This window comes from Fistularia commersonii, chromosome 31, assembly GCF_037954325.1.
Source record: "Fistularia commersonii isolate RoL2024-O1a breed Wild chromosome 31, RoL_Fcom_v1.0, whole genome shotgun sequence".
NCBI classification, from domain to species: Eukaryota; Metazoa; Chordata; class Actinopteri; order Syngnathiformes; family Fistulariidae; genus Fistularia; species Fistularia commersonii.
The window spans coordinates 9,069,136-9,210,903 of record NC_141314.1 but is presented as its reverse complement, the minus strand read 5'-3'; the positions used below and the strand labels follow the sequence as shown (position 1 = coordinate 9,210,903).

General features: G+C 44.6%; 6 protein-coding genes and 3 long non-coding RNA genes across 18 annotated transcripts; 2 read left to right on the top strand and 7 right to left on the bottom strand.

The window, feature by feature from the left end:
* Positions 1–28,963: 28,963 nt before the first annotated feature.
* On the bottom strand, positions 28,964–46,099 carry tspan17 (tetraspanin 17). Of its 2 annotated transcripts, XM_086178646.1 has the most exons (9): positions 46,027–46,099; positions 45,439–45,923; positions 38,565–38,615; positions 35,718–35,864; positions 34,752–34,922; positions 33,963–34,088; positions 33,629–33,676; positions 31,406–31,522; positions 28,964–31,162 (listed from the first exon to the last, which is right to left on the bottom strand). In XM_086178646.1, the coding sequence occupies exons 2-9, from the start codon at positions 45,523–45,525 to the stop codon at positions 31,097–31,099; spliced, it is 813 nt and encodes a 270-aa protein (XP_086034772.1). In that variant the 5' UTR covers positions 45,526–45,923; positions 46,027–46,099; the 3' UTR covers positions 28,964–31,096. The 2 variants fall into 2 exon arrangements, with proteins under 2 accessions (XP_086034772.1, XP_086034771.1); XM_086178645.1 differs by having other exon boundaries at positions 45,439–46,053.
* LOC147215836 (uncharacterized) lies at positions 33,077–40,453 on the top strand. Its single transcript, XR_015109208.1, has 3 exons — positions 33,077–33,694; positions 35,132–35,183; positions 39,968–40,453. It is a non-coding gene; the product is annotated as an uncharacterized LOC147215836 (long non-coding RNA).
* Positions 46,100–49,208: 3,109 nt separating the features above from the next.
* On the bottom strand, positions 49,209–61,276 carry synpo (synaptopodin). Of its 3 annotated transcripts, none has more exons than XM_086178641.1 (4): positions 61,111–61,276; positions 57,185–58,259; positions 52,057–54,092; positions 49,209–50,635 (listed from the first exon to the last, which is right to left on the bottom strand). In XM_086178641.1, the coding sequence occupies exons 2-4, from the start codon at positions 57,345–57,347 to the stop codon at positions 49,355–49,357; spliced, it is 3,480 nt and encodes a 1,159-aa protein (XP_086034767.1). In that variant the 5' UTR covers positions 57,348–58,259; positions 61,111–61,276; the 3' UTR covers positions 49,209–49,354. The 3 variants fall into 3 exon arrangements, with proteins under 3 accessions (XP_086034767.1, XP_086034768.1, XP_086034770.1); XM_086178642.1 differs by lacking the exon at positions 61,111–61,276 and adding an exon at positions 59,427–59,739; XM_086178644.1 differs by lacking the exons at positions 57,185–58,259; positions 61,111–61,276 and adding an exon at positions 55,653–55,893.
* A 16,496-nt stretch (positions 61,277–77,772) lies between these two features.
* Positions 77,773–86,410, bottom strand: LOC147215833 (uncharacterized). Its single transcript, XR_015109245.1, has 3 exons — positions 85,908–86,410; positions 82,078–83,055; positions 77,773–77,946 (listed from the first exon to the last, which is right to left on the bottom strand). It is a non-coding gene; the product is annotated as an uncharacterized LOC147215833 (long non-coding RNA).
* Positions 86,411–87,790: 1,380 nt separating this feature from the next.
* Positions 87,791–99,932, bottom strand: dctn4 (dynactin 4). Of its 2 annotated transcripts, XM_086178639.1 has the most exons (14): positions 99,751–99,932; positions 99,087–99,157; positions 98,793–98,971; positions 98,558–98,601; positions 98,282–98,389; positions 96,125–96,145; positions 95,531–95,604; positions 94,109–94,221; positions 93,914–94,023; positions 93,729–93,802; positions 93,137–93,191; positions 91,781–91,888; positions 89,061–89,158; positions 87,791–88,946 (listed from the first exon to the last, which is right to left on the bottom strand). In XM_086178639.1, the coding sequence occupies exons 1-14, from the start codon at positions 99,883–99,885 to the stop codon at positions 88,727–88,729; spliced, it is 1,410 nt and encodes a 469-aa protein (XP_086034765.1). In that variant the 5' UTR covers positions 99,886–99,932; the 3' UTR covers positions 87,791–88,726. The 2 variants fall into 2 exon arrangements, with proteins under 2 accessions (XP_086034765.1, XP_086034766.1); XM_086178640.1 differs by lacking the exon at positions 96,125–96,145.
* Positions 99,933–103,637: 3,705 nt separating this feature from the next.
* Positions 103,638–106,446, bottom strand: LOC147215831 (uncharacterized). Its single transcript, XR_015109207.1, has 4 exons — positions 106,321–106,446; positions 106,197–106,239; positions 104,441–104,552; positions 103,638–104,286 (listed from the first exon to the last, which is right to left on the bottom strand). It is a non-coding gene; the product is annotated as an uncharacterized LOC147215831 (long non-coding RNA).
* On the top strand, positions 105,517–108,956 carry gpx3 (glutathione peroxidase 3). The gene is made up of 5 exons (XM_086178638.1): positions 105,517–105,656; positions 106,395–106,545; positions 106,625–106,742; positions 107,333–107,432; positions 108,439–108,956. The coding sequence occupies exons 1-5, from the start codon at positions 105,582–105,584 to the stop codon at positions 108,655–108,657; spliced, it is 663 nt and encodes a 220-aa protein (XP_086034764.1). The 5' UTR covers positions 105,517–105,581; the 3' UTR covers positions 108,658–108,956.
* A 153-nt stretch (positions 108,957–109,109) lies between these two features.
* tnip1 (TNFAIP3 interacting protein 1) lies at positions 109,110–125,010 on the bottom strand. Of its 4 annotated transcripts, none has more exons than XM_086178632.1 (18): positions 124,990–125,010; positions 118,851–119,030; positions 118,157–118,300; positions 117,947–118,038; positions 117,791–117,850; positions 116,892–117,101; positions 115,971–116,065; positions 115,360–115,546; positions 115,080–115,172; positions 114,881–114,946; positions 113,339–113,470; positions 112,715–112,843; positions 112,507–112,641; positions 112,184–112,309; positions 111,991–112,074; positions 111,366–111,581; positions 111,036–111,120; positions 109,110–110,599 (listed from the first exon to the last, which is right to left on the bottom strand). In XM_086178632.1, exons 2-18 carry the CDS (start codon positions 118,996–118,998, stop codon positions 110,529–110,531), a joined length of 2,073 nt encoding a protein of 690 aa, XP_086034758.1. In that variant the 5' UTR covers positions 118,999–119,030; positions 124,990–125,010; the 3' UTR covers positions 109,110–110,528. The 4 variants fall into 4 exon arrangements, with proteins under 4 accessions (XP_086034758.1, XP_086034757.1, XP_086034759.1 ...); XM_086178631.1 differs by lacking the exon at positions 124,990–125,010 and adding an exon at positions 119,970–120,329; XM_086178633.1 differs by lacking the exon at positions 124,990–125,010 and adding an exon at positions 119,970–120,329 and having other exon boundaries at positions 111,366–111,491.
* Positions 125,011–126,137: 1,127 nt separating this feature from the next.
* anxa6 (annexin A6) lies at positions 126,138–139,247 on the bottom strand. 3 transcript variants are annotated; one of them, XM_086178635.1, is made up of 25 exons: positions 139,146–139,247; positions 138,177–138,233; positions 136,253–136,337; positions 136,027–136,121; positions 135,838–135,951; positions 135,661–135,751; positions 135,491–135,570; positions 135,313–135,369; positions 135,126–135,219; positions 134,454–134,549; positions 133,721–133,779; positions 133,512–133,634; positions 133,373–133,431; positions 132,750–132,828; positions 132,012–132,093; positions 131,823–131,917; positions 131,538–131,651; positions 130,777–130,867; positions 130,521–130,600; positions 130,286–130,339; positions 130,107–130,200; positions 129,910–130,005; positions 129,753–129,811; positions 128,843–128,980; positions 126,138–126,580 (listed from the first exon to the last, which is right to left on the bottom strand). In XM_086178635.1, the coding sequence occupies exons 2-25, from the start codon at positions 138,177–138,179 to the stop codon at positions 126,521–126,523; spliced, it is 1,998 nt and encodes a 665-aa protein (XP_086034761.1). In that variant the 5' UTR covers positions 138,180–138,233; positions 139,146–139,247; the 3' UTR covers positions 126,138–126,520. The 3 variants fall into 3 exon arrangements, with proteins under 3 accessions (XP_086034761.1, XP_086034762.1, XP_086034763.1); XM_086178636.1 differs by having other exon boundaries at positions 128,858–128,980; XM_086178637.1 differs by having other exon boundaries at positions 128,858–128,980; positions 139,151–139,225.
* Positions 139,248–141,768: the final 2,521 nt, after the last annotated feature.

Genomic DNA, 141,768 nt, shown 5'->3' with positions numbered 1-141,768 from the left:
AAGGCATAAAGACCCGCCAAATTATCGCACCTGCCTGAAACACATTAGCTTACATGCTGATATCGAACGGAGGGGAATCCGGTTACTTTCTGTGATTAAATGATCCTCGGTGTCGGCGAGCTGGAACTTGCCGTCCGATCATTGAGCGTCTCCGTCTGGGACGGTAATGTGGGTTGAAATAACTGAGATTGAATATTGATCAGGTGCTTCTTCATAGCCTGAAGGGATCAGAATATAATCACTCTCACACTTGTTTGAGAGTGAAGCTGATGCAGGGTTGACGGAAAGCGCGTCCACTTTTGAACGGTGTGAGTTTTCTTGACTCACGCGCACAAAATACTGGAAAAAAAAAAACAATCGGTCATTCCAGAAACCGTTAAAACCGAGTCCAGGTCCAGATCCGACGGAACTGGTTTTGATCGACCGTCACAAAGCGTGTAGACATGCGAGTTAAATTCTCCAGTGAGCGGATGAAATTAAATGCGCCGCTCAAGCCAACTTTTTAACATCACGGGTAATTATATGGGGTGAAGAGTTTGGGGAAAATAACAAATGGGGCTGAAGCTGACAGTGTCTGAGGAACTTATTGATCAGGTCCTTCTGGTGGGAAGGATCATTCACATCGCGCTTCCTGGAAAACACCTCCCCCTGGATATCCATCATAATACGATTTGACAAGCCTTAGCAATATCACGTCTAAATCTGGACATCGATTTTGACATTTAATTTCAGCGGGCGGGAAAACACATTCTAGCCTTCTTGCGCACGGCGAGGCGCGAGCTTTCTCACGATCGTCCGACCAAAAAGGTAGAAAACTGCCGAGCGGCACGACAAAATGCCCCTTCAAAAAAAAGAAAATAGCACAGCGATTAACAAAGAGCTTAATGTTCGCTTTAAAAGCGTTCAGGCTATCGGTTCAGACCTGATGAGCGAGCGGTTTTTAGAGTCAACCCCGTTCAGAAGTGCAGATGATGGCGAAAAGTAGTGAAACGACCAAATGTGCAGGAAAGCATTTATTTTAGGATCTACTACATGGATCTTTCCAGCCGTTTTGATCATCTGGGGCAAACGATGGGTTGGAGTTTGAAACGTTCTGCATCTGATGTCTGTAGATCATTATTTCTCGTGCCGTGTCTTTTCCCTTCACTACGAGGCCGGTACATCAGTGAGAATTCCGCCTTTTACCTCGGGAGATTTTATATGCATTTATTTCTCTTGTTTGTGCTCTCGCCCTCAAATCAGTTCAAATTACCATGGAAACGTTTTATCCCCCGAACGGCTATTGATGATAGGACCGAGGGGGAAAATGGAGATAAAGGTTTTAAAACAGTTGTATCCTTGAAGTTCATGGCTAGTGAGGCACTGACGTCATCAGTCAGATTTACAAACATATGAACCCTACGGAGTTGCTTATTCACCATTTTATTGGCAGAGGTTGACGTGTTTTGTTTAAAATATCATATCAGCATTCTTTACATGTGCAAACTGTAGCATAGAAAAAAAAAACGTCATCATCTCTTACCTTTACTTATAAATGAAGTCCATGCTGAGCGGTTTTCCTTTAGCTTAGCATTGTGGATGCTGAGGTTGAGTCTTTGCTGTTCATTCAAAGCCTGGAAATCTCAAATGTTGTCAGCGCGATTTGACTTTGAATGCCCGAGGCCGACCGCTCATGTTTGATTGTCAGAAGTTGAGAAAAGAATGCAGGAAAAGCAGAAAAGGTGCTTTCTTACTGAACATCCACACAGCCTTTTCGAGTGTACCACTCCGTTTGAAAAGAGTCTTCCGTCTCCTAGTCTGAAGCAAATCCGGTAGCGCCGGCGTCGGTCTTCCCTTACTTATTATCTCCCGTTTAGACTGAAAGTCCAGTTTAGAAAATTCTTTCAGTTTAACTATGTAATCCTCCATTTTGGAAATAAAGCCAAGCAAGAAGAAAAAATAACTGGATGGCTGAACTTCGCTTGCTAACTGTTTACAGTAGCTTGCTATTGCAAATTCTATTATTCTTTAGCCGAGTAGTAAAAAGGCTCCCTGGGATCAGCGGTGCCCCCGAGCATGAGGCACCGTCACTGCGTGCCTCACTTAGTGTGTCTTCGCTGCCGAGAAACACATTACACTTGTTGACGAAAAAAATTATATACATCAGCTAAAATATGGAAATTTAGTTCATGTATTAGAGCTTGAAGTGTTTGAAAATTTTAATAGTGACATCCACAGAGACAGCACTAAGGTCTCAGCCACATAGCATGGCAGCTAAGTTATTGCGCAATCCATAGCGGGCTCCGCTGGCTGCCGCGTCACCGCACGGCTCTTCTTCGTATTTAAACGCTAAATGTGATTTTTTTTTTTTTCAGCGATTTTGAAAAAAAACTAGAAATGGTGAAGTTAGGTGGAAAATAACTTTATAGTACAAATCACTGAATAAATAGAACCGTTCAAATTATTTTTTCATTTGACTTTTTTTTCTTTCCGTGATGCCAGGTGAGGCCCCGGCCTCACCTGCCTCGACTGACTGCACGTCACTGGCTATGCATGCTGTTCTAAGTATCACATGAGCACTTCTGCGCGCGTCTGATTGGCCGAGAAACTCGTCTACCCCGTCGTAAACAAGGAACGAAAAGGCAAACGGTCCCGTTTGTCCAGTTGGTGGTTTGTGTCTAACATGCTTGAGAGACACCGCGGTGGATCTCCTCTTGGACGTTCCTCCCCCTGCATGCAAGCATGGCAGGAGCGTTCCATGTTTGCGTTTGGCCGTCCCGTGGCGTCTCCCGTGGCGTCTCCCGCCGCACAACCACACAACCCATGACAGTGACAAATGACCGGCGTTCACTCAAGGCGATTGGAACACATGACAGTGTCGGCGCGCCGCCGGTGTGTTCCGGGAACCGCATATTTCACAGAGATTCACGCACGCATGAAGGAATGCCTGGACTGGACAACTATTCTGAGCTGGTGGGCCAGCGTGCGAGGAAAAACCCATGTTTCTCCAGCTCAGACATACGCTATTATAATGATTGACATCCCCCAGCAGGGTTCGGCGACTCGTACGGCTCACGAATGTAGATGCGACGCCCTCGCAAATTTGACGGTCGCACCCCGTTCGACTCGCTTCCCGATCAATCGGGGTCACATTGAAGGGGAAAAAATGGTGGCTCGGATAATTTACTCGGGTCATTTTGGAGAATTCAGTGTTTTGTCCTGTTTTCTCGGTTAATGGAAGTCCATCCATCTGGGAAGTAACCCCGGCCGAGCTGCAGTATATCTGCGCGCATCAGAGGACTTACCACATCCGAAAATAAGCCCAGGGCTACAGAAGGTTCCAGAAGCAGGCAATAAGGTGTGCGGAAGGTGCTCGGATGAGGTAGCGTCCGCCGAGCCCAGGGAAAGACCTGTAAACAAAAGGATAACGCCAGATCTCACACAACTGGAGAAAGATAACAATTGATATTTGGCAGTGAATACAACGCTTACCTGTGAGGACTCCTGCAAAGATCTTCTCTCGCCGGCTCATTGCAAAATACGTATTTTATTGCCTGTTTATATATTGTATAGTTATTTTATTGCCTATCTGTATATTTTATATATATTGTCTATTTTGGACAGTTTTATATTTGTATTGTCCAGATGGAAATTACCTATGAGCTACAATCTGGTACAAATATCTCTGCCTCTGTGCTTAATGTAATTGTACACCGTCCTAATAAACTTCTAAACAAACAAACAAACAAGCTGCCGCGCCGGAAGACGAGCGGGACGCCGGTCTACGGCCCGTAGGAGCCGCGGTAGCCGGAATCAAAGAAGACCGTTATGAGCCGCTGAAGACTTGGAGCGGCGGGGGTTTGAAGGTCTACTTCGCCATCATCGAAACCTCGAGGGGAAGAAGAACAAGGCTCGCATTTAGCAGAGATCATTAAGAGGGACACCGTTTTGTACTGTTAATTATTTGCATTGTTACCATTACATTTTATTCTTAGGAGTCCCGCTTTGATTATCGAGGCTGAAACAAGTGGGTCTTTCTTTGCGGACCGAAAACACACTGCGCACAGGCTGACATTTCATGTAACCCATGCTAAACAAAACTTGCTACGGGGTCACGGTCTTCAATATTAGTTTCCCCAGTCGGGAAATAAATATAATAAATAAGTTACGATGATAACCTTGGATTAAGCAGTTCAGGGCTTCTGAACTGAACAAAATTTTCCATGTGTGGCTTTATGTAGCAAAAAAATTAAAATAAAGCATGAATGGGCGCTATGTGCTCGGGGGTGGGGGGGGTTAAATGAAGAGTACCACAAGCCCAGAAGCCAAATCCTTCACAAAAAGAAACATTTTCACTTGTGTGACAGGCACGTCAGTATCCAAAAGTGCACGGAGAACCTGGAGCGGCAGGTGTCGCCTACAGGCTTGTCATATTTCACAGGATAACGAACCACGCGCTCTGCAGACTTTTCTCGGGGGGAGGTGAGGACGCTCAACCAGCTTGACTTCGGTCTCTAATAATTGTCAGACTTTGTTAAAAAAAAAAAAAAAAACAGATGACGCCGCGGTGACACTCGTAAAGGTGAAATCATGAACCCTTTTGACGTCCATGCAGGATTCCGTGCAGGAACAGGTCAAACAATTTACATTTAAGTAAATTTACATTTATAATATTACGCTACCGCTCTCGACTCCATTCCAACTTTTGAGTATTCTTCCGCTGCCTTCCCGTTTGCTTCGGCGTGCTGAGTCTTCCATCCTCTCGTGGTGGAGGTGAACACGGTTATTTTGCTGGAGGGCTGATGTGGCACACCTGCACCTCTCTCTCAATCAGGCCCTCCACTTCATCCTCGTCGGCGCGAACGTTTCTATCTCGTTCTGAACTTCTCGAAAACTTCCTTCGACCTCATTAATTTTGATCTTTTGCCTGGGTGCTTGTGTTTTCAGTCCAGACGCCCTGCGGCGCGGCGCTCATCATCCTGGGTCTTAATCTTTGGATAATCCAAAAACCCCATAATATGTGGATGACCTTTCGTCACAGGCACTTCACAACTGATTTATTTATTTATTTATTTTAAGAAAAGAAAAAAAAAAATAATGTGATGCCATATAAAAAAAAAACATCTATGCGGGGTTTTACTCCATTCAGCATCCAACTTAAATTAATTCATTCATCATCTATAATTAAAGGCCAGGTGGCAGCGTAGCCTAACCCAGCTAGCATTGGACCCGAACCCATCAAACTATCACATGGCAGCATATTATCATTACTATTATTTTATGTATTAGTACTATTATTATCATTCTAATTACTATTATTATTATTATGCATCATTCGTGTGTATGGAAATCAGTAGATTGATTAAGAAAGATTAAAAATATAAAATAAGATTAAAAAAACAAGCGATAATTATTATAAATGATGATGATGATGATGATGATTAATAATAATATTATTATTAACTATTATATATGAATTAATAATAATATGTCTTATTATTATCATCAGTATTATTATTTCTATTAGCATTATTATTATCATCATCATTTATTATAATTATAACTTAATTTTTTAATCTTTTTAATCAATTTTACTGATTTTATTAAGTATGCATATTATTATTATGATTATTATGATTATTATGGTGATTATTATTATTATTATTATTATTTCCACATTTGCTCTCTCATTCACATTTCATATAGATACATAAAACCATTCACTTAAATTTCCATATCTGTGAAGTTTGATCCTTTCATGTTGCAGTGCATCAAATCAGTTAAAGTAAATATTAATACATCACCTTGACAAAGGGCAATCCAAAGACAAACCCAAGATGGAAAACCCAGGAAAATAAGACAAACATTGACTTAGTTAATGCAAAGAGATCTCAAAAATGATTTGATATCTTTTTTAAAAGTCATAATTTAATGCTATATGGTCAATTGCACCCCCTTGTTATGAATTAGAGACCCTTTGATTCTACTTGGATATCAATGCAAGTATCTGGATGTGTGTTTACGTTCATGTCAGCGCCTCCTCCTGATTCTCCAACTGATTCCTGCCACTTGTTTTCCACATCCGCCTCAGCCGCCTGTGTGACCTCCAACTCGGCGGGAGGAGGTGCAGCGACCTCCGGAACGCCTTTTTCTCGCTAATGTGATTAAGTGGGACTCGTTGGCGGCGGCAGGTGTTGCGTAAGAGCGCCTCGATGACACGCAGAGAAACGACGAGATCGTCACCGTACGTCGATGTTATTCGCCGTCAAGCCCCTCGGCGGGGGCTGCACGCGAGGACGTCTTATTGCTGCGCTCACAGCTGTTTTCACGCCGTTAACTGATTCCTCCGCGGCAGAGGCCGACACCATCAGCGTCCTCGAAAATGTGACAAATTACTCGTTAATTAACACAAATCGGGCACTTAAAAATAAAAAAAAAGGTTGGTTTTTACAGTTTAATTCCTCTGAAGTCGACGACCGCTGTAGGCGGTGTGACGGCAAGACTAATAAAGTCAAAATCAGCGTTATTGTCAATTTCTCTGCATGTACTGGACATGCAGAGGAATCGCAAAGACATTTCTCACAATCCCACGCTGACATGAAATTAACAATATAATAATAATAATCCGGAGCGAATTAGCAGTAAAGAGCACCGTTAAACATTAAATCTGTGAGGTATGAAATATAAAGTGCAAGCAAATACAGATTGATATTTGAGTGTTTTAAGGGGGATAATTGCATTTTGGGCTTCACAGGAACACAACCCAAGGAGGCACAGCACGGCCTGTGTGTGTGTGTGTGTGTGTGTGTGTGTGTGTGTGTGTGTGTGTGTGTTTGTGCACGAGAGGATGATTTCTGGCTGTTTAAAATTATGTTGCATTAACATGACATTACAGGTCGATCATAAAATTTGGCATATTGTAGAAAATGAGGCAGTTGTAAGAAAAAATATTGAATATTATTTTTTTCTTTTAGCGAGCTTGGAACTTGTGACTCCTTGTCACTGTTGGGTTTCTGTCGATCATCTCACTAAGTTGAAAGTGACATCAGAAAATTGGGTGGTGATTGTTCGCCATATAAATAAATTCTGACTTGACTTGAAATATAAACAAAAGAGAAAAAAAACGAAAATAATTAGTGTATTAATTATACAATTAGTACAATTAGTAAATCAATTATAATTAGCATATTATATAATATTAATTATGTTATTATTTTCATCACTATCATTATTGTCATTGTTATTAGTAGCAGTAGAAGGAGTATGATCATTAAAAATAATAATGACAATAACATTTATTTTTCAACAGCAATAACAATAATTTTGATAATAAATAATATCAATTATATGAATGACATATAACACTTAGAAATTACAATAAATTATTGTTATAATAAACAAATATCATAAAAATATTGTTATTGTTATTCTTATCATCATTACTCATTCATTTTCATGAAAATAATCATCATAAAAATGAATATATATTATCATTGTTGTTGTCGTTAATGATGTGTATTCCTTCATTCATTCATAATCTATACGGCCACCTGAGGGGGTCAATCACATAACAAGGCATCAATAATAATTATAAGACGGAGAAAAAGCATTTTCCAACAAAATGCAGCATTAATGAGAGGAGATAAGACGCAGATAAAAATTAAACATTCATTCATTTATCCCACCTATCCTGTCATGAGGGACGCGATGGGACTCAAGGTTATCGTTGCTTCACTATCATCTTTTAAATTAACAAATGCATGGTTTTATTCACATTTTCCACTTTGTAATATTCTTGGTGTGTTGCTGCGTCTCCGACGGGACCGAGAAGCGAGCGAATTTGTCATTGCTAAGAAGACGCGGCCAAGTGTCGTGACTGCGGTGGCAACATGACTCCGGTGGGCCGGCGTGTGGGTTTTAAAGGTTTCCAGCTGGCGCCTTCATAATATCCACATCTTCCTTCAGATGTTAACTCGTGTTGAAAGTTTGCCTTGGCGCGGTCCGACGACTGAGGGCGAAAACATCAAAAACGATTGCAAACGCCGGAGATCAAAATGGCTTTAATGGTTTCATCGCCCACCTTAAAATATAAATCTGCTTTCTGTCTGGAACATTTTGCAATTTTCTTTGAATCAGACGGATAACCAGAATGATTGGACAAAATGGAATTGGCAAAACTTAAACGGTCGCATTTATCTTACAACAACTATGACCAATTGTTGTCAGTTAATATCCAACAATGCAAACTACAAATGGCTCATTTGAAGCATCTGGAACTGCAGTTCTTCCTCTTCGGACTCGTAAAAGTGAGCGCTACCGCCGTGAGTCGTTTTTTTTTTGGTTTGATTTGTTTGTTGTTGCGCTCCCGGTCAAATGTTCTCCTTCCTGGCCCGTCAATCGCTGGATTTCTAGGGTTCAATTCGGCGTCTTACCCGAGGACACTTTGGCGCCAACCTACCGACCAGAGCGACGCCCCTTAAAAACGCTCGAAAACTCGTTCCTCGATCGCGCCCTGATCCAGGTGAGGGTGTCCATCACAGAGACACACAACAATTCAGCCTTTCATCGGCGCTAACGCACAACAAATTTGGACAACGGAGCCGTCACCTCTCCAAAGAGGTGTTTCCGGACTGTGTGATGAAAGTGGAGAAAGCGGACAAAAAGCCAAACGGGAACAAAGAGAAGATGGAAACTCCAGAGAGAATGGGAGAGAAAAGGCCGCCAGACAGAGCGCTAACCGCGGCGCCATTGATCGGAAAGGGAAGGACTTGAAATACGGTAGAAGATCGGCAAATAAGACGGCCTTCAAACGGAGTTTTTGATCGAATTTTCAATCGAGACGCGAACGAACGAACGAACGCAAACAAACAAATTCACGGGCTTTCCGGTTGTAGCCTAGCGGCAGTCATATGTGCCGTTCCGCGTCGTCTACAACATTTATAATTGTATTCTTCTGTTTTTTTTTTATGTTTTTCTTTGACGTAAACCCTTGTTATTGCTCCTGAAAAATGTTAAACCTGCCGGCGCAAGTGTTGTTCAGAAGAAGTTTAGAATTACAGTCGATCTAGGGAAGGAAATAATCGCTCGCCAAGCACGACGTCACGGCTAAGTCAACCATGGTGAAGGGCAAAGATGGGCTGAAGGCGGTCGATGTTGCTAAAGGTCTCAAGTCTTAGCGGAAGTTAAAAAACAATTGTTTTTTAGTTTGGATTAATAACACGCAGCTTGCCGGAGAAAGCATTAGCCAGGGTCTCATGCGAGAAGGCTGTCCGTTTGCTGATTTAGTGAAGGTATTGCTGAGCACAAGCGCTGGCAAGAGGCAAAAGAATGCAAGAAAAAGCAATAATTAAGGTTACCTTTAATTCCTGTTCATTTAGTGTCTGTATTTTTGCCACAAGTCAACACAAAAAAAAGTTTCAATGGAATGCATTATTTGTTTTGGGGCTGGAAAACAGGATTTACATTGATCTCAACGGGAAACAAATATTTTAGTTTGCAAACAGAGTCAAAGAACAAATTAATTTGATAAAATGAGGTTCTCTAACCCACTCCAGGGGTAAACATTTTCTTTTCTAAATTAGCCATTTGGTAATTATAAATCTTTGTCCATTGAGACGATAAAATCCACCCTGAAAGTAGCCATGGTGGTAGGAGAGGCCTTTGTATTTTTAATATTTATTTTTGATATTTTTTAACATTTGTCATTTTTCTGCACCTTTTTATAAAACAGTTCATAATACAGGACTTTCTCGGAAAATTAGAATATTGTGATAAAGTTCTTTATCTTCTGTAATGCAATAAAAAAAAACAAAAATTACTTTTTCATGATATTCTAACATTTTGAGATAGGATTTTTGAGTTTTCTTAAGATGTAAGCCATAATCAGCAATATTAAAATAATAAAAGGCTTGAAATATTTCAGTTGATTTGTAATGAATCCAGAATGTATGACTCTTTTTTTTTTGTAATTGCATTACAGAAGATAAAGAACTTTATTACAATATTTACTCATTTCTTTATTTATTTACTGTTGATACAATTTCCTACTGTTATTTATTATTGTTATGTTTTACTCAAAACTCTGGCACAACAAATTCCTTTGGGATAAATAAAGTTGTTCTTATTCTTATTCTAATTTTCTGACAGTCCTGTAAGTGTTCAGTTATTGATATAATTCAATGCAAATGTCTAGCATTTCATATTTTGCATGAAGATTTGGAGGTCGCCGAGCTCAGGATGAAGTTAGATGCCGCGTGAAGATAATCTTTCTACATACGTGGCGTGGGAGACTTGACATGTCGGGCCTTTTTCTGCGGGAGAGCCGAGGCCAGATGACATTTGGCGATAAGCATCGACGCAGGATATTTCACAGGACCGGAATAACGACAAAAAAAACTACTGTTAACGCCGTAAATAAAATATTTTCCTTCGCACACACACTGCACGCTCTTTCTGTGCAGCGTGTGTGTCTAATAAACGCTTCCAAATGCATTACTAACAGAGTCCAGATTTACCCCGGGGAAGATTTCTCGAGTTTTTACAACATAATTTCAGGAATCCGAGTTATCATCGATGATTACCTTAAAATGGGTTGGCAAAACATGAAATAAAAATGGAACCACGGGGGAATGGAGATTAGCCTTCGTTGTATCTACAACTGGAGAGCCTGCGCTTTAAGACTGTTTATGAATGCTGTGATTCCAACCCACAGGGGATGCGCAAATACACGCCCGGATTTAGAAAGAAATATCGTCCGTATTTAGCGGCAGGGATGCGAGGAGGAAATGGTTTTAGGTGTAGTCGCGCCAGTCGCGACGCGAACCTGAATAAAACATCTCGTGGCGGAATAGAAATCCTTTTGCGGGCGTTCGATAAGTGTGATCGACGCTCGTGTTTCGTCGCTCAGTCAGGAAGATGAAGAAGGAGCCGCTTCCACGGAATCACAAGGCGAACGGCAAATAAATGCGTATAAACGTGCAAATGCTTTCTAGGTCGTTCTTTTTTTTTTTTTTTATTTTTATGTCTGATTTGGAGGTTAAGCGGGAACAATCGCAAACAAGCTGCCTGAATAGGTGTTTAAAGTGTAGGCGTTTACCTTTTTTCAGCTTTTTCTTTCTGCAATAAAAGACTTCACTGATCCTCCAGGGGAAGCTGAGGAGTCGCACAGCTCATGACACTCATCCATTCATCTTGTATCCGGCCCACATCCTGCTGTCACTGGGCGAAACACCAGAGAAGGTCAGAGACAATATTTAATCTGTCATATTTCAGACATCCAGCCATTCACCCTCTCGTTCACACATCTTCTAGATGTTCATCCTCTCATTCGGACTCGCTCATTCACAGCTCTGAGCCCCTTCCTGGTTGCAGTGGTGATGGACAGGCTGACAGATGAGGCTACACAGGAATCTCCATGGATCGTGATGTTTGCAGATGATACTGTGATCTGTAGTGAGAGCAGAAAACAGCTTGAGGGAAGTCTAGAAAGGGTGGAGGTATGCTCTGGAAAGGAGAGGAAGGAAAGTCACAGCAAGACAGAATATATGTGTGTGAACGAGAGGAACTCGGGTGGAACGTGGAGGATACAGGGAGTGGAGATCAAGAAGATACTTGGGATCAACAGTCCAGAGCGTAGGAGAGTGTGGAAAAGAGGTGAAGAGACGGGTTCAAGTAGGTTGGAATGGGGGGAGAAAAGTGTCTGGGGTGCTTTGAGATAGAAGACTATCGGCCAGAAGGAAAGGAAAGGTGGAGGAGACAGAGGTGAGATGGTCTGGAAACAGTCACAATGACCAAAAGACAGGAGGCAGAGCTGGAGGTCACAGAGATGGAGATGTTGAGGTTCTCTTTGGGAGTGACCAGGATGGAGATGATCAGGGATGAGTCCATCAGAGGGACGATACATGGTAGATGTTTTGGAGAGAAGGTCAGAGATGGTTGGGTCATGGACAGAGGAGGGAGACGGATGCTGGAATTGGAGCTGCCAGGCAGGAGGTCTAGAGGAAGACCAAAGAGAAGATCTATGGACGTAGTGAGAGAGATTATGAGGGTAGTTGGTGTGAGAGAGGAGGATTCAGAGAATAGGGTTAGATGGAGAAAGTTGATTTGCTTTGGCGACCCCTGAAGGGAAAAGCCCAAAGAAGAAGAAGAAGAAGAAGAACCAATGAACGATGAACTTCCATCATGTCTGTGGAGGTTCCCAGTCGTCCGGGTCTTGGTGAATTCTTGTCGAAATCTTATTGTCATGAAGAAGAACTGAAGAACTGAAGAACTGACGATATGAACTGAGGAAGCCTCTGGGATGAGGGCTGAAACGTCTTCAAGAGAGGAAATTCAAGTCCGCTTGCCAGAAGGAGAGGATTTCGACAGGAAACCCAAAGAACCCCGAGGAACCCGGCGGAGAACACCACGCAGAAAAGCCCCTCGTCGGGATCTTCTCGCTGAGGCTGAAGCGAAACCGCCGCCCCCCAGGCCGCCGTTTTAAAAAGGATAATCGAGTGGGTCAAAGTGAAACACCAGCAAATGAATTTGCTTTTACATAAAAACACATTCGTTAAACCGAAGAATCTCCGAGATGTTTTCTTATTATCCTCCTAATCTGCACCGCGAAGCCCTGTTTTCAATTTTCGCTAAATCCGGGCACAGATTAAAAGCCCCCGGTCACGCTGGGCTTCATCCTGGCTCTTCAGTCAGTCTCTTCATACCATCAGCCGCTTTCCATCAGCGCCGCCACCACTTTGACGGATTACGCGGGACACTTTGGATCAGGAATCCTTCCATTCCAGCACCGTACTTTTCTCCTCCTGTTATTCTGATGCACTTTTTAAAGCGAGTTTCTTCTCCCCGACGCGTCTCCTGACACAACTGGAGAAGTTCATGTCATTGATTTTGTCTGAGGTCAATCCAACTTTCCTCTTCTTTGAGTTTTACTATCATCGCTTCAATGAAATACCATCGATCCATCTTCTGGTGCCTCGAACCACTGCATATTTATATACATTCAGTATGAATATGGATGGATCTCAATGTTTTATTGTCCTTTGTGAAATGTCCACAATCAATTCTGACCTTCCAAAACTTTGGGCATATGTAGCGAAAAAAGAAAAAAAAAAAAAAATTTGCCCGGAACCTTGGCCAAAATGTTCTCCTTTTGTCACTAGCAAAAAAAATAAAAAAATAAATTAACACTGCTGTCCAAGTTCCCATGAATTTGGTGGAAATAATAAAATTATTCCCAGCGGTCCATCAGTCCCTCCAGTTCCCTAAAGGTGAACGCAAAGTATATCATGTCAAACTCCTTAACATATCAGCCTGTGTCTGCAAAAGTGATTATCTAGGCTTCTGCCCCGCCTCCCGATTAGCAGCGGCCGTTAGTAATGTGCAATATTTTTGCAGACATTATCAGTTTAAAATGTGCCTACGCTGATTATTCCAATGGAAGCTGGGATGCAGGTGCATTTGATATTCCTGATGTATCCATTCATTATCCGGATCGTTTATCCCTGGTTGGGTTTCACATTTCATCAGGTGTGCCGTGGAAAAATTGCCCGCTTTCACCTGACGGGAACAAAAAATGACTTATTCAATAGTGTGTCTTTGTACGTCTATCTATGCGGGATAATGACTAAATAAATCAAAAAAAATCTCTTATTTCAATCAGGATGAAGAATATTCTGGTCCAGATGAAGGTCCAAGTATGAGTAGTGGTCAGAAGAAAGTAAAAAGGGTGAGCTCAAGACCAAATAATGAAAGTTAGATTGTGTTCGGATTCATTTTTTGACTCCGTTCTGCCCGGTGTGCGGAGAAAAGCTGTCCGACGGCGCCACGGTTCCCGATCTCCAAACGAAAAACCTTTCACTTCGAGACAAGAACACGAACTGCTTTGTTCATCGGCGAAAAACAGGCTGAGAAACAGGCGGCGCTGTTGAAGGAAACCTCCAAGATGAGTGAGAAGCTCTGAAAACTAGATGCGGAGGTGCTGAACTCATCGCTGAATTGAAATAACCTCCCAGCGTGGCAGAGACATTCATACCACCTGCTTGCAAAAGCAGCGTAGAAGAAATGCACAGACCTGGCGCTTTTAAAGAAATAGCCCGAGTCCTGCTCTCAAATAACACCGTTTCCAGACGTATTGATGACGAGACGTTCAACTGTTCAACCCGTCTTGATTATTTAGAGCAGGAATGCATTTAACAGTAACAGTATAAATGTAACCAAATGTAATGTAAAGTAAATGTAACTACTTCTAACTGTTAAATAACTCAATGTATTACTTATTCAAATACAAAATGTTACATATGCATTTGCACGGATATGAAATATAGATACAGGACTGTCTCAGAAAATTAGAATATTGTGATAAAGTTCTTTATCTTCTGTAATGCAATTACAAAAACAAAAATGTCATACATTCTGGATTCATTACAAACCAACTGAAATACTGCAAGCCTTTTATTATTTTAATATTGCTGTTTTGGCTTACATCTTAAGAAAACTCAAAAATCCTATCTCAAAATATTCGAATATCATGAAAAAGTAATTTTGTTTTTTAATTTAATTTTTATTTTTTTTTATTTTTTTCTGAGAGAGTCCTGTATTATGGACTGTTTTATAAAAAGGTGGAGAAAAAACAACAAATGTTAAAAAATATTAAAAATAAAAAGGCCTCTCCTACCATCGTGGCTACATTCAGGGTGGATTTTATTGTCTTAATGGACAAAGATTTATAATTACCCAATGGCTCATATAGAAAAGGCCTGGAGTGGCTTAGAGAACCTCATTTTATCAAATTAATTTGTTCTTTGACTCTGTTTGCAAACTAAAATATTTGTTTCTCAAAATCTGTATCTCAAAATATTAGAATATCATAAAAAAGTAATTTTGTTTTTTAGTTGCATTACAGAGGATAAAGAACTTTACCACAATATTTCAATTTTCTGAGACAGTCCTGAAAATGTAACTACTCCTAACTGTTAAATAACTCAATGTATTACTAATTCAAATACAAAATGTTACATATGCATTTGTACGGACATAAAATATGGATATATGTTTTTACTTGTTGGTCTGCGACAAAGCTAGCTTTCACCGCTGCCGTGTTTTTGGACGCAGCTTTCGTAAACACATTCTACCGCGATTCTTGGGCAATTTGTTGTTTTTCCGGAAGGCTAGCTTTTGGCACACATAGTTTGTCGTAAACAAGATTTACAACCGACACAAAAGACATATCGGTTTTTCTCCTTAAAGCACAAACATGTATTTTCCCGTCTTTCTTGAAACAGCCTTCCATCTGCATCAACTTTTCTCTTCCTGGATATTTCGGGACGCCGTCGCTTCACGGCAACGCGAGCGGCATGAATTGTGGGAAATGTAGTTTACGGTCAATGCATCCGTTTGACGCATTTATTTACAATCGGATCTTTTGAGACGTTCTCGCGTTTGGGCCACTTTTGGCCCGCGAGCCTTGAGTTTGACACGTTATTTAGGGATGAGCCTCCTGCATGTTTTTGGACCGCGGGAGGAACTCGAGAGGAACCTCCTGCAGATACGAGAAGATCATGGAGACTCCGAACAGAAAAGGCCCCCAGTGGGAATCCAACCTTCTTGCCGTGAGGCAGAAGCGCTAACCGCTGCGCCGCCGTGCCGCCTCCCGTTACATAAATGTAATGAAGAAAAAAAAAATATTCCCGCAAATTGAACACAATGTCCTCATTTCTCGCCATGTTACACATATTTTCTGTCAATTTCCCACTTCACTCCGCTGCGGTGAACAGATTTGGCAAACGTGCCAGGACATGTGTTTCAAGTTTTGGATCTCGCAGCGTCCGTCCGCTAGAAAGGCCACACTTTTTGGACGTGATCGATGTTCATCGGCGGCAGGTTCCTCCTCGCTATTCGAGCTAATTCGGGCGATACGTAGCGTACGACAAAACGACCCCCAGACGAATACCTGTTTATTTCAGTAAAATATCGCACTAAGTTGCAGTCATCCAGACGCACACGGCGGACAAAGCCTATAAAAGTTTGCCAGCTGCGCGAGCTGTGAACGGCCCTACAGCATTTCTGGGACTTTCCAAAATACAACAATAACAATAATGAAGAGACCGCAAGGAGAAATGGTGTGTTTACAAGCAGCGCCGGCTCCACTCATGTGATCCAGAAATAAAAGGGATGGATATTCAGCCTGATTACTTATGTGGTATGTGATGTGATCCTGTGTTTTGACAGAACTTCAGGATCCGCACAGCGGTACAGTTTGTGCAAGAGAGGGCGAACAAAGCGATTCTCCCCGTGATGTGTAAAAAGTCAAGCTGGGAGAATCAAGCCTCTTGGCTTTCAGAGGACAACGCCAACTCGACGATGCCGACCTTCTTTTTTCAACTGCACAGTGAAGATCCTGTGACCGAGGACATCTACCGGATCCCCGACTTGACCTACTTTCCTTCAATCCGACCGATCTCACGGTGCAAATCCAACGAAATCCGTTTGTGCGGGATTGCCGATCATCCCGATAGCGGATGCAGACACTGCAGTCTGACCGAATAAATACCCGGATTCTTTAAGACGTCCATATACGTCAGTGTTTTCTATTATTTTAAGGGAATTCCTGTTGATATCTTCTTGTCGTGGCAACTGGAGTTGAATTTCTTCACTTGAAGACGTTTCATCCCGGAGGCTTCTTCACTTCTGAAGACCTGTGGGGAGTTTCCCACTATAACTGCCAAGGTTTTGGGCGGATCTGGGTTATGCTACGTAAATGGAAGAGTTGATCGGGAGAAACTAGGTCTGAGGGTGATGTTTAACAGCCCCCTTAGACCAATCGCACAAAACCCTGGCAGTTAAATTGGGAAACTCCCCACAGGTCATTAGAAGGGAAGAAGCCTCCGGGATGAGGAATGAAACGTCTTCGAGTGAAGAAATTCAAGTTTTTGTCAAGAATTCACCACGATCGTCCGCATCTGTGCTAGCACAACCTCACGACCACCACCTTTTTTATCCTTCCTGGTCTCAGCCCACTCCCATCCTGCCTATTTTTATTTATATGTTTTATTCTTGTCAATGCTACAGTCACTCTGTTTATGTTGTTGTTTAGTTCCGGTCATCTATTTTCCCCCTTTCTATCTTTTTTTTTCATTTTTTTCTCCCCATTCTGCTGTCCTTCAATATCCTCGATGTCGTTGCTGTCGTCGTTCTCTCCGCTGTCTATTTATTTGCGGATGAATTGACGCTTGTATCTTAATCTCATCTTATCTTACGATCTGGATGACCGAGAACCTCCACAGACATACGACGTTAAGGAGTGTATCATCTGCATAAGGCATCACCAAAACCGTTCCCATCATATTCATAACACAAAGCCGAGCGTGAGTCGAGGTCTCGTGGGATGTCCGGGGTCGGCGAGGACGTACGTGCACGCCGAGCTCCCTTTTTGCACACCGAAAGCACGATTAATATATATGGCATCGATAAATATCCCAGACCAAAAAAAATGGGTGACATGCAATTAGCTCCTGTGTGATTCTGTCTTTAAAGCGGAGCCGCTGCGGTGAGTTATGGGCGAAACGAGAGGCTTTCTCCTGCAGCCTCCGCCCGAGTTGCAGGCAGATTGAGAACACTGCTGGGAGTTTTGTGCTTGAGTCATAAACCTTCTTGCCTTAAATTCAATTTAGCCCTGATTCAATCACTGTTTTCCAGGTAATTATAGAAACTCATTTAATTACATCATCAACCGGTCAGGCCTGTAAGATGATAACACATGACACAAAGTGCATACGTGGGGTCTCACTTTTGTGTCTACCTGTCTGGCGCGGGAGAGAACTGTTGATTCGTTTCCTCGGATCGCGTGAGGTCAAACCTCAAGGGTGGAATCGCCGACGGCGTGATCTGTGTTTCCAGGCGGCAGCTCCCGACACGGGCTCGCGTGTCTAAAACGACACGTTTTCTTAAACTAGCTTGATCACAGTTTCACATCCGTACACGTGTTAATGAATCCACTCATTCATTCGTTGGTTCGTTATCCCCGATCGATCACAGGGCCACGTACGGAGACGAGACATACAACCACTTATTCAAATCAGCTGATGGTGATGATGTAATACTTCCTGGATTGGTTGGATCGGCTTTCGGCCAATACAATCTCAAATCTGGACCGTCCAGGGCCGGGGTGTCAAACTCATTTCTCATCGCCAGCCACATTCGGCCTCGGTTGATAACAAGCAATAAATAACCAAAATATCATGTCTTTCCTCTGTTTTGGTGTAAAGAAGTACAAGGACATCAGGAAAATCTTGGAATTGAATGAACAATCATTTCACAAAACATTTCATGAGACGTGTAATTTTTACTTATTTTTACTTTATCTTTTATCTTATTTTATTTATTTATTTATTTATTTTACTTCATTTTTACGTGTAATTTTGACTTTTATCATCCACATGTATGCATTGCAACGGATCCCACTGATCGCACAAAGGCACAAAACTTTAACAAGTTATTGGTATTGAAAAATATTGTAATGCGCTTTGAGATGAAATTAGACTTATAAAGAAAGTGATTTTTAAACCATTTACATATGTGCATATAAAATCTAAATTAAATCCCTGCCTATACCTTACGAACTAAAGAGTGCTATTAAATGTGTAAGGAAGAAAGTCTTCAACCTGTCCTGTAAATGTGTAAACTCCATATATGAAACATGCAAACACACACAACACATACTGAAAATGTACAGAGTTGCATGAACAGTAGAATTCCAACATATTCTTTTGTAGTGAAGTTGGTGACTAACTTTAAATGGCACATTTTCGCTAGCAATTACGTCGCTGCCTTTTACCGATTTCCCAGCTATGGGTGAAAGTTGCCTGCTGTTTCCTCCGACCCGCCGGCAATCGGTTGATCTTATCTCTTCTAAGTCGTCCTTGCAAGCTGTCATAATTTTTGCCGTGATGACTCTCCAACTGGCGCTGAATATTATATTCCTTAAATACCGAAACTTGTTGCAAACACACCGAGCACAAAGGTTTCCCGTGCGTCTCCGTAAATAAATAGGACGTAGTCCATTTTTCTTTGAAAGTTCTCCACTCTTTATCTACTTTTCTCTGTTTTGATAACGACACTTTGGCCAATGAGGGAGCAGCGTGGAGGTGGAGAACAGGGTAGAAACAACGTCAATAACAAGCAGCAGACGGCGCATTGATAACGTCTGCTGATTGGTCCGTCTCGGTGATGCGGCTCGTCTTCTATTGACCAAAATACTGCGCCTCCTAGCGGAAAATTCTTGAATTGCATTTAATAAAAAAAAAAAAAAAAGAAATCCTTGTCTTTTATGCATTTTTTCATTTTCAGATTATCCTCCAGGCCTGATCGAACCTCCTTGCGGGCCGTATGTTTGACACCTCTGATCCAGGGTCTCCAATGAACCTGGAGGAAACCCATGTGGACAAGGGGAGAACATGGAGACTCCACACAGAAAGGCACCCTCTGCGCCGCCCCTGTATGTTACACGTGCCACGGATAAACTCAATGTACTCGAAACAACTCGGCCGCCGTGCACTTGTTCGAATACGCAGGCACTTAATGGTCGGTCCAAAAAAAAAGCCGCAAATGGAGACTGACGCGGGCCCGGAGAGCTGATTTCCATATGAATCGCCGCTCCCGTAACCATCCGTCTGAAAAGGCGGCAAAGAGGAAGAGCGATGTGAAGATGAAATAACGGAAGAGCCGAAGGGAAAGTTGTATTTTGCATCTCAGGGGCGGCGTTGCGACACAAAGGAAAAATGTTGAGTGGCAAAATGTGACCGGAGCGGACCAATTCACTTCGTTTTTCAGCTCTGGACCTTTGAAAAAAAAAAAAGGGAAAAAAAGGAAAACAACAACATAAGTGTGACTTTCAGCTCAGGCCAAAAAGGACCTCTGGGCGTACAATTCAAATCTGCAGGAGGAAGAGAACGCCCTCCCTCTTCTCTTCCTTCGTTCTCCAAAGGAGGCCTCAGGGCAACGCGAGCGTGACTAAGTACCGTAAGTGTAGGTTTTATCACATCAATGACAAAAACATGGACCGGAGCTGCTCTGGCGTCGCCCGGCGCTCCACTTGACTCCTGGGTTAAATGCGGGTTCCGGCGTCTCAGCGGGCCGCGATGCAGAAAGGGAATCGGGCATCCCGGCTCAGGCAGAACTCGCGTTCTGTTTTTACGTATTCGTGTCGCGCTCGAAATTCTTCGAGGCTCCTGCAGAAGCAGACACATGGGGTGGGATTGTTAAACAGGCCTTCATCTGTAATTTTACAGCTCTTTTATTCATTCATTCTCTATTTTGCTTATTCTGATTGGCTGAGACAACATAAACAGTGACGATAGCAATGATAAGATAAATAAAACAAAGATAGTGAGGTTGTGGTAGCGCAGATGCTTTCTTTGCTTATTTGCACAACTGCTACTTTGCAATGAGGAAACCGTCATGCTTCTATTGTCAATATACCATCGTGACCTTTGCACTAAATTGCACTCAAAAAAAAAAAAACTCTGCTGCTACTCTTTCATCCTGTCGAATATCAGTCTGTATCTGTATGCACTTTATACTTCAAACCCCACAGTTGAATGGAATTTGCACTTGATTACTATTATTATATTTTTAATCTCATGACAGCGAAGGATTGTGAGAAATGTCTTCTACATTGATTGGTATGTCCAGGAAATGCGTAGAAACTGACAATAAACCTCACGTTGAATCGAGTCGGGGACCTTCTTCCTGTGCAGCCGAAGCGCTAACCGCCGTGCCGCAGTGCCGCCTATTCACGTTAAATATCCAAAATTCGGGGGGGAAAAAAAAAAAAAAAAAAAAAAACGATCCCGTCGTGCAGCCCGAGCGAGGATACGGCTCTTTGGACTGCACGGAGCTGCTGCAGCAGGGCTCACTTTGACAGATTGTGGGCAGTTTTCAAGGGGGCAGCAGTATATTAAAGTGGGCTTGAATTAGTTAGAGTTTGTGAGGCATTAGGGTGCAATTCATCACTTTGTCTCACTGAACCAGAGCCATCACTGCAGGTGTAGCTGGTTGGTTTATGTAAATATTATTTGATTTGGTCATGCAAGCAGGGGAGGATTTCACCCGCGGCGGCACCGGGGGCCATTTTAAAGAGTCATTGATCAATATATCCAGTGTTGGGCAGCAGGGCTGAACCTGAAAAGTGCTGTGCAAGAGAACGGCGGCGGGGAGCGGAGATGAAGTGAATGATGATAACGATGACGAAGGTGACAATCCTCCTCCTGAGCGGCGTGCGGTCACCGACAGCATCTTCGGGCAATTTTCGCCGTTCGATATTTCTTAATAGATGGAGCAATTACAGTCATACCGGCGATGATTTCATTTTTTTTGCCCCAAATTAAAATGCTTTGTCGATAACCCGGGCTCGTTTCATTTCGGTTTGTCCGCGAGGGGTGCGAATGAGAAACGTCGCTTCTTGTTACCTTTTTATACGAAATATGATCGAACTAACCCGCGGCTTTTAACATTAAATTGACCGACGAGAGTCGATCGTCGGACGAAAGAGACGGTCGTGAACGTAAACAAAAAGAAACAACTGTTTTCGACTGTCGCGCATCACCGTGTTCCTCGGAAACTCTTCCCGGAGGCGGCAAAGGACACAGCGCGCATTATCTATATTGCTCTCTATCTCTATACCCATCGTGTGTGTGACGCTGTGCATTTCATACCACAGCTCATTTCCACCAGAAGAAGATGCAAGACAGCAAACATCGACCGGTGTGTCCGGAGATACGAGGCCTGGGGAAACAAAATAGCTTGTGAGAATTCTCCACCTCTGAGTTCATTCCAGGAAGCGGTTGCGTTCTCAGAGGAAGGAAAGGACCACGTGCACCTTCAGCGCCACGCTCAAGAAAACAAACCACCGCGAAGAAGAAGAGGAAGTAATAATCGTGGACTATCAGATGGCTTGAAGTAGTTTTATCTTCTCCCTGCACTGCTTCAATCTCGTTAGCCGTTAGCTAAAACCGGACGTATTTTGGCCAAAATCCCAATGCGGTCGGGTTCCGACAAATCCGAAGGATGCAAAACTATTTCTATAAGGTGGTCGTCAGATTCTGATTTACTCGTGTTTCTCTAATCATTATTTTGTACTTGACGATTGATTATTCGGAAAAGTTCAGTAAAACATTTTCAAAGATGCATTTGTTTACCCTCTCTCAGACGGCCATTTTTGTTGTTGTGTGTATGTGTGTGTGTGTGTGTGTGTGCCGAGGCTGAGCTTTTCTTCAGCGCAAGTAGATGGTGCTCCTGGGAGTTAAAAAAAAAAAAAGTTTGAAGAAAAAAACTGGATAAAGAGACAAATATTTCTTCAACTTTAAGTGATCCGACAGAACTTCTCAGATCGAGGAGATTCGGCGCTCCTCAAATACGGTGCCTCGGAGACCTCCCGCATCTGACGGTTTAAGAAGTCGCTAAAACCCCTCCATCTTCGCCTTCGCCTCTCTGAGAAAGCTCACACACACACACACACACACACACACACACACCACATGAAAAGGCCACGGAGCTGACTACTGTCATGTGATGTCTGTTTCTCTAAGTGATCTGACGCAGATGTGATGTCACCCACTACTAAATGGGCCCCTTTGACTGTTTGGCGACTATAGATCGCATCAGTAAAATCAATTGCCGTCCACGCCAGGAGGACGAACAACCCCATCCCGAGGGTAATGCGCTTCTTCCCCCGGTGGAGATCCGCAGAAACAATACGGTGAAGTGTGAGAGAAATATCAGATAAATTCCTGGGAGAAAACCAACCCGCGGGCCTCAGGAATGCTAATGAGGGCCCGGACTCGGGTCCTCCTCGGCAGACGACGCGCGCCGAGGCGATTTTATTTCTTTGGATATCATCCAATCGGTAGCATATCGGCGGCGGAGGGTATTGGGGAATAAATACGAGCGTCAGGCTCGAGAAAAAGACGCATGTAGGCGACGAGAGCCGTCGTGAAAGCTGGCGCGGGGGAGCGAGGTGAGGGGTTTATTCTCCGGGTGGCGTCCGCTCGACGCCGTGATCCAACACGTGCGACATTTGGCGCTCATAATCTCCCCGATTACAGCAATACAGTTATGACATACGGTTACGCGAGGCAGTTGTTAGTTAAAAAAAGATCTCTTGAGGTCCTTGAGACTAAATGTCGGCATAGGTGACGCCGTTCAGGAGGTCCTCGGGACAAAGACGGGGAATTGTCGCGGGGAATTTCGTAACAATTTTTCGAGAGCATCGTGGCGACGGCTTCTAACCGTGTGTGACGAATCAGCTGACGCTGATGAGAAGATATACTTACTGATCCCCATAGGGGAAATACTTTTGTCACCGCAGCGCGACAATGACAGTATCAATAAATAGGAGTATAAATACAAATAAGACAGACGATTAAAAGATAGCAAAAGACAGCAGAGTGAACAAAACAAGGACAAAAAAATAAAGAGAGCAAGGGTGAAAAAAGAAAACCACAACGTCAACAACAAGGATAAGAGCAGAAACAGCGATAATAACAATGACAAAAAAAAAAAAAAATGATACGAGTGGAGTGACACCAACAAGGATGAAAAATGTTTTTAAGCAAAAAATAGGCAACTCGGTTCGGGGCGTGACACATGCAAAAACGGTAGCTTTTAGCCGTGACGTCTTATCCACAATTCTGGGAAATTTAGGATCCCCGCTGAACCTCCTGCATGTTTTGGGAGTGTGGGAGGAACCCGGACGAAACCGACATGTGGAGAACATGGAGCCTCCAAACAGGAAGGCGGAAGCGTCGCCGTGCCGCCATTAGAAATACTAATTGGAAAAAGTATTTCCGGAAAACTATACATCATTTGTTTGTCCAAAGCAAACAGTTGAATGAGATCAACCAGTTCCCAAACTAACCACCATCTGGATTTCATAACAAATCCATCCAGCAGGTTCTGAGATACTACAGATCCTGCCTGGCATTCTTTTAGACGGCAGTAAAATTAAATGGACTTTATTCATCCTACGTCGGGGGAATTTGTAAAATAAATCAAATATAGCTCCTCGAGATTGTTCCGGATGACCTCGCTTGATTTTTTTTTTCCAACATATTTCTCCGACAGCGGCTCGTACGCCCTCCGATCCGAAGGTAATCACGGGAAAATACTTGAGCGATACTTGACGTCCATCAAAATCTTGCATAAGGTTATCGCGGTTCAGATCGCGGAGATACTGACCCATGAAACAATATTTGAATTAAGCGCCGGTTTAGACGGGGAATTTGTTGTTTGTGTGTCTCCCATGCACGGCGCGACTCCCTGACTATAACTAATCCGTGCTTAAGCTGTCAAACGGGTTTATATGTTATCATTCTATACATTTTTGCCAAAGCCGATATAATTCCCGTGTTCTTTGGAATGTGCTCAGGTGACCCGTGGGAGAAAACGTGGATATCTTATGATAAACATTTCCCGCGGGTTTTTCCAGTTATTGCGTCCGATGGATATGTTTTGATAAAATGCACCGCGGCGGCGCAGCGGTTAGCCTTACCGCCTCGCGCCGAGAAGGTCATCGGTTCTCCGTGTTCTCCCCGCGTGGGGTTCCTCCGGGTTCTCCGGTTCTCCTGAGCCGTCCAAAAACATGCGGGAGGTTCATCGGAGACCCTAAATTGTCCAGTCGGCGCATCCGGCAGACGCGTTTGCTCGCTTTAAATCTTGAATGTGTGAATGAGCAAATGATCGAAGGCATTCCTGTCCAAACCTTCTCATCCCAACTGGACTTCATTTTCTTCTCCCGAAGACATTTCTCGTTCGAGAGGCTTCTTCGGTTCGAAAGGATTTTCCAAATATAGGCGCCAGGGTCGGGGGCCGGTCTAAGTCCCGATGGCTTGTTATGCAAATAGGCGAGTTGTTGTGCAGCTCCTCGATGGAAAGGGGTCGTTGTGCTAATGGGGGTGTTGTTGGGTGGGAACGAAAGAACACCTTCTGGGGAAATATCTGGATCAAAATCCTTGTTTCTACACGACAATTCTTTGTTTTATTTTTTTCTCCCAGTCTTCAAGGGAAGAAAATCAAGTCCTGTTGCTAGGAGCGGATTTTGACAAGAATCGACCCTGACCTGGATGACCGAGAACCTCCACAAAGGTACACCTTCTGGGGACGTATCTGGATTAAAATCCTCGTTTCTGCACAACAACTCTATTTTCTCCCGGTCTTCAAGTAAAGAAAATCAAGTCCAATTGCTGGGAGAAGATATTGACAAGAAGTGACCCTGACGTGGACGACCGAGAGCCTCCGCGGACGACGGGTGATGCACGTCGCCCTGTGATTGACAGCTACGGGCTGAACGCCGCCTCTCGCCCAATGACAGCTGAGCTCTCGCACCCACGTGACCCCGAGAGCGGGAAGAACCATAAGCAGAATAAGTGAGCGAATGAATGTATGAAGAGAATTTTTAAACGAATTAACGGCAAAATATTTCTCGGGATCGATAAATCCGGGTTATGACACGTTCCTACGTCGCACGGCGGCGCGACTGGAAGAGGCAGTTCAACAGCTGAGGCAGCCGTAGATCAAAGTTTGCAAAAAAATGTAAAAAAAAAAAAAAAAAAAAGGCCTTCTGGATATTTGATTACAATCTAGTGATTACATTTTTAAACTTCCCGTTAAAAGGAAATGGAGTATGTATCTAGTGGTGATATCGCGGTACTCTATCCTTTAAATATTATTAAATGGTCTGGTTTTGAATGATGGGGCTCCGTATGAAAGATCCGTATCGGCCCAGCGCACGCCGGGCAGATAAAAACACAGGGCCAGACATTATTGGTCAAATAATGTCCCTGACGGCAGCTGCTTCCAATCGAATGGCAAAAGGAGAGGAGTCTCGCAGCCGCATTGAAACGGCACGCGGCGTGAAAACAGGTGACGCAAGAATAGAATCGACGACGCAGAGGCGGCGCCCGCCTCAAACACCCGCGAGTCGAGAGGAAACCGGAAGCAGGCCGGCGTCACCTCCTTCCCGGACGGAGGATGTCGAAAGCCAGGTTAAATCACAAAACACCAAATCTGACGGCAAAGGACCGATCGGTTCGAGAGTCGCTCTCTCAATCACAAGAGACGGACGTAAAACCGAGCGATCCGGCGGTCTCGCGGCTTCGGGCTGCTCTGCAGTGCCAGCCGGTGCACGGCGGCTGGCTCGCTGCTTTTGCTGATTTTCCACACACTCGGGTTGTGTTTTCAGCCGGCTTACGGAATTAAAAGATCCCTTCACAGGAACCGCCGTCTCCGTCGAAGCAAAGCAGCACTATTTGTCTCCCTCTATTGGCCGACATGGCGATGTTGTGAATCATTTAAACGGGTAAATCCCTCAACTTAAACCAAGCAGGCTGAGGAGGAAGAACTGAACGGCTAATCGGGGTTAGGGTTAACCCTAACCCTAACCACTAACCCTCTGGACGGGGAGAAGGTGCTTTACAATGCAAGTTGTTTTTTATTTTTTTCGAAATGAATGTCATTATTTTGTGTTCCCGTGAGATGCTTTTGTTGAGCGTGAAAACCGTCACCTGTGCAAACCCCTGTAAAGCACGTCAGTTCAAAACGATTGCGGTTTCGTCGAACGTCGTCACGACCGGGAACCCGAATCCCGTTTGTAAGGCGAGACGAAGAGAAGGTACCTCATCCAGGGTTCGTCGGGTCAATGGAGAAAACTGCAGCAAAAAAGGGTCACCTGGGAAATGAAGAGAAACCAAAATTACTTTTCATGAAGGATTTTCCAATCATATTCAAGATGGGGTAATAATAATAATAATAATGATAATAATAAAAATAAACATTTTTCTAATGCTGTTGGATGAAGCAAAGCCAGAGGAACAATGCTGAATATCTTTTTATTGTTACATTTTATAACAAATCTATAAATCATTATACACCGGATTATGATTATTAGTCCCCCGCTGTGAAACTAATAAAAGCTCATCATCTCTGAAAAAAAGAAAACAACCGACAGAAACGAAACAAAGTTTAGATTCATTAAATGTTGCGGCCGAACAAAAAACGATGGGGAAACACAAGCGCTACGTTACAAATCCTTTAATATATGAAAGAAGCATTTTAACACATTATACAGTGTAACAGACCATGTCCCACAGTTCTCATATTCATTTACAATGTTTCTTTTTTTTTGTACAATGCTAACTATCAGATTAGGCAGGTCTGAACTGAAACCCTGGATAAAATATGTTTACGGAATCGACGACTGGAAAAGGAAGAGCGGAATTTTGCGGCCTGACTCCAGAGGACGTTCATAGTGGTTTGTGTCCGTCAGAGGTCACGGTCGGGCCGAACCCGGGGAGAGCGATGGCGAACCGGTCGAATGTAAAACCTGCGACGGCGCTGTGAAAAAGCGCGGCTCCTCTGTGCCTCCGACGAGGTAAAAGACATGAGAACGTCTGACGGCGCTTGGCGTTTGTAATATCGACCGAAACCGCCTCGGGACAATAGTTGACTTCAGAGCGGAGGGTTTCTGGGGGGGGACGGGACGGGTCCTGACAGCTGCTTCGTGTTCTCGATGCAAAAAACATTTTTAAAAGTCCGCTCGTGGACTTACGGTTTGCATAGGGATATCTGTTTTTTTTTGGTTTTTTTTTCTGTGAATAAAAAGATTTTCAGGACGAGATCAAAAGTGATATTTTGAGGTCATCCGTATAAGTTTAAAAAGCCCGACGATTGAAACGTCCCGTGACTCCGTAGGAACGGCGAAAACGCGATGGATGGAATGTTATACTGTTCTCAGGCGCGTTGACACAAAGTAAACATCTCATGAAAACCCCCAATTCACATTCCTAAACTTCATTTGTGTTGCGCGTCGCGCCGCATACGGACGAAGAGGATCCCTAGCCGAGCGTGAAGCGGTAGGTCCGTGCTGATACAGACTTATACATTCATGTTATGCATAAGGCGGCTCCTCGGGAATGATTTAACTGCCCGCAGGGAAAAAGCAGAGAAATTAAAAAGGTGTTTCGCGATGCAAGGCCATTACGATAAAGGACAGGGCGTAATTAGCATTGTTCTCTCCTTCCCCCTTTCTCCCATACATTAAAAGGAATACAAACCCGGAATGACCAAAAACCTGTTAAAACGGCGAGTCACCTTTGCGGAGCCCGCATATCGGCCTCCCGCCACGCTGCTACAAATGATTATGGCAATATTGTCCTTAGTGCCAAGGTGACTGTCTGATTATTGGCATATCCATCCAGACACGGCACGGGGCTGCGGACGCCAGTGCTTCTCGTTTAAAAGCTGCAGCGCTGCAGCAAAACTGACACCCGTGGCCTCCGTCTGTCTTCGGCAGCCCGCCGGTTTTATCACTTACAAGACAATTTTCTCGCAAGCATGGGCGTGAAGACAAGGGGGGGTCGGGGGGGGGGGGGGGGGAGTTTAAGACCCTGAGTAAACATTTCCATTTAAGGGTGAGATATATATCTTTTTCTTTCTTAAATGAACACTCTTCAGACGACTAACTACGTCACTGGTTCAAACCCACACTTCAGTTAGATTAAGCTACGCTAGTTTTGAGCCAGGGAGATGGATTTGTGTCGGTTAGCAATAACGGCAAAAAGCGACGCCCACTCACAATAATGTCACACGAGAGGGGAATTAATTTGCCGAATCAAGCAAATGTGATCACGCTTGCAGGTCTTTTCGTTTTTATATCGTTAATGTTCTAATCTGAAATAAGTCCTCGCTCAGATGGCTCGAGGCTCTCACCCACTGACGACACCTGCGGAAAAAAAAAAATAAAACAATGAGCTACTCAACGGAAAGCGATTCATCTGAAATGAGGGATGGTGTCGAGCTTCGGCGCTCTGGCGAAAATGCATCCGGGCATAGCGATGATGCAAGAGGTGTGTTATTCTACATTAAATGGATGAATGCAAATTGTGTGTGCCCGGGCGTCTTCATCGGTACAAATAAAGCATTTTAAAATACATCGGGGGGGGGGGGCTTCGTACAGGTATCGTCAGATCGGGCACTATTTTGAGAGCGAGAGTCAGAATGGGAGCGCAGCGCGAACGGCGGAGGATCGGCAGGCGCTGTTCCCAGTGAAGAGCTTCGGATATATTACTCTTGAGTTTCGGTGTTTTGTTCACAGAACATTAAGGCTACTTGTCTTCCGGCCTGCGCGGGTTACAGTTCAGAACGGTTTTTTGGTTGGTTTTTTTTTTTTTTGGCTTTTATTCAAGCAAATCCCACTCAAAGCCTCGCCGTGCTGTGCATCTGAATTAGAGGGCAATGCCAGAATCAGCTGGGAAGATTGAATACATAACCGGAAGCTGGGTTTTTGTGAGGGCTTTGGACGAGATGAAAAGTTGCGGTTTCTCGAAAAAGTAAAATCAGCAGCCTCGACAGAAGTAACTTTCCTTGTATAATGGATGAAAAATGGCCACCGCAGCCGAGCTGAGCGATGGCCGGCCCGGAAAAACGCACAGGGTTTTTTCCTCGGCCTGGACTACAGACTATAATGAGGCAAAGTGTTAAAACGCCATCACATGCGGCTTGTTACCTTGGAAACTGTTCTACGCATCGGCGGTGTTGCGTAAGTTAAAGCAGCATTCATGTTATAATGAGACTGTCGCTAATGTCAAAGGGAAAAAGCAGTCTGGCCGAAAAAGATTTAGTGTTAAAGGTCAAGGTAATTTATTCTGTTTGCATTCTCCTTGAAACCGGTGCTTCCCACTTTAAAAAAAGGACAATAAATTCACATTTCGGCTTCTGTACAAAAATGCTATTGTTATTGTTTGCCGTCTGAATAAACAGAAATAAAGTCCAATTCTTGGCAGTAAGCTTGCAGGTATCAGATAATATTTGGTTGGCTTACAAGATGAAAACCATGTGAACTGCTCCATCAAGAGGTTGAAAAAAAAAGAGAAAAAAGTAAAATAAAAAATAAACTCGGGATAAAAAGCATGTGCGTTTATGAAAAATAAAGACAAAGATCAATATTTGTAACAGACACATTTTCTCTGTCGGCTAAGCACAGAGGACAAAATTTAAGTATAAGACAAATGTGATAAAAAGGCCCCGGACCAGCAACCCCATGTGCTTTGAGGGATGCTCAAAGACTCCACCAGAATCTCTTTCAACAAACACTCTCGCCTGCACGACACATTTCCAATCCCGCCTCAGCCGTTCCACATAATCCATCATATAATCCTTCAGTATGTCACCGGCGACAACAATCACTGCGGGGCGAGCAGTGTGATCTTCAAATATCAAGTGTTTGTCGAGGCTAAGTTAGATTCAACATAGATGGAGGGCAGAGAAAAAAAAATAAAATAAAAATATATATATTTATATACATTTAATATTATGGCAGAACATGTGTGTGTAAGGCCAGGCCCTGAGGTATTGTGGGGGTACAGAATTGTTAATTCTCATGCAACAAAAAAAAAAAAAAAAAAAAAAAAAGAGACGCTTTTGAAAATAATGGCACTTTTAATAATTCTGTGTGTCTTTTTAAATATCCTGAAATAAGCTGAAGTTGCAGACTTAGCCGGCCAGTGTTCAAAGTCTTTCAGTGGTCATAAAAAGATCACGACGGAGGAAACGACGGGCGGACTAACCCGTGGATTCGAGGTTCGGCCGACCGGTCACTCGCCCCTCTGGGCGGCGGGGAGCGAGGACGGTCGCGTGCGGATAGGCCGTTGCTAGGGCGCAGTTATGATTGACAATGTAACACTAAAAAAAAAGGAGGACAGTACGTCTTTGATTCGTTCTGGTCTCCCCTTCCATGGCTTCCGTTGTTCAGACTGGCGGCGTCCTCGTGGGACGGCTCCCTATACGTACGCTCTGTCCAACAAATCGTTACAAAAAAAATCGAGGGGCGGAGGAGGATCCGGGAGGAACGTTGTCCCGTATGAATCTGGGCGAATTCCCGTCCGCGTCCGGACACTGGATGAACGGGGCGTAAACTCTGTCTGCCCGCGAGCGCGGGTGAGTCTGTGTGCGGCACCGGGCTCGGTGGCACAGCAGACGGCAGCTGAATGTTTTTTTGGCTCTCTATCCTCGGCTGGGCGGGAGAGGACGCGTGCAGCCTGAGCGGGAGGAACTCCTCCGGTCACGTCTCCTGTCACCAGTTGGCTTTGACGGCTCTGACGTCGCTGACCAGATTTTGAGCGAGGCAGATGCCGAAAATCTGGAGAGAGGCAAACAGACAGGGGGAAAGTGACGAGACGCTCGCGACAAAACGGGGACGTCCGAGGCGCCGAGGCCCGGCCGCGGCGTCTCGGGTGCTCCGCTGTTGCTTTTCTCGCCACGAGATGGCAGCGATGACACGACATCAAATCAATCCGAGGTTAGCTGCCGTTCCAAAAACAAAGCATTCCAGCGCTCGGAAAATGTCCGCAGGTCAAACGTTGCGCAGATACGGTTGCCTTACCTGTAAAAGTGCAATACCGACAAAGATTCCAGCAACAATGATCAGGTTGTCCTGAAGCCATTTCTCAAACTGTCCTACACAGCCCTTGGTGTAGATAGACTTTTGTCGCTCCAGCTCCTTCATAAAAATAAAAAGAAAAAAATTAAAAAGCAAATTAAAATCAGATTGGTTCAATCCTTCGTATTACAGACCCTCTCTGACAGAGCTTTGAGCTTCGGCATAATTTAACAGGTGACCTCTGACCTTTGGCTAATGAATGTCAATCTACCACAGAGGAACTCGCCCAAGTCACAGTTGAGTCACTCCGCCAATTACGTTTGTGTTTGAACATCCCGGAGAATTTCCCCCCGCCGTACGTTCGGTTTCTTTGAGGACACGGTCTGGACTGAGCGAGCCCAGCCGAGGGTCTGTTGCCTGTTACCGGGCAGATGTTTGTGCCGAGAGACTCGGCTGCTGGTGTACGCGGTCGCACGAAACGCGACATGAAAAGGTGTAACGCAGACGCGACGACGCAACAAGAGGAGCGACAGTGGGTGTGAAGGGGCCTCGACACAATGCTCCCTTTGTTAGGTTTGAAGTCAGCCAGGCAACTCTTTGTTCCCTCACAGAACCTCACAGCTTGCTCTCAACCAATGGGAGATGAAGGGAACCTCTTGGCAGCCAATAAAAAAATAGGAAACAATGTTGTTCTGGCTGTGAAATTTCCTCAGAACCCATTTCAGCTCCGTTCTTTTGTTGCGCTGCCGTCCTCCCCACGACTCCCCGCCGACCTCTTCCCCACGCGCCGCACCGACAGGCTGCGCAACATCTCCATCTACGTCGCCGGCGGGTCCGGCAGAAATAAACATCGCCGGCCGCCGCGCGAGCAGACGTTCACGCGGGGAAAAATTAACTCGTACAAAGTCGGCGGTTCACTGTATCGCGGAGCGCCTAGCAACAGCGATCTCTGTGACTGCAGTGCAGTGAGTCGTAACAACCACACCCACACACACACGGAGGGAAGAGGGCGGCCTGGCATAACCCACCAAGTTGCCAATTACAGAGTATAGTAAGGCTGCTCTCCAGGCTATAACTGGAGCCTAATTATACCTGTGCAAAGAACAATCTGTTATTAAGTCGAGCAGCAAAGAGGCCAGCCTCTGCACTTAACCCTATACGCCCTTTCACGATCACTCTATGGACATTTCACGTCTGAATCTTTCTGTATCATATCTTCTTTTTTTTTTTTAACAATTTCTTGTTTCTCTTAAAATACAACATGACTTTTCTTGTTGCGGTTGACATGAAAATATAAGAAGCACAAACTGACTTGACTGCTTAAAGTGATTATTTCTGGTCGAGCCCTGGAGTGGCTTCAGTGCACGGCTCTGAGTTAGTTTAAGTAGAGTGTCTGGCACCGTCACCATTCACTTCAGCCACTGACTCCACTGCATAAGCGCTTCTTTACTCTAATGCAATTCCAATGATCTAAATTCATGTGGAAGCATAATAAATATTCCCTCTTACAGTTAAGCTATGAAAAGTAAATAACTGGATGCTGAAGTAGAACAGGGTAGCAGTCAGCGGAGAAGTGCATCTCAATATCTGATTAACAGCACAGCGCACCAAATACATTTTTACTGTCTACCAATTCAGTAAACAACATTTAAGCCCAGTCAAAATAAGATAAAATGCAATACAGCGATGTTTTATGGCCAGATTTCAATTATCAAGCCCGAGAAGAGATCCTGATAGATTTACTGTACCTACAAAATATTCCAACTGCCCGAGAAATGGGTTTGGAGACAGAGAATTTTTTTACTTTACAGTGCATTTTGCGTCATTCTATCTCACATTGCGCAGTTGAATGAACAGGTGTCATGTAAATCAGAGACAGAAGCCCCCCTTCCACACTGCATTTTCCAGGTGGGAAATGCGATGCTGTTGCCACACATGATCATCTCCACAGAAGCGCGTGGGTGCGGAATGGGCCGGGGGGACAGAACGCTCAGCCTCCGAGTCGATCTCAAAGTCCAATCCTCGTCCTCTCGAGGTGAAAGAACTAAAATATGTGTCGGGCGGAGATTTATCTTTACGCTTCATTGATTTCTCCTCGTAATTCACATCAATCATTTCACCCACACGGGCTGAAAACACTTCTACGCATGAAACCCCCTGGACTTAAGGATGGAAGTGCTCGGGAAACCTAAAACCCAGGATACAGATATGTTAGGAGATACCCACTTTGTTACGGCGAACATCGTAACCGCATTGGGTGTTGATGACGTCTTCCTGTAAACAACACAGAAGGTAAAAATGCGGTGTTACTTCCTGTTTTGTCCTGCGGTCACGGCTTGCCACGTTCAGCGACTCTTTCCGTGACCTTTGATATACTTTGAAATGACAATTACAATTTTCCAGCTACGGCGAGAACAAATTTAACAAAGCGTGCAAAATAAATCTGAAAGAAAGAGAGGAAACACTGGTGCGACACCCCATGAATTTCCATCCATGACATGGGGAATAACCACGCTCCATTAATCCATTCAACGTTAATTATTTTTACGCAGTGACTTACTGCAGGGTCCTTGACGCAGCAGGAGAAAGGGACACCGCAGCTCTCCCGACTGGGGTTCAAATCAGTGCAGTTGAAGTACATGTTCAGGTTCCAGTCATCAGGTCCGTGGGCCCCACAACACAACCACTGAGACGGGACCAACAGGCTAAAATTAAACCGGCGCTAACAGCGGGGTTCGGTGTTAAATGTTTTGCCCGGGCGGTACGTGAGAGTCCGGCTCTCGAAAGAGGTCATAAGGAGGTGAGAAGAGGTGGGATGGACGTGAACCGTCACCTCTCGCAGTGACAATAGCACTGCTTTTACCGCTGTGATTTTACAAGCCTAACACGGCGTCGCACTTGACGGCGGCGGTACGTGTTTTTACGAGCCCGTTGGAACGCGGTTCCACTCCGGACGTGGCTTTAAATCCATTCTCGGGAGATCGTGGTTGAGTAAAGAACTGGCTAATGATGGCGCATATTTGCAAGAGATAGCTGGATACGAAAGGCGTGTCACCAGCGGCTCCAATCACCATGACATTGACAAATGGGATGGAGATGTCTATTTATGAATACAATTAAAGAACCATTGTAAGGACGTACAATAGCAGAAGTAATGACATTTTTTTTTCTGTTCTGCCTGGAACTAAACTTGCAAATCAGGTTAGGTCCGTTGAGATGTGCAAATACATAATTAAAGCAGAAACCAAATCTGAAGGAAGTGACTTCCTCAAACTAAAAAGCCTCTTTTTGTTCAGCTGTTTTTCTATTGACATTGCGCTCGTTTCAAGTCGATACTTGGTGAACTCACATATTCCTGGGCAAAATCAATGAGGTTCTGCAAATCGATGTCGTCTCGGTAGGCCTGCACATTCTTGTTGATGAAAATGTTGAGCTGCTCTTTAATCCAGTCTTTAAAGACGAAGGCAAGGATCCCAGCAGTGAGCTCCAAAAAGAAGATCAAACCCAGGAAAACGGAAAACTGAAAAGTACACGAGGCGAAAGAGTTAGCTCAAAAAAAAAAAAAAAAAAACAACCCAACACAATAAATCTGTCACTTCAATCGGGTAATCTAAGTGCTTCAAAAAAGAAAAAAAAAAAAACCAGAATCAAACGCAGGTAATAACACTGCTATAATACTTTGTAAGTAAAGAAAGATAAAAGGACAGGTTTTTGTTTTTTTTTTTGCAGGTCTGGATAAAAGCCCTTCCGGATTTACTGCGGAAAAACTGCAGTCCCAAAGGTACCGTTACAGCATCCTTTACAGTAAATGTAGCAGCAGACCAGCTCATGATAAATGCGCAGAAGCCACATTAGTTCCTGACTCTGACGCCTGACTTCGTCCTGCTAATGGACATCAGCCGGGGTTAACAGCTACTCAGGATGAGAGCCAGCAACAAGACAGGTTTGACGCCATCAGCTGTATGTCATCAATACGGCTGAGCCCGAATGAATCCCCTGAAATTGCTCTTACACCGGCTCCAGGCTTCAAAATAACGCCGGGCGTTTTACGCTGAAGAATCATTGAGGGGAATGTTTTGACAGGGTGGGATCTGTATTTCTGAACCGCGTTGACTTCTGATTAAAAACAGGAATACATTCACTGATGAGATAACACATATTTGCGCAGTGCAACCACTCCTCCCACCAGACGGGGTGAGTCATAGCTTCACCTGCTCCGCTAGCAGCTGCCTCTGGTGTGAACAGCAGGGGGAAGAGGGTGTGTGTGTGTGTGTGGGGGGGGCGGAAGGGCGTTAGTTATGTGTGTCTGACTTACAAATTTAAGCAGAAAGGTGTTCTCTCGAAGAGCTCCGATACAGCCGGCAAACCCCAGAATGAACATGACCCCTCCGACTACGATGAATAGCCACACGGGGTCAAAGCCTCCAAGATCCGTGATGGATGACAGATTGGATAGCACGCCCTGAGAGAAAGAGAAAGACAGCTGTTAGAATTGTGCTGCAAAGGCATGTTTCCAGAATCCACCCTCTCACTTCTAGAGATCATTTCCTGGGAGTATCTTGCAGCTCTTTCAGATACATGTCAAGCATGTGCACGGACATGCTTCCTTCGGTGGAAGTAGTGAGAAGAACTCCATCACTCCAGCCTCCAGCTATTGAGTCCTCGACTAACCACGCCAGCATCCATTTATCTATTTTGGTACTCAAATAAAAATATGGTGACCTTTTTTTTTTTTTATGGAAACTTTCACCCCTCTAAACAAAATGTTTATGGTAATAGACGTTCCCATTGGTGGGTTAATGACACAAAACAAACCGTGGCCTTCTACAATATCGGTTTTGTTCATATTGGCCAGCCGTTGCGCGACTTCAGATTCCATCTATCACAAGCCGTTCTCTTATTTCAAATCGCGTATATTGTGTGTTCTGCTTTATGAAAGAAAACACCCGGTTTTGTTTTTTTATTAATAAGCTTATCTTCAAATCAATGACACCTCCCAGCGTAGCTCCGCGGTGCCTATGAAGCTTGAAGGAAGGGCTGTCTATCAAGAGATGCACAGGTCACAGAGGTCCTCCGGCAGACGTGTGCCCTTCCTCTCTGCATATCCTGTCCTTGCAGCGCCGAGGCCGCCCTGTTTCCAGATTGCTTTCCTGTCAACCTCGGTTCAGCTACAGGCTCTGAGCTGAATAAAGAGATGTATTAAATGCACGTGTGCGCCGCCGCACACCTAAACTCACCGGGGAGATTAATTAGTGTAATTTGGCCTCGCACTGCACGCTACCTTCATGAAATACAAAGGCTCGGTTTAAATGTATTTATCTTTCCACTTGCACGTGACATTTCACCGGCCGTCCTTGCGCGATGATACTGTAAGATGATCTTTGCGGCGTCATTGTCACACAATGTTAAAGGACCACTTGCAGCTAATGCTAGACTGGGTACATCTCTCGCTGTTCTCCTCGGTCGAGGGAAATAGAAAACCATTCTCTACTTTTACGTAAATGAAATCAAATTGGTACATTTTCTGATGTGTAGCTATTAAGAATGACTAAGGCCCTAATTTTACTTTGGGCCACAGCTAAGGGATATAATTTCAAACACATCACGGGCACCACACGGATTCTACCCCTGTGTTTTCAGTGTGAAAACAAAATTACACCATGTGCATTATTACAAGCTATTTCTCCAGTTTAGGAAAAATATGAAGTTTAAATTTGGTAGTGTATAAAGGATAACACTGAGATAACACCCCCTAATTGTGAAGTGAGTCAGACTACTTTCAAATGCAGCAATTCATGCGTGCAAACACTTGCCGTATGGATCCAGCTCAGGATGGGATTCATGTTTGTTGAGGATGAAATGAAAGACGTTCCCATTACTGGTACACAGATTGATAGGACAGTATAGCAGGCTGAAAATCTAGAAATCAAATCGCTTTTCCAACTAGTCAGACCATCTTAAAATTCCTTCGTGGCTGCAAAACCGGTTGGTCAGGAGCACTGCAAATGCAAAATTTCAGATCCATACCTGTATTGCGAACTTAACTGTTTTTATTTTAACCCGTGTGAGTAGGTTGAAGTGTAAAACCCACGAGACCGACACATCAGGCGGGTCACCAGTGAACTGCAGGCGCATCATGGAAAAAGTAAAGAGTTTCGCCGCTTTTTCCTTGTAGTCCAAAAATTCAGTCCAAAAGCAGACAGGAAAATACTGAAAAACATTTTGTATATTATACGGTTTTCTGCACAAACAACCCCTTTACTGTATTATCAAAGTACTAGCAGGGTCTTTGAGAAAAGGAACTGGCTCTGTACATTTAAAATTATGATCTATTGGATGGCCGTTTACCCCGTCGGGTTTCAACAGCTTCCCGTATGAGACGTCGGTGCTTTCTCTGTCAGTGTGTCTCATTGTGAACGGTGAAAACAAAGAGGAAATCACTGCAGTTTCCGTGCTGCCACATGTGATACGGGAAATGTAAAAATGATTTTTCAAGGCTGCAGTTTGGATGAACACAAACACATGAAAACAATCATCGCAGTCACGAAGACCCAAACTGCCTTTCCGTGACCTGCTGTTCATCACTCAGTCTAATCAATTTTAATTATTCATGCGGTTCCCCGAAACTACTCTGTTGCCGGCCTGTTTGCAGAGTTTACGGCCAGATGATACGAAACGGTCCATGCTTTCCAACTGGTGGAGCATTTTCTGAACCAGCTGGTACAATTTCATGCTAATCAATGAATAGATTGACTTGAATGGAAGAGAAAAAAAATCGATTTCGCAATATTTTTTAGCTACTTAATGCCTGACACGATCCTCTAACTCACATCTTCGCACCATTACGAAGATTCTGGTTCGTTTACCAGCTTTTGATTTTCAAACCAATATCAACATTAGTAAACCTACATGCCGATCGGGGTGAATCAGCATCGTTCGCGGATACGAATCAAATAAAAATGTTGAGCAACGGCAATTCATGGTGACGTGCGTTCAATTTGGACAGGCACATGCCTTTCACATTTCTGAACGATCGAGTTTTTCTGTCCTGTGAATTTCCGCTTCTTTCCGGGTGAGAATATTACGGGTTGCTCAGATACGTGAAGAATTCGAGCTATGGGGCCGGACCAAACATGCTGCACTTCCATGTGTTTATCCTTACCTTCTCCGCCCATGCCCACAGGCCTATGCCTAAGAATGCTGCTCCGAGTAACTGCAAAACAAAGCAGAGGAGGTTCTATCAGACAATGGAACAGAGCAATCATCACGCCACAGCCATTTATATCACCTTAGCTTATGAATCTGTGATTTCACAGGCAAAGTCTCGCCTAATTGTAATGCATGAGGTGAAAACGGGTATGACATGATAATATTTGACAAAGAGAGGTACTTTACTGTTAAGACGATCAAACGGCTATCATTCAGACGTCGCGTATAAAATGCAGAAATCATTTCAGAGAGAGTATTCAATCAGGGACAAAAAAAAATTAAAAAATATGCAGCTACTGGCCAGCCGGGGTGTCTTTTCCATAGATTTTAAGCAGGATACAGAACAGTCTTGTGCTTTAAATTGCCAAAAACATTTTCAGCTCCACATTGTATCTTGCACCACATTATATCATTAATTCACACTGATAAACTCTCATGCTTAGGCTCTAATCACACATTGTTATAAGTGTTGGATCCAATGCAAAACATAACCCGCACAGCACTTAAAAATGCATTTGTTCTTCACAAGTAGAAAAGATGTGGGCTTATGTGTGAGACACTATTATTGGTGGACATTCAGAATCCATGTTTTTCACTAATGCAGAGTTGTCGGTCACTCGTTCTGAGTCACAATTACGGAGTATAACCGGAAATCGAGTAGTCACATTGGAATTTATGCTTCTGTGGGAAAATGCCACATTTCAGGTCTTCACATCATTAGTACATACAAGGTTTATCCATCGATCAAGCATATTCTGGATAAATTTGGGCTCCCTCAGTCTTTAAACTTTGTTGGTCAGACAGCAATGTTGCTAATGCTGACTTTAATGACTAAAAACTCTAATATACTCTGTACGTATAACTAACCTGTACAACTCAAAACAACATTGTGATGTATTTTAAACACAAAAGGAAATTTGAAAATGTACACGTAATTGTGATAAAATAAAGGGACCTTTTTCATTTCCCTTTCATGTTCCATACTATACATCTATGACTACATTAGATAACTTTAGCTGACTGTGCACGATGTTCCAGCTTGCTTCGAGTGAAGTGAACACCGTCGAGAAACTGACCTGAAATTAGCGAATGAAAATGGGTTGTTAAAAAAAGAAAGGATGTTCATAAAGGGAGCTTAGGAGGGGAAAGGCCATTACTAACTGCTCGTCAGTCATTGTAAATTCTCCATCAACTTGCTTCCAGAGAGAAAGTCATGCTATTAAGGGAAAACGTACTTTAATGGATGTTTGAATTAAATGTCATCAATTTTGTGAAGACAGTTGTAAAAGGGGGGGAAAAAAAACAATTGATATACTTGAGACTGTTGAACAAATCGCTCTGTTCTCTCTTCGGCAGAACCATGTTTACCTCCAGAAGCTGAAGAAGCTCATCTTTCGCAACCCCTGTCTTCTTCTACACTGAAAACACAGCCGCTACAATCATCATGTACATGTCATGTACATGCGCCACAGTCTGAACGCAGAGATTTGAGTTGCAGGACTATCAGGAAGTGAGGATAGAACATGAAAGTTGGAATTTATATGACATTTTGTTTCAAGGTTTTTGGTGTTTTTAGTTTGAGATCTTGTCATAGTTCTACGATGTCGAGTGGGCCAATTCATCTTTTAACACTGTGAATTAAAACACATCTGTTGCCCTGCATCACATAACATAAATAAAATGCCGGCTGGTAAAACGGCTAAGATGGTCTGGAACTGTAATTCCCTCTCTGCGCCATGTTATTTAAATCACTTTTGTCAGGTGAGTTTGAGTCAAGAGCTGTTATTGGATCTGTGTGTCCCGAACCAAGGGCTTCTTCCGTCTGGAGAGAGATGATATGCACCGAGGCAGACCCATCTGGCTCCCGACAGCCAGCCGATCCCATTAACCCCAACTAACTAGCAGTCCAACCAAGATCCATCATTATCCAGAGGTTCAGAATGAGGGCTCAGAAAGACGACTACCCTTTCAACTTGCTCTATTTGTAATGTAACTGGGTTTTTGAGGAGTCATTTGTCGGTTTTTGACCTATAAAGAGTCCCTGGCTCCCAAGCATAATCATTTCCAAACGTCAATTTTGCACATTAAACAGTGGTTGATTTATTTCATCCACAAGGCTTATGGGTGGTTATTTTCCATGTGCATGAATACCTTGTAGTAAGCAAGTGGGGGAACGACTTGAAAGCCTGCCGTCACTACACAAACCAGCTATCAGCCATTTCACACTGCTAAGAGACTTGCGTTTGACAGAAAATACTGCAAATAAACTTTGCAAGTGAACAGATTACATCTTACTCTTGCCACCCGCCATGAAAACACTTCCAGGCGAAGCACTGCTTTCACATCCCATGTTCTGTAACAGCCCCATGTGTACTCATGTGACAGCGAGAGCGAGAATATAACAAACTGAGTTAAAAAACAATTCGTATATACACTTGATTCGGAACAAATGTGGTTCGAATGAATCATCAAAGTAAGTGACGACACTGATTGCGGGAAGACTCTCGGCAAAGGTGCATCACAAATGCAGCAGCCGGGTGTTTTGAGTTTCCCCGCTGGATGCCGCTCTGTCAAATTTAATCCGTTACCTCGTTTCGAGGCATGCAGTTTGTTTTTCAGCAACCTGTTATCTATTATGATTGCTGCCTTATTTAGAGCCATCTAAACTGCATCAATGTGCAGTCCAGAGTCAAATGAAATGTCACATTTCTGAGGAGTGTCGGCTTGAAGCGCGGTTCAAATAATACAAGAGATGACACCTCAGACAGACTTCTCCACGATGATTTCAAACAGCAAATGTTTCATGTACTTCCTTCTATCCCAATTCCCTCAAGAAAATCACAGATTTTACAACAGCATGTCTGTCAGCCTGCCCACTCGGACATGGCTCTGAAGCTCTGGTGCGTTCTGTGAGCTCGCATATTACAGCCTCCAGGAAGCGGGCAATGAATTCCAGGTCCTACAGCCGTATAAAAACCCTGCCGCTTCACCCCAGCTGACTGTTCGGCAGTCATGCAAGGGTCTCATCCTGCCGAACAGATGAACCGATGATCTGGCAGCAGAACCTCCCGCGGAGATCTGACTGCCGGTCAAAAATGACAGCAGAGGCAAATTTGGCCAGTTTTGTTGGTCCGCGGTGGGCACGTTGCTGTTTGTATTGTTGTATACTGTTGTGTACTGTTGTGTACTGCACGGATTGAACGGTCTTAAGGAGCGCCCTTTAATCAGGTAGTCTAATGGAAAATAAAACCATTAGAACACTCAGCCGCAACAGTGTATTCACTGTTGAATCCAGGAACAGCTCTAAGCTATACAAATAAATACTGCTGGGAGCATCACGGAAATTAGCAGAAGAGCATTTAACTTCTGTAAATGCAGAATAACTGACGCTCAATTTCTCTCGAAACCACTAAGGTAAAGTGTAAGATAGCAGATTCATAACAGCATAAAATATTGATAATTTGGACGATACGATACACGCTGGTATCACAAAACTGCAATAACACAGATTTCATTAAATTCGGGAATTTATAGATGATGGTGAATGCCTGTAAAGCACGACAAAAATGTTAAAGTCCTGCCATTTAATTGTTCACATGAAGCAAAAGTGATTAAGAAAAAAAAGCAGACATGGTGATAGCTTTTTCTTTCTTTGACCCTTTTTGACATCCAGGATCAAATTTCCAGATTGTAAAATAGTCATATACACAATTTATTAACTATCACTTGTATGTTGAACCTTCTCAGTAGGCATCAGCAATATCCATTACTACCAATGCTGTACACAAAATTATGTCCTATATATCAGCACAATTTTTAGCTTATTTTATAGGGATAAATGTCGATGGACCACCGCAAAGTACGTCTGTCTCCAGGCATTTAATCAGAATACTTTTAGCAATCATTTCAAACATTTTAATGACAGAAACTGTACTGTAAAAGGTAAGCTAGGAAGGAGACTTACTTAAAACTAGGGAGGCAAGACACACATTGAGGGGGCCGTGATCGTACAAAGGGTAGTGCAGGGATGCATGGACAAGCAAGGTCCGGGAAGTCACAAGAGAAAGGATGATGTGAGAGGAGTCAGAGAGCTTGTGTGTGTACGTGTGTGCGTGCGTGTGTGTGTGTGTGTGTACGCGCATTACAGTGGAAAATGTATAATATAAACACATTGTTCCCTCCAGCTCAAATTGATCCCTGAAGTCCAGAGGTATTAAAACATGAATTGAATGCCATTAACTAAACTCAAATGAGATCAGATTGTAATTGTGAAGTGAACACGTCTGAAGTACCTGGTCATTTGAAGGCAACAATGAGGAAGGGGGAAAAAAACACTCATTAAAAAAAACTTGGGAAACTAGTCATATTGATCCTACACGGTTAAAAAAATAAACTATATATTCATTCAGACAGACATACAGACAGGTAGACAGATAGCATTTGCATTTATTATAACTACATACCTCATTATTGATAAGAAAAATTATATACTGCATCAAATCAAATGTAATGTTATCCCCCTATCATTCAACTTTTTGAAGGTTTATAACTGGTCAAACTGATCTTGTTAAAATACATTGTTTAGAATGACCATTGAAAAAAATAGTTTCTGGAATCTAGTACCCAGAGCATCAGGCTACTTTGCACTTTATGCCAACAGAAGGAGGGTGGATCTATCGGTGATCGCTGCTCAGTCTGCTTTGGTGGGAATAATGTCAAGGGGTCGTCAATAGCCCGAGTCATTTGCTCTTTTCACCCCATCACCTTGGAAACTACCATGCAGTGAAACTTCCAGCTGTAAATATGAACAGACACTTGGAGCTATGGATGGCTAATAGCACGCAGCCTTCATCCAGGAAAATCAGCAACCTAGTTACAGCTTAACAAGTGCTTAATTACAGCCAGAAGGGCCTCCAAACATTTCAGCAGCTCAGGCAGAAAATGTGATTAATTAAGAGGATGTGAGAAATATGGCTATTCTCGGGTGCAATATTGTGCGCGTTGTTGTGGGGTGAGAATATCTGGCTGTCAACACTGTGCTTGGGTGCTGGAAGAATACATACAAAAGGGGGGGTTCATTGCTCTATTTTGTCCACAATACTTAGAGTCTTACAAGCGTTCTGTCTCAATTTATGTAATATTTTAGGCCTGACAAAATCACTATGGAAAAGACAAATGGGATGATTTGAGAAGAACAAACCCCATTACTCTCTATTTCAGCAATGCACTGGCTTATCTGTCAAGTCCAGTTTTGCAGCACATATACAAGGGCACAACATCTTCTTGTGATTATGAACGCAAGGAGCCAGCAAGCTGGAACTGGTACCACAGTTTCACAAAGGGCTCAAACATGGAGCTGTTTGCCTGGCCTGAGTGTCAAAGATTTCCAGACAACAGAATGTGAGTCAGGAACAACACATTAAATCTATGACTCATTGTTTCTTGGTTGACTGCGCAATCCAGCTGACTTACAGGACATTTTTCAATTGTGAATAAAAAAAAATGAGAAGTTGTCCTTGGGAACGTTTGAATTATAACACGTGTGGCAATTTGTATTACCTGATACAAGCATCACAAAAGCGCCACACGGGATGGAATATTCCTGGCGCTCATAGGTGTGTTAAGGAATAGCAGGGGTGGTTGTAAAGTGATGACAAGCAGACTAGAACCAGATTTGTGTCAACCCTGTGATGCTGATGGTGCGTCTGACATAACGGACTGAAAAGAAGAAGCATGACGGCAGAAAACACAAATCACACCCCCAGTCTTTGTTCTCACATCAGTCTTTGTGTGTTTTTGTGGGTGGGGAAGTGAGAGAAACAATGCGGCCCTGCAGAGCCCAGACACTTGGGCCGTGAAGGGCGGGTGAAAGGGGTGCGTGAAAAGAGGACCGGGTGGCATTCAGGGCCATGTGGCCTGTGTGTGGGAAGATCCTCCCGGTCGTTCCTTCGCCCGCAATTATTATACGACTCCGGGGCAGAGAAGATGGTTGAAGTGGGAGGGAAGGGGGAGCTGAACAGAGGAACTTTTCAGCTTAGGGGGGGATGTGGACTCACTCACCACTGGCCTAACAATACAGATGATGCACACAGACGCATGCAGATGATGCACACAGACGAATGTAGATGATGCACACAGACGAATGCAGATGATGCACACAGACGAACGCAGATGATGCACACAGACGAATGCAGTTGATGCACACAGACGAATGCAGATGATGGACACAAAATAATGCCAAAGTACCAAAACAAAAGGTACAAAAAGTACCAATGCTTTCTGCCCGTGCACAGCTGCTTCTGACTGGGGTTGCTCGCTTTCCCCATCTCTACAGGGCTTTCTGTCAGTCGTTAAAAACACAAGCAGAAGCTCGGTGGAACCTAAGAAATAGAGACCACGAGTTCAAATCCACATGAAAATTCCCCTAAAAAAAAAGAAAAAAAAAAAAGAGAGAAAACACTGCGGGAGTAGTTGAAACTAATAGTGGATGCACGGTTATTCACATTAGTGCAAGCGTAGCCTGAGACAACACACCTAGCAGCTATGGCTAAAAAGTTCTCAGTTGATCGACAAAGTTCATTTCAGTGCGTTCATACAACTACGCAGAGACAAACTAACACGCAGTGGCACAAAAGAACAACATTTTTCAGTCATTTAACTTAAAATAGACATTTCATTGACACATCGGTACGCGACTCGCCCGCAGCAGCGGTGCCAACGTCAAACTAACTTTACCAGGTGACTTCGGACGGCTAATTTTAACTCAACCACACGAGAAAAAAAGCTTTGATTCACAATAAAGTTGCGAGACAGTCAAAGTCACTTACCCAGAATATAATGTTGAACCCAAATAAGAAGTACTTGACGCAGCAGCTGACTTCGGCTCCTTTAATATGGGGATGTTTTCTGCTCATTCTTCCAACGGTGGCGGCCGTTAGCTAGCGATGAGTCGAGCCGTTGTTGAGATGTTACTACCCGAGAATTTTAACCGAATATCCCGTCGTTGAACTCCGAAAAGTTACGGTTAACTGGCTCCATGGGCCGAGGACGACAGCTTTACCGCCTGGACTTTATCGAGTGAATTAAACATAATCCGCCCTGTGTTAAAAGTACGGCTCGCTAGGGTTAGCTAGCTCGCAACTTCCGCGGTTAGCATGTTTCGGCTAACAACAACACACCCGGGGACGCTGGTCCGCCGTTCGGGTCTTCGGGCCGGCAGCCTCTCGGGATCCGCATCCACCCGGCGGCTTCTCAGCTCGACGCGTCCGCCATTTTCTGCGCTCCGTCTCCGCCGCACGAAATCACCATCATCCTTGTTGTTTGGTGCCGTAAAACAAGATCCCGCTGTCAAACGAGGGGGAGAAAAAAAAAGAAAAGAAAAACCCCGCCGCGGTGCCTTCTCTCGCTTTCCTCACCTCAAGAGCGGCCTCTTGTGTCCCCCGAGGAGCCTCTCTCTCCCGGGCACCGGTGGGAGCCGCTGCCCCTCCTGCAACCCTGGAGGAAGGCTCCCACAGGTGGGGAGTCTGCTGTGCTTTGGGGCGAGGAGGGAGAGGAAGGACTCTTCTCTGGTTTTCAGGCTGCAGGTTTAAGGCTTCTGTTGCATCAAATGTTTGGACCCGAGTCCTGGTCCTGCAGAAATAGATCACATGCTCAGCATCTTTCAGCTGGTTCACACAGCTCAAGGGAACATTCATTCTCCATTTCTTATCCTGCATTCAGGGTCAACGATCCCAGCTGTCTCTGGGCAAGAGGCAATGACGAGGCCACGCGTCGAGACGACCGTTCGCACGTCTGATATCTCTTAGGTTCTCTGGAGAATCGACTGTTTTTGGACCGTGGGAAGGAACCGGGGAACCTGGAGGAGACGTGCAAACCGCTCACAGAAAGGTCCCCTGTAGGAATCGAACCGCGGGCCTTCTTGCTGGAGCCGAAGCGCCCGGATGAAACGTCAAGGGTGAATTTACAAGGGATTTAATGTGTTTGTTTTGCAGGATTAGTGTCGGACACTGTAAATGAACGGATGAACCGTCTGACTAACAACTCACCGAGCATTGAAATGACAGAAATGTTTATTTGTGCTAATTTTGACATCCCCACCAGGTTTACTGCACACATAACCCCACGAGCAAGGGGTTTAATTTGAACTTCAGTCTTAAATCCTACAGATGGCAGTCTATGAACCTTTGATAGATGTGCCCTGGGTTTCTATTTCCCCCCGGGGTATTGCTATTTGACACATTTTAGTTCCACAGCTATCGCCATGAATCCATAATATGTTGCAAGGCGTCACATATGCCGCTCCCTTCAACCGCACTGCAAATTACCAGCATTTTTACTGGAAAAGCGCACACCCTAATAATCTGGCGAGGTGACACAATCTTATTTGTCAGCAGGAACGGCTGATTTTCCTGGTTGTCAAGTACACGTGGAGGTGTTCCAGCCTGCCTGTTTCATATCCAATAACATCATCATGTCCCATTTCAGCCTGATGCTGGCATCAGATGTTCTGACACTGCATTTTGAGCACTTTATGCACAGCCGGCATTCATCAACACCTAACAACCCATTTTGACGGACTAACAGGTGATTATTTTAGTAGATTCTTGAAGGTCCCGGTCAGGGAAGAGTGAAATATGAAGTATAATTTCATAATTTTTCGCTCCCGCTTGTCAGAGATATGAGTTTCTTATTGATTGTTCCAAATAATAAGGCCCAGAGTTATCTTTTTTTAAGCTAACTGAGATTATTGTTTTTCTGAAGCTTTCAGCCAATGGGTCATATATGCAGAAGAAAAAAAGTGAAGAAATTCACAAATGTCCACCCCTTTGTTTATCATTGGCTTTATTTATTTTTTTCATTTTCTTCCAGACAGCATGCAGTTATGAAATGCAATTTGATTTGTGTTTTGGAAAAATGCAGTCATGCAGTCAACAACAACAACAACAACGATGAGAAAAAACAAAAAGAATAAGGGGGACCTCTCTCCTCTGTTTCAGTGTGTCAGCTGAATTCAACCTGTCCTGACTCAGGTTGTAACCAATCTGTGAAAGTGACAGGCTCGACCCTGCTGAAGGAGACAGTTGAGCGTTTACGCTAACAGCTGTCCTTGTCACTCAAAACACACGACTGTAAAATTGTAGGAATGCACTCCTTCTCTCGCTCTGTACACCTGAATGCATTGTTGTTGTGGTCGGATGGAACGCGGTGTGAGAGGGAAGGGCGCCGCGACAACAGTCCGTGAGTACACACTTAAAACAGAGAGCCATCTTTGCAGCCAGCTTTGCAGCTCGTCACGTACGTCCTGTCACCGTCTCGCATTCTGCGGACACGTTCAGATCTTACCAGTGCAGTGTTTATTTGCTGCTGAACGACATTTCGGGAGAAAAGTCACATGGGGTCATGAAAGCCATTGAAATGGAATGAACAGCGGTTAAAATATCAATGCAAACTTCAGAAGTAAAAAAAGGATGTAAACTCAGTTATAAACGTTTTTTTCGATTACAATCTTTTCCGTGATCCCTTTTCCATTAACCCCTTTGCACATCTTGACATTCTTCAAACCTTCAAACGAACCGGTCGTGTTTTAGTTCAATACTCGTTTCACGATCTCTTTTTGGAGGCACTTGTCAAAAATGCAGTCTTCTGATTTCCATTTAAACATTTCCAATGGGAAAAAACAAAAAGGATTTTAACCACCACAACTCATTTTTAGCCATTGATCAACATGAGTATTCAAGTGCCCTTCAATTAGCATTTGAAGAGAAATGCACCAGACAAAGTGTTCACTATTGATCTTCAACAAGCGGCGCGAAATAAAAATCCTGGAAAATATTAAAAAAAAAAAAAAAAGTCATGCAACATGGAAACAGTGTTGAATTAAATAGATATGTCAATGCCCCTTTGATACACTTTCGTCATACTTCCTCCCTTTTTTCTCATCATTCCCCATCTGGCTGTAAAAAAAATACATTCATTTGCAGCAAATGCAGTAAATAAAGCGACATATACATATATATGTATATATATATATATATATATATATATATATATATATATATACACACATATATATGCTATGTTAAAATGATTATTGCACTGTGACATTGCACCGCGTGTGATTTAATCGCCATTGATTAGAATGAGTGATATACGGTGGTGTATACCTAAACCGTGTGTGCTAATGTGAAGCATGGCCCAATGTGTCGCAGAGCATCGTGTAAATACTTTGAAAGATAATTTTGTCCTGTGTAAGTATGACGATGGCTTAAACAAAATACAGCACAAAATGAGCTATATATCGACGCACCTGTTGTCTGATTCACTTCTTCTGCGCCTTATACTATGGGAGTTTCCCATCTCGACCTGGTGCCAGATCATCGCGCGATAATATTTCAAACCGAAAATTCAACAACACCCGACCGGCGATAGGCAAGGAATGTTTGACTGATGATTCAGAAAAAAAGTACAACATTCATTTAAAGGTCATTCAAAAGAAAACATCTTTGGTCATTTCTAGTTGGCATTAAAAAGCACGCAAGCCACGGGGTTTGGTAGAACGGCTTGTTTTTGTCACGGCCCTGGCTGTGAATTATACGACATAAGAATAGCATTGAAATCTTTGTCCTTGATTTGTATTCAAAGCGACAGTTCAATGCGTCTGGATGAATCAGCGAGCGATCTGTGTCGGAGGATAGGCCACGGAATATACATGCGTGCGTATATATTCCCAATCGAGTGGCACCATCACAGGTCGGTGGACATGGTGGTCTTCTTCACCCTCAGGCTGCCGCCCCAGCCGCGCGGACAGGTGTTGAACGCGTGCAGGCCGGACGAACGCAGGCCGGAGTCCTCGGACTCCACCGAGGCGTCGGAATCGGTGAGGGAGCGCGAGTTGTAGAGCCTGACGGGGGAGCAGATCCTCTCCGTGGGAGTGGGAGGAGGGCTGGTGAACGTCGGGGACTGGGCCCCCAGCGGCCTCGACTGGAAGGGGCCGACGGGGGGTTTGTGACAGTCGTAGCCTTGGTGAGGAGCCCCTACCGGCGAGATGGGGAGGCTGTGGCTGCTCAGCGCGCCGGGGGAAGGGCTGTTTTTACGTTTGGCCGCGTTGATGATGTTCTTTGCCAGCATGCGGTGGTTGGCCTTAGAGTCTAGACTATTCATGTTTGGAGACAGGCAGCGACTGTCTCTGAAAGGGGGAACGGGAGAGGCGCCCGAGCACGAGGAAATAGATTTAGTGATAGGAGAGGACGGCGCGGGAGACTGAGCACGGGCGAACCAGGGAGTGGAAACGGGAGAGGTGGAGGAGGGCGTTTTGGAAAGTTTGGACGAGGGAGTAGAAACGAAAGCGGAAGATGGAGCGTGCTGGGTTGCCATCGGCGACTGGCACCTCGAACTCCAGGAAGGGGAACGAGGAGACGTGACGGCAGAGCTTTGAAAAGGTCGTGAAGTGGAACCGGAAGAGATGGTGGAAGGCTGGGTGTGCTGGCTCACCATGGGGGATTGGCACCTCGAACCCCACGGCGGAGAAAGCGGGGGAGTGTCTGCGGATGTTTGTGGCGATCTGAGATTGGATGTGTGAGCGTGTTGGCTCACAACTGGAGACTGGCATCTCGAACCCCAAGGGGGAGAAAGGGCGGAAGCGGATGTCGAAGTTTGTAAAGGCCTCGAAGCGTGAACGGGAGACAGGTTGGAGGTTTGATTAATCTGGAGAGCCACCGGGGACTGACAGCGCGAACCCCAAGGGGAGCGTGCGGACGCTGGCCTGCAATTGGACACCGGCGTAACGGTTGACAGCTGGATTTTCCGATTGCCCATCGGAGACTGGCATCTCACGCCGCCGGGGGAGGTGACCGAGCGGCCGGAGTGCGAGCCGGCCGCAGGTTGATGAGTTTGATGTCTGGAATTCCAGGTGGAAAGCGGGGTGTCGTCTTGGCTGCAGCTGCTGAAGCGCCTGATAAGGTTCGGCATCCTGGTCGGAGTCGGAGTCTCGCCGCGGGTTTCACCTGGAGGGGATTCCTTCTGTTGCTGTCGAACCACCACAAATATTGTTTTAGCATCATCGACGTGCACGTTAAATCCACAGTCACACACACACGAGTATTCAATATCTCGGACAAATCAACAATTTTTGAAAACACAATCAGTGTATCTTAAATCGGAAAGGTATGTCGTTAGCCGTTATTTTTCACATTACTGCCATATGTTGGAGAAATAACTGCCGTTTCAATGGAATCCTATTATAAACCCCTGAGAGACACAGAGGTCAAATCATGACACACAAACAAATTCTATACAAAAGTGTAAATATCAGTGTCATAAAAGAAATCTGCTTTCCGATTTATATTGATGGACGTTTACGAGAAACATTGTTTATTAGCGTGATCGAGTGTTTGCAGCGTTGGCAAGAGAGCGAGGGAGGAGAGCGGCGCCACAGGCACGGAGCGAAATAAGGAAATTGGTGGAAAAAAGAAGAAAGAGATCACAACAGAGAGCTAGCATAAGGTTTTAATGAGAGGAAGGAAGAACGGCTAGTGAAATGAGATTTAAGAAATTCAAGACCAAAAAATATAATATTTATATATATGCAAACATATAGTGTGTGTGTGTCTATATATATATATATATATATATATATATATATATATGTGATTAGTAGGCAGTGTATTGCTGTAAAACATCAAAGAATACAAGTATACAGCATTCGGGCAGAAAACGGTGGAAAGCTAAGTAAATTACCCCGAAGACAAAACGACATAAAAGGAGTTCTTTCGCTGCAACTTTCATGTCACTGAGCAGCATTAAATTGCAAATCATAGCTCATAAAGCAGATGCCAGACCATCTGTCGGAGTGCTTTGTGAGGCAGCGTCACCCCCTTTTTTTTTTTTTTTTTTTTTTTTTTTGCCCACAGAATTCAGAAAGAGTGGAAAAAAAAAGGGCTGAGGTTGTTTTTTCATTACACTTTTGAAAACGGCGGAAGATGGAAATGTTTAATTGCTGATGTACCTAGCAGCTCCGGCAGCTGTAGCAGCTCGTAAGATTGGACGAGAAGGCACATTTTCATTTCAACTAATGGTAGTTAATCTTTTTTTTTTATGTATAAGCAGCATTGTAAACTACATATCCACTCAACTAGAACAATTAATTTTAATACATTTTGCAGCTATAGCCCAAATAGCAGGGCGACAGCCCCGACAAAGCTAAATAAATAAATCATTTTTAGCATGGCTCCAATTATAATATCGAAAATAACCGACATAGTTCATGTGCAAACAGCAGGAATTGAAAGGATAGTACAAAGAGAGCATTGGCGCAGGAAGAAGCGAAGGAAGGCACGAGTTTGAAGAAAAAGAGGGGTACGTCTCCGTCTCCTCAAAGGAAGGTGCGGTCCGGTAAGCCGGGATTAGCTTCAAACATCCTAAAAATTGCACAGAAAGGGTCTCCACACCTGCTTTTCAATCCCCGCCTTTTTGGCGGAGAAGGTAGGCCTCGGCGCCTGGACCCCCGGCCTGGGAGAGGACACGCGCTCCGAGGGAAAAGCGGCGGGCCTTTGCCCGCGGCCCGGATCGGAGGGAGTCTCCGCCGCTCTGGCGGGCGTGAAAGCCGGCCGGGGAGACGTGCACTGGGCGCCGAAGCGGGACGGGGGGTCGCTGGGTAAGGACGTCTGTCTGGAGAACGACTGGGAAGACTTGAGATCGCGAGCCTGCGGCGCCCCTCGGGGTAGCGTACTCATGGGGTCCTTGACCGGCTTCAGGATGAAGAGGGAGGAGTTGAGCTGATAAGGTCGGTGTCTGGACAGGTCCGTCTCTATCTTGGAGCAGCCGTTTTCAACAGGAGGCGGCTCTTTCTTGGGCTCCGGGGCCGGGGCCTTCCGACCCAGCTTTTGCGGGGTTATCTGCTGAGGCTTCAGGGTCTGCGATAGCTGAGAGCTAATGTCGGAATTTCTCGCGATGGCCTTGACCCGACCGGGCATGTTTGACGGATACACCCAAGACGGCGGCAGAGACATGGTCGGGGAAGGAGACCTGACTTTGAGATTTGCGCTGTGGTCGTCAATCACGTATTTCTCCATCCTGGACTGACGCTTGGCGAAGAGCTCGGCCCCTTTTCCCGACGCGTTGTTAAGCGTCTGCTCTACTTTGTGTTCCGCCCGTGGACGGGTCCCGGAGCTCTTGAGGCAGGAGGACCACTCTGGAGCTTTCGCCTCCTCAACGGTGTCTTCCTCCTTGGCCAGGAAGTTGGAGGCCTCCGCACCGAGAGCCAGCAACTCCTCTTCGGACGCGGGCTCGGGCACGGATCTCTGCCCGTGTTTCTTCCTCTCGTCCACCCCCTGCACCAGAGAGAGGAGCTCCGGGTTTGGCGCCACGGTCGGCTTCTCTTTGAACGTAAACATGGATTTCCTACTCGCCCTTCTGGCGGCGCCGTCCTCCAGTATCCCCGTTTTAACCGCCGTGGGCTTCCGTTCGGGTTGGGAAGCAGAAGCGGAGGGCTTCGAGGCCGCCGCCGGGCCGTAACCGCCCGCGGACGGGCCGGGAGTAGCATACCGAGGTACGGTAGATACGGGGAACCGGGACGGTTGGGGTGACGGGGAAGACGGCGGACCCGAGCCGTGGCTCTGCGGGGGCTGGTTCGTGAAGGCCGGCAAGGGAGGCGTGGGGTACGTCGGGGGCGGAGGCGGTGGCGACATCGCCGGCGGCCGGGGAGAAGTGAAAGCGGGGAGAAGAGGAGTTGAGTACGAGGGAGGAGGAGGAGGAGGAGGAGGCGTGTCCATGACGGGACTGGTCGCCTCCGGAGACCGCACTGTCAGCGGCGAGAAAAAAGGCCTGGCCGTGCGATTCACGATCTGCTTGGGCGTAGATACCGAGGCTCTCTGATGTCCGTCGCGTCCGTGGCAACCGTTAGGAAGCTTTCCGGACGCGGTCGGCCCCGCGAGGCCCCCGTTCATCTCCGCTTCCCCTCCGGGAATTCTCCTCACGCCAGGGGGAATCTCGTCTTTGATTCTGTCGAGCTCCTCCTTGATTTCATCCCTCGCCTCTTCCTCCTGCTCTTCTATTTCCTTGACGGGGAGGAAGTGTCTCTCCTGAATAACGCTCTCCTCGGCCTCGTCCGCTTTGTGGAAATGCTTCGCCGGTCGCTCCATGCTGTCGCCCGCCGACCGTATCCTCTCAGGAGGCGCCGAAGCCGGCTTGGCGTTGCCGCGGTTCCGGTCGTTCAAGTCTTTATTCTTTTCCTCGCTACTCCTCTCTGTCCATGTTAGTTTGTGAGACGAGAGGTCGGTTTTCGCATTCTCCGCCGCGTCCTCCTGTGACCCCTCACCACAGCTCTCCAGGGTAAAGGCGTTGACTCGCTGCTTACGGCGGTTGAAGAGCTGCACGCCTCTGGAGCTGGAGTTTGAGGGGACGGTAAGCTGAGCGGCGATGATCTGGCTTTTGAGACGAGCCTCCTTCAGCTCCTTCTCCGACAGACTGGCGCTCCTGTTCAGATCTACGGAGGGAGGAGACAGGAGGGGCTGCGATTAGTTGAACGGTGAAAAACTCCAACGACCGATTTTCCCCAAAGTACTTCGAGCGCGACCGGACAGCAGCGACATTTCTGCGTCATATCGATTCCAAACAACTGGAAGAAAAGTTTCGGGGCAATGTTTGCCGGAGTCCCAAACCGATTTTATATATAAATTTTCTGCCTACTGCTTATAATTTATGTGATAAAACGCGCCTTGGCTGAAAAGGATGGCTTATTTTCTGAGCTTAAGAGCTCCATTCCAGGCAGCAGAGCTATTTCCTCTGCCAGCTGCAGTAGTCCCTCCCTGAGCATTCCTGCACTGCTGAGAAAACCCCCTGCTTGAACTTCCAACATGCCTTTGGTTTCTGTCTGCAGTCGATGTAGGCAATAGTGCGGCCGATACCCTTGATGGAGCGTTCTTTCGACGGTCGACGGCTTCCAAAAGCTGCCGTCTAAGAAAAACACTCCGCAATCAAGTGTTCCCGTCGTAAAAAGACTAATGACTAAGATCTGTCTGCAAAAGGTCACGGAAGGAAAAATCGAAGTCGAAACATTTTCAAGGAGATTTAACAAGTTGGGTTTTTTTTTTTTTGTTTTTTTTTTTTACACATCTGGTAAAACGTTCATTTGGTGAGAAGAGGAAAATATTACGAGTCCGACAAGTTTCGGTAACATCCAGAGCCAGCGGCTCTTCGTCTACGGAGGTGATGGATTCGGATGGTGACCCTCCACCAATGAGCAAATTTATCATTTCTCAAATAATTACTGGTACAACACACACACACACACACACACACTCAAAGAGCTTATATTACTCGTGTTCTAATCATAATGAGAGATTTTTTTTTTTATTTGAAGCCGAGCATGAAAAGCCTATAAACCAGCAGATATCGTGAGAGAGGATTTATTCGCCACGTTATATGTAACTGTCGCAAAAGTACAGCCATGAAATGAAGGATCCCACAGCAACAGGGATGAATCGGCTTCTTGTTACTACCGAGAAACGAGTCCCCCGGCCTCAAATATACTCCCTGTACTCCGAGTACCGCGTACTATTCGAGCGGGAACTCCTCGGCAGCCTCCAACCACTTTGATTTGTTATTTATTTTTTAAAAGATTTGCGTTTTCCTGAGCGGAATGGCACAAATGAGGCTTGAAATGAAACGGTCCCGCTGCGGCAGGCGCCCAGCTCTGATGGGCGACGGGGTTTGAGATCGTGTCACAAACACACACACACACACACACACAGGTGCAAATCTGAAGCCAAATAAAAGAAGATATTGCGCAGATAGGCGCTTCCTAAATTTTCAATAATCTTCTAATCCCGTTTGGGCCGGTCCTGGACGGACGGCAGACACAAATCCTCAACGACTAAAAAGAAACAGGATTTCAACAGTTAAACTGACTTGACTTAAAGGGCCATTCGGCGTTTTAGGACTCACGGAAAAAGTGGCATCGCATCGGTCGTATCAGTTTTAGGAGAAAAGTCTGACAAAAAACAGCCGCCGTGTTTCGTGTCTCCCGCTGGACCGGCTTCCTTACCTGCCCTCCGTCACCTCCGCCGCTCGGCTGCTCGGCTCAATTCACTTCCAAAACTTTTTGTTTTTTCCATTTAACTGCGTCTAGCGACTCAACACACCCCTCTCTGCGTCCAGACACGGGATCCGGTTTCTTATGCAAGGCAAACCCAGCTCACAGAGAGAGAGAGAGAGCGAGAGGGAGGGAGGAGAAGAGGGGGGGGTTCCTGCTCCTGGAGGCTGCGCTCTCCCTCATCCAGCCTCCACCTCCGCTGCGCGTGTTCTTTTAAAGAAAATCGAGGGCTTCTGTTGGGAAACTACCCGCGCTCCGTGCTTCGACACCTCTGGAAAAGCGTCCAATGGACGGCGAGTATCCAACGCCCCGTGGCTCTTCTCCGCAGCCATGGAAGCGTAACGAGAGCCGGTCAGCGGCCGGAAGGGGGGAAAGCTTCTCGGGCTTATGTGATCCCGGATCAGACCAGTGAGACGACAGACCTCCGGCACGTGACCTCCGCCGGCCCATCTGACTGATAACGGCGCGCGGTTGTGTTTACCGAGCGTCCTCCCCGAGCGTCTGCCCTCTCTGAACCCTCCGGGCCTCGGAGTCGGGCCGCGAGGGCAAGGGGAGGAATTTCCTGTCCGGCGGCAAAGACTAAACTTCACCCCGAGCGATGAATGATGCAAGAGGCGTCGTCATCGGCGACACCCACTTTCCGTGCCCGACTTTCTCTGCGCTAATTCCCCGATGTAGCCCCATCCTTGCGTCGGCGAGGCCGGACAGAAACCCCCCCCCCCGCGGCGGGAGGATTTACGTCGGGGGGAGGAGGGGGCCAAACCCCCGTATTTGTGTATCAAAGGTCAGATTACTCTGTCGGATGTTATCTTTCACCAGACGGTGGCCGCGGGGCGATCGGGATGACAGCGTCGGCCCCCGCGGGTGATGTGTGAAGCGGTATGGAAAGACGAGGATTAACAGAGGTCCTGGGATCTGGCCGGACTCAATGCGAGCTAAAGTCCGGGTGAATCCCGCGGGGGAAATGAAAGACGAGCCTGGAGGTGGAAGCCCGGCTCATATTGTTACTTTTGTGCGAAAGATCTCCGCGGAGCCATAGCCGCCCATTAGCCGCGCTTTGTGTCGTACCGAGGAGAATACAGGGGGGCGGCGAGCGATGGGAAACGCAGGCTATAGATCCGCGTTGCACGGCACCGTTGGACGCATATCAGATCGCCTTTCTCTCTAAAATTAAAATCGTCAAACTATCGATGCTTTTCGGACCTCCTCGTGTGTCGTCGTATACGCGTTCTACTCAAATCGCCATCCGGCTTTTCCGACACGAGCGTCGGCTCGACGTTAAAACGAGGGCGGCATCGGTGGCGCTTGTTTGCGGACGACATCCCGATCTTTTTTTTCGCGACTTCTCGTCGAGCGTTTCGTCGTATCAAAGCGACTAGACGGCAATGAGACGAAGAAGACATGTATCTTATAACGTCGCGGGACAAGCGTCAGCTCTCGGGTCCGGAGATATGACCACAAAACGCCGGGTAACAAACACTCACTGGTTTTCTGGCTCGTCCGTTCGTTGCCGAATCCCGTCCGGCCCCAGGACGCGGTGCACTCCGACCCTCGGGCGTCCACCCCTGCCGTCGCCTGGAGAGGCTTCCTCAGTCCTCCTGGACTCCAGCTCGTTCCCCTCCTGAGAGACACGTGTCCTTTCTCCATCTCCGTTCTTCACTCCAGTTCAGATGCCGACGAAAAATCCCTCAGCCGGAGGAAAAACGAGGGTTCGGTTCCATCTGACGACCCGACGTTCCGGTCCTCGCTCGCGTGCGGTTAATTATTGGAAGAGCAGCTCGGCTTCGAGGGCTCACGTCTCTGCTTTTTGCGTAAATCCTTTTGGAGCGTCGTCCTGCAGGCGCGATGCGGAGAAGGAGCAGTTGCGCCGGACGTCGTTCAGTCTCGCTCTCTATCTCGCAGGACCTCCCAGGAGGGCCGGTTCCGAACGCTCCCCGAATGAGTTCCCATGGAAAACTGCCATGAAAATTTCACAATCCCGATGCGGTCTGTTGCAACTCTGGCACAGAGGGGCTCGGAAAGGTCCGCTCTTCTCCTTTTTGCATCCCTCCGACGCTCCTCCTTTTCTTCCCAGATGTTGCACGTTCTCCCTTTTGCTATTTTTGGTCACCGAAACTCGCCGTTCGTCCTCATCGCGATCTTCGGACCGCGCGATTATTTTCCCTCGGCGGACGAAAAACCCCGGCCTTTATCTGGGAGATCATAACTCCGCGGTGGCGTGGAGGGAAGGGGGGGGGGGGCTGCGCGTACGGCCGTTTCCTGCTGTTCGGTGCGAGAGAGGAATAACATTTCACTCTGGAAAGGTCATTCCTGAGGCTGGAGCGTACTCACGGCTCCAAACTGTTCCAGCAGACCCGCTTTGTTGACGTCACATATTTCTATTTCTATTTCTTTGTTATATCGCGGCGGTTCGAATCGACGTGCAGGAAACGACCGAAGATTAATCGCTAAATTTAACAATCCTCCGGTCCTCCGCGTATAGTTTGGCGGTTGGCTCGTGCGGTTCGCCCCGTCCGGCGCGGTGAATTGCAGTCGACGCGGCCTCCCGGTCGCCGATACCTGCCAAGGGATAAAGAAAAGGAGCGGTTATTCAAAGGGAGGCAAAAAAAAAAGGAGATGTTTTGGTGAAACAAAAAGCAGATTGTTACATCAACCCACAGATCCGGTGAAAAAATCCCACTCGATTTCCAGTGGCGGTCATTTCTCGAGAGTCAAAACCACCCCTGCGTTATTCGTTATTCATTTTGTGATTCGTGCCGAAGACGCAGAGGGATCTCGACTCGGTTTTGTTTTCAAGTAAGGTCATTTCAACTTATCCACGGGCTCATATCCAAAAAAACGATCAATAAATCTGAATCTGCGTTCACAGCCGGGACCGAATCCCGCTTTGGAGTGTGGACAGAGTAAAAGGGCGGAAAATGAAATGAGGAAACGATAACCCCACGCCGTCTACGGGGAAAGAAGGGAAAGGAAGTCCAAATTAAATAAGGCTTAAATACCATAAATCTGCGACACTGAAAGCAAATGTGTTTTATCCCGGCCTCGGGTTGAGATTCAGCAGCCCGGAAGAAACAAATGTATTTAAATGATATATGTTCAGCCGGCCTGCGGAGAGACAAACAAAGCGTCTGATGTCTCGAAGTCGAGCGTCCGATTAGATCGGCGGTGTCGAGTGGCGCCTTCGGAGGCGATTTCCAAAAACAAGAAGGGTCCGGAATTTTGTGCATCCTCGTCCAAGAGCTGTGCAAACAGTCGGGGATGCATGTGTTTCCTCCCCGCGCACGCCGATGTCACACTCCGATGTGGGAGGGCGCTCGTGTAATCCAATCCAGGTCGTCATGAGGTGCACAATTACTTTTAACTTGTTTATGTGCCTGCAGGGGTGTGTTTTTGTGGAGATACTTACAAATATGACATGTAAAGGTTTCCAGCCCGGCTGTTTACTGGCCCCTAAACCCAGGCTTATTAAATCAAACGCCGCCCCGCCTCCTCCTCCCAGAGAGACTGGTTTTTTTTTGTTGTTTTTTTTTTTTTTCTAAAAAAGCCTTCACCGTTTCTGCCGCCGGCGCGATCACGTCCGGCGAGGAGAGGAGGTGAAGGCCGCTACTGTGTCGCCCTCAAACAACAGCGCTTTGATTCCCTCAGATGTTTGTTTAGTCACACATTGTGCTTCTCATTGCATTTCCCGGTGAACAACGGCGGGTTTGTAATAATTAATCCACTCACAGGTCGGTTTTGTCCGAAACCCAAACCGGCGGTCGCCGTTCCTTCCGAGGCCGACCGATCTCGTCTCCGCGACCCGCAATCCGACGCCGCGTCGCTCTGACGGACGATTATTTGGACGCTCCCGCCTCCCCCGAGCTCCGCGATTAGAGCGGGGATATCGATTCCAGTCTGGCCCGAAGGCCCTTCGGAGCACGGAGCCCCGATACTTCGCCAACATATGATGGATTCCCGAAGCCCTCTGCACGCCAGCGCCACGATGCACAATAGAAGAAACCGCTTTTGAAGTTCTCTCCAGCTATAATTCATCATTCCCGCTCCGTGGCCGCTGTCTTCTCCCTTTATTTGTCAACGTGCATGAATGGCAGTATTGTATCGTATACGCCGCCGTTCCTTTCTGTGCCATCATCGGGTCGCGGCGGGTCCACATGTGGGGGGGGGACGGCGTGACACGTGCGCTCCGGGAGCGGATCGGTTTACCCGGCTTATGGTGATTCACCTGGCCGTTACTTCGACTGCCAAGAAAAACTCCGCTCGGGGGATTTTCCGCGTCCGCTGCTTCTTCTTCTTCTTCTTCTTCTTCGCTTTCGCCCGCATCCGTTACGTTTTGCTAATTGATGAGTAAAAAAAAAGCTCGGCCGAAAAGTTGCCGGCTTCTACGAGGCCCTTCGCTCTGCCGCTCGAACAAAGAACTATTCATCGCCTCTTGCGGCAAATGATTTAGGTTGTGCTCCAAAAGTGGCATTCCTGGTTCATAATTCCTCAGGAGGCTGTGATGGCTAACATGCCTCGGCTTGCGTGGGCCGACATCGAAACGATCCCGAGCGCCCGCGGAAAACCTAATGATTTTCCTTCATTTCTCATTTGGAATTAATTCTAATCATAATTAAAAAAAAAAAAAAAAAATACAGGAGGGAGAAACAGAATCCTGCAAAGAAGTAAGAGTTTAATGAAGCTTCTCGTGCAGCCCAGCCTCCGCTCGACACTCACAGGTGGAGAAGTTCAAGAGGTAAAGATAAATACTCGCCGAGTCTGATCCCATGCCAGGAGGGAGGAACCTCCCGAAACTATCAGTCAGGATCGGAGAACTCTTCGGCATCAAAGGAAGGAAGTACAAGTTGTTTTTTTTTTCTCTCTCTTTCTCGATCGAACGGATGCAAGTATTTAAACTGATTATTTATAGAACGGTGTCAACATTAGGCTGGAGTTGTAAAAGACAAAACATGCAGATTTCAGCGCACCTTAGCTGCAGGGGATTGTTTGCAGCTCTATAGTTTGAACAGGTAAAAAGGTTTAATGCACACACACACACACACACACACACACACACACACACACACACAATCTCTCTCTCACCTGTTGTCTTAAAAGGAAGGACTTGTGTGTGGAAGTCAAAGCAGCCTGCAGCAGGACGCCCTGGGCCGTGTGGGTCTTACACACTCCGGACAAAAGGCTTGGATATCAGTGACCGCTGTGCTAATGTAGCAAGCCAAACCCCTCTGCAAGTCTGCAGGGCTGCTCGGGGTGTGTGTGTGTGTGTGGGGTGGGGGGGGGGGGGGGGCAGCGGCCACAGATGTTTGTCATCTACTCGAACAAAGGCTTTCAAAGTTTCCCCTCTTCTCCTGCCTCAATTAACCCTCATCCCCAAAGCTCCCCTTCGCTCTCTAAACAAAGATATTTGTCTTACCCCGTAAAGATAAATACAAGCAGCTGCAGGTGGTGGGACTGAAACTTTCAGGCTTTCAAAGCCAGCGTTTGGGATCCCGGCCGATATTCCTCTCCGCCCGTCCGCCGCGTGCTGCCTCGCTCACCTGTCCTCTGCAGGGTCCGGCGAAGAGTGTGTCCTGCCCCCTTTCTGCTCCTATATGAGTCCCTGACACACACACACACACACACACACACACACACACACGTAGACACATACCCGCACACACACCTCCCACCTCTCTCTCTCTCTCTCTCTCTCCCTCTCTCGGCCGAAGCAGACGATGGATGGGGTGGGAGGGGTGTGTGTGTGAGCGTGCACGTATGGGGGGGGTCAGTTGGAACACAGAGGACTCTTTGTCTGGGATCTTTTCATATGGTTTCCTTCAAGCTTGCATACTGAACACATTATGCTATAATATATTTTCATATTCAACACGAGGATGCGGAGCGAGAGACGGGCCCCGCTCTTGTTTTTGTTTCTCGACCCGTTTTCCTGCCGCGCTCGGCGTCCAAACGAAGACGAGAAGTATGCGGGCGCCGAGCGTTACCGTGAAACGAGCGCACAGAAGCTGCAGCCTTGAACGATAAAAAACGCGGAAAATGACTTCCTCCGGATTTAGAAACATTACGTATGAAGACCCCGCGGAGGTTTTCCGTGAGGTTTCGTCTAGACGGTTACTCGGGGGTCGGTCCCGACCGGAACAAACAGGAAGGACGCGCTTTCGTGACGTGCACGATGTAGGATAAGTATGTGGATATCACGGGAAACCTTTAATGGTGGTTCAACGAAATCATCGGCGTGGGCACGGGATGAACGCTGAGTCCTGATTGGTTGGATGCAAAGAGTTAAATAGTGGAAAACGGCTTTTAGGTTGACATCTTCGGCCGCAGCAGCGGCTGCTCTTAGTGGAGGGACCACTTCTCCCGGTGGCGGCCCGCCGCTCCCTTGACAACGAGGAAAAGTCTGAGCTCGGTTTCCAAATCGGGAAGAAAACCGTCTTTCGGCGTCTGAACTTTTTCCGCCGCCTCCCGTCCCCGTGATGGATGATCCCGCCGAGCTCCTCGGACAATCCATCACCTCCGGGCTACTTGAAGTAACACCTCTTCATTCGTGACTCGTCCCATCCCTCAACACCTTCCTCCTCCCGCTCTACCTTTCCTCCTTTTCTTCTCTTATCATTTTCCTTTCCTCTCCCGTCCGTCACCCCGGATCGATTTTCCCTCTCCTTATCTGTTTCTTTTCTTTACCGTCCGACTCGAGGCTACTTATCCTCGCCTCCCTCTCCAGAGTTCTCCTTTCCCCGGACCTCCGTCTGCATGTTCTGTGTTTGAAACCCCGAGGATCTGAGAAAGCGGCGCCGGGCGACCGTCCCCGCTCTCCATGTTCGCCAAAACCGGCGTCTCCGGAGGCCTCCTCGTCACGATCCTGACGTACCGGCGTGACTCTCTAAAGGGTTTTGTGTGTGTGGGGGGGGGGGGATGTTAGCTTGCATTCTTTCATAAGAGGGCTTTTTGGTACCGTGGAATTTCCAAAGCGATCTGGTTCGCATTCCCTCCCTGGTCCGATCCATCTCCGCCGTTCCGGCTGCAGCTATTAGAGAGCGTTTCCTACCGCCCGGACCCGGATTGATTAGAATCATACCCGTCCCCGTCTCCGCTTTCATGCTCGCCGTGTCTCTTGATGTAATGGGATACGGTGGCGGGGCCGTCTGAAGGCGCGGCTTGAGCATAACCAGACAGAGGAGGGGAGGTCACTGGCCTCGCTCGCCGAGGTTCCGCCGCTCGGGTCGGACGTTTAATCTAAAAAGACGTCTTCCTCGTCGCCGATCGACCGGTTTTTACAGTAAGCGCGTCGGGCTAATCGGTCCGGGCGCGCTCGCGTTTCAGGGCTTCCTCTGTTTATTTTCACGGGACCAGACATCTGGGTTTCCCATTCTGCAAAGGGTGCTGCGGTCTGAGGCAGAGGTGGCTGGAGCAGGGTTGTATCAGGGCGTGTCCGTCTGTGGTTTCGATGAGGTATTCGACCGACGGCCGCGTGTTGAATTAATTCCCGTAAAGCGCCGGCGCTAAAGTCACGCAAACTTCACACCGTACATGAGAACCACCACGCCACGGGGAAATACTTCCTATTTGCACCTCCACATTTTTTTAAGGTATTCCAACACGGGGGGGAGGCGGTCGCTCCCCTCTACCACGTGGGCTGGAAGGAAAAAAAAAAAAACAACAAAGAATGAGGGAGGGGACGCGAGGAAGGTTAGGAGGGGAGGAGAAACCCGATGCCAGCCTGGGGCGCGTTAATACAATAAAACCCAAGCAAACTTTCTGAATCCAATATATACACAAAACACACTCCCTGTCCCATTAACTGTGATCCAAATTGCTTCCACAGACGGGCAGGGCGTCTGCGCTTCAAGTGCAAACGTCGGTTCCCTTTGTGTTCGTGCGTGCCGGCGTGTGCGCCGTCGACTTTATGGCTACGGCAGACTCGGACCGGCGGCCTCGCGGGCGTATGGCGAGAGCAGCTACGCTGCCGCCCCGTCTTCCTCGGCTTCGCGCGGATCTCGTCGCTCATAAAAACATCAGGTACACGGCCGCGCACTTCTTTTTATGTTCTTGGCAAAAAATCCGTCCAGACATGAGGGAAAATAGATAATTGCAAATGAATCTCGGGGGTGCCCTGGACACAATCAGAGTTCCCGCTCGCTGCCAACTTGTCTGGTTTTGATTTGTGGCATTTCACCGTAATACATTTCTGATGTTATCCAGTTTAAAATCGCACTCATTAGCGTTCACATGGCCCCCGCTGCCAAATCAAACAAACAGCGGATGTTGCCTTTCAATTCTTTGTTTCCAGCGCGGGGGGGGGGGGGGGGGGGGGACAATGTCCCGACGACTAGACCATACATCTCCCTATTTTTTTCTCACTTTTCGAAAAAAGCTAAATAAATATCTGCCGAGACAAGCGGAATCGTTATCAGAAATATGCCTCGCAGGTTAGAGGCGGGTGAAAAGCGACATTCCGATAAGAGATAAAGGATTTTTGCAAAACTTCATAAAAGCCCAAATATGCACCGACTTCTATGCTGCTTTTCACAATTCAAGAGCAAACGTTAAAATAGCACGAGGATCATTTTCGTGAAATGAACTCCCGCTAATATCCACGGGCTTATGGATCGTCTTGCATGACATCAGCTGGTGCTGGTTTGGTGCCGCGTATTTCCATGGAAATGCATTTCTGTTCTGCAGCTGGGCCTCTCTCTCTCTCCAACTGATAGGAACAAGGCAGGAATTATTCTCTGGACAAGAGGCTCGCTCTTTGTGTGGATCGATGCTCTCGCCGAGTGCAATTAGAATGTGCCAGAACACAAAAAACGCAAAAATGCAGAGCGGGTTTCGCGGCGCCGCGAGACGACGGCGCTATTTCTGCAGCGCTCGGCGTAAAACCTTCATTTTTGCACCCTTTAAATGACATTAAGCAAAACATCATGGAGTCAGTGGCTTCTGTGTGTGTGTGTGTGTGTGTGTGTGTGTGTGTGTTGCCTTTCCATTTGTCCTCAGGGGAGAGTTTGCTGCTCTTAATGCAAAATGTCATTCTTTAGACCAGGTGGTGAAATTGGGTGCAGATTTATAATAGGGTAATATATGTATTGGTTCAGATTAGTGTCTATGGATTAGGGGTCGTCTAGAATATTCAGAATATGCTGGAAAAAAAAGCATAGCTGTGCAAAATTGTGGTCTTCCTGATGAAGCGGAACTGCAGGACGTCCAGGTGATGTCATGTTTTGTCAGGATTAGGACAGAGATTTGCATAGGAATGCACAAAAAAGGGTAAAACAAAAAAAAAAAAAACAGGTCATCAAGACATAACTTAATAAGGGAGTTCTTTTAGGTGACAAAGTCAAAAAGTATGTGTGTGTGTTTGCAGCACGTTTAGAAGACGCGTTTTCACAAACTGCATCACCCACCTGTGCTTTCTCAGGAGGTTTTTTTTCCCTTCTTCTCCTCAGCTGAGTGGTTTTAGGGGTGACACGTCTTCAGCTGTGAAGGTTGACGGAGAAGAAACAATGGAAGAGTCAGCGGTTTCTTCATTTCTGCTATTGTTTCCCGAAAACCGACCCAAAAAAAATCAATTTTTGTTCATTTTGAAGAATTATCCGCAGACCGAATCCACCGAATCCACCGAATCCGCCATATGGACTTCCAAAATGTACATTGAAGATGAGGCGGCGGCCTCTCGCTTCCATGACCGCTGACTGTTGACCCGCACAGATGACGTGATTTCTCCCCCAAAACAAAGCGAACAGCCCGATAAGCCGGCCGGTGGTTCCTCGTAGCCAGATTCATGTGAAATGATGGAGGTTCTGGGCTGTGAGGTCTGCATGAACAGGCTGGTGCAGTGAAACACATGGTGAAATGTGAACGGCGAGGTATTTGCACGACCGTAGGGCTTGTTTATGTTTTTTTTTTTTAATGAATTCGTTCGTTATCTAGATCGGTGTTTCCCAACCTTTTTTGAGCCGCAGCACATATTTTACATTAGAAAAATCACACGGCACACCACCGAATAAATATGTCAAAAACATTTTTTAACGAATTAAAAAAATCTGAAATCTAATATATCTAATATCTGTAGATTCATCAAGTTGCGATGCAAATTTCCCACTGATGTGCAACTTTTCCAGAACACTTTTTACGATGTCTGAAGACACGTCATCAATATGTCTGAAAATGGTATTATTGGTATTATTAGAGAGAACTCTGGTTATTTCTTTATCAACGCCAGAGCCGAGCATTTCTTCTACAGTGATTTTGCCGGTAGTTAGTATTAATGTTTTGCTACAATGTGTGGCTGTTTGGATTTAGAGACGAGCTCAGCAACTTTGTCGCAAGCTTTCACTGCTTTCTCACTCGTCTTGGTCGTTTTCAACAAGGCCGCCCGTTTGTTTACGCAGATACAAGTACTTTTTATTTTAAAAATGTATCACGCAAAGCGTCACTAATCCCTCTGACACACAGATGCACAGGTTAATTCACTACCCGTTGCCATGGAATGGGCACGCTGCCCACATAGACATAGGAAGACACATCATTTGCGTTGGATAAATAATTTTCGGACCAATCGGGCGAAAGTGGGCATTTTTCCACGGCCCACCTGATGATCTCTCACGGCACAGCGGTTGGGAAACACTGATCTAGATCAAATGAGGCGGCAGCGCTAACCGCTGTGCATCGGTGGCGCCGGATAGACATAATATCGCTGTTATTTCGATGTTAAACCCCTTGGCTTTGCTTTTCCAACCGAAAAAGCCTTCGGTCACGTGACAGGTCACGTTACGATCGTCACCGGCGCCGACGCCGAACCGTCCCTTCGGACATTCTTCGCCCGCCGATTCCCCAGAATCGTCTCTCTCTTTCTCTTTCCGAAACTCTTGTCCTCGCAAATCGTCTTTGCATGTGACCTCCCGGGTTTTACACCCGACCGCTCCTCTACGCTCAAATGCGATCACGTTGCCCTCAACTTTAACAAGGGGAAATTTTTTGCCCGAGACTTTCTTGGGGTTTCTCTGGGGAATTTCAAATGTCGTTAATGGGAATAAACCACGATCGGTGAAGTCATCATGCGGAGCCGGAGCTCGGGCTGTAAATGGTCGCCGAGCTTCTGCGGCTCCTGTTTAAGTCTCTGCAGAGGAAAGAAAACATTGCTAAAAGTCTTCATCGTTGTTTAGAAAGAGAGTGAAACCCAGCTGAGAAAGAGCTTCTGAGGTCTGCAGGGAGGAGTTCCCAGCTGGACGGCCGGGACCAGGCAACGTGCCACCTCTCGAGGTGTCCAGAACTTAGCCGGCGCCGATAAACCATCATCTCGGACCTCTTGTTATGACTGTCCCGGTTCTCCTCCCCCCCCCCCCCCCCCCCGGACCGCTTTGGCGCCCCATCTTTTACGGCGACGCCACATCCTGTCCGGTATCGTCTCTTAATCCCGAGTAATCAGATCCACCGCAGGCCATTAAGAGATCACGAATCCTGCAAGTGAGGAAAACCTTTCGCACGCAATTTGGCAACATTCTCAGTGAATAATACCTGATTTTTGTCCGGTGACTAAATGTTGCTCACTCGCGTCTCACTATTAACCCGCCGTAACATCATCGGATTGTTTTCGCAGCTGTGCCACCGACCCGGCGATTCTCACCGGAGCACAACCTTCCCAGGTAGGAGATGGTTGGCTTACTTTGTCCGACGAGGGCCTCCGGCGCTCTGGGAAAAAAAATATGAGCCGGATAACGGAAAGAAATACCGACCCGGTGTTTTACTTCGGTGAGTGAGGGAGTGATGAAGCCGGAGCTCAGATGGTCGGAGGAATGAGCGGAGGTAATTTCTTCCAGACGTAACGCAGGCAGCGGGCGGCGGTGGGGGTTTAGGTGTTGCACTGTAACGCAGGGCATGTTACATTACATTACATTACATTGCATTTGGCAGACGCTTTTATCCAAAGCGACTTACAATAGAGGACATAGGGACTGCAAATACACTTGCAAATACACGATGCACAGGAAATATATAGAACAGTAAGCTTGGGTTAGTGAGGTTTTTTTTGTTTTTTTTTGACAAAGACATACACAAACGTACACTCACACACACACTGCATAGCCTAACTTGCTGCCTAACCTGATCTGGGGCATCAGCGCAGTAAAAAGTCCTGAAAGAGAACAGTTTTTACCTGTTTCTTGAAGGTTGAGATAGATGATGCTAGTCTTGTTGCTTCTGGAAGTTTGTTCCACCACTGAGGTAGTAGAAGTGAGAACAGTTTTGCCTGAGATCGCTTAGAGCGAGCGAAAGGCACTGCTAGTAGGTTTGTATTAGAGGAACGCAGCTCTCTGCCGGGAACATAAGGTCTTATCATTTGGTTCAGATAAGCTGGACCTGTTCCTGAGGTGGTTTTGAATGCCAGGGTCGGGGCCTTGTGCTTGATCCTGGCAGCTACTGGTAGCCGGTGCAACTGGATGAACAGAGGTTGAAACTTTCGGTGCGGAGGGGATCTTCGGAGGCCGTCGGCGCCGGTTCCCTCGATGGCAGTGATCCACGATATCTCGTGAAAACATCAAAAATAGACAACGTAGACTCGAACTTACAATGGACCCGCAGACACACACACACACACACACCCCCCCCTCCGTCATCCCCCCGCGTCTGAGATTTTGTTATTGTCTGCTCTAACTCGCACAATTACAAGAAGTCTCAGCTTTTGGGTTTACTCACTCATGCATCACCACCCTCAGCAGGGCGTCTGAAGAACACGCATCATCGTCGTCGTCGACGTCGTCTCAACGCCCGGGCGTAAATACCAGACTTCCCATCGTGTCTGTGCCTGCGTCCGACCCCCCCGGCGGCCCCTTGGCAGAGCGCCTTGACGCCGAATCAATACCGGGACTTTTCCCACAGCGTGCGGAGGAAGCGTCCTTTGCAATTTAAAGTGAGGCTGTTTATTGACGTGAGAGGAAGTTACACCTCTGGCTATCCGAGCTGTTTATTTATAAGCGCATGCGAACGCAAACTCGGTCGTATCGCATCTGCTTAGCATATGGGATTGAAGTCCGGGTGCTTTTCTTTTTACAGTGACCAATTTAGAGAACATGTTGTTTCACCTGATACACTTGTGCAATGGAAAACACATCTACGCCTCGGGGTAGAAAACACAAAATCCAGCGCCGCTACCAACCACCCACCTGGACGCTCCCGCCGCAGCCCCGCCGTGCACGGAGGGACGCGGAGCACAAACAGACATTAGAGGGATTTTACAGACGTCTGGCGAGCTCGCTTTTCGGTTTCTGCCCGCTGCACTGGCATGAGAGAGCGGCGGAAGTGAGTACAGCTCATGCAGAGGAGCAGATATCTATCCTTGGCCTGTGTTTTTGTGGATGAGCGGCTCTTGATTATTTCTCTGCCTTTTTAAATGCAGGCTTTCCAGACAGGAATGAGTGTGTTGTAAACACACGAAACATGCTGCGACAGGCTCCGTGCACGGTCTGCTTTTTTTTTTTTTTTTTTTTTTTTTTTATGACGGTCCCCGCCATCCACCCCCAACCCTCCCCCTGTCTATTTATTTTGACTCGCTCCCAGTTTATTCCCCTTATAATTGTACTTTTAAGGCCGCGGATTTTGTCCGTGAACCCTGACCATTTATTTCAACAGATGGGGAAAAAAAAGATAAAAATATCCAGCCCTAAACCGGGGGCAGGAACATCGGCGTTACTTTCCCAGAGCTTTCAAGAGCCTTGAGGATTTTATGTTATTGGGAATTACCGTCACAGCTGCGAGAGATCTGCGGCTTGTCTGTCTGAGAACGGAGGGGATCGAGACGCAGTAAAAGTTACCACAAGAGAAGCAGACCCCGAAAACTAGCAAATGACTACAGTCTCGGAGATGTTTGACATGCCGCTCAGTTTTGGCACGTCTGTCATTCCGCCCCCCCCTAGACTGCACCGCAACTTTTTACGGTGTTTTAACGCCGCAGTTTGTGTACCGCCGTGTGTGTGTGGGTCGCCTTCCATCGCGTGCACTCAAGAGGCGGTCCTGTGCACGGCGCACGCATGTCCGCGCATAAATGTGTTTAGTCTACACGCAGGGCGGCGGGGGGGGGGGGCGAGCCATCCAAAAGAGACAAATGGACAACTTTGTTCCTCTGTGTGTTTCTGCACATGACATCACCACTTCCACTTTCACACTGCTGGTTGGCTCGTGGGCGGCGGGTTCTGGGCAGGCTCAGACGCCGGGATAAAAGCGGGGGCTGGAGAACAGGCTCGGTAAAAGCCGAAGCCCGGTCGGGAGCCGTGGGTAATTAGAAATGCACTATGTCACTGTCCCTGAATGGGGCGCGCTACTTTGCGGTGCGACCGGGGTTTCTTTCTGCGGGCGACGTCTGCGCAATAAAATGCTGTGCTTCTAAAACGGCACATTTGAAGGCAGCGGGGAAAAGCTTTGCAGGAACTATTATTCATTATCTACGCCGCTTCTCCTGCACTCTGGAGCCCATCCCCGCCGTCGCCGGGCATGGGTTCGCCCCGGTGCCGGTCGCCACATACGGGGGCGTACGACCCTTCACTCTCTGGTCCACACGTCTGGACAGTTTGCGGGGGTTTCCAGAGGAAGAGAAGCGGGCAAACCGTAGGAAAACGTGCAAACTCCGCGTTCCCCTAACCGCTACGCCAACATGCCGCCGACCGTTCACACACTCGGCCCAAGAATGCTTAAACCTGCAGTAAGTCGGATCGGAGGCCGCGAATATCGCTGACTTTGTGTGACTTTTAATATCGCCCAGGCGAGCGCGCAACATGTTTGGATTTTTCCAAACCGCCTGAAATGGCGAGGCATCAGGATACACCTGCGGTTTAGAAACATTTCGGTCTTTCGGGAGTGATTTGTTTTGCCGTTTACGCGCCTTTATTTGACGGGAAACGGAAATAACAGCCAAGAAGTTACATGAAGTCGAGGTCCTTGAGGAATTGGAGTCCAACCGCTGACGACAAGTTTCCAAACTCGAAAACATTAAAAATACGGTTGATATAATTCTAAATTGTGGATTGAAGGTTGCCCCCCCATCAGAAGGTTGGGGGTTTGATTCCCGGCTCTTCCTGAACCACAAGTTTCTCATTATTCTTATTGCATGTCGTCATGTGTGTGACTGGGTGAAGGCAATCTAGTGTTTGAAAGCATAAAGGGAGAGCGTTTAGCATGAGCATAGCATGAGCAACGGCTTGGTGGTGCAGCGAGCTTCACTCCCAACACTCAGCTCGAAGGCGGGTTTTCTCTCTGGTCCAGTTCCCACCCACATCCCCAGAAACATGAGTCAATCTAAGACTAAGTAGTCCATCGGTGCGAATGAGAGGGGAGATTTTGCAGAAGTGAACGTGGCCCTGTGATTGGTCGCAACTCTTCCCCGTCCATGGCGAGGCGAGGCTCCGTGGGGTCCAGGCTCGGTGGACATTTACGTAACCCAAGGAACGCCAAAGAGAGTCATTCCCCGCTCTCGTCCGACTCTCGTTGATTCGTGAACTCTGGATATTATCGGAAATGTCAGTTCTGCGTGTGCTTTTCCACCTGTAGGACTGTGGAAAGTCTGACCGTTTTTTTTCCAGCATCGCACGGATGCCAGAAAGCCGCGGCTGCATTGTCCTTTCTGTTCGGAAAAGGTGACCCGGTGGGAAAAGCCGGGAGAGGACGATGACAAAGAGGACCGGCGTGTCAGGGACCTTCAAGCGCTTCCATCACACACGATGTTCATTTCCTGCTCGACCCCGAGTTTGATTTAAAATTTGATGACATCCTGAACAATGGTAGAATGCATGAAGCGCACACTGGTGAACCATAGCGTGTTCAGCACTCACCACGTGCAAGTCTTCATCCATGAATTCAACACCCATTTATGGCCTCACTCTGACCGGAGGCTCTTCATCTGCAAACCAACAGCGTATTTGTGAGATGACTCCGATGACAACGAGCATAATTAGCCACTTTGTCGCTGTTATCGCAGTCTCATTATTCTTTGCTGGCTAACATTTCCCGCCATATTCCTTTGATGAGAAGCACATCTGACTCACATTAAAACTCCCAGAGCAGGTCCGGGGAGGGGTGGCGGCGGGGGCGACTGCGCCAGAGCGAGATGGAAAAGAGAAAAAAAAGTTTCCCTCGCCTTCTTCTCTTTAAAATTCACTTGTATTTATTTTTCTTATTCTTTTTGGAAGGGTGCGAGAGTTGTATGTCCGCTATTGGGGATGCACTTGAGGCTATTGTCTGGACGGGTCTGTTAAGGATTTAATACCTCACATGTCCTCGCCGCATGTCGTTTAAAGCATGGGAATTAATTGCAGGGTTTGATGTCATAGTTTAATAAGATCGGGGGAAGGAAGGGGAGGATGCCAACATTTTTCTGGACATGCTGACGTTGGCGCAAGCAGAGGGCCGTAAAAATAGCCACGGACGAGGAAACGGCAAGTCGGAGACTGCTTGGCAAAGGCAGATAGGACTGATCCACGGATCCCGAGGAGGAAATGACACACTGTGGAAAGCCTCGGACAAGTCGAATCCCACAGACCGTCGGGCTAATCCTGAAGGAAACACTGATTCCTGCGTTCGCCCGCCCAGCTCGCCGCTCTCAAAGCGGCAACGTTTGTAACACGAAAAGCAAATTCTGCGGGAGGAAACCAGTGACGAAGAGGCTTCTCGCTCTCCCGGCACCGCAACGTACTTGGAGGTGTTACTCGATATCACAAACTCCTGAAAAGTATTTGCAGGAATGCCTGGGAGAGGTGAGCACCATAAATATTCCCGTGCCAAATGTTCTACCGAAGCAGTCCTGGATGAGGCACCGGGCGGGGAGTGTCCACGAGGGAGTCATGACTGTGAGAGAGGTGACAGGATAAACGACGGGGTTATCAATATGTTTTATGATATCGGTAGGAATGTCTTCCCTATTTTATATAACTCCTTCTCTGCAAATACTCCATTTATGACTTTCATGAAAACATTCTCATGGGCTATATCGTGGTGCTCACATCTATTTTGAATCCTATTTTTGATCACGGATGACATTAATTTGCTCAGATTTAATGGATGAATTCAGGTTTAATTATACGTCACACGCTTTTGATGGCGTCTCGATTAGCGTTCGTTTTTGCCAACGACGGATCGTCCCCTTTGTCAACAAACGAGCCTCGTCACGTCGGCAGCTTCCGGCGAAATGTACCTTTTAATGGGCAGCAGCCTCAAACACGGCAGGGCTTTTAAAAACAAACGTGGGCTCATCATTTATACTTTTCCTTTAGGCTTCGGGTCTCCCCTCTATCTTCTTCCGGTAGTCACTTGGGTCCCTCTGATTCATATACGCTTTCTTTTTATTTTGCGTATCTGATGTTCCTCCATCTGCTCCCTGCTGTCGCAACGCCATCTGCAAACATCTTCAAATCACAGTGTCATCTGCAAACATCGCCATAGCCCAGCTGCACGTCGCATCAAATCATTTGAATTCTGAAAACTTTCCCACAAAAAGCATTTCCTTATAACACCACGGTCACCAAAGCCGCACAGCAGAAAATTCTCGACTAAAAAAAAAAAAAAAAAACACAAAAAAACAACTCGGGTACATTCGAATCTATAAAAGTCAGAAGGAGCACGGCCCGACCGCGAGCGGTCGTGATCTAAAGCGCGTGAAGCTCTACATGATAAAATCACCTGCTGGCACATTTGCAAATCGCATACTCAAAAGCGTGGCGAATTTAGAACTCTTCCCGATCCGTGATGTTAATTCAGTAAATCTAAACCGGAGCCTCCGGGCGCGATCAAAGCGGGAACCCTCCGGGGTGTAAAACCCTGAACGCCCTGCTTCATATTGGCAAGCAGAGCCTCTATATTACAGCAGATTCACGGCGCTGGCAGCCCGGGTCACGTCCCCCCCTGACACAACAAGCCAGGCATGTGATAATTTGAGCCTGTCACCGGGACGTAATTGTCTGCTTTTTTTTTTTTTCGCCAGCGAACATAAATCTGCCGTCCGCATCCTTTCCGCCCGGCGAGAGGCGGCGGCCCCCGCGCACTTCTGGTTACTATCCATTTTAAATGTTTTGGATGTCGGGGGAGGGAAAGGTGTAGCTCATAAGTTTTGATCCGCCGAGACGGATGGATTTGCTGGAAAAACACAAATCGTTGTATTTTCTGGAAATATCTTATTGACCGCACGCCGGCGTACTCGAACCGAAAAGACGTCCGATAACATCTCGGCATGTTCTCAGTGGCACCGTATCTGTAATGAATGAGTCTGACATAACAGTCGTGCCTGGCCGGTTGCTTATTTTTGTAAGTTCCTATTTCCTGAATGTCTGGCACTTTTCTGGGATTAGCTAAGAGCCCGCGAGGTCCAACTAAAACACGGGTGACGTCGGTAACTCAAACCCTGCCCTAAACCACCGCCTGACCTATCTGCCGATCTCGGGCTAGATCCTGTCCAGACAATGCCCCGCTTCCCCTGCTCCGCCAATCAAAACACATGCCGGGGAGAGAAAACAAGGAGAGCGAAGGTGACACGGAGAAAGGAGGCGTAAAAAACAAAAAGACCCGGTTACTAAAAATGGACTGAAAAGCCGTCGGATGAAGAGGAGCGCCGTTTCAAACGCGCTCTTTTCGCATCAGCCAAAACCCCCCTCGGTCGGATCGGGAACGGACCCCCGTCTTCTCGGATCGGCGGTGCGATCGTCCGGGACCGGGACCGCCGGTTGGGACCGCCCTAATCCATTCAGGTCCTGGCGGAGAATCCGGGATATGACAAAACTCAGTTCTGTTTCTTTGATCCGGCCCGATGAGCTTAAAGCTGTAACAGATGTGCGGAGGAAGCGGGCACGCAGCAGACCGGGCTGGAATGGCGGCCGGGATAAAGGGCGCTAACTCTACCCTCAAACAACAAACTGCTGAATCCTTTGCCTCTGCCTCCCAACATTCTGCAACTCAGCACAAACCAAAACACAATAAATCGAGAGCCGGCGTCCGACGGGGGGCGGGGGGGGTTCCCGGACGGACGCGGCAGAACGAGGAGGCGAGGACATCTGAACCCCGAGCTTGTTTGTTGTATATCGGGCGGACGGGAAGCCAGGCGTCTTATCAGAAGTGATGCCGCCTCCCTTCGCTTTTTTTTTTGCCCAAATGTTTTCCTTCAGCGGGGCAGGGTCGGATTTAATTTCTCCTGACGCGATTTTCCTTCGACGAAACACACGGGCGCGATCCTCGAGCTCCTGCCTTCAAACAAACCGCTGGGAAATTGAGAAGAATGCATCAGACAAGTAAAAGAAGTTTGCCAAAAGGGATGTGAGGGAAGTCAAAGCAGGCAAAAGTTGCAAAATCACCATGATGTCATGAAAGTCCAAGATTTTTTCAACATGACCGGAATACAGAGTGGCACATTTTTATTTATGAATGCACCCTTTTGTTTACTTTTCAGCAAAGAAAACGGGATCCGGTGCGTCCCGCTTCCTCTTCCGGTCGCTTTTCTTTTGTGGCGATCGAGGCCGGAGGAAAAACTTTCAGCGTAACAAGACATCATAAATCTATTAGGAGGGTGTAGAAATGAAGACGGCATCCTGTTGCACGCGCAAGCCAAGATATACAGCCGCTACAATGAAGATGTTAATTATACGTGACACCCGGCATGGGAGAGGCCGCACGTGAATGGATGACACAATCATTCTATTGGACGTGACAGACGGGGGGGCGGCGAAGGTTAAAACGCCGATGATAAACGAGCGTCTCCGGGGGCGAATGAGGACGACGGTGTCAGAGGTGACAGGATGAAATAGGTGTGTTTTTTGACGTAAAGGAAACACTTTCCCCGTATCATTTCCTGACTACTTGTCGCCAAGGGGAACGCGATTGTGACGAAACCGACGTTCCCCGTGTCGAAACCCTCGGAACACCCTTTTCCTCCACCTCCTCTTGGGTTTATCACCACGTCTCCGCGTCACCGAGGAGAACAGCTTGTCCGTTCCCATCAACGCGGCCAAACAGAAAGGTGATTTCGCAGTTTGGCTAAACATCGGGTAAGTATTCAATGGGAGATACGTAGATTTTAATACATAGATGGTTCACGTTAAATATTTGGCGAATTAGTCATCGAGTATTGCATTAAAACTGCACAAGTAGCAACTGGTAAGACGAGCTACGAATCCGCATTAAAAACTGCTTGCTTGATAGATAAGATAATAAAATCCAAATATATGATATGTTCATTAGCTTTACAATCACACTCTTGCTTTCTATCTCTCTCTTTTGCTTTTTCCCCCCTTCGAGACAGAAGAACGCCAAAATCCCAGCGTCGCTCCATGATGGGTTTCTGTCGATCATCTACGCAATGTTTGCATCTACAAGACGTTCGCTTGAGCAGATTCTTCGATGATTCATGCAAGGCTATGATCGACCACGACCCGCCGCGTCGCATAGACGCGACTCGAAAATGTCAAACGTCCTTATAAAAATGAATAATGCACGTATAATATTTTGGAGTAAAAGTGCAACAAAACCCGTTTCGAAAACGGCGTCTCGGAACGGGACGTGTAACGCGGTAATGCTGCTATTGTCAGGAAAATCGCTGGGGAATAATGGGAACGTTTTCTCCAGGAATAAATTCAAACCATAATTTTGCCTCTTAAATTTAAATCAGTAACCATTATGTGTGCAAGTGTAATTACTGCCTGCAGCCAGTGTTAACTGACAGTTATGGCTTCTACACTTCCCCTCATAAACCTTTGGTAATGTAATGCAACACTTCACACACTATCCAGACAGGACGGGGAAAAAAAGTACGTGACAAAAAGACCTTTTCTACCTCCATCGAGTCCAAACACTGAAAATATATTTGCTTGTGAGAATTCTGCAAGTCAGGTTAGTTGACTAGAATAGTAAAATCCTCGACTCCAGACAAAAACAGCAATTATTGGTTTTTCGCCGGCCCCGGACTGCATCTGCTCGGGGAGGGGGGTCACCTGCCGGGGGGGCCCCGGGGCCCAGAGCTCGGCTCCGGGTCACTTTGAGTTCGCTTGTTTACTCGTTGTTTGCAAAAGCCTCCGCAGACACTTTGGTATTTTCAATCACTCTCAAGCCAAATCAAATCCGGTAACTCCTTCACCCAAACCGAGGAAATATGTACATATAATCGCCTTTTGGAATTAGGACCGCTGGTGTAGCACGTCCACCTCGCAGCATGGGGGTCCCTGGTAGGATTCCCACTCGGCGTGGAGTCTCCATGTTCTCCCCATGTGAATTTTGTGACGGTATATGATGTAAGAATGGGCGTTATGTTGAAACTCTGGCACAACAATTTCCTTCGGGATTAATAAAGTTGTTCTCATCTCTTATCTCATCATCTCATGTTTGTCTATCTCATGTACATCATATACCGTCATACAACCTTTCACCCTCTCATTCGCTGGGAGAACATGGAGACGACACGTGCCTGGTTGTATGTTTTTCTGGGACGTGTGAATGATTGTATGTTTCTACATGATGTAAGAATGAGAGAGTGAATGGCTGTTGTGGCCTTGTGATTGACAGATGAGCGGTCCAGGGTAAACGCTACAATTAACGCACGACTGACTGACGATTCGGACGACAGAATAGCTTATTCTGATGATTTAAATCGCCGCTGATAATAAATAAACCCAATATGAAATGGTTTCCACAACAAAACCCATTAACGTCTGCATTTGTCTTGGCTGACATAAAACATGGCCAACAGGGGACGAAGTAATAAATAGCAAACAGATGAACATAAATACATACCAGATGATACTGACAGATTATAAGGAAGTCACGGTAAAGTAATACAAAGACCACACTGGCTAAGAATGGCTGACACAAGGTCACCGATGGCTACAGACACTGAGCAATTGCTAACAGATGATTAAAAAAAGAGCAGGATGATACCGGAAGCAAGTAGAAGTAGAACATTGGAAAAAAAACGGCAACCGGTTGATAGATACGGGAACATTAAATCAGCAAAAACGGAAAATAAATGGACAAACCATGCAAGAAATAATGATTTATTTCTTGAGAAGACAGGCTCTCGCCAGTGCAGCGCAAAGCTTCGGCCGGCGTTGTGATTACAACGATAATGTACGTCCGAAACGTGCAAACAAGTATAAAAGCACCGAGACTGGGCACCTCCAGATGATTGGACGGTCTCAGACACCCAGGAGTGCAGCGTTCAGATCGTGACCCAGGACTTCACGCTGTGGTGCGAAGCCTTCGAGTGGCTCCCCTCTGGTTTCAGACTCCACTGCCACGCCTGCAAAACCCAGAGGAGAAAAGCAACCTTTGTCCCCAGAGCCGTCCAATTCCTCAATTCCTGCTTGATTTCATACACCTGTGGCCACGGAAGTGACTGGAACACCCGATTCCCATTATTTGGATGGGTGAGACAATACTTTTGGCCAAATAGTGTATATATTATATAAATGCAGAGCAAGCTTACTTGATTTTCCACAATTCAATACAGTAATTGTATATATCTATATATATATATATATATAAAGATATATATACCGTATTTTCCGCACTATAAGGCGCATTGGATTATAAGGCGCACCCTCAATGAATGGCCTGTTTTAAAACTGTTTTCATATATAAGGCGCACCGCATTATAAGGCGCATAGAATAGAAGCTACAGTAGTGGCTGGGGTTGCGTTACGCATCCACTAGATGAAGCTGCACTAAAGGGAATGTCAACAAAACAGTTAGATAAGTCAGTCATTCCAACTTTATAAATAGAATACAAACCAATGTTCTGACAACTCGGTTCACTCCAAAACAAGTTAATGCATTCACAATACGGTGCTGTATGTACCGGTAGCTCTTACCGGTATTTGCGCCGCCTTCGTTGAAAACAAGATTTTTCCAACTCCATTTGTCACAGTTCAACGCGTTTCATAAAACGAAAGCACGAAGAAGGACGGCCTCTAAATTCATTGATGTTCATGTCGCTAGCTAGCGCTGTTGCCTTCATTGGAATAGTGACGTAGAGACGCTTTCATTTGCTGCTCTCTGTTCAACAATCCACTGTTTGTCCTTCAACTGTAGCTATCTCGCTTTGTTTCCTCTACTCTGTTTGGTCTTCTTTACTCGGCGCGTGTCATCTTGTCACTTCCTCACCATCGATTCATTAATGTTGAATTCTCTCGCCGGTGCTCTGTTCCCGTGTTCTACTGCATCGTAAGCGTGTCTCTTGAAAGGTGCCATTTTGGGGTCTTTATAAACACACAAGTGGTTTGGGCTACTTCGGCGACGCCCCCTGACTACGGTAGCCATAATTAACCAATATTGATCCGTATATAAGGCGCACTGGATTATAAGGCGCACTGTCGGTTTTTCAGAAAATTACTGTGGAAAATACGGTATATTTGAAAGGAGTAAAACTTAATGGAAATGGCAACTTCCTGTCCTTCCCCTCCATCTAGAAACCTCCTGTCTGGTCTTCTACCCAGATCTTCACCATCCCTCCTCCGTCCGTGTCCAATCTATCTCAGTCTGACTTTATCTCCTTCCCGATCCTCTCCATCCTCCTCGTTCCCCGAAGAGGAACCTAAACATCTTCACCCCCGCTGCCTCCGGTGTCTCTAACCCCTACAGCTGCTCTCACCGCTGTCTTGAGCTCAAATGGAAACAGCTCGTAACAGCAAGTATTCACGTTCCGGTGCCTCTCAGTACGCTCGAAATAGTAATTACTTAAGAGTGACTTCCATTTTCCTCCTTCCCCTTTTGTTTGTGTTTGAGCGTTTTAATTTCCCGCTGATCATTTTTCCCCATCCGGAAAAAGCAGTTGACGTCAGAGATGTGAAAAAAAAAAAAACCCGGGACGGCTTCCCTGCAGGACAGATGTGGCGTCACAGTTAGCTTCACCGCCAAACGTCCTTCTTTAGGCGAGATAAAACTCCTCTTGAAGACGCAGGAGACGTTCTATCTCACAAACACCACAACAACTGGCATTCTAGGCGATCCAGCGCTTAAAGTCATATTTGTTTGCGTCCATGTAAATTACGAGCGCCCAGTTATTCCACCCGGGGTCTGAGCTGCACCACCTCAGATGGCGCTTCTGCAGAGGCAGACTGAAGAAATCCACTTCCTAGCGCTCCGGGCCTGCAGGTGAACAAGCCGAAAGTTAAAGCCCGCTAATAAATTCAGCGCCGTAATCCCAGAGGTGTCTGGCTTGGGAGGCCCCCCCGACTCGGGGGTGGGGGGGCGGGTGACCTTCTCGGTTGGGTTCCGGGTCACGGCCTGCGGCTCTCCGCCCCCAGAGGGCTGTTGAAGCACTAAAAAGTCATGTCTGGTTTTCAGTTTCGTGACCCACTTTCATGCTCCGCGCCGGGCCGACATTTGCGAGTGTTCGCCGTCTGCCCTCGGACGGACGGACGGAGTCACAGTTCACCCTCCGCCGCCTCAGCCGTCCCCGATAATGGGGGAGAGTCGGCCGAATACAGAGAGGGAACGGCGAGTAAAAACAAGGTTATTGTTTTTTGAGTACGGACAGCAACGACGAGGGTGTGCTGGCCGAGGCCGGGAATGTAAATGGTTTTATGCAGCGCCAAAGAAGGAATGCTTTGTTTAGCTTTGCATGAGGTCATGTTGTGATAACCCTCATCATGAAAATATTTATGAACTCAGCCAGGGGAGGAAAAAAAAAAACAGCCTTAATAACAGATCACGCTGGATGTTTGCCGGCACAAGCCCACGCTAACAATCTTGTGCAAGTTTCACCGCAAAAACCCCTCCGCGCCCCCCCCTCCCGTCCTCGGGGTTCCGCCCCCCCCTAAAACTGATTAGTAAATAAATGGCGATACGGCATTTCCTGCTCCTCTCTGCGATTACGGCCGCCCCTTCTTCCCGAGTCTGAGGAGGCCCCGTTTGACACGGCCAGGAATGCGTCGTTCTCGCTCGGGGTCGTACAAGGTCAAGTACTCCGGGGTCAAGCTCATCCATCTTTTCGAATGTTTGAAAGTGCGCCCCTTTATCTGCAGCTGTAGGTGCGCTGCTGTGCGCAGATAACGCGGACTTGTGATTTTTTTTCCCTCAGCCTCGTTTCTTCCGCCGTATACCGTTTTTGTTTTATAGTCAAAAAACGTGGGTGCCGGAGGAGCGGGGAGAGTCCCGGTTGCTAATTCTCGATCGTTATCGGAGGATGTTTCGCGGGAAATGAGTGACAGATGCTTCAAAATTGGTCCCAGACTAATGCACTCCCTTCCTTTGAAGATATCGTTGCTTCCTCCGGGATCCTTCTCTCCTTCCTTGTCCTCAATTTGCATTTTTTCTTTTTATTTCTCCTTACACTCCGCTCCGGTGCCAGACTGCCTCCACCGCATCGCAACGCCTGCGGTGCAACAGGCAGTCTTTAAAGCGAGTATACTGTGTTTACTTTGTTGTGGCTAAAGGTCAGTTGCATCCTTTTATATATGCATATCTGGGCTTTGGAGGCTCGGGATGTATCGCGTCAGGCTGCAGGTAAAATTCAAGACCTTGCAGATGACTCCATAGTCTTTTTTGTAATTATTCAAACATTTTTTATATATTTATGTTATGACAAAAGCAAATACAGTGATCCCTCGCTATGACGCGGTTTACTTTTCACGGTTCCGCTACTTCACGGATTTGCATCGTGCATTGTGTTCCGCATTCTGATTGGCTAAAAAGTCACTCCGCTTCTTCTCTACCTGTGCGTCAATAACGTTGTAGTTTAATATGTACACGTACGTAAAACAGCTCGTCAAATTTACATTAGGTACGTGCAAATCCTCTTGCGATTTCGAGTTCCTCTAAAACCCCATAATGTTGACAAAAGGCTCTGGAGTGACAAAAGGGCCCAAAAGGCAGCGGAAGATGCTATCTATCTTAAATTATCTTAAACTTCTGGACATGCTAAGGGAAGGCAAAAGCTATGCGGATGTAGGTCGGCATTACAGAATGAATGAAACTTCCGTTCATTCCATAAAGAAGGAAGAAAAAAACATAAGGACGACAGCAGCAATGTATAATAGAGTATTTAATTGTATAATAATTGTAAAAAAAAAAAAAAAAAAGGTTTCTACTTCACGGATTTTGCCTATCACGGGTTCTTTTTGAAACGTAACCCCTGCGAAAAACACGGGGGCAATGTACATCATTTTTGGCATTATATACCATGTACATACTGTGAATGTATTTATTATACATGGATCTGCTGCTTTTTGTAACGCATTTGTAATGACAATAAAGTGGGATGAAATCTAATCCGGGTCAAATTATTCAAGTTTTTGAATTTTTGTTTTTGTTTGTTTTTAGCATCCAACCATCTTCAATGCTCTTGATTGACTCCCCGGTCCCGGAGGATCCTTCGGCAATAATGTACTCGGACGTTGCTTCGTCAAAAAGCCTCCCGCTCCCCACTAACCTCGTTTTCTGCGCGTTGACATCGTCTCCACTGCGTGCTGCTTCCCGGGGTTCCTCCTCCTCGGCACGCCGAGACGTCAACTGGAAACGTCAAGAGGAAACACCGGATGAAGATGCCGATACCTTTTGCTCACCTTTTCCATTCCAGATTAGAAGGAGAACCAACAGCTGGGGTGAAATCTGGTGAAATCTCCACTTACGACAGGAGCTCAGGCCAGATTTACTCCACGCTCACTGCGGCGATGTGGCACTCATTCCAGACTCCAGGAGTCATTAGATAAATGTCCTCGTCTTTTCAAAATAAAATGGCACGTTGACGCACGACGCCGGTGAAGTGGCGGCGAGATTCTCTTTCCAGGAGAGGCAGGAAATCAAATCTGTAAAACCGCTTCAACAGGAAATTGAAGAGGAAGAAATAGTGCGAGCGGAGAGGACGCGTGACGGCACACCTTTGGCGTTTCCGGACAGAGAATGAAGAGCAGAACGACGGCTCGGACAGGAGGCGTCTTACACCGAACAAGAAATAATATCTGGCGATTTCTTGTTCTTCAAATGCATGTTTGGTTAATATTCCGTACAAAAGGTTGGGAGACAATTCTTCCCAAGCCATGAATGCAGCTTAAAAGTCTCACAGTGCACAGAGGTGACAGAAAAAGGGGTTTTAAAAGCGTCAAAACGAGCTCTGATCCGCTTCCGCGTACCTGTTTGGACCACAGGCCGGTTTCACGGGAGGACGGCGTGTTCATGGACCGGCCCTGAGGGGTGAGGGGTAAATACGGCATCATAAAACGATACGACCGGCATAAAAACAAATATAAGGTACATAAAAAAATATTCTCACCTGGACTTGGCGCATGGAAATCACCTGTCGCAATAAAGTTGTATTTTATGTGGGGCTCCAGACCATGTCTTTTAAAAGCAGCTTTCTTTTCCCCGGACTAATGCGTCACGTGACCGAGGCGAGCGTCTAGACACGCGGCTACCGGAGGAAGAATTGTTTATTTGAAATAAAACGAAACAAAATAAAATGAAATCAAATGAGGTACGATGAAATAAAATGAAATGAAATAAAACATTTCTTTTATATGGGCCCGTGCTGGTCTGTAGCTGTAGTGTGTAGTACCTAAAATCAGGTGATTAGAAATAGAAGGAAATAAAAATAAAATAAAAATAAAAAATAGAATAAAAATGAAATAAAATAAAATGAAATGAAATAAAACATTTTCATGACTGGGCCTATCTAGGGCTGGAGAAAGAATGGGGTTATTAGAAATAAAATGGAATTAAATGTAATAGAACAACATAAAACATAGCATTTTGTCCGGGGCTGTGGTGTGTAGCATCTGGATGAGACTGGGTAAAGAGTCAGATCATTGGAAATAAAATAAAATAAAGAGTTTAAATAGAATGAAATAAAACAAAATAAAATCAAACATCTTTATGTCCGGGCCCCTGCCCGGTCCGGGGCTTTGGTAACTGAACCCGACAGACATTTCCTCAGTATTCCGTGGAGCCCGGTACCAGACGTTTTCATTATTTGGGTCATTACGGAGTCAGACTTTGCATCGACTTCTGCATTTGCTTTTGTCTCCGGGGCAAAATTAGCAATGACGCAAAGCAAAAAGAAGAAAATCTGACTTTAGCGGTGAATGAGATCCTGAATAATGAATGCGGAGTTATATAACCTTTGTCTGGTTGTGGCGGTGGGGAATTGCGCGCGCGGAACGAACGTATAGCAACAGTGCATCGGGTTTATGGCCGCTATCACGTTTAACTTTGAAACTATATTACATTTGTAACTGTTGCATGCGCTTAAACTACACTTTTCGATAGCTAATAAGTCAGGTTTGCGTTGCTGTGATCCAGCTGTCGTCACCAGGTATTAAGTTCTGATAAGGCGCGGGAGGGGGACGCTTTGCAAAAGAGTTTGGTAAATCTTCCTCTTTAACGATTTTCTGTTCTCAACAGGCGAGAGAACAAAATGCTCGGGCCGGTCGGTCCTTCGGAAAAGGCAACGCCGTGCAGACACATCCGTCTTCTCCACAAAACTGTTGCTGCCGTTGTTTATGAAAATGCCCGTCCTGCCAGGAGCCCCGCATTAGTTAGCTATGATCGGCCCGGTTTGTTGTGGGACGTACATTAATTGTTCTCGGGGTGAGTTGTGGCTTTTTGCGGGGCTTTTTAACTCGTGAAAGCCGTGACTGATGGAGTCTGAGGAGAATCTTTGTCTGCGGTGTAAATTAAATGATAATCTCATTGATTCCCCACATTGATTTAACTGCATCTCTGCCCGCGTGAAATACAGCGGCGCCGCTCAGCCAGGGGGAACTTGGACACGTATTCCGGATGGTTCTCGGGCCGCTTCTCTGCGGGTTCGAAGCCGACGGGACGGCGTTTCACGCTCCCGGCTCACCTGCGCCGAGGTTTTTTTAAGAGCTCGGAAGTCTGCGGTCGCCGCGTCAATATTATAACAACATTTCTTCCCCGACTGAATCCCTCTATTTATGGAGCTCGCTTTATTAGCAGCATGCGGTTATAGTTCTTTGGTGCGTGAAATTCATTTTGGCAATTAATGAACCTTGTGTGGTTTGTGGAGCAGAGAGGATTATCCAGTGCTGAGCGTCGCCGAATTAAGATCTGCGCGCAGCAGGTGCCCGAGATGCATGACTTTTCCATAAATGTCAGGGGAACTCGAGTTTCACTCCGTTTGCTGATACAGATAAATCAGCGTTGTTTGTGATCCAAAGCGAAACATGGTGTGACTGGAAATATATTTTCCGCACAGAGCGAGCCAATGCATTCCCCGAACGGGGATTGAAATTGGGTTTCTTTTCTGTTTTTTTTTTTTTTTTTAATCATAGATATCTGTGATTCGCTCCCCTCCGGTGAGTTTAATAGCGAGATTTTTTCCGTCCTTTGTGAACGCAGACGCTTCCGTCGATGCAGAAACACCTCGAAAACTTTGTTGAGAGGGCGGCGAGTCCGAATTCTCCGAGTGTCCGGTTCTACAAAGTACCTCAGCGGGTCGATACCAGCGCCGAACACACTCGGCTGTGTCACCGAGTCGCTCTCCATTGTTAAGATGAAACCGTCCAGGATGTGCGGGCCGTGCAGCTCTGACCCAGGAGGCTGCAGAAATATTGGATTTAAATGATCCTGCCCGGGGTAAACATTTTATCTTTCCAGGAAAACAGTAGAAATCTACAGGATCCCCCCCGCAAAAGAAAAAAAAAATCCCGCAGTGAGTATAACCTACTGCCGAATAGGGAGATAATAATATGACTTGATGATTTTCCCCTGAGGCTCGCACAGAACAACACCGACTGAATCACCGAGAAACGCCGAGGACCCAAATTGGGGAGACGTTCTGTAAAGCGTCCATCAACCCCTTTGAGAATATCATTTCTTTCACCGGTGTGTTGTTTTTCTCCGTGTTTCATCCTTATTTGCCTTTGCCTCGAGTGGGAATCTGTCGCCGGGTAAACCCTTATGAATAAAACACGCCGGCAGTTTAATCGGGCAAATTCGAAATGAAAACAATGAGCGGTTTTGCAGTCTAGTTTTCTAAGGCTGTGTTGAGGGTCAGCTCTTTTTTTTTCTCCCCTCAGTGATCTTTTCAACCAGGCATCCAAATTCAACATTCCAGCAAACCTACGGCCTTCGGAATGCTGTAGGAGACTGGAAATGAGAGGGAATGAGTAAATGAATGCCGGGAGAGAGAGAGAGACACCGCCACCCCTCTGAAAGGCTGAGGTTTCACTGCTACGGCCCTGCCAACTCTGGAAACCCAAAGGCCTACAGTTATTCATGTGAGTAGTCATCATCAATTACCTCTAATTAACCAGATGATGGTCCGGTGAGCAGAAAATGAAGGAAGCGATTAATCACTCGGAGCACCTCCAAGCCTACCGCTCAATCTAGGAGGGACTGGATTTAAAGAAAAAAAAAAACCTCCTCTGCTCGGGCTCGGAGAGAGAGACGCGAGCCTCCTCTGCGGGGGGGAGCCAACAGATGCAACGGGCAGAACCGTCGTGCGGCGCAGCGTGCGACCCGACCGCCACGCCGCTTTCTAGTCAAAGTCTCTTTTCTCGGATTGATAGAATTTCTCCCCGGCGTTGAGGTGCAGCTCGTCTCCTCCTCCGCCGGCCTGCGTCACAAAGCCCTCTGTGGCTGAGCTGCGGCGGTTCGGAGCCGTGACGCAGTTGTGGAAAAGGTCCGACTTGCAGTCTAACTCAAGGCCGGCCCTCTTTTTTTTTTTATTTTGTCTTCACACAAATAAGTTGCTGGCCTACCACGGCCAAAAAACAGAGGAATGAAGCGAAGGCGTTAGCGACTAATCCAGCTCCGCCGCTGGAACGCCCCGATATTCATTCCTAATCCTCCGAACGCTACCACGGGTCAAATTTCACCGCTGTTTACACTACGACTCGCGACGAAGAAAACGATGAGTGTGAAAAAATTCGAGCCCGGATCCAGGAAAATATTATCCGGAGCGCGGCATTCTGGAATTTTTATTCCAGACGGTGCGCCGGAGCATTGCTCAAGGTCTGCCCATGATTCATTTGTAAGATCACTCCATTAATCATAACAGTATTGTGAAATTTAGTCATTTTCAATCACTGTTCGCTTTTTTTAAAATCAAATTACAGCCACAAACAGCCGAAGCTTCGCTGGCTCTTAATGTTATTGTTCTTTTTTTTTTTTTTTTTCCCATAAAAAATTCGATATGCCCAGCAGGTGCAGGCACTGCCGCGCACCGGGAGCCTCCCGCTATCGCCACCTGCGCGCGGTGGGAGTTGCGGCTGCGTCGGTGGCACCGACTCGCCCCGCCGGTGCTTTATTATCTCATCTTCGGAAGTGATTTATGGCTCTCACGCAGGCCACTATTCAGAGCTGTTTATATCTGCCGAAGATAAAAGAAAATCATGGCTTTATTACCCGGACAGAGGGGGTCTGTTTGCCGAGCAGACAGCCTCGACAGGACGCTGTTGACTCTGACCTGCCTTTTTCCGAGGCCGCCGTCTGCACCGGGCGTGAAGACCAATTACATCTTATTAATACCCTCTCCTAACGATGACCCGTTTACATAGACTCGTCTCCGAAAACGCGTTTCCAGACGCTCGAGCGGCTTTCCCTCCTCTACCTGACAAGTCACATGAAGCTGCCGCGATCATCACGCGTGTCATCTGCACACATCAAGAGCGTCTACGGCGGCCCACACCCTCCCCTGAGCCGCAACCTCTGGCTGACTGCTCTCCTGTAGTGCCATCCTGTGGCCGTACGTCGACACGGCGCTCTAAAGGCATTACCATTTTCACCTCTTTTGGTCTAGATGAGGGTTCATCTCGGTGCAAAAAAAAAACGCCGCGTAAGTCATTTCAAAAAGTAACGCTATTAAATTTAATTCCCGTCGCATTTCCCATCGAAGACGGCACGCGGGTTTGGCCGCTGATGGCCTTTGGTGCTTTGCAAAATATCAATTTGCGCCATCATTTGGTCCAATCAACTGAATTAAAATGAGAACGTAAACCAGCGGGTCAAGTGTTGAAGGAGAATAATAGCCCGGGCCGTTCACTATACATCATATTCAAGCTAACGTACTTTTATCGTAGTTTTATTTGGAAACCTTGCTCTCAGTGCTGTTTGTTGTCTTGGGAGAAATAAATAGCACATCAGTTCCCGCACAGAAAAAGAAAGCAAAAAAGGTCAAGACATATTTTACAGTATCACTTTATTTTTATCAGTCGGTAAAGGAGATAAACTGCGTCTTAAGCCTCTATTTCCTACGTTTACACACTGGGGACAGAAAAAAAAAACCTGACAGCAGCGTTACCGTACACTCTGACAGCTGTGTGCAGTAAATTCAAGAAATCCAAAGAATACTGACTTTGTCAGGAACTATGATAGTGTTTCAAGACGTTAACCGGTTGCACATAATGTGATTCACAGAGCCTGACGCACATCCTCCTCGCGGTATAGTGCCAAAATGTTACCGTGTTCATACGAGAGCAAAACGATCCTCCTCGCCGAGGCGTCACCTTCACCACAAAGTAACAGAATACAGGAAACAAAGAGCAACTGATGACATTTGCAGTATTTACTATGGCAGCTGCATGCGAGTCAATACCATATTTATGTCTGACAAGAATACACGGCGCAGCGGGAGGCCGTGTTATTGTTCGGTTGTGAGTTCTGATTCTGCGCATCCTTCATTTCTCGCTTACACACATCTTACACACCTAACGCACAATATATGCAAGGAATACAAAGCTGATAAATTAAATGAGGCAAAATGTACTTGGAGCGCAAAGAGGCGGCGGTTACAATCATTCGAAAGGAATACTTCAGCGGGACTTAAGTGTTATAGAAGTGAAAAGAAAGGCGCGGCGATGAAACAGGTCGGTTTCGCTCAAATCACTTCCTGGATAATATTGTATCGTCGAGTTTTAGAAAGTGAAGTTTGACTCAACCAATGATGATCCACAATATATCCTGATGATACAAACTGAATTCAGCCTCCTGCCATGTGAAACCATTCATGTTAATAAGCGGAATACGAAGCCTTTTTTTTTTTTTTTTGTTGTTGTTTTGTTTTTTAATGAAACCCAATCCACATTCAACCCGAAATCTGATGAACTGTTCCGCGGCGTTCAGGGAGCGAGCGGCCCTAACCTCAGCTCCACGTGGTGCTTCAGCCAGACGGCCTCGCTGGGAGTGTCCGCGCCCTCCTCGCTCGGCCTGATGGGAGCGGCGAGGTTGCGGAAGTCGTGGCGGATCTTAAAGGAAACGGTAACGTCGGCGTCCTCTTCCTTCTGCGGGATCACTTTGATGAAGAAACCAATCTTGTTGGATTTCCTGAAGGCCACGACACTGTGGGGGGACAGACGAGGTGAAGTGTTACCTCACTTTATTCGTTCTGAGTAGACGTGTGTGTGTGTGTGTTTGTGTGTGTGTATGAGATCACAGGTGCGTGTCTTCACTTACTCCGGGTCATCCTGGAAATCCTGAGGTTCAGCCAGTTCATCATATTCAGCAGCAGCATCCTTTCCTGCCAAGACCAGCTCCTTGCTGGGAACTATCACCTGAGAGCCAGGGAGGAAATACATAGATAAATAAATGAATATACTTATACACATAGATATATGTACTCACAAACACATGGTAAAAAAAAATATATACACACACACACACACACACACACACACATACATACACAAACATATGTATATATGTGTGAATATATATACACACACATTATATGTATATATATAAACACAAATGCATATATAAACATATGTCTGCACACAAACACACATATACATGTTTACACATACACACATATATATTTATGTATACAAATACACAAACATTTACATGTGTATATACGAATATATATGTGTATAGATGTACACACATATATATATATGTGTGTGTGTGTATATATATGTGTATATATATATTCATATATATACACACACACACATATGTGTGTGTGTGTGTGTGTGTGTGTGTGTGTGTGTGTGTGTGTGTGTGTGTGCGTGCATAGATGTATGTGTATATAAATGTATGTATATGTATACACATACATACAAACACATATGTACAAACAGACAAAATAATACAATATTTTATTTAAGGCGCCTTCCTTGACACTCAAGGACATTATGTATCTATATATAAAGAAATGAACACCCATCATCTTCTGTCTCATAGAATTTCCCAACTGCATTTACTCCTCTATGACTCAGTAGAGCACAGATCTCGGTTCAGGGTCCATCCAGAGAAAATAAGGAACGGCGAATATGAGAGAAAGAAAGAGCTGTTATTTCGGTCTTACATCTGTTTTAAAAGAGACCCGGCGCTCATCGTTTCACGATTTTTCCTCCGAGCGAAATGCGACATTCACACGGCCCTACAGGTGTCTGAATATCAGATGGAGCAGAAAGAGCTGCGCATTCCATTTGGCAGCGGCGGTGGAAACGCTTTTGGCCAGGAGCTCTTCTTCGCCCGGCCTGGCCAATTACTTCATCGCGGAAGACGCCAAGACAAACAGCCCGCGGTCTGCGCGCGTCCGTTTTCCGGAGGAACGCCGCGTTTTGAACTGCGCCGGTGACGGCTGACAGATGGAGGTGAAAATGGGACCCAACTGTTCTGCATATGAAATTAAGGGAAGGCTCTCTCTTCCATAAGGAGCCGGCCGAGAGGCAGAGTCGACCACCCTGCGCTTCCCCGCGCACCAGCCAGCGAGTCTGATATAATGTGCGGCGTTTAAGACCAGGTGCGCGGCGAGCAGCTGCGGCGCTCCCCTCCTCCTTCATCCTGTCCCCGTTAACCGAGGTTCAGACGCAAAACACCCGAAAACAACTCCAGGGACCAGAAATCAGAATATACGGAGAAATATTTGTCACTAGCGCAAACGCAGAGTTATCGTTCAACCTTTTCCAGCTCATCCCCCTGATTGGAATTCGATATTAAGTCCTTTAGTGCTCGTACTTCACTGCCGCAAATGAGGTTTCCTCTCCAGAGTGACGTTCAGTTATGGATCCAACTAAAAAAAAAATTCCTTGCGCATCGTTTGTTTTGGGTTTAGGACTTTTTCAGAGACACTGCACTCTTTGGTGCTCGTTCCTGTCGAGCGCTTAATATCGGTGCCGATGTTTTACAAACCAACACGAGCAGCAGGTTCGGATCTACTTGGGGTAATTGTTCCAAAAACAAAGAGATCTGGTGTTATTGCCCCTTATGCAATTATCTATGCATTTTTAACGCATACATTCTGTCTTTTCATTAGCATGGAGGTCGCCGCGTCGTAGCTCTGACCATCGACCAGGAGAGAGAGACCAGGACTGATGTATCTTGATGGAAGAGAAAAGCTACCCCAAGGAAGGGGAGGCGACTGCTAGACAATAAGGAGAAAACAGGGGGATTTCTTTAAAAGGTTTCGTTGAAAGGGGGATTCGGTTGGTAACAAGAAGATAACGGGGCTGAGGGGCGGGCGGACAACGACATGAAGAAATCATAAACAGGATAGTCTGAGATTTGCAACAGATCGCTCGTCCGTGTCACCAGAACACGTCCTTCATTCAATTATGGGTGTGTTGCTCATGTCACCAACTGTCGTTTCCAAGGGAGAAACATGGATCTAGTTTAAAAAAAAAAAAAACTCAATGATTTGTATTTCTGTCGGGTAGCTGACGACAGATCTTGCGTCGTGCGTTGTTTAGCTGAAAGCAAACTTTGGAGACGACACAGCCTGCAACGTCTGACGGGTTCTAGTGATGTTTTGATTTCTCGGTGAGGTCGATCCGACGGGGCGAATGCGACGCCTCCTCGTGTGTCTGTGAGCGCGAGACCAACCACGTGTGGCAAAGGGAACACGCCGCACTCAGCCAGACATCTGCCATGTCGTCCGTCCCAGCCAACAGGGGGAGAGGGATGTTTGATCCAAGCTTTGAATAATTGAACCTGATCACTTTAGAAGCTGCTATTTGGGACAGCCTGAATAACAAATACGCAGTAAAAACATTTAAAGCGAAGGAGCTTCAGATATGCAAGATAATTTCTCTCAATATAAACATATTGAATGCCGCGTTAATGACGGTTTGAGAAACTGTCTTCCGACGGACCCCATTTGACAGTTGTGACATTGGTATTGTTGTTCTTTTTTTTTTTTTGTTATGTTCATTTTAAGGAAAGGCCGATACCTTGGCGGTGCTGTTTATGTCGTCAGGATCTTCCTCCTCACAAGCAGCCAGTGTGACGTGGGTGATGGTCTCCACCGGGTTGGTCAGGGTCAGCAGCACTTGGCGTTCCTGCATCAGAAGACAAAGGTGGATGTGGCTTTAGGCCCTGAGCCAGACCTGGTGCTTCCCAGGCTTTAGCCGCTCGGGCTTTTTCTATGCAAGCAAAAAAAAAAAAAAAAACTGAGAAAGTCTGATTGACGTAAATAAAGCACCACGATGTCGGTCGCTTCATGTCTTGCATTATGAATTTGCCTGGAAAATGACGAGAAATAAACCGTGTGGATAGTCTTTCTCCCTTCTATGTTCTTCTTTCTCCGCCTCCTTTAATGACTTTTGATCACTCCATCTTTCTTTCTCCCTGCAGTCAGCTCATTTCAATAATCCACCCGGATCGTCCTGAAATCGTAGCATTTTCTCCAAATGAAATCAAAATCCGGGGGATTTACAAGAATAGATGTTGTTCGACTCAATCGAAAGCGAAAATAAACACGATATTTGTGCCTGGCAATCTGTCTGACCGAGTTCCATGCTGTGAATGCAACCTCTAAACATGCTCGTATCAAAAAAGCAGCGAATATAAATAAAGCATGTATTTATGTGCACCAATCTGGGACAGAGCTGATCCTCAGAGGTAAAATCAAGACACATTTAAATGCCAAGCGTGAACTTGCAGACTTGTGAGCGGTCCCCTGCGAGGGGAAGACTCATCACGGATGCTAATGTCGGGTCTGACCGTGACCTCCGATTGCTGCGGGAACAAGAGCATCCTCCTTTCCTTTCAATAATGACTCTGTGCTTTGCCGACTCTCGGTGGGAGAGTGCTGCGCGCCGGGTGATTTGCCCTGACCCGCTCTTACGCCGGAGCTGACAAGGTGAAGAACGCCCGCTGACAGCAGCAAACACACTGGGAAGTAGCCAGGCTTTAACACTAAACCACAGAGACAGCACTCCTCCACACAGAATTTGTTAATTTGCCTTACTCGCAGGTGGGATGACGCAGATAACAAATATGAAATATTTCTGAATGTATCACTTCTGTCTTCGGCATCGTAATGCAAAAACTAGCTGTCGTCATGCCCGCTGCCGGAGCGCCGTGACATTGAGGTCCAGCGGGACGCGGAAAGGTCTGAGCCCGACTCAGTCGGGTACTACTTTTATGAGCGAGTGGCGCTTCATGCGTCTGTGGCTGACCTCATTTCACTGAGGGGTAAAAACGTTTGTACCAGCTTGATGTCACAGTTCGCCGTGAAGAAGATACACCCTGGGGTTCTGCTGCACGTTACAGACCTGGGCAAATGTTTGATCACGTACACTGACCTTCATGTAATGCAGATTTGGAATGGACATAATTCGAACTTCAGGAATATAGCTCCTGTGAGAAGAGAAGAGGAAAGATCCAAAAATGAGATCAATGTTCATTCATAACAAAAACGAGGGAGACGGGACTGAGGGCGCTTTTTTTAAGTTTCGATCTTCACAAGGACTCAGGATGACATTACATAACAAAAGAAAAATCGACCAAGATTAAAAAGCAAATAAGCTAAAACAGCAGTTCGTATTCCTTTCTCAAAGGTTGCCATCTTAAGCCGGGCTTTGTTGGTGGCAGCCTGAGGGAGACCACCTGCAGAGGACGACCTCAACAGAACTGTGACTGTGCTTCTTACACAACTGTCATACACACATAAAAACAGCTCGGATTACTTTAAATTACCAAGGTTAACGTGCTTACTATTATTCTTTGTAGGCCTGATTCATTTCCAAAACCAAAAAAAAAAACACAGCGACACTTCAGGACCTACATGTAGTTTGTGGCTTCGGGCCGATTCTGATGTTTCATTAATTAAAAATGCGTGAGCAGCAACATCCTGGGAACAGATGTTTGGGAAACAATACAATGGCCAGTACTCACAGAGCCACCAGCTGGATTTTAAACTTGATTGAAGTGGGATTGAATTCCGGCTTGCTCAAGTTGTGCTCGCATTTCTGCATGAAATGGAAATCAAGAAAAAAAAAAAAAAAACAACGTTGTCTCGGTGTGATCGGTGGAGAAAAAACAAAAGGCTTTGTTTGCCGGGGCCCTAAAGTGTGACTGACCCTGCAGCGCAGGGAGCGCTTCATCAGGAGGTGTTTGTGTCTCGGGTGGAGCTGCGAGGCCCCCGCAGGCTGGAAGTCGGGCTGCAGCAGCCGCTGCCGCAACGTGGTCACTGCAAGGGAGCGAGAGGTTAATGTTGAGCAGAATATTCAAAACACAAAGGGTGTTGTTTTATGAATTTCTGGACTCATTTTTACCCTCTGGTAAGCTGATGGGTCTGGTGTAACAGTCTTCAGGCAGGGGCTCCACCTCGTCGAGGGCCTGGGCCGGCTCGATGGTGATCTCCTTCTGGTCCTCACCTTCTTTAAGACTAGCGGGGACCACAAGTACCACCGTCAACAACCTCTAGCATATCGCATTAGCATAACAGACCAAATGTTTACTTTGGGTTTGGTACTTTTTTTTTTTGTTCGAAAGATATAGCAAGTGTTTTTTTTTTTTTTCCAGGGGTTTTATTTTCTTTCCAAGAAATACATTCCGAATGACAGCAAAAACAAACATCTTTGGAAGTTTCCTGGAGTTGAAAACCTCTCCGGACTCTCCGGCTCAGAAAAATAAATAAATGATTTTGTTGTAAACAAAATCCATCTGAAATCGGGCATGTTAGAAACCTGGGAGGTGAAGGACGGAGGAGCAGCAGAGCTGCAAGGCTTCATCCTCGGCTCCGGCCGTTCTAGCGGGACGAGGTGAGCGTGTGAATTAGGTCGACGTTTGGCAAGACTTCATAGTTATTCCTCGGTGGCTTGTTTTGGACTGACAAAGCTCACCATTGGCAAAATGTGTCTTGATCTCTGTGAAGTCATGCTGGTGTGTGTGTGTGCGTGTGTGTGTGTGTGTGTGTGTGTGTGTGTGTGTAAAATACGCTTCACTGCGTTGTGCTTGGTTTCTGAATCCAACCCACACAGAGTCAGTTTTACTTGGAGATCTCAGAACTCAGTCGGCCAACGGCGACCAATCTGGTAAAATAAATATATATATCCTATATAATAGAACATAAACGAATGCTAACTTGGATGACGTAATCTTGAATGGCATTTGCTGCACGTTAGAATATATTTGAATTTGATTTCTCTAAGATACTACAGGACAGGATAACATCAGTATTTCGTTTGTTTAAACCCCTGAAAAGTCTGGTTTGGAGCAAATAAACAACCAACATCATAACATTCCTTTTAGATTTCTTTTCCCTGTTTCGGGATGATTTATTGCTCCGCTCTTTGTAAATACATGGCTTTTTGGCAGGCCCTTTTTTAATTCGGCCCACCTGTCATATCGGCAGCAACCTTGAGCGCTGCCCAGAAAACAGCTTTAACAAGAATCCCTCACAATTGTGTTCGTGCAGTGGTCCTAATGATTGAACTGTGGGGAAAACACAAGGGTGACGAACTGTGATGGATCACCTACGGGACGGGTGCCAGGTTTCAAGGCCCGCGGCACACTGATATTTAGGAAACAAATGGCTGCCGGGAGATTAGAAATCAATTGGATACATCCAGATTTATGCACGTTTAAATGTCATGCATACACAATGTAGGTATTGGTTGGGGGGAGTGGAAAAAAAATGCAAAAACCTCCGACATAGAGGAGTGATTCCCATTTAACAGGCAAAGATAACTCACGAAAGACCAGCCAGATTTGAGATGGGAGCTCCGGGCCTTTGCCGCTGCAATCTGGTCCCAAGGCCGTACTTTTCCTGAGCAAGTAGAGGAAAGAGGGGAAAAGTATCAGAGACTCTGCCTAAAACCGATGAATCACTTTGTCTATGAACTAGCTTTCTACAGGCTACTTTTAACACTAGAAACCCTCGAGACAATAAGACGACTAAAACAAACAACGACACAAACACATACCTCTGGAGTTTGACATCTAAAGGAATAACAGAGCGAAGCAAACACCTATTCTATGTGTTTATATGGCGTAAGAGACAAAACTGAGAACCTTTCTGTCGAGGACAGAGGGAGAGGACAAGCTGACCGACTGAGATGTCTGGCCTTCGGATCGTTGTGATCCGGTAACAGCAGAGGGTTAACTTTCCCCCTCTAACCAGCAGAAAGGCTCTGTTGTCTGGATCTTAAGTCTTTTTTTAACCAAGGAGACATTCATGTGATCTGTGAGGTCGCTAACGAACAGATAAGACAGAAACACGGATCGAGACGGCACGTACTAATGTCAAAGAATCTGTCTACGTAACTTGTGAAAAAATAAAAACTCACCACCACATGAATTGTGTGTTGCTGGGAGGCAAAAACCCAAAATATCAGAGTGCATTAGCAAAAAGGAGAGAATAAAGAACCAGGTGAAACCAAAGTGATTTGGCAAACATCAGAGGCAACTGGTGACATGCAACAGCAAAAAGAAATGCATCAGTAAGGGACAGTTGGGACGTCACGGATAAAATGTTTTTAAAATGGTATTCAAACACCGGGGGAAGGTATTGCTTCGCATTCATGAATTCTCAACAGTGCAAAAGCAGAATGCAGGCAGTGCCCGCAACCTAAAAAGGCATCAGCACACCTTTTTAAGGCCGACTCTCTGGACATTTCTGTTTGGGGGCTCAAAGCCACACATCCGGGACACTTTGATATTCCCAAAAATGCTACGGATAAGAAACTGAGACTGAATATAGCTGGAAAATAGGATCCCTTGTTGTCCTGGACATCAGGCGCCCAAAAACAGATGACCAACTGAATATACTGGAAGCTCCGCTGGTGGTGCGGACGTGCAAATGGTGAAGGCTTAGAGCAACTAAATCCTACTGGTGCCAAAGGACTTAAAGGTAAGTCATTAACAGCAACCATGATACAACATCTGATTGGTTGCATTGGAAAACTACAAATCTCTCATCTAAAATGTGTTATGTATTTAGCGTTAATGCTATTGTAGAAAGTGAATTGACCAGCTCTTCTTCATTCTGTCGTCTATTTTTATCCTTATTGCTGTTCATTTTGCTGTTTATTTTTTGTGGATGTCTTTTTCTATCTTTTAATTGTCTCTTTTATTTATATTTGTAACCAAATTTTTGGATAGCACACTACTGTGACAAATAAATTTCCCCTATGGGGATCAATAAAATATTATCCTTATCCCTCTTGTCCAAAGCGCCTCATTGCATTGTTGACTGTGCTAGAAATAGAGCTGAAACCTGAACCATTCAGTAATAGGGCTTCCAACAATTATTATAAATCCATTAAAAGTGTACATAATGCAGGCAAGTTCTTCAGCTACAGTCATATAGTGACTGATGGCTAGAAAACCAGGCCATGAATTTGTAATTAAAAACTCCCTGTTGGAAAATACTTTTCTGGTGCAAGATTATTACTTTGCCTGTATCAAATTTCAGATCAATTACAGATTACAAAAAAAAATGTTTGCTCTTGTCTTCAGTGCTATTTATCCATTTCTCTTGTATGGTATCAGTTACAGAAACCCAGTGGTGTGTGGGCTCTCGAGGGGTCAGTCTCCTCTCAAATTCTTTGGGGGTGAATGGAGTGTGCTGTTGTTCCTTCAAGTGCAGAGTCACTCGAAAAATTCAATATCAATGGTTTGTAATTATTTTTGGCTTAACTCTCTCTTTCATTTTATCCTGCTCCAGAGAGACAGTGTTCTCTGTCCTAACTGCACCACTAACCACATTGCAGACAGGGAGCAGCGGCTATAACGTTACCGTTTAATTCTTTCATTTGACATGGTGGCTTTATCAAATTCAAAGCATTTGCTGTACAAAGGAACATCTTAGCAGTTATCTTGGTGGTACAGAATATTTGGGGGAATATGTAAGTGAATCTGGAGAAATTGTGAAATAAAGTTTAAAAAAATCTTTAGACCCAAAAACACTTTCAAGTGTGTTTACTTTGCCCCAGTATCAACCAGAGAAGTAGGTAATTCTTCAACTGCAAAATGTCTATTCAAAGTCTCAGCCTCGATGTTTTGGGAAATAGCCGAGGTCACTGTTGCAGGCCTGAACAGGACGCTGCGTCACGACACCAAGGCTATTCAGGACGGTGACTTGCCTTTTTGTCAAGTGTCTGAGTCTCACAACTGTTTCCAGAGAGAACAGCACGGTCAGAATTGTATGAACAGTCTTCCACAGGAGCTGATATTTTCAACAATTCCCATCTGTATCAATCAGATGTGTGCTCATATCACAATAATCTGAAAAATGTATCTCATTCTATACAATATAAACAGAATCTGGAGTTGTAATATATCAAGACTGAGCTCTGATTACTGATAAACCTCTTAACTGCATTTAAACCATAATTTTGCTTTTTTCTCATTAAAATTTTGAGAATAATTGTTTTTTTTTTCACACAGCAAAAGTAAAAGAGGCTAAAGACGCAGTTTGATGTGGTAGGAGCGGACGGAGGTACCGAGAAAGCCAGAGGCATGCACTGTCTTCTTCTGGCCAACTTCTTCCTGTCTCTCTCCTGCTTCTCTCTGTGAGCCAGCTGCTGATAATACTCAATAAGCTTGTTGATCTGTGGAGAAGGAAGAAGTCATACCAGTGAAAGGTCAACTGTGCCTGATATCGATTCAGCATGAATATGAAAAAAATTCTTTGTGAAGAGATACTGCCATTTATGAGGAACGACAGTGAAACATGTGATTAACTCGGGAGACTGGAAAAGATTCCTTTGGGGACTTACCCGCAGAGTATGAGGGTTTTCTGGCTCCTGCCATCCGCCACTGGCTGTAGTAAACAAAAAGAAATACTCACACAGTCAGGCACAACAGATTTCTTTCATTCATTCATTTTCACAACCGAACTTTGACATAAAGCGGTGTGCTGCAGTGAAGTTTCTGTGTCTTACTCTGATCAAACATGTAAGAATACATGAAGAAATATCAAACTCAAGATGTCAACATTATAGGAGGACCTACCAACAGATTTGTCAGCCATCCCCACGTCCCTGGAGGTCCAGCGGCAAAAGCCACAGGCCAGGTAGTAGGCCTTCTTCATGGCCGTCTTCGTCGGATCATCAGGCAGTGGAGCTGGGATGTTGGTGGCCCGGGTGGACAGGGTGTGCATACAGCAGGGGCAGTCAAAACAGTTGGCACACCTGGAGTACACGGTAATCAAATAAGGTGGGAAGAAATTGAAAACTATCAATGCTGAATCAATTAGAGGTGAACTGCATGGGCTTTCTGCCTCTGCATTAGCAGGTTTGCCCTCACCTGTTCTTTTTCAGCTTGGCTTCTGCAGAAGGCATGTTTTCCAGGCAACTGGGGCAGTAATGAGAGTCCACCTGATCAACACAAAAAGCCCCACGTTAGCACTGAACAGTGATATAGCCAAAGACGTAAACTGTGGAGCTCATCATAACAAAGCGTCATTTGTACCTGAGACTAATAATGTGGGAAGCATCTAGTCTTAGTTTGATCATTCAGGGTGTGGTGTCCGTCACTGTGCACAATGTTAACAAGCCTTTTTTGATCAGAGGGTTGAAATATGCTAAATACGCTAGACAAAGGCTAATTGGCGTACTAGTGATTCGAACGAGCCGATGGTCTTAAGAGTCCTCATGAATTGAGCTTAAAAACGTCAGCATTTGGCTCGGTTACCAAGGCTGGTTAGCCTTTTGGACGCCCATGTAGACGGTGCTACAAAATATGCTAACGCCAACGGAAGTTAACATATCGTGGGTATCCAATTAAACAAGAGACTACTGGGGATTATGATGATTGACAGCCAGCCCAACCATTCAAATGCACGGAATAGACCCACGAACCCCGCCCAACTGTCAGAGCTACTAGCAAGCCGGCTAACAACAAGCGAAGCGCAAGCTAAAAAGCTAACTGCTAGCTTGTCAACACAAGCGTACATCACAAGACAACGTACCTCATGGGACACACATTCCAGGGAACGTAGTTCACTACAGTAGCGGCAGAAGTATAGCTGAGATATAGGCGCTCTAATCATTTTCTCTCCACGGACCAGATAGACAACTCTATCTGGTTGCAGAAGAGACGCCATGTCTGCTCAGCGTTGCCGAGACCGACACCGTCTGACTGCGACGCCGCTGCTGGTCCTCAGCCGGTCTGCTCATTAGCGCCCTCGTGTGGCGAGCGCTTAAACTGCAGTCCGAGGAGGCAAACCCCCAGGCAAGCAATAAATAATAACAATAATAATAATAATAATAATAATAGAAATAAATTCTCATAGAGAAGTACAGAGAAGGCCGGAGGGAGCTGCTCTGTGTTTTTGTAGACCTAGAAAAAGCATAAAACAAGGTGCCAAGAGAGGAACTCTGGTATTGTATGAGGAAATCTGGAGTGGCGGAGCAGTATGTTAGACTAGTGCAGGACATGTATGCTAGCTGTGAGACAGTGGAGTGGTGTGCTGTAGGTGTAACAGAGAAGTTCAAGGTGGAGGTGGGACTCCATGGTGGGATCAGCTCTGAGCCCCTGCAGTGATGATGGACAGGCTGAAAGATGAGGTTTGATAGGAATCTCCATGGACCATGATGTTTGCAGATGACACTGTGATCTGTAGTGAGAGCAGAGAACAAGTTTAGGAAAATCTAGAGAGGTGGAGGTATGCTCTGGAAAGGAAAGGAATGAAGGTTAGTCGCAGCAAGACAGAGTATGTGTGTGTGAATGAACTCGGGTGGAACGATGAGGCTACGGGGAGTGGAGATCAAGAAGTTGGAGGATTTCAGGTACTTGGGGTCAACAGTCCAGAGCAAAGGAGAGTGTGGAAAAGAGGTGAAGAGACGGGTTCAAGCAGGTTGGAATGGGAGGAGAAAAGTGTCAGGGGTACGAAGAGATAGAAGACTATGAGCCAGAATGAAAAGAAAGGTGGACAAGACAGTGGGACCACCTGTGAGAGCAGCCATGCTGTATGGACTACAAACAGTTACAATGACGAAAAGACAGAAGGCAGAGCTGGAGGTAGCAGAGATGAAGACGCTGAGGTTCTCTTTGGGAGTGACCAGGATGGAGAGGATCAGGAATGAGTCCATCAGAGGGACAGCACATGGTAGATGTTTTAGAGAGAAGGTCAGGGAGGCCAGACTGAGATGGTTGGGTCATGTGCGAAGGAGGGATACAGAATATATTGGTAGACGGATGCTGGAATTGGAGCTGCCAGGCAGGAGGTCTAGAGGAAGACCAAAGAGAAGATTTATGGACGTAGTGAGAGAGATTATGAAGGTAGTCGGTGTGAGAGAGGAGGAGGTTGATTCACTGTGGCGACCCCTGAAGGGAAAAGCCGAGAGGAGAATAATAATAATAATGATAATAGTATTTTTTCCACAATTCATTTTTTACTCAGAATCACAAAAGTACAAATAATGCTCATAATAATGTCTCCCTCGATGAAATGAACTCAAGAAAACAAGGCTTGACATATAATTAGGTGTCAAGTGTGAAACTCTGCACATACAGTAAATTTTGGTAGTCACAGAGAAAAGAGAAGAGAAAAGTGGAAGTTATTAAGCGCACAGGGGAATGTTGCTGTGGTTTATGTCTTGGAATTATCAACAAAAAAAAAAAAAATTCCATTGCGGTAGAAATATAAAAGTGCAACTTTAGTGGTCAGTGCAGTCTAGTTTACATGGTAAGATTTGTCAACAATTGAACGTATAATATTTAATCAATTGAAATTAATTAGCAGGTCATAGATGATGAAGGTTGATAGTCCCTGGCCGATTATTTTAAATTTTCCAAAAATATTTAGCAAGCCGTTCTCCTTTCACCTCAAATAAAGTCTAGCTGCTGTAAATCACAGAATCTTAGAAAATGTATTGTATCTTTCTCGGCACAAGTAGTCAATCAAGAAAGTCGCCTATAATAAGTCCTGACAAAAAGAAAAGTGATACCGTATGCTAATACACTCTTTAAATGCTTCACCGTCAGATATTTCATCTTTCTTACATATTGTGACATTGAACCGATGTCAGCATAATACACTGATACTGGTATGTTATATATGAATGTATTGTGCTAATATCAGTATAATATACTGACATATTTCATACATGTTTTCTCTGTGTACATTTGACAATAGTGGTGATTAAATCCACACAAGTTAGGAGAGAACCGTATCATCTGATCTGACTTTCAGTCACATATTACAGAAAAAGCAGTACAAATAATACCTCATTCCTGTATACTCAGTTAAATACCACACGATCTTTGCAAATGTTCACTTTAAAGCAAACAAACCAAAGACAACACATGTGATACCTAAAATATGAATAAAAGAGGGAATTTAACGGCAGTTGCTTGTTGTAAATTGTGTAACGAATCTTTATCATTAACTCATTGCGTTCCAACAAGGGATTTTACAACAGAACTACATCATGTTGTATCATTTGCAAGTGCATTATATATTTGTATATTAAAGTTAATATAGGACTGCATTGAAAGTGAAAAACTGAATAATTAGATCAGGGATGTCGAATTCAAGGCCAACTGGCCAGATTTGGGCCAACAAACGGGTTTAATCCGGCTTGCAAAGCTAAAAGATACCAGGTTTCAGGGGTGAATTGAACAATAGGTACATTAACAGTCGTTAATATATTATGATTTTGATTCCCACTTTAGAATAGATTTTCCTCTGTGTGGCCCCTGAGCTAAAATGAGTTTGACACCTCTGATTTAGATATAAATAAAAGGTAAAGCAGACAAAGCGTTATGATGGGCTTAACACCGAAATTGTGTGTTTTGCACGTTCTTCCACGCCTTCCACGCAACCCAGCTCTCTGCTGAGACTGATTCAGTATGGATAATGCATGGGTAAATAATGGAAGAGCTCAAGTAAAGTACACATACTTAAGTACGCTTCTGGAGAAACTCTTCATAGTTACCTGCCTTCGTTGTCGCTAATTAGGATTTTGACCTTGATCTAATGATCCTTAAGTGGATAGCTGATGTAGGAGTTCTCGCCTGGAGCTGTGCCTCCAACTATGTTCAATTATAATTAGGTGTAAGAACATAAAGGCAGAACACCGGGTTCATCTTGCACTCCAAACAGTCCTTCAGGAGAAGCTGATGTGACAGGAAAAGCTATTAAATATATTAAACATGAGCCTATTTTTAGAATTAGTCCAGATTAAACCCCTTCATGGTTAAATGTTTGCACCTTGTTAAACCACATAACCAGTTGGATCCACGAAGTTTATGGAGAGATTCTGATTCCCGTTTTAATTCTGTGTTGGGATGAGATGTTACTTGTTCTGGACCTTACATGGTGACAGTGGATGATGAAGTTTTTCTGGAATTTATCACAAACAATGATTTTTCAAATTGCTTAATTAGTACTGGTAAATTATAGCAACAATAATAAAAATTATATATATTATAATAATTAAATACACTATTAATGATAATGATCATCATTATTATTATAAACTGCACACTGATAACAACATTTGGCCCTTTACACAACACAACACCACCTACTTTATTCAGCACATTTTAATTCTATGTATGTGCATGTCTTCATCAGTCTTTTCACGGTTCTGTTCAGTGCAAAACACGAGTACATTCAATACTGGCCAAAGCCGGCTAAGTCACGGAAAATTCTTCAGCACTTCCCAATAAGAGCGAGGAAATAGAGAAAGTCAATCAATTCAAATACTGTTTTAAGATGAGAAAGATTAACAGACACTGTAGTCACAAGCTGAGTAAAGGGTGTTGGTGGGTAAAATAATGTTATAGCCTGATTATGATAGATAGGTTTCAGAGTTTAAAAGAGGTGTATACATATAGAGCGAGATTCAAGATTTAAAGTGTTTACTGTCATGTGTACAGTCAGGAAACGTGTTTCCCTGTACAATGAAATTCTTCCTATGCCGCCCACAGTGCATCCAGATGAGTGTGATAAATAAAAGATAATAAACATAGGGTAGTAACCCGAGTAATCGTGAGGGGAAATGCAAACAGTGCAGGGGACTGTAAACATACACAGTCATATAAACAGGATTAAAAAATGTGATTGAAAACAGCTTTGGTCCATGTGCAAGTTAAAGTTGAGTGCAGTTTTGAGTTTGCAACTCACAAAGTGCAGGAGCTGGTTGGATGCAGATAGTTTAAAGAAACCGTTAAGAGACATAACCAGTTGTGTGCAGCACTGGCTGTGCTGGATGTAAAATGAAGAATTGACCTGAGTTGACACCAGTTTATTGACTCCTGCTAGCTGTTCAGGAGTCTGATGGCAGTTGGGTAGAACGAGTTCTTCTGTGGTATCATCCTACAGTTCAAACTCCTGCACCTCCAGCCGGAGGGTGGGAGTTGTTCCTTGCCAATGGAGGCGGATCTCCTGTGGATTCTGCGGTGGTAGATGGTCCGCTTTGGATGCCGTGGGGGTCTGGTGATCTTCTCTGCAGTCTTTCCCACTGGCTGCAGGCGTTTGCGGTCCAGAGCACTGGTGCTGCAGTTCCAAACCGTGATACAGCCAGTTAAGATGTTGCTAAGGATCTTAAGCGACATGCAAAACCTCCTAAGCCTGCTCAGAGAGTGACAAAGCCTACTTAAGCATCTGCATGGTGTTGAGGGACCTGGGGAGATCCTCACTAACTGCTCACCTTCTCAACCTCAAGACATCAGTGGTTGATGAGGTCTCCTCTCCTTCCTCATGTCCTCCATCATCTCCTTTGTCGTTGTCTTCACCTCCATCAGGTAGGCCGCTTCGTCCCCCTAAAAAAGATGCATCTTATCACAGCAGTGTCGTCTGCAAACCTCAGGAAGGCGTTGTCCTCGCGGGAGGCGACATCCCCTGCGAAGCGCCCATGTTTGTGATGATACTGGCTGTCAGCCTGGAAGTCAAGAAGCCGGTCACAGAGGTTGGGGTGCAGGCCGAAGGTGGACATTTTGTGGGTGAGTTTGTGGGGGATGACCGTGTTGAGACGGAGCTGGTGTCCGCAAAGGGCACCCCGATGAAGCAATCTTTGTTTTCTTGGTGGGAGAGGAAGCAATGATGCGTAACAGGTGGAGAAACATGCGCAAGGAGGTTGGAATGGGTGGAGGAAAAATCAGGGAGAAATGATAATCCACCAGAATAAAAGGAAAGGTGGAGAAAATGGAGAACGGTGTCTGGTTTAGAGGCACTGAGCTGGAGGCAGCAGAGGTGAAGATGTGGAGGTTCTCTTTGGGTCCGAGGAGGACGGGGAGGATCGGGACGGAGTCCGTCAGAGGGATAGGACATGTAAGATGTTCTGGAGCTAACCTTAAACTGAGATGGTTTGGAAGCACCCAGAGGAGGGATGGAAAAGGATGCAGAGGTTGGGGGTCTGGAGGAAAACCAGCAAGGAGGTTTATGGATGGACGGGAAGAGTTAGGGTTAGATGGAGGCAGATGATTGGCTGTGGCGACTCCTGAAGAAAGCAGCCCAAAGGAAAAGCGGCGCAAAAAATAAGTTGACAGTAAAGCAATAAAAACACATCTATATGCACAAGGTTAAAATGAATTATTAAAAAAAACACAAGCAGTGAGCAACAGTAGGTGTGACTCAAGAGGCAACATTACATATGTTGTTCATTTGGAAGAAAAAGGGATATTAGAAATGAACTATTTATCACGCCACTGGCAGATCCAGCCGTCTGTAGCCCGGTGACGTCAGCAGACGAGCTCTCCTCCTCCTCCTCCTCCTCCTCCCTGGAGACAATCAGCACCCCCAGCTGCTCTGCTGAGCACCAGAGAGCGAGAGCAGCGTCGAGGAAAGGCGGCATGATGTGGGCCCTCCTGTCGTTGCTGCTGCTCGGGCCGAGCCCTGCCAGACCCCTGGAGGTCCCTCTCACACAGGTAACGTCCACTTAGATCAATAAAGGCCTTTTTTTAAGGTAAGGTGATCGGATGCTCAGTTTTTTTTTTTTCTTTTCCATCCTGATCATGTTATGCAGACCACACTGGGGGATTTACAGCCTGAAAATCTTTGATTATCTGACTTTTCAAAACGTTTGAATTTTCATGGATACTTGAATTTGACTGACGATGTCCAAACTGGTTTTGGATGTTTTTTCATAATAATAGTTAGTCATAGTCCAAAGGCCATTTTTGCTACCTGTTAGTGTTTGTCAAACTTGTCTAACCAAGCCAGGAGCTAATGCATCCACAATTTTGGGTTTTTTTCGAAGGTAACTCGGGAGACAGAATTAAATATTAACCAGCTGAATCGTGGTGAGGGTGCGCTCGGTCTTAATCCTGCCTGCTGAGGTCAGATTGTTCTGTCTGGCAAAATAATCCTAACACTCATTTAGCTGAAAAGTGACGATCCTTATTGTTCGCTTCACAGCGGAGAAAGAGACAAAACTATAAAAACCAAAGCCCAAAGATTGCACTTACCACAGACATCTAGTTCTTCTCCACTTCTCCAGTCTGTACATTTCTGAGACGCAACAACAGAGATGATGACACATCTGCCATTTGCAAAGTTGGATTTAAGTATACGGGGTTGCGGCAGATGTACCTTATCTGTGAGGTGTGTATTTTGCAGGTTGAAAGCGTGAGCGCTGACTTGTGTGTGCCCTCTCCCCGCTCCAGCGGTGCGACTCCTCCGTAGACGGTGATATCTACAAATATCAGGCCAAGACTCTGAACGGGAGCCGCACCGTGAGCTTCAGGGATTACGCCGGGAAGGCGGTCCTCTTCGTCAACGTGGCCACCTACTGAGCTCACACCATGCAGTATCTACGTGAGAAACGGCGCCGCTGAATTAATGACGTTCAAAAACACCAATTCGCTATTTGACATTTGATGTTCTCCGCCATCAGAACTGAATGCACTACAGGAGGAAATGAGGGAGTTCGGATTGGTCATTCTCGGCTTTCCCTGCAACCAGTTTGGCAAACAGGAGCCGGGGCAACCGCAAGAGATTCTACCGGGTTTAAAGTGAGAAATTGTTATTATTATATCACGAGTTATTGATGTGAGTTCCCTGTTACTGCGTGTGGATGTTCTGAGGGCTCATTTTACGGGATCTATGTGGATCTTAATCATGTCTGGCAGTAAAAGCACATTTTCAGGTCATCTTTGGAAGCTATGCTCGATGTTTAGGTTTAGGATGATTAGGTTAGGTTTAGGATTATTCCACCCGGCAGATTATAGAATTGCCTAGATGAGTAAAATTCAGAGATTCGGTTTCCTTGTCGTCCGCTAAGTGACAAGGCAGCCCTTCATCTTTCAACACACTGAAATATCCAATAAATGAGGACGCCAGATTGTGAGTCAAAGCCTTATTCAGCCTCCGAATAATCTTTTGGTGAGAAGACAGAAGGTTTTATCTTTGAGGCCTCTCAGTCCCCTGGAGAACGTCTGTCTCCGATTCCATGACTTGTCTAAAGCGACCCTTTGGAAGCTGACTAGCTGCGACCTGGTTGGATGGGAATCTTGGCAGCTGCCAAGTGGCCGCTCCAGAAGCGCTGGCTGCGCCGAGTGCTCGGAGGTGCGTCCGCTGATAAGCTGCCCTCTCTGGATTCCAGGCATGTCAGGCCGGGCAACGGGTTCGTGCCAAACTTCCTGCTGTTCGAGAAGAGGGATGTGAACGGCAAAAATGAGCAGGAGGTTTTCACTTTCCTGAAGGTAAGTCTATTTTCCTCAAGGATTTTGACAGCCTGTCTGTTGATGTTAATGCTGAGCGCTATACAGGACTGTCTAAAAAACTTAGAATATCGTGATGAAGTTCTTTATCTTCTGTAATGCAATTAAAAAAGGAAAAACTTTTTCATGATATTCTAATATTTTTAGATAGGATTTTTGAGTTTTCTTAAGATGTAAGCCATAATCAGCAATATTAAAATAATAGAAGGCTTGCAATACTTCAGTTGATTTGTAATGAATCCAGAATGTATGATATTTTTGTTTTTGTAATTGCATTACAGAAGATAAAGAACTTTATCACAATATTCTAATTTTCTGAGACAGTCCTGTACACCAGACCTGGGTATTTCACAGCCCGTGGGCCACATCCGGCCCGTTTTGCTTTTTTAATCCAACCCGCCAAACTATTTTCTTTGAATATTTTAAACCAATATTGAATTTAGAAACCTCCTTATATTTTCCTTCTGTTTAATCTTATATGGATGATTATATACAAAATGTCAGTACATATATATAATCATTATTGATTTTCAAGTTGTAAAAAAATGCCAAAAAAATTTTAATATTTAAATTGCAATTAACATTTTGTTTCATTTTGATACCTACTTGGCCTGCGCATAAAAACTAAATAGAAAATGTAACCCGCCAGCCAAAATAATTTCGCACCCCTGCGATACACGGACGGATGCCAGACTTCAGAAAAATCCTGAATAAACAAGATACGACTCAGGGTGCCCTTATCCACGGGGTGATTTGAGAAATGACATCAATTGTTCCCCGTCTTTATAGATTAAACAGCATTGTCACCCCTGGCTTTGTTCCATGAACAAATGTTGTTTTAATAGATTTTCTCCGAACGGCTGAGCAGCCATCGAGCCACTAAAATATAGTTTAAGGGTCCGGGAGACAAATTTTTTCATACGCTTAAAATTAAAGTCAAACTTTAAGCATCGGACACTCAACTTGTTTAACATTTCTTCCCATGCAGGACTCCTGCCCTCCCGTTGGAAATAATTTCGGTGACCCCAAAACAATGTTTTGGGAGCCGTTTCTGCTCAGCGACATCAAGTGGAATTTTGAAAAATTTCTCGTGGGGCCGGACGGGAAGCCCGTGATGAGGTGGCACCCGACAGTCAAACCCCTTGAGATTCGTGATTACATTGAGAAATACTTGCTCCAAATGTTCACAGAGGACGTTTTCCCTTAGCGTCCTCAGGCAACTGAAGTAACTTAAAGAGTCAAAGGATGTGTTGAAACCCAGTAGAACGCAAAATTGTTGATGTTCGTGATCTAGAAGTACCTGATCGATGAAGATTACATGTGTAAATGAAGGAGAGGCTTGAAAACAGAAACTCTGTGGAGCCTCTTTGGAGTCTTGGGCTCAGGCCGGCTCTTCGGTGCATTCGGGCTGCCCTGCCGTCCCACAGCAACATGTGATCTTCTCGGTCCGGGACCTGCTAGCAATTACAACCTAAATGTGAGTCACTAATAAATCATTAGAAATAACACTGGTTTGCGACCTTGTCTATTACTTTGGAGTGAACGTGTGAGGCGGTCGCGAGGTGGCAGATTATTTCGCCCCCGATGTTTCTGACGAGTAATAAATCCGCAGGAAGAACAGGAGCAGCCGGGGTAAAATGGACATACAATATCAACAGATTTAACATTTAGAATAGATTTATTAAGCCAGTCAAATACAAAAAGTCTCACATGTGCTTTTGCCTTGAGCAAAACAGAAAAGGGGCCACTAACTGAGGAAAATACAACTGCCAGTAATTACAGCGTACCTTTCAAAGAGTAGTTCCCATTTCAATTCCCACCGATCGGATTTTGTTCCCCGTAACCAAATGACTTGTCTCATTAAAAAAAGATCTTCTTCTCAAATGCACACATTTTGGAGCCCTTCATCTGACTACCTAAAACACTAAAGAAAACTTAATGTGTCTTGTTTTTAAAACAGTGGCTCGATTTCTGGCGTTACTGAACTATCGTCTGTGGGTCTCCGCACGTTGTCGGGTCAGAAAGGGAGACGCTAAGCTGAAGCAGCCCTGCCGTGGCAACCAAGTCGAGGGCTTACGTGGAGATGATTAGTCATCGCCGCTGCCAAAATATTCTCATGCTGTGACCATCAGATACAGTGTATCAGGGATAACTGAGCGACGGTACAGGATACGGTGAGATGAGCATGGTTATCGGAGGGAGTGGTCAAATAAATTCTGGTCAAGTAGAAGTGTTTAATGAGATTAGGTCCATCATCATGGTGATTAAAAAAAAAAAATTAAAAAAAAAAAAAAAGATTGTATGTACTGCGCGTTGTGTATTGTGTATACAAACATACAATGTCAATAGCTACAATATATTGGGATTACACTAACAACATAGAGCAGCATTACTAAAGACAATGATTTACATTTAGTCAATGCAACTATCAAAACAGCAGGATATAAATAAATTATCAATACTTACAATCATGTTTTTTTTGGTATGATACCAGCAAAATTCGTTTCCCCAAATTTTTGTATTTTAACAACCACTTTTGAACAGTTACACATATGGGACATTTCTATAACAATAATGGTACGTAGAAAGTCTTCATAAATCAATGAACATTCACGTTGTAAATCCAATGATTGAACTTACCTACATAGTCATTCGTTGTTGGAATGTAAATATGTAGCCTAGTCTTATTGGGGAATGGCTTCCTGCAACCCTACCAGCAACAAACTAAGTCAAGTTGTTCAAAATCGGGGGCGGGAGGGGGGGACAATACCGAAAAGTATACGGAGAAAAGAACAATGCTAATTATTCCAACCGACTGAACAAATGACTTCAGTAAATGAAAAAAAAAAAATCTAAATAATATTTCATGTATTTATTCAGAACAGCGAAGTGTTTCACAAATAGCTTTATAAAACCTAAGTATAAACAACATTACAATAGGATATCTACAGAATCAGTAGGAAAATTATAGATCAAATCACACTTTCTTTTTTTTCTTTTTCTTTTTTTTCTCCAAATCAAAAACAAACCAATTTCATGCTACGACCCAAATACCCATCAGGTTATTACGGTGACGCTTTAGTGCTTGCCAGGGTCAATGTTCTGTCGCTCCCTTTTTCCGAATCCTGCTGCTGCAGCTGTGGACTGATCTGGAGATTTACAAACAACACGACATGTTAATGTCAAAGTCAAACTTTGTATTTTGTAAGCAGATAAATAACAAAGACGACCCACGTTCGCACATTGACTCTATAGGTATTGATGCACAGATAAGATCTGTTATCATTTTACTGCCTATTTGCATTCATTTATATGAGAGGACTGTATCTGAGGTTTGCATTTACAATTGCCTATTTGCGTGAAAAAAATTTCAAAAAAAACGAAACAAACAGATTTTGACACTGGAACAAAATGACACAAAACAGTCTGCACCACTTGGTAAGGAGCGAAATATTCTCCCAAAAAAAAAAAAAAAAATCTTTCCATAGAATTTCTGGTGGCGTGCAAAATCAAAATATTATTCTGTAAATAGTGTATATATAATCAGCATAAGTCTGTCCATGTGAGCGTCTGGCTGGTCCATACCTGCATTCTCTGGCGGTGGTCTTGAACTTTCGCCTACAGCTCTGGCCCCTCTAGGCTGCGGGAATGACGACTGCCAAAGAAAACCCTGACCAAAGAAAAATCCTACTTCAGTTGAAATAGTTTTAAATACGTACTCATTACGGCCAACAACTCTAATGACATTGAATAAAAGAGACTTCCCGCTCTGACACAGCTGACAGTGAGACCTATTTACATCTGCTCGCTCCTCCCGCCAGATAGAGGGAGTAAAATTATGGAAAAAGAGCCTCGCTTGGTCAGTGAACCGGATTCACTCCGGAGAAAGACGGCGGGACCTTAGAGGACCCTTACCGGGTTAACGGGCTGGAAGTCTCGTACAGGGGGCGGTGCTGCGGCGGTTGCGGCCGTGGCGCCTCCTGCAATGGGTATCCGGGGAGGGAAGTGTATGGGCCAGCCTTCATGACCCTGCGTTCCCACCTGCACAAAGGGACCACAGTAGGGAGGGCTCAGCGGGCCGTTCACTGAGCCTGACGTGGGGTCTGAGGTACGTCTTTCCTGCTGCTGCCCCTATGAGGGATCACAAGTACATATGTGGTCCCCGATCTGTGCATGGTTGCTTCCCTTGAGCAAGCACGGAAGCCCGGCGCTAGAACGGCCGACTGCCGACCTCTGACCCCACTGCCGCTGCCTCCCCATAAGGAGGGGAAATTTCCCACTTGCTGATCCCAAATGCACTGACAGGTAAGCTTACTGAAGCGAGGCTCTTGTCTCGGACGTATTTTTAGAAGATTAGTCAAGATCGAGGTGACAGCGTTCTGTCACGAGGGGGCGCTACTCTGTAGCTTTTCCCGAGCACCACAAACTGCAGGAGTTGGTCTGTGACCGTTTCACCTCTTATGAAATGCACTTGAATCCTGACCACAGTGAGTAGACACACCGTTACGTCTCAAGCTCAGGCCTGAGTTACATCCAGTACCTGTTTGTGATGTTGCATCTGCAGTCTCTCCAGTTTACACCTCTCAGTTCGTTCCCTCTGACACTCATTCTGTGCCTGATGAAGCTGAATGACGGACGGACACGCAGAAAGAAGAAATGCAACTTGTTTAGAAAAGCTCCGAAGTTTAAGCTGCTTTCCTGTGAAAGCGCTCAGTTTCCAATCTGCTGCTCACCTGATTGGTCAAATTGGTAATTTGGCCCTGCAGTCTTTCAACTTGCCGCCTCAAGTCTTCCTTTTCCTCGTTCATTCGCTCCCGATCACTCCTCTCCTTTCTGAAGTCTTCCTCAAAGATTTTAACCTTAGTAACAATGCAAAAATAAACAACGATTAAAGGGACGGTTACCTGCCTGACGTGAACCTGAAAACATTGGGGTTTTTTTCAGACTGAGATTAACCGGTCCTGGGCTTTGTTTCATTTTAAAGTGAGAAATGGGCACATGCCTTTCAATTTAGTCCAGGAGAACACTCAATCTGTTTTAGAGAACCATGTCTCACCTGTTCCTTTAATACAGCAATTTGTGTGAGAAGTTCCTGTTTCTTCAGGTTATTGGCTGCATCGGCGAAGTTACCCTGGCCTGGCGGTTGTTGGGAGGATGTTGGAGAGTGCAGGTTTAAGGCTTCCTCTAAAGCCTGGGAAAACACCAGAGCAATTCTTACAAGTGTGTAATACACAGACAGATACACCTTTGTTCGCCACACTCACCCTATTTAGGCGCTGGATTTCTTTCTCCTGGTACTCCCGCTGCTTGCTGAGAGGCAGCAGCTGATCCTGTAGGTAGCGAACTTTCTGCTTCAGCTCAGTGGTCTCTGTGATAAGACACTCCTTTTCCCCCTGAAACATTTACACCCAGAGGAGACATTTACATCGATTATTTCCAAAGCTATTACTCCTCATATTTCTGTGTAGCTGATCGATTTAAAGCTCATGCTAGCAATAAGACGAGTGTATACAACGTTCGGAGCAACTGAGTCGCTCTAAGTTATTTTTAGTTGTGATTTAGTCAGCCATGTTTCCACTTCATCACTGGAATTGTTGCACAAACTTCCCTTGTCTCTGTAAATGATGCTTGGCATTTTTTTCCATGTTGTGGTGTTTTCGAATACGCAGGTCCATCTCACGTCATGTTTACTTTCCATTAGGTGGAATGAACACTGGGCACTTATCGCCACGTTGACTTTTGATGACAATTCAGTGTTTTTAAGTGATTAAAATGTAGACATGTAAGCTCCCTGGAAGAGCTACGTTTGCTTATGTTTTTTGGTGTTGCTGAATAGAACTGCCTGCTTTTCACATCTTTCGTTCAAGCTCCGCCTCCTTCATTCTCACCTGCACATTTTCGATTTTAGACTTGGCCAGCAGCAGCTTCTTGTCGTAGTCCCGCTGCCTCTGCTCACGCTCTGTTTCCAGCTCGAGCACAGTCTTCTGGGACTCAGCAAGACGCTGTCTGAGGTCTGTGATCTGTAGGTCGAAATAAAGCATTCAGAGAGGGGCAGCCTTTACCACAGTGATAAATAAAAAAAATATGAACGTCTCTACTAAGGAAAACCTAATTTGTCTCCTTAGTGTTACACAGTTATGAGCCACATGAGCCTCTGAGGCAAATGCATTTGCAGCGGTAAGAAGTTTTCCTTTTGTGTTGAATATAAACAAGCGAGTGACGCAAATGAATAGGTCTATGGTTCTGTGGGTTTAACCAGGACTATGCGGTGTCCCCGTCTTTAGCAAAGACGTCTGTAGGTGTGATCATGAGACTGGGCGTGCATAGCTGTAGGTGTACAAGTGTGAGTGTGAGCACATTGTGTGTCTATGCTGCCCTCTGAATACACCGCAGCAGGAAGTCAGTGGGTAAAAAAGAGGTGAGGGGATTTCTCGCTGAAATGTGACAGGCTGTGCGGTAAGAATGCGAAGATACCGAGCTGCAACATTGTACCGTTTTCACTTGATAAGCGTTCACAAGTAAAAAAAAAACGCCCAAAAAAATTAAAAAAAAAACCCTCAAATAAATAAATCAACAGCTTTCAACTAACCGGCGCATATAGGGATCTCGTGAATCATTTTGGCACACTCATAATATATTTCATTGATTGATTTATGATTTTCCGTGTGTGTCATGTTCCAAGAGAGCCTAACCCGTAAAGATTGAAGACTTATTTTTGAAAAGTGAGAAGAAAAAAAAAATTCTCCTTCTAAATAAAGAGTCAAACAGTCATCTTAAATAGGAATTTTCTATGAATTCAAGAATGACATTAAATGCAGATTAAGAGTTTTCCAGTTTTTTTTTTCCTTTTTCAATCTTTTACAAATATCTGTGTCCACTGATCTTTTCAGGATATCTGCTCCTTGGCTTTACTTGGAAGCGACTTCATGGGCAGGAAGTAGAATAAGTAGAAGTAGAAACTTTAAAACGCTGCTTTAAATTGCCTCTCAATAAATTTTATCTGCGATTTCATCTTTTATTTACGAAACTCACTTGGACCTTTTTAACATAAACTAGCTGTGAACATGTTGAAATAAAATAATCCAAAATCCAGACAAGTAAGTTTAGACACAGGTGAAAAAGCTCCCAAAATTACAGTTTTTGTGAGAAACCTCTGAGCCAAACTCTCTGTGCTGGTTTTCAATCACCTGTAAAAGACATTTATTACATTTGCCCTCTCTTCTAACATATTTTTCCATTATTGAAATATTTCTAATTGGTTTTCCAGGGTGTGCAGGACTACTTATCTTACATGTCAGTTTCCCAAAAAATGTTGAAGTGACCTGCATCACACTGACATCTTTGTAAAAGTGAGCGTGCCAATGATCAGTTCTCTTGACATTTGTGTAGAAAGGACAGCAGCAGAAATACTTGCAAAGTCATTAATGTACCTTCTGTTCAAACTGTGACTTCATGGAGTTCCACTGAATGTCCCACTGCTTATTAACCTCCAGTACCTATAAGAAACACCAGCAAGAGGAAAAAAAAAATCTCCGAATGAACTTATAGGAAAGAAAATATTCTGACTTTCCACTATGATAGTAGAGGATGAGCACCAAGTGCTAGGTTAATACAGAAAAAAACACTCACATCCTTTTTCTGCTTCTCCAAAAGTTTGATCTTCTTTTCATACACTTCAGCATCACATGATTTTGTTGGGGTTTTCTCGGCTGCTTTTCCAGTCTGGAGGCACAAACAAAAACTATATATATAAATTCCTTCATCACAGGGTCTGGACGGACAAATAGTTAAAAAAAAAATCCTTAAAAGCCTAAAAAGTAATGTTTTGAACTACGAGAATGGCACGGATGGACATTAATGTAAAATATGTAAACAACGTCATTCATAAAATCAATGAGATTTCTCGTACCCTCTGAGGTGTTGTGGCCTCCATTTTGGGTCTAACGGCTGCAGATTCCTCCTTCACTGCCTCTTCTTTAGTGTCTGGAGCTTCAGCTTCAGAAGCCGCTGCAGTTGATGGAACAGCCACTGCCACCGTGGCTGCTGGTGGTGCTGGTGCTCCTGTGACTAACTCCTTGAGTTTCTGATTTTCCAGCCTTAATCAGAGCAGATATGAATTTTGATACAATCTAGTCATTAAAGACAAGGTCTCCTCCAAGAACCTTTTTTGGTTTTGTTGTGGCTTCAAGATGTCCCTTGGGAAGGTCCTATAACAACCACTTAGCGGAATGACGCTGACAAAACCCCCTGGAATAATCCCCCATTGCAAATGAAAGCTTGGTCAAGAGTCTTCACCCATGAAAAGCACCTCCGAGTAGAAAAGCGCAAGACTAAACTAAATGTCGTGAGAAGCAAATCAAAAAAAACAGAAGAAATATTCATATCCTTAAGTACAGTGAAGTCAGTAACATACCGGAACTACAGAGATTATTTGTTTCTAGATTACTAATAATAAAACTTCTGCTCCCACAGAACCTACACAAAGCACTGCAAAAAGAAAAGGGTAAAAAAATATATTACCTCAGCTGTTCCAAGTCTCGATTCCTGATATGATGATCCTCCTCCATTTTTTTTCGAAGCTCATTGTTCTCCTGTCTTAGCTGCTCACAGAGAGTCTATGAAAGCGAAAAAAGTTAGCAAAATATTTATAATTTTTTAAACAACAAATCACCCTTAGTAGGAAGGGTTAGGCTTTATGACACAATGGGACTAAAATCAACGTTTTAGGCGGGAAACAAAAAAAAATAATCCAACATTCATTATAGCTTACTATTTAAATGTGTTGGAAGAAAACTGTATAATTCAAAAAACAAACAAAAAAAAGGATGTATAACATAAAAGATGTATAAATGTAATATGAAAAACTGTTTGGCACGAAAGAAGCAAGTTCATTTCTTGATATGCAATTTAGCTTTGACGATCTTTGACACTGGAGTGAGGACCCAACAAAGCAAGGCCCTCGTTACAGAAACGTTGTTGTTCACAAAATTGTTACTTAAATTTAAGAAAAAGTAATGATATAGAGGATGCATTCAGAAATTTGCTTCCTGGTTATTATAACCACAAGCATCTTTACGAGGTAAGTGTAATTTTTCCTTAGTTGTCCTTGTTCGAGTGCCTGAACGACCAGATTCATTTAGTCTATGGCGAAAATTTGGTTCGAGAGACGACATGATCTGTCATTTATTCTGTCATTCAACGCTGAAAGCCAAAATATTGCATGTCCTCAAAAAGTTCAACCCATTTGGATAATTGCCCCCGAATGAAATATGACTGACATTGAATTGCACTCCTTATAAAAATATGTGACATATTCCCAAGGCGGGGCAATTAAAGGATTAACTGAAAAATGGACCAATATCACATTTAACCTATTTGTCATGTCATAAATCAGATTATTGTACTCTGCTGATATTATAATGAAGTCTAACCGTTTCATACCTGTAGGAGAGAAGTCCTCTGTTCATTCTTTTGGACCTTGGAGGAAAGGTGGTGAAACTCCACAGCCATGCGACCGAGGTGAGCTAATAGCTGGTTTGGGTTGGATTCTTCTGCAAATATGCTGAAGGAGCTTTCTAACTTCTTCAACTGGCTGGCTAGCTCAATGTTCTCCTGAGGCAGGAGCGGGATCACTCCTGCTACGGACAGGGCCTGGCGACACCACAAGAGGTAAACTGTCATTCCCTGTGAACTGAGTCATTGCGTGTCAACATTTCAAAATGATGGAGTAACATCCTGGAGAAATCCCGGCCAAGGGCCCTTGTTCTTGCAACACCTGATTGACCTAAAACGCCAAACCTAAAAGCTCATCCTTCTGGGTTTATATTTGTAAATGACAGTTGGCCGTAGTAACTCTTTTGCTGGAATTTGCTGATCTGATATTTTGGTTTCAGCTAAGTGTAAATATAAGCTAAGGAAAATCTAGACTACTAGAGTATAGAATCGATAACATTTTGAAGTATGCCAGGAACGTGCTGGAATAATGTCCCATTAGAGTGTGAGTGAATCAGCTATGGAATTGTCTTCAGCAACAATCTTGGACTTTCCCCACGCTGACACAGGCTGGAGCAACCAGTAATGAGTTCAATGATGAGTCACCTACACAGGATGCTCCTGGCATTTGGGAAATCTTTCGAAAGAAACACTACATTTACCTAAAATTAAAATGAAAATACTATACATAGTTTGGACCTGCCAAAACATTTTGAAATCCTAAAAATATAAAACTGCGGATTAAACAGAGAGTGACGTTGAAAATAAACAATTTACAAATTCTTTTGTTACTGTGATTGAAAAATTGTATCTTATCTTATATGGCTTAAAAAAACTCAGGTACATACAGTCAAGGCATCTGAAGTCTTTCCCTCCATATTCACCACCTCAAACTCTGATAAGGCCTCCTGTAAAGACAATCAAGTCAAGTGACTGGTCAGAGTCAGCCACGTGTCAAATATCAGATATATTATTTCTAAAATCCAACAGCCATTCATTCTCACATTGGGCTTTTCTGGCTGGAGATTCTTCCCTAAACAGCTCGTCTGCTCCTCCTCCTGCTCAGCAGTTGGATGCAAACCGGGTTTACCTTGACCTAGAATTACACACGATCAGTGACACATTTTTCTATTTCAGGTGAAACGGTGTGCACAGCCATTCTGAACATCTATCAGAATAAATGTGAGAAGCACTATTTACTAAATGCGACCTACTTTGGGTCTCGGTCTGAACAGGCCCTCCTGTACACAGACTTGCGGCAAAGCTGGATGACTTAAGGGCCTCGTTGTCTCTCACGAGTTCTTCCACCCGCTGTCGAAGTCTTGATGCTTCTGATTGAGACTCTTCGAGTAAATCACCTAAATTGAAGAGAGAGCTTGTCTTTCTGGCACAAATATCCAGCAGGACCAGGTAAAAAAAAAATCAGGTGTAAAACAGACACAGTGTGCCAAGCCTTACAGATAGCAGCGTCAGCAGGCATCAAAAACAATGTGAAAAATTCTATCAAACAAGTAAGCGACAGGCCTCAGATGTCCAAACAGCAGCATGTCGCCTTGCAATGATGGTGAATAGGTTTTCCTCAAAGAAGATAATCAAGTTTTACTGCATTCTTCCTGGATTTTTCTGTTGATGCTTACAAATGACTATTGTCATATCATTTGTGACGACAGGAAAGCAATTATTGGAGCCCTATAGGAATGTTCAACTCACTTAAATTTAGCTTGACATTATTTTCAATAATTAGTTTTTTCCCATTCAACACTGAGTAACTAATATCACCGCGGTTGTTCAACTCCAGATGTCTGGAGTCCTCTTGTTGAAAGATGTGTAATATTGACAAGCAACAGGCATTAGTGTTGAGTGAAACAACCACAAACAGTACAAGTGTGCTGTGCTTTTGAAACCCACCAAGACTCTTCAGACCCTTCATCCTTTCCCTCAGCATGCTGTTCTCCTCCAGAAGCTGCCGATAGCTGCTCCCCCCTCCAGCCTCCTCCCGGGCCTTGACTTCACTCCCGCCTGGATCATAGATGCGGTACGGACCTTTCCCTTCCATGGCTCTTCACTTTCTAGACATGGTGCGCTAAACTACAAAACAAAAAATAACTAATTCTCATTACCAGAAAGTAAATATCAAAAACAACAAAGAATCTCAGACCTTTCAAGAAAACAGTGTTGGATCAGTGAAAAGAGTCGTGCATACACATGCAAATATAGAAGAAATAAAATTAAAGATTATGAAACCATTTTCTTTTACACAATTTCTCTCACAGGAACAGTAACAAAGCGAAGAAAACACCATATGGCATAGTTCACAAGGGCTGTAATTCTCTCTCACACAATTCTCGCAATGAAACATAAAAGTTTTAGCAACCATAAGTATTAGGGATACTCAAACTATCCAGATGGATGGCAGACAGAATAAACATCAGAAATTTTAGTCTGGCTAACGTCGGTATTGTAAATTCCAACTGTGCAGCACACTCCTTCAGTTTACAATATACTCTAAAAAAAGCGGAGTATAAATACGTGAAGTAACCTGCAGATGTAGAGAAACAAGAAGGACAATAAGCCTCCCTGGACCTGAACTACTGATGTAAAATTAGCTGTGATGTGAAAACGGTGGAAATAGCTACATACATGCAAGTGTGACAACTACCACGTTAATATCCGGCCAGAAGAGACAAAAGCAGAAGGGAAGGGGGGGGAAAGGCAGCCAGTCACACAAATACTACAAATACAAACGAATTAAATGGAGAAGAGTCAAATACAACATACATTTCCCTATTAATCGCTACCTTTAATAGCTGAAATGGGCCGATACTAGTTTTCGCTCTTGTAATGCAAATTATTAGCAACATCCTTGTTAGCTTTCGATTAGCTAACACTAGATGACAGTGCGGGACCGGAAGCAGCTCTTTCCGCTTATTCTCTCTACTACGGCTACTTCTACCGACGGCTTTTGCGAGTCGAAAAGAGGCGTTAGACGACAAAGAGAAGAAGAAAGCTGTGTCTCCGGCTGTGTACCTTTCTTCTCGCAGTGGCCTCTCTTCTCTCTGCCCTGACATCTATTACGGAAGTGGCCCGCTGGTCTATGCCGTAACCTGGGAAATTCCACCTCGCAACGTTGATGTAAACAGCGGTGATTGACAGCCGCGCGGACCAATCAGCGACGCCGCTCCCCGTCCGCCAGGCGTCATTACGAGCCACTGTGGTTAATGTAAACACTGGAGCGTACGGCTCCGCGTTGGGTTTTTCACCCTAATCGATCATTTGTTATCCTCGCATATTACATCGGAATTACGCAAAGCAATGTAACGAGACGAGCTAATGACGGCAATCGCAAGTTTCACTCAAACAAAGTCTCATTCTTTGTCTTTGCCACTCTTGGATCTGCAGTCGTGCATTGAAACAGGAGGTGGCTGCAGGGGCTTTTCGCGCTTGCACAACATGCAGTATTTCCTTTGAGCTAAAAGGAAACAAAGCCATGGTCTCAGGCCGAGACCTAAATTAAATGTAGGTTAATAACATTTTTTTCCCTCGAAAGTGACTGATAAAGTGGTTATTGTGGTGGGCTTGAAATGGATATACTTTTGCACTGCTCTATAATTTATCAAACACAAATCAGGTACATAGATTCACGTTCAATGAATGTTTGTCATCGATGTCTATAATCCCATATTTATAGCTTTATCTTACCATGGAATTAAATGTTTTTCGAAAAAAAACCCGAATTTTATTTAATTTCATCATCCATATCGGTCATGCGTCACACAAATGCATGAATCTTGCATAAGTGTTAAATGGTGTAAATAACTGTTATCAATATATACATTTGGGTTTTTCTCTGACATTCTATATTCATTTTATACTCTTCATCAGGAAATAGTTTGAACATCAGTGGCATCTAGTGGCAGTTGATGAACAGACAGTCTGATTCCAGGCCTATTTCTCTGATCCAAGTCAGTTATATGATGAAGTGGATCACTTACGTCGAATTAATCCGAGTGCAAGGCTTTTTGCTAGTCTCATATTTTTTTCTGATGTGAAAGGCACATTCATATTTCTGTAGTAAGAAAATGTGTCACTACAGATACGTTTGCATTAAAACAGCCTGAAGGCACAAGTCAAGTCATAGTCCAATCATGAAGGTTGCCACTGCAATTATTTCAGATAACGATCCACCCATTATCAACCGCTTATCCTGCACTCAGGGTCGCAGGGATGCCGAAGCCTTTGCCAGCTGTCATTGCCCAAGAGGCATGGTTCATCGTATTGTCAATACAAATACAAATGCACTGTGGACAGCAAAGCAAGAATTTAATTGTACAGGGAAACACGTTTCCACACTGTACATATGACAATAAACACCTCAAATCATTGAATCTTGAATCATGCTTTACCCATCATTTCAGATAACTAATCATACATTTTTTACTTGACAATATTCAAGATGTGTCAAGAAAAATCATATTTTTGTATTTAAAGCATGTGCGGACAAATTCTTAATGCGATGATAATGGAACATGCATATATAAATGGCCCGAACGTGTATGCGGCGATTAAAATAACAAAAGCAATAAAAAATAGAGCTCCAATTGTACAAGAGAACAAGAAAACATGAGTGGGTAGACCGTCTGAAATGTACGCAATAGAAATACTTATATGACAATTAATGTCATTTTCCACCGTCGTGCAATACATTAAATGCAGCTCTAAAGCACTTGAAGTATTACCACATGGCATGTGAATAAGAAGACCAAAGAATCACGACGGCACTGGGAGATGTGTTACCGCATTCCACAGGTGACTCAAAACAAACCAACATAGTTCCCGCTCATTAATCGTTCCTTTTTTTGGCCTGCCTACAAGTAAACACTTTGTCTGTTTGAACTCGTGCAAAATGTGCAAAACAAGAGCCCAAAGATGTAAGAAATGTCTTCCTCATCAGGCTGGGGACTGAGCAGACAACTCGTGCAAAAGAGCAATTTACAAAATAACAGCCAGTGCAACAAGTACAGAACTTGCACGTCACCGTGCTGAGACACAAGGACAGTCCAGTGTCTCATTTCCTACCAGCAGCTGATAGTCATTTGCTCAGTGCTTCCTCATACAAAATGTCCTTTTGTTAACTGTCTAGTGCCTCCAGCTGTCCTCTCAAGGCTTTCAACCAGGAATATCCATGTTGCAGAGTCTATATTACCATGTAATATATACGGATAGAAATCTAAACCACATGCAAAATCTTCAACAATAAAATGTCAACCAGGTCCTTCATGTAATTTTAAATAGAACATGATGTCGCATATTTGCAGGCAATTCCTCTCTGAGGGTTATCACTATATTATAATATGACTCAGAGTCAAGTGCCAATTTATTGGCAAGAGTGAGAAATTTGTTACTGATTGTGTTTGCGACCTTCAGGGGATCTGAAGTTTAGCTTCTCGACGCTGATCGCTATGTTGGGGTGTGATGAATGCCATTTCCCACGTGGTTGAAGACCAATACGCACAGAGATTGAATCATAGTTATGGTTATTAAAGTATTAAAGCAAAAAAATGTCTCCGTAACGGCAGATTTGGTGCCTGCGAATGTAAGGGAAAAACACACATTCCTACAACATCGGTGCAACTGCTCCCAAAGGTGACCCCGACGGTGGTAAAACAGGAGGAACTGCTATGCGGTGGTACTTGGCAAGGCTTGAGGGGAAGAAATACAGACGCTAACAGTGGGTTTCCTGAAGCGTCTGAAGAGAGGGACACCAGACGGGTGGCTCAAGTTTGGTACAAAACTGCAAGGAGATATGAAGGGAAGAATGACATCTCAGCTTCAGGGCAGGGGAGGCTGTAGACTAGTATAGCAGTAGTGCGCGGCTACAAACAGTGGAGCTGTTACTGATATGAATATGGGCTTAATGCAATTTCAGAACAAAGGACAGTCGTAGCAAATAGCAGATGCATGGAAAAACAATAGCGGCTGCAGCATAGCATCCACAGTCTTCACTTTCGGGACCCCAGGCTACAAAGCCTGGCAACGATTAGCCTGGCCATTACAAACCGACTGACTAGGTAGTCTCAGTTTGAGAATAACTGGAAGTGAGCTGAACTGGATCCAGTCGGACTGAAAAACGGTAGCACGACTAGGGAAGGGGAGGACAGGATGTGGAAAGGAAATGGCAGAAGTTGGTGGCCTTTGGCAGGTACAGCTGGGAGTGGATGACCAGCACTTTAGAAGCAGCACTTGTCAAGACAAAATTTGGTGGTGCTGACAAAAACAAAAAAGACACTTGATGGCATCAAATATCCTAAATGGCTGACCCATTTTTTGGGATGCACAACAAGTAACACCCATGTCAATAGTAGGCTCAGATGAGGACTGTTAAATAAGATGGACCTTGTTAAATACACATTTGTTGATACACAGGCTGAACTACTATAGAAACAACAACCCATAATACAGGCCTTCCTATGGGTCGTGATATATATTTTTTGTCATTAATGTATCAATAAATGAATCTGATATCATGTAGTTGAAGGGCAAGGGTATGCAGGAAGGTCTGACTGTCGAATAGGAGGAATGAGGTATTTAGTTAGCTTTGATTGAAACAACTCAAGGTCGGAGTGTTCTGTGTAAATTTGGTTTGTATCTTTGTTCACATTTGAGAGCCATTTAAATATAGTCATGTGAAAACTTAAGCCGGGGACTAATTATAAGGGAAAAGATTAAATAGAAGGGATGCGAAAAAAGGAAAATAGGACATATCTGTGCACCTATCATCAATCTATCCATCGTTACCTAAATAGAGTGATTAGATACAAATGATATGATTATCATTAAATCTGAATCTTAGTCTTTAGTCTCTTCTGATAACGTGAAGTTATGCAGGTACACGAACCCCAACGCTGACTGACACCGTCATACAGATCTCGTAAGACACAAAGTGAAATATTATTGCTTGTTACTTCTTAGCGGTTGAGGAAATATACTGTTGAAAAAATTAAAAGGAACTGTGAAGACACACATTTTGACTCCAAGTCAATCACACTTCTGTGAACTCAAACTGTCCACTTAGGAAGCAACACACTGATTCATTATGACTTGTTTGAAGGACATTACATCAATGTTGGATCGGCCTGTAGTGTGTTTTTCCACTTTAATTTGGAGTGTGACTCCAAATCCAGACCTCCATGGGTGACTAAACTTGATTTCCATTGATCATTTTTGTGTGATTTTGTTGTCAGCACATTCAACTGTGTAAAGAACAAAGTATTTCATAAGAATGTTTCATTCATTCAGATCTAGGATGTGTTATTTTAGAGTGCCCTTTATTTTTTTGAGCAGTGCTTGTTCCAAATATTTCTGAAAATGTGGGTGAAAACATCTGCGGATAATTTTCGGAGAATTTCAGATCCGTCCTGTAATGTGATCTTCCCCACATTAAACAGACGGTGACTGTCTCTGACTGAAAGCGGGAGCGCAAAATCAGACCAGATGATCGGGGATCAAGGGATCAAGTACAACACAGCAATAGTAATTAACCATTTAGGTAAAGCGATAAAATAAAAATTCAGCCATATTCTGTTAAAGTGGATCTTCAAAATGGCCTTGGATCATATGAAAAATGGTGTTATCTTATTCTATGCTGAAAAAACTGAACTATATATTTTAAAGGTATGGTAAGACACATGTGTCTTTTCTTAAAAAGTACTTTTCAAAAAGTACCAAAAATTAAAGGTTAAATACCCCTATCATAAAAACACACTTACAAGCATTCCACATGTTTTCACAAATTTACAAATGATTGAAAAAATACATTAATCATTTAAATCTTTTGGCTGCAAACAAAATATGATATTCTTTTCATGCCCCATTGCTTTTGTGAGCTATTTTTCAAGGAGCAATATTCATTTCTGTGACAGACAAAAAAAGAAAGCAAAAACTCAAACCTGATCAACACAAGATAAAAAAAAACAACTTAACCAAATTACAATTTCGCCGATTTTGTTTTCACATCAAATGTTAAAAAAAAAAATAAACAACAACTCACCCACACATTCAGCTCTTGTCAGAGAGGCACTTTTTAAGGAAACTGGTGAATAGGGGGAAGCAATTTCACTGAGAGACGTGGGGAATTCCCATAACCCACTAAAATGGCCTGATATGCGCACTCTGGACAGAACCTGGTGTGTATCCAGCTCTACGCCTCGCTTTCACCCAGTAACACTGCGCTTGAAGACACTGCACGGATCAGTTTATTTACAAAAGTACTTTGGAACACGTACTGCATAATGCACTTAAGAATAGATCCCAACTAGTAGAGATAACCAGGAAAGAATGTGCAGTTAAATTTTTTTTTTTCTTGTATGTGCTCATCTATATACATGCACCGCTTATTTTACATATAAGATGCTATCATAATACTGAATAAGCAGGAAATCATCTGAAGAAGCTTAAATATGTGTGAGTACGTGACAGCCTGCAAGGCAATTGGTTTAATTCGTGTGTTGCAAGCTGCTCTTAACGCTCACCACAGTGAAAAAAAAAAGTTCCCTGGTTATCAAATCGGGAAATACAAGGGCATGTATATTTTGATATCAACAGTGGTCAATAAAAGCTATCAAATAATTATGATCTTGCAAGATCATGAGCCAATGCAAGCTTGGGTGTGCCATTAATACCAGAGTGTGACCAGCTTCTGCAGACTATTTGTTGCCTAGGATTTTGGTGTACTGCAGGGGATTTCCTTACCGCACAGCTTTTTTTCTTCTTCTTCTTTTTTCTCTTTTAACTCAAAGATGGACTGCAACAGCTGCACTAACACATACGCATTGATCTGAGACAGTGAACAGCAAATAGGTTACCCCAAACATCAGACAGCCGCCCTCTTTTTTCTTTCAAGAACAAATGCACTTGCCTCGTCGCGGCACATTGAAATATGACGGTAGAGAGTAGTTGGAATAAATATGGGGTTAAGTGAGGTTTGTCAAGTACTGGAGGCTACAAATTAGATGGGGAGTTGTTTGATTGAATATTTTAATTACCGCCCTTCGAGCCCAGCGGCGACCTGGAAAGTTACCTCATCTAGCAGCCCTGCCAAATGCAAACAGAGACAGGTTACCCATGACACATGCAGTGTACAAGATTTATTTTTTACATATTAATGATGATGATAAATAAAAAGAAGCGGACATGAAATTTCCCATTATTTTTTTTTTTTATTTAGGCGTTGATTGTACCCGAGGATCACAGTGATTATTGGATGGATTGCACTCCGTTGGTGGTATGCTGTTTATTCAAAGCACCTTTCTAGAGTATTGTGAGTATCTCGATGTTACGTGATTGTAAAAAAAAAAACAAAAAAAAAAAACACGTCATGCTGTCTGACAGGATGATCATATGAGTGAGTACAATACTTTCTGAGAAGGCTGAAGGGTCATAGTAGTTTGGCAAAAGAGCAGCAGCATTTAAAGACGCTGACTTTAGATGCTGACTTTGACCACCTTAAGTTTTCCTCTGTGATTTGGTGTTTGTGGCTTGTGACTGATTTCTTTGAGCAGAGTTGCACGGCCGAGGCATCGTTAATCTTCCCCTCCACAGAGCACCAGCAGGGTTTTACGGTAATCTCCCGAGGTGTCCCCCTGGACAGGGATGAAAAAACAAGGAGCGTTGGTGAAAAATGTAGCTCTCGTGTTCAGGGGTGCTATCGGTTGGTTCAAATTTTATCGTGAATTTATTTTTCACTGCAAGACATTGTTACAAAGAAGGCTGAAGCTCATTTAGAGGACAGGAAAAAAAAAAACACGTGAAAGCAACAAAAGACAAGGTGATACAGCAGGTGTGATACAAATTTGCATTTAGAGTTTTGCAGTGTTGATTGCTCATCCACCTATCCATTCAAGCATTTCCACCTACTTATCTGGTCATGACTGCCTGGCAGAAGACCGGGATCCTAAAATATTCAAATGGCAAGAAAGAGTGACAATACATTGAGCATATTCTGGAACGGGGCATGCTCTGAAACACTTCTAGTGCGAGGCAACCTGGTAAGGATTGTCACCCAGATCTTGAACCACTGAGGTGACTCCTTGTTCAAGAAACTATCTCTGAGCCTACGGCGAAGCCCGGACACATTTTGTTGGAGGCTTATTTCAGCTGCGGCTCTCTGTGACCTCGTCCTTCAGCCACTATCCAGCGCCTGTGATTAAAGGTGAATCTTTGGCCACACTGACAGCTTTGCCTTCCAGCGCATCTCCTTCTTCATCATGGCAGTCCCGCTGACACCCCTTTGATCCGCCTGTCAAACTTGCACCCCGTGTAACCTTCATTCCTAAACGTGACTCTATCCTACTTCATGTTCTTTGCTTGGGGAAACAACTCCTTCCAGCACAGAGGGTGTATTACACATTCTTCAAGAGAGAATCATGGGCTGGGAGGTGCTGAATGTCACCCTGGCAGCTTTACAGTCGCTGACCGCCTCGGGGCTTCGATGGAGGTTATGATGTAGATTTGACCGCATCATCCCCAAAAAAGCAGGGATATGATACCAGATGCTTCTCGAGACTTTAAACATCAAAACCGTCAGCAGAATCTGGGACAAAAGAGAGCCCTGGTGAGGCCCGCACTCCCTGAAAACATATCCGACCTCGCTGTATCAACTTCAAAAAAAAACTCATTCACAAAATGAGTCAAAACCTATGATCCCTCCTGAAGCCCCATGTGGGTGAGTAGCAGTTACTACCCTCTCCTTCAGGACCAGGGCAAAATCTGAATTGAAGCACCTAAATCAATCTTTTGAAAAAGCAGCTGGAATATTCTTCGTCCTGGAGAGGAAGCAGCACTCTGGTCCTAGACCACTGGTCTGCAGGTGCAACCCGTGCATGACAAAGATGGCATTTCAGCAAAGGTAGACCGACAGTATCTTTTCTCATCTCTGGATAAACGTGATCCACACTGGCATTGCTAGTGGGGAACTTTTAAACAACCTCAGGGACAGCCACGAAGGAATTGGATGAGGTTTTGTTAAGAATGGCGGTACTCCAGCTGTGCGTCCTCCAGAAAGGCCACAGTAATTTAGTTTAGAACTTCCTCTAAGTGTTCCTTCCACTGGCTTATCATGTCCCCCTGTCAACAAACCCTCTTTCCCTTTCCCGAGTTGCTCCTGACAGCTTCAAAGAACCTTTTCAAGGCCACTTAAAAGTCTTTCACATTAACATCGCCTCATTTTTCCCAAGCCATGGTTTTCGTTTCGTGCTGGCTGGTACCTCCAGTGTTTGTCAACCGGTTTAGGGTATCCCTGGGGCAATTTGACTTTCTGTAATTACGCTTTTTTTTTTCCTCTCAATCGTGACAGTGAGACTGTTGCGGTTTTCTCGGCACAACCTCATTTACTGGCAACATCTGGTTAGCATAGCATGACATAACAAGAGATGACAAGGACAAACAACATGCTGATATAAAGATTCATACTGCTGGACCTAAAAGCTCACAAATAACCAGTTTTTTAGTTTTGCAAAAAGGAGCCAAAAAGAGTTTAGAGCCATCAGTTAATAGTGCACATGCACACTACTAATTAATGAAACAGTGTCTTTCATCATTTCAAAATATTTCTGACCAAGCCAAAGCGGGTTGTAACCGTAAGTTAGAACTGGTACTGTGTACTTCCTCCCTCTGTGAGAGTCATCCAATCACACAGTAAATAGAGAGAGGAAGTTAAGCATACAGGGGAAATTCCTTAACAGCTGTGCAACAGCCACAGACACATTGTATACTGCAGGAAGCGATCACAGTCATCGCCACACCAGTGCACAACACATAGTCATGCCATCTAACAACAGAGAGACACACAGGTGAGAAGGAAACACGTCACCCAGAAGTGTTAGTGGACGAGGACTTTGACTTACGATCATTGTTTCTACCTGGATGAATTCATGCAGTGATGCATCGTGCGTTTCTTTAAACTCTTTACGAATGTTGAAGAGATCGATCTCGCTCCGGGACACCATGATGCGAATCAGCGCTCGGTCATCTGTGCCGAGACCCTGTAGAAGGGTTTATTAGATATATGAAATCAAACAGACAGTAGCCAAAATTATCTGAGAGCACCAAGAAATATTATAGCAAGAAAAACATGGGAGAAAACAGAAAAGCTGTATTGACTGAGGTGTCGACATAAATGGACCTCATCTCTAGCTCTATTTGGCTTTTGACACTATGACATTGTGTGACGCAATTAAGAAAAAACTTAAAGAAAATGCATCAGATTTATTTTAAAAGGAATTTTTTCACCCTGAAATAAAATAAAACGGTGCTACCGAGTAAGGATTTGAAATCCCAGAGTCATTCATTGAAGACTCTGAAAGAGCAAAATATAATGAAGGGCAGTTTTGCTCAATATATCACACACTCTCTCATTTGTAATATTTTTCCAATTAAACAAGCATGTGTGTCAATCATTGTATGGTTTTTCTGAGTTATGACAAAACGCCACTGGGTCACTGAACCTGGCCTCCTCAAAGTCTAATCTGTTCATAGTTGAATCAATGTGGATGTTTGTGACAAATTGGAAAAAAAAAAAAAAAAAATTCTCTCTAGTGGTCTTGAGATATCACAGTCATTATTGTTGCCATACCTTTTATAGAAAGAGGCATAAAAACATTTTTTGCCTGTCGTGCTGTTCCCTATCCATTTTGTTTTATTGAAAAGTGTTGATTTGATGGGACAGGTTTGTGGGGTGTTGGTGTCTGACTTGTCATAACAACAGAATGGGACGTTTCTATTGGCCTGTTTGTGGCCAACAAATTGCCCAAATACCTTCATTGCCTTGTACAAACGGTCCGCAAAGTAAGATGGTTGGTTCTTTACACTGCGAACTGCAATAGAAAGAGGTAGTGAGAGAGGACTGAGGACAAGTTCCACGGCTGATGGTGTAGTTGATATTATAAAGCTGAAGGTTGAAGTCAAGGACTACCTATGGCGAAAAAGGTGTTTTTTACATCTCCTGACATTTCTTTCTTGATAATCTGCTCAATGTCCTTATTGCTGTATCGCACAAACTCCTGAAAGACTAATGGAAAGAGCGTTTATTACAAACACAAGACATATTTTGTGATTTAAAACTAGTGGCACACTATTTAGAGTGGTTACAGGATCTAGCTTGACATTTACCTCGTCTGAGATGAGGGAAGCTCCTGGTGCAAAGAATGCTCATGAACTTCATCTCCATGTCATCAGACTCGGCATTGCAGGCATTAGCAAGTTCCTGTTCAGTTGGGGGAAAGCAATGGTCAGGCAAAGCAAATGATAGGAAAAAGGTTTCAATAGGCAATCGGTCATCAGGAAATTACCTGGGCATCTGCATCTGCTCTTTCTACATCCGCGGGTCCCTCTTCTCTTGCACCCTAAGCAACGTGACAAATGTTACACGACTCTAGATGCTACGCTTGACTTCACTATCTCGTTAAATCTTGCACTGTAAGAACTTTCAAAACCAAAGCTTGGGTTTTCTTTCACTTCTCTGCTGCTATCCACAATGAGACAGCTATTTTACGGTGGATTATTGTTCTCAATAGTGGTCCATACCTGCACCAGAGAAACAAGGATGCGGCAGAAAGTGCCTGACGTGTCAGACTGAATGGCTTCCTCCATGGACTTCTTGTAAGCTGTGAAGCATGGAGTCATTGTGATTTGGTTGATGTTGAATTTAAAACTGAACAAGAAACTATTGTTTAAGACAGGGGCAGGCAATTATTTCGACAGGCGGGACAGATTTCTTATTTCATTTTTACGCGCGGGACAACTACAACAATCATTTAAGATGTTGCTGGTACAAACTGACCATCCTGATAAGCAGTGTTCATGGCGTGTATTTCTGCATTGCTCCTGGTGACCAGGATCTCGATCAGAGCGTGCTCATCTGTCCCGGCCCCCTGTAAATAGACAGATGACTCACATAACTGTAGCACCTCAAATCTAAATAAAATACAAATGCAATGTGAGCAGGACAACATCTGTACACACTCCATGTTGATCATTCTCCTGTGTTGTGAATTCATTCAGCAGTAGTCTGGCTCAACTGCTGGCTGTCTAATAAAGTATGACATTCGACATATAAATACTAACTTTAGTTAGTGTGTATATCAATCATTTAAAAAAATGTACTTTTTTGTGATCAACAAATATAAAATAGCCAGAGCTTTGCAGAACTTTTTTTTTTTTTTTCTTTTTTTGGAAGCTTTTAAAAATGTTCACATCCAAATGCTTCTATGTGACTGTATGTCATATATAAACCCCAATGGCAAACATTCCCACCACTTTTAAAAAAAGAGAACAAAAAACAATACTATTTCTTTTTTTTTTTTTTTATAAGGAGCTTCGCTACAAATCGTAATCAACCACTTTTAACAATAAAGGAATGGGATCATTCAGAATGTCATTTAAAAACTTCTCCATGGATCACTGGGGGATTTTCCAAGTGTAATAACAGAATATCTTTGAGATATTATTAAAGGTTTTATGCCAGTATTTTTATTCGACCCATTTTATGGGTTGAATTCGATCTTCAGAAACACAGTTAATCCAATTATTACACTACTTCACCTCCATGGCTTTCCTCATCATTTTGGCATCAAACTCAGCAGGGGTCAGCATGAGCCCAATGATCAACCTCTCCAGGTTCTTTGACAGTTCAGACTTCAGATCCTTCATCAGATCCTGCAGAGAGATCAAACACGCGTGTTGTTGTAATAAACCTCTGAGGCAAAGCACAAATAGGGATTCAAATAGTTTGAAGTGTTGAAATAAATAAGGTGAATGTGTGCAAAATAGATATTTGTTTGTGTTTCAACTTGTCTGTTTGTGAAATCAAAGACAAGCTTCTCTCACCCTTCCAAGGAGAGACTTGAAGGTTTGTCTGATCTCTTGCCGCTGTGAGTTGCTTCTCTTTGCAACGATTTCAATGATTGCATCTTCATCCGTTCCTGTAAGGAGATAGGGGTTATCTAAGTTTAGTTCTGTAAATATGCCGCAACAGTTAATGCCTTCTTTTTTGTATTTCAAAATAAGTTTGCACACCGAATCCCTTCATGGCTTTTCTCAGTGCTTGTGCATCAGCTGCCGGGTCAAAATTTGGTGCAGGGCGAAGAGTTGGCCTCAGCTGCAGTAAAGGAATGACACATTTGCAACAACCACATTCAGCATTCGTGTACACACACACACAAACACACGTTAACAAATGATTGTTTTTAATGTATGACAGTTTAGATTCATACTAGTAGAAAAGCACTGAACATGCAAAGGTAAGCAAACCATGCAAAATTATATGCCATATGATGGCCATTTGTCCAAAGAGTGTTTTGCTTCTATTGTATTTCAAAAGCAGCACACTAATATTTATGGAAATAATCCTGACATTTGAGGGCGAACATGGCCTCTGGGTTAAAGGCTATGACACCGCCAACAATGAAACTGTGGGTGGGCAAGCTGAAGAATGACTGTTACATAAAGCATTAGTAAGACAGTCTTTGTCAAACAAAATGCTGAAAAAAATCTCTCTCACATTCATTACATCAGGGGGCAAAGCAGAGCAGTCAGATGTTTAGAGAGATAATATTCACAAAAAAAGATTTCTTCCTGCATGAACAGCAATATTATTCGATCCATAGTTGGAAAACAGCTTTGCTAGGCACACACACTTGGGGGTGTTATCGGGAGAATTTGATGTGACTGCAAGAAACAAGGTAGTGAAGATGCACATCACTGCCAGGCAAAACATGCAATGGCCGATCGAGTGGCAGCAGGAAAGAGCCGAACCTGGACTCTGGTCATGGCACTTAATTCCCACATCTTGTAGGCTATCTGAGCAGCTTCAGGAAAGAACTCTCCAGCTAAACTGTAATGATCGGTTTAACACAACAGAGCAGACTCAGCAAAGTCTTAACCTTGCAAGGTAAAGGGTTCACTGAAATCACTGTGAGATAAACAGAGCTACTCGAGTCTGCGGTAATGTCAAATGATCTCTCATAAAGTTTTAAGATTTAAAGTTTTAACTTTTTGAGGGTTATCCTCCCTGTTAAGAAGAGCTCCCACTGACAAAGCACAGACAATGGGATCCTGAGATCATTTTTAAAAATGAAATAAGTAGTCAACCATTATTGACCCTGTTGTACACAACTTTATTAATTTTGTGGGAATTCCATTATTAGTTTAGTTTCAAAATCACATTTTTAAAATTAAAACATTCGCAATAAATCCAATGTGACTGAAAGTAATTAATACAAATAAATAGACAAACAAACAAATAAATAAATAAATAAAAGAAATGGTCCAAATATTATTTAAAATTTACCTTCCACGATTAATAACCTGGCCCAAAGCTAGAGCTCTATTGCCCCCATCTGGTTATTTGTGTTGCCTGCAACAGCTGAGTAACTTACTCATCATCTCCACCGCAAAGATTAAGAAGAGTCCTCTTGTAATCCCCTGATGTATCATCCTATTTGAAACAAAAACAGCAATGTGTAAAAGTTCTCTCTCTTTAAAAGTGCTCTCCTGGAGAAAACTTCAATTGTTTACCTTGATCATATTATAAAGTGACTTTTCATATCGGAGACGGAAACATTCACGAATGTCTAACATGTCTATTTCAGAGCGGGAGATCATGATTCTGATCAAGGTGTTGTCAGCGGTGCCGAGACCCTGAAACCGAAGCAAAGGGACACATTTTGGGGATAATAATCCTGTGACAAGAACAAGTACTTCCAAGTGTTTCCAACTCCGTTTACCTTCATAGATTTGTAAAGGCGTTTGGCAAAGAACATAGGGACACTCCTGATGCACTGGACTGCAAAGAAAAGCACACATCTATTACAACAGGTATGATAAATCTCAATCAGGGTAAAGGTTTTTCTTGCTCTTAAGGTTGTGAAAACCTGAGAAAAGCACACACACACTTTGTGGTCATCTCCATCACTGCCTTCTTTCCTTATCCTTTTGAGTGACAAATAAAAGGGAGCACTTCTAAAAATGTATCCTCATTATATCAAATCTAAACCTCATTAAAATTGCTGTCTCATCAAGTGAATTAATAACGTTTTAGTTTAACACATTGTATTTACCTTTCATGGCTGTATTCATATAAATTACACAATTATAATTTGGGGACATAATACACTGTCAGGTAGTCGGTAATGAAGATGGATGCGTGTGTCTCTTAAATATAAATTTATTTGAAGAATGTAATAAGACACTTGACCAAACACTTAAACAACTTCTTACCCATAAAAGAATAAACTAGTGAAGCAAAAATGTTACAGAATTTCAGTTATTCATTATATTTTCAGCCAGCTATTTATGTAATAGCAATCATTATATAATAAATGACTACATACAAATTACTTCAATTACTACCAAGAAAAAAAGTACTGGTTACCTCCCTTCAACAGTTCTTACATCATCAGTTGTTGTTATACAATCAGCTTCTTCAGGTGGTCAATGTGATGTAAATGTGTTTCTTACCCACAGCGAGCATCAGCCTCTCAAAGTCTCCAGAGAGTTCATTCTTTATGCTGTCCTCGATAGACATCTCTGAAATCTTCTCGTACGCATCAAATACTAAAAATCAATAAAAACCACCATTGGAAACAGTTCACTCATATTCCTTAGTCTAATCTGAGTGTTGGCGTGTTGGGTTTGTATGCAGAAAAGTTCTTTACACAAGATTAAACAACATACTGGAGTCAAATGGGAGAATACAAAAAGCATATATAAATATGTATATAAAATAAAAAGCCATTTTTCCCCAAATCTCAACAGCCAAATTCAAAATCCATACACTCCAAACACTGCCATATTGTTCTTTTCTATACAACATAGGAAACCTTGCTGTAAGGAATATACAGTATATTTTTGAGCACGAACCCCGAGCAAATCTATACGAATTGATGATAAAAAAAGCCATAAATGTTTGAGAGCTACTGTATAAGAGAAACTTTATTGTCAGTTTGAAAATGTTTTCTTTTCTTAAACTTATTTCAGAGGTTTATTGAAAGTGAATGTCTATAAATTGTTTCATACTTTTACTGTATCAGTATCGCAGTACTGTCAAGTCCCGGGAGATATTAAGAGAGGGTCAAAGAGCAAGTCACTGTTCAACTGCCACACTTCTGTTCAAATTGTTCCTGTTCTCACCCATGTGGAGATGGGTCACGCTGCGACTTCCCAGTATCATGATGAATTTGGCTTCATCCGTCCCCCACTGTGCTTCTCCAGCGTCAAACAGGTCCTACGCAGATGTCAGGAAGCACAGGATGAGAAGAGTTCATAAAGCCCATATGTGTTGCACATTTCTACTGGGAATATTTGAGCAAACTCTCACTTGTGCGTCCTGCTGCACCAGATCTGCGTTCACAACTCCCGATTCATCTCTGGTCCCCTGGAACACGGATAATACGATGACAACGAGCAAAAATAAAATCCTGGAAAACACTGAAGCCACTGTAGAAATAAGAATCAGTGTTAGTGACCGGTCAGATTCCTACTGCAACTCAGCTGACCTGAAGTAAAACAACCAGCATCTTCTTGAAGTGACCCGAGGTGTCTGCTGTTATATCTTCCTCAATGTCACTGCCATAGGCTGGTGACACACAGACATCGAAGTAGCATGTCAAGAGATGTGGAAAAATAATCTTTATTTGTGTTCATTCGGAAGAAAAACCAGCCTCACCATCCTTGTAGGCGGCAACCATCTCATGCATCTGCCTGTTGTTTCTGGATGCTAGAATTTCAATCAAGCATCTCTCATTCGTCCCAGCTCCCTTGAAAGAGAGGGCACAGAGCTGAAGGTGGGTTCTCTTTCACTAAAGGTGACTGAAGCAAGAGAATTGGTGTGCAGTTCTCTTACTTTCACTGCATCTTTGACTTCTTTTGCATCATGGTAGGCTGGGGTTCGCATAAGACTCACAATGAGACGCTCAAATTTGCCCGTCAGCTCATATTTCAGATCTTCAATCAGGTCCTGTGTGGAATCAGATTCGGCATCAGATCAGTAATTATGTGCAGTAATTTATAAATATGACAGAGCTAATGATACCTTTCCAAAGCTGCACTTGTATGCTGCAATCACTTCCTGTCTCTGCGCGTTGCTTCGGGAGGTGACCAGGTCCAAGATGGCTTCTTTATCACTGCCTGAGGGTCACATTTAACAGTCAGCATGAGAGCGACATGTCAGAAATAGAAAAATCTGTCAACACCACTGGCTAAACTTCCTTTCCTCAACATTTTGGCGGTTACTGAGGAAGATGGTGTTAGAAACTCACCAATGCCTTTCATAGCATTGTAAAGAGCCTCGGCATCCGCGCTGGGGTTGAAGTCTGGAGCCGCTGCTATTGTGCCTCTGAACACCTGAGAAGGCAAAGAACAGTGAATCTGTGCTGTAAGGTTGAAAAAAACTGCAAGAAAACACAAATTGCTAGGTCAGATGGGAAAATCAAAAACTCGAGCTCCACAGAAGTCTGCTTTTCAACATCACTTTGCTGAGGATATTTTTTTGGTAAGTTTAACCATAGCACACACGTCATAACTGAAGTGAACAAGTCTACGGCAAAAGGAGGCACATCTTAATTCAACTTTCCAACAAATACTGCATTCTTTTAAATTGAAGACATATGAGACCACATCTGCTGAAATGGCCTTACAAATATATATTACTTTAATTTTAGATACATTTTCCGATACCTTAAACTTCCATGCATTTCAGGTAGCTGTATATCAATTTATTTCCTGATTTGAGATTATTTCTTGCTAGTTTCTTCAAATTTTCCCTTTGTTTACTATTCTTTACATTCTTTTAATATCTCGTTGCTCTTCAGGGAAGGAGTTGGTGATTTTTGGATTATTTCGTTCATAATTTTTTTATTTATTAAGATTTGTTTTGGCTTTACAATTTTTTACTTACAGGGACATATATCAATCACCGTCAGGCCAATGCAGTCTTATATAAGATTGTCCTCATAATTTCCCAATAATTGGGGAGTATTCGTTCTTGTTCAAGTTGCCTGGAGTTTTCTGCAATATACAACAATATATTTTAGCAGCTCCAGTACTTCAAACCTTCTTCCTAACATAGCTTTCATGAAAGATAGAAACTAGCTGGGCTGGAATGGTGGGCAGCTTGAGACCAGGAGATGACATGAAGCCAAGACGGCCATTATGACAGCTGAGCACTTGCACCTGTTGACGTGTGTTTGTGTGTGTGTGTGTGTGTGTGTGTGTGTGTGTGCGTGCGTGCGTGCGTGCGTGCCTGCGTGTGTGTGTGTGTGTGTGTGTGTAGCTGGGACATGTGCAGAATGTGGGCGTGAAATTGGCAGGATAGTGGGTGTGTTTGATCATTAGGGAGTCGGGTTCCCAACAAAAAAGCTCCCTTTGTAGCTGTTTCAAATATGGAAGCACAGGTAGAAAGTCACATGACACAATTTTATCAACAAACCCAAATGGGATGAGAAAGAAAAAAAAACAGCTTTGTGCAAGGAAAAATAAAAATAAAAGCTCTACGAAGGCCCTTCATATTTATTCCGTTAAGTTGTGAGAAGCTAAGACAGCCATAGTAAAAAATGCCTGATCATACTACATATATACCAAAAGACCAACTACAGCTGCTACTGCATTAAGGCAGTCAGCCAAAAAGGAAAAAAAAAGCCAATGCACATGGACCGTTTCACCACACCTACTATCACTCTTCACGACAGCTGGACAGCTTCAGCATAGCAACAGGACCACACAAACAACCCCTTAGCGACAGAATGTTAACAGAAATAATTGCATTCCTTATGGTTGGCTTTTTGTTGAAAAGCCCTACTGTGGATTCATGGTGCCAACTAAAACAGTATCCTCATTTAATGCTGGGTGGCACTACTTTCTTCCACTGCATGGATGCAATTCAGTCAATTCAGTCCCTTAGCTGATCGCAGTGACAGAGCATTAAGTCGTGACTCTGATAATTCTGCATAGTCACTGACCCTGAGTCACAACAACAAGATAAACCTTGATACTTTACACTGCTGCTTTGACAGGGAGGATTCACTTGATGGCCGAAGGCAGAAAATTGACCTTCCCTCTGTCCGCACCTCATTCAGTGCTGGACAAAACCCTTCCACGTCCCACAGACACAGGATCCTCCTGGCTGTGTGGCACAATAACCCCTCATACTTGCGTTGCCATATAAGCCACATTTTGTACACTTACCATTTTCTGTATTTGGTCTTCTGATTCAACCCTGTGTGAGAATCAATAACTCTGAGCCTAAGGAGAGAGAGAGAGAGAGAGAAAGAGAGAAAAGAGAGAGAGAGAGAGAATTGCTGATGAGGAACACTGCAGAACATCCCCGCCTGTGTTAAACAGTGTCATCCCCCCTCCATTTTGCAGAAACTCGTCTTCCAGAGACACAGAACAAGAAGGATTTCTTGAATGAATTGAACCTGGTCTCTCAAGTGTTTAAGACAGTGAGCTGAACTGAAGGGGAGAGCAAAGAAAAAAGAAAATCCTCTTGGCAGTGAGACAATCCAGTCACATTTTCCATAGAAGCACTGGCAAAGGCCCCTCACACTCATACACGAGAGTCTTTGAGTAAAGTAAAGAATGTGAGCTTACAGCTTACAGGAGCTTTCTGCAAACCTCTTCCCACTGATTGTTTTGTGAATTTAGAATAAAAATCCATATATTATATCGACTTGTGAAGTGAAGAGGGCACACATTTGAACTAGAGCCACAGAGCTTTGCAAAGAAAGAGCAAGAGAGAATACAAAAATCCATTCATTGCTTAAATAATGCTCTATTTAAGACAGAAGGTCTCTCTCTCTCTCTCTCTCTCTCCAAAAATAGCCATCCCGGTTCACACTTAAACTCCACGTCAGATTGGAGGCCAGGGGCGCGTCCCAGCGCCTGGATATGTGAAGCAAACTTCTAATTCTTAAAACAAACAACAACTCCAAAACTGCTAACTTTGGTCACATCGGCTAAAACATGCTACATACATATTCATGCTAGCAGAGGCAGTTCTGCCGTCTCGAGGAGGGAGTTGACACTTTGATTGACACCTCGAAGTAATGACGTTTTCGGCGTTTTAATGTCGTCATTGTGTTTTTTTTTTTGTTTGTTTGTTTTTTTTTTGACACCCGGGAACTTCTCGGGTGAAGAAGACTCACGGCGGCTTACCTTACGGTCGCAAGAGGAATCGGCGGTCCCGCAGTCTGTGCTGTGTCTCCCTCCCCGGGCGGTCGCTCTCGCTCGGCCGGCCAGTTACGCGTCCCCCCCTGTGACGCAATGACTGCGGCGCTCACGCCGAACGAGACACCGTACGCGTCAATTTTATTTCAAATCTCGCGATAAAACCTGGGAGTTCTTGAGCATTTGCAACGACAGATGAGGCAGAAATATCAATTTTCAAATTTGGCATTTTTAATTCAATTTTGATGACAATACGCTTGGGTATAGTTTGAAAATTAAATCTCAAATGTTCCTTGTTGTTTTTATTTATGAGTCAAAATATGCAGCCAAATTCTGAAAATTCAAATGCATTTGACTTTGAATTATCATGTTATCCTTCCACGGGAACAATGCTATGTTTGGACACCTGGGATTTCAGTTTGTGTGTGTGTGTGTGTGTGTGTGTGTGTGTGTGTGTGTGTGTGTGTGTGTGTGTTTGTGTGTGTCCTGCTCTATTTCTGTCATGCCAAATGTCTCTTCCAGTAAAGGGGTACAGAGGGAGGAAAACTTGTCTCCATTTCAGCATGACAAACACAGAGGGCTAAATGTCAAGATAATATTAAGTTTTCTTAATAGTCTCTGTCCCCTGTGATAACTTTTAAATTTAAAAATTTTAAGCTAAAAAGTGTTTTCTCCTGATTCTCCAAGCATGGATCAGTGTTCGAAACTCTAAAGTATGAATGATAGGTATGGAACAAATCTACCATACGATATTAGAAACCTTGATAGATAGATAGATAGATAGATAGATAGATAGATAGATAGATAGATAGATAGATAGATAGATAGGTAACAATGGAGAAAGAAAGAACGTCCACTTATTCTCTAGTTTTACAGAGGTAGGAATGTTTTTTTCTTGAAAAAAAAAACAGTATTTTTGCAAACTCAAACTGTTGTAAACTTTTGAGTCAGAAATGTGAAAATTACTTGTCCAAATAATGAAAAAATAGATTCTTATATTAACAACCTCATTGGGAGGTAATATGTTTTAGTTTTGTTTAATGTGTAATGGGGTATTTGTGAGAAACTGGCAGCAGTGAAGCTGAGTCAAGATAAGTTGAAATGAGGTACAAAAGCCTTATTTGAGTGATACTCCATCCATTCGCAATCATTTTTAGAAAACACATCTGTCAACAGTCCCTGACATATCATAGGCATGACTCCAACAGCTAATGATTGACTTTATTTTTGCTTTTTAGTAACATGGTGTCTCACGCTGTCTGACCAGCTGCATGAATCCAAACATTATTTTTATTATTATTAGTAGTAGTAGTGGTGGTAAATATGTTAGACAGGTACAGGACATGTATGCTAGCTGTGAAACAGTGGTGTGGTGTGCTGTAGGGGTAACAGATAAGTTCAAGGTAGAGGTGGGACTCCATCAGGGATCAGCTCTGATGGAGCCCCAAACAAGAGCCCCATCTTGTTTGGTGATGGATAGGCTAACAGATGAGGTTAAACAGGAATCTGCATGGACTATGGTGTTTGCAGATGACATTGTGATCTGTCGTGAAAGCAGAGAATAGGTTTATGAAAATCTAGAGAGGTGGAGGTATGCTCTGGAAAGGAAAGGAATGAAGGTTAGTCGCAGAAAGACAGAGTATATGTGTGTGAGCGAGGGGAACTCGGGTGGAACGGTGAGGATATAGGGAGTGGAGATCAAGAAGTTGGAGGATTTCAGGTGCTTGGGGTCACGGAGAATAGGGTTAGATGGAGAAGGCTGATTCGCTTTGGCGACCCCTGAAGGGAAAAGCCCACAGGAAAAGAAAAGAAAAGAAAAGAAAAGAAAAGAAAAGAAAAGAAAAGAAAAGAAAAGAAAAGAAAAGAAAAGAAAAGAAAAGAAAAGAAAAGAAAAGAAAAGAGGAAGTAGAAGAGTATTATTGATATTCGTATTACTATGATAACTATTTTAAGTATTATTTTAATATATTTTCTCTATTAAATTTGAAACTGATGCCTCATTTTTCCCCTCTATTACTGAGCGGGTGTTTTATACTACCCTCTTTTGATGTAAAGCTGCATTACACCCAGGCAAAGTAACATCTTTCAGTGCAAGGAGGATTGATAGAAATTGCTATGTAGAAAAACAAAGTGCTCACAGCCCACGTGGTTCACGGTGCATTATTGACTTCAAAATTCTGGCTAACAAGGGTTATATCAACAGAAGAAGTTGTGGTCTTTCCCCCCAAATCAATTACTGCGCAATGTTGTCCGATGTCAGTATCTACAGAACCACACATGAAGTGAGCAGAAAAGCATTTTTGAAATTCTCAAAAGTATTTGCTGTACACGGTTCTCACCCTGCAATAATGAGCACATTATGATCCAAACTGGTCGGGAGTGAGAAAGGCTACTTTGTAAGTAATTCCATTGAGTGGGAGGGTCACACGGGCCAGTCTTGTATATATCGCTGTAAAAATCATGTTTCCTTCATTGAAGTCAACAGCACGGATATTTTTGCCTCGCTGCACTCTTTCGGCCACACTGCCATCACTCTTCGCGGGACTGGAGGCAAGGTAAACAACTCGTGTGAGGAGAACTGGTATCTGAGCTTCAGCTTCATTGCACATTA

What these genes read in the sequence shown, in the direction of transcription:
- tspan17 (XM_086178646.1), bottom strand. Translation starts at nt 45,525, where the DNA reads ATGAGCAGAAAACATCCCCATATTAAAGGAGCCGAAGTCAGCTGCTGC. An exon ending in ACACCTTTCTGCTTAAATTT is followed by an intron (nt 34,923 to 35,717) that starts GTAAGTCAGACA and finishes TGTACTTTTCAG; the next exon opens with TTTTCCGTTTTCCTGGGTTT. An exon ending in ACGATGTTCGCCGTAACAAA is followed by an intron (nt 31,523 to 33,628) that starts GTGGGTATCTCC and finishes ATTTTTATGAAG; the next exon opens with GAGCTGGAGCGACAAAAGTC.
- synpo (XM_086178641.1), bottom strand. Translation starts at nt 57,347, where the DNA reads ATGGAGAAAGGACACGTGTCTCTCAGGAGGGGAACGAGCTGGAGTCCA. An exon ending in ACGGACGAGCCAGAAAACCA is followed by an intron (nt 54,093 to 57,184) that starts GTGAGTGTTTGT and finishes CTCCCTCCGTAG; the next exon opens with ATCTGAACAGGAGCGCCAGT. An exon ending in AGGCGGGGATTGAAAAGCAG is followed by an intron (nt 50,636 to 52,056) that starts GTGTGGAGACCC and finishes GTGGTTCGACAG; the next exon opens with CAACAGAAGGAATCCCCTCC.
- tnip1 (XM_086178632.1), bottom strand. Translation starts at nt 118,998, where the DNA reads ATGGAAGGGAAAGGTCCGTACCGCATCTATGATCCAGGCGGGAGTGAA. An exon ending in AGGCCACAACACCTCAGAGG is followed by an intron (nt 115,173 to 115,359) that starts GTACGAGAAATC and finishes TTGTGCCTCCAG; the next exon opens with ACTGGAAAAGCAGCCGAGAA. An exon ending in TTGCTGTATTAAAGGAACAG is followed by an intron (nt 112,310 to 112,506) that starts GTGAGACATGGT and finishes ATTGTTACTAAG; the next exon opens with GTTAAAATCTTTGAGGAAGA.
- anxa6 (XM_086178635.1), bottom strand. An exon ending in TCAAGTCTCTCCTTGGAAGG is followed by an intron (nt 131,652 to 131,822) that starts GTGAGAGAAGCT and finishes ATCTCTCTGCAG; the next exon opens with GATCTGATGAAGGATCTGAA. An exon ending in AAACACCTTTTTCGCCATAG is followed by an intron (nt 129,812 to 129,909) that starts GTAGTCCTTGAC and finishes TTTCTATTGCAG; the next exon opens with TTCGCAGTGTAAAGAACCAA.
- dctn4 (XM_086178639.1), bottom strand. Translation starts at nt 99,885, where the DNA reads ATGGCGTCTCTTCTGCAACCAGATAGAGTTGTCTATCTGGTCCGTGGA. An exon ending in AACACACAATTCATGTGGTG is followed by an intron (nt 95,605 to 96,124) that starts GTGAGTTTTTAT and finishes CTACTTGCTCAG; the next exon opens with GAAAAGTACGGCCTTGGGAC. An exon ending in ACCCATCAGCTTACCAGAGG is followed by an intron (nt 94,024 to 94,108) that starts GTAAAAATGAGT and finishes GCTCCCTTGCAG; the next exon opens with TGACCACGTTGCGGCAGCGG.